Raw genomic sequence first — 142,706 nt, 5'->3', positions numbered from 1 at the left:
AAGAGAATAATTATTAATCTATTTTATATGACTTCAATAAGTTGCAAATAGGACAAAGTAGATTGACTTCAATATATTGATTTTATGTAGATACTTAGATTTTTATTGGACGACATTTTTTTTCGTGCCACAAAGCAGACAAAATACTAATTTTATAAATAAACAGTTTAAAAAAATTCTCTATTGCCTAAATGACTTGATTCTGTTGGCAACTTGTAAATGAAAACTTACAAGGCTTTACAGCTTGTAGATGTGGTTGTTTTGCTAGCCATCCTCTGAGTGCTAGTATATCTGCTTCAATTCTATCTGGTTTCTCATTAAGCTCTTTCTCAGCTATCTCCTGCAACGCTGGAGGCAGAGGTCTTATCATGATTTTACACTGAAAATGTAACAAGAATTTAATTATCATTAATTAAATAAATATTTTTTTTATAATAAATATCTTTGTCATTACGTGTACAAAAACGACATGAGTAATATAAGAGTAATATATATTTTTTATTTTATTTTAACTTTACACTGTATCCCGCGCATAGCAGAGTAGGCAGAGAGGACCTGGGAACGTAGTGTTAAGACATTGTTCCCATGAAGGCACTTCCTTTGCCCATTTTCCGCCGAATTCTAGAGGCATTGCATGTTGAGTTGTTGAACTCGAGGCCCCTCTTTCCTTCGTTACCGGAACAAGTAAATGAAAATATTAAATATTTAATTTCCTCGAATGGGAATCGAGCCAACTAACTGTCGCTTTTAGATGGCACGTATGTGTGCGACGTAAAAGTATGTGTGCCCCTACGCCACGACTGTCATCTATATATATAAAAGGACTTGTCCTCACTGACTGAGGTAAGACGCACGCACAGCCGTAACCGTTGATGGTAGAAACGTTAAATTTGGACAAAAGTTTACTTGTGTAATCTGGACATCCACTAAGAAGGGATTTTGAAAAATTTTAACCCTAAAGGGGTGAAATAGGGGTTCAAAGTTTGTATGGAAAAAAAATTAAATCGGCACCGATTTTTATAAAATTTGAAATTTAGATTTTTAAAAGTATTTAATTGAACACGTGTTTCATCGTTTTCTAGAATTCTCTCCCTAAGGGTGCAAATAAGGGGTTGAGAGTTTGTATAAGTATTTTTTAAATCGTCACCAATTTTTATAAAATTTGAAATTCAGACTCTTAAACGTATATAATTAAACACATGTTTCATGGTTTTCTAGAATTCACCCCCTAAGGGTGCAAATAAGGGCTTGAAAGTTTGTATGGAAAAATCTTTAAATCGCCACCGATTTTGATAAAATTTGAAATTTAGACTTAAAAATATTTCATTGAACACATGTTTCATGGGTTATTAGAATTCACTCTTAAATACGCAAGCGAAGCTGCGCGCGTCCGCTAGTCATAAATAATAATACCTATATATATAATTGTAAGCTTCTGAATTGAATGGCCTTCAAGTTACAAAGTTTTCCGCATTGAAATATAGTTTTATGTGTTTCAAAAATATGGGAAACTGTTCTGAAGCTTCAATCCAAAAAACTTATTTGTATAATGGCTATTGATCTATTAAACTTTGAAACATTCAATTTAAATCTTATTCTGAAACAGGGTAAAAATATTAGCGTAGTGCATGATAAGAAATTTAAAAAAAAAAATAAAAAGTACTTACCTTTAAATTTTTGGTATACAATATCTTATATGAAACAGCAACTAATAAGAATATTTAATTTAAACCACAATTTTTCTTGACACTTATTTAATTAATATAATATTTTTATTTAATTAATATTATATTAATTAATTATTATTTTTAATTATGTGCTACCGCACGGACACCTTGTGTACTTATGGAGTTTTGCCCGTTAATAACATTTATATATCACGTATGTATATTGTATACTAGCGGCCCGCTCACGGTTACACCCGCGTGAACTATGTTATTATTAATTTCTGTCTCCATGACTACGTCCTAGTGATGTTTATGCAAAATTTGAGACTCCTAGCATTTAGTAACGAATGACAAAGACAAATGTCATTAGTAACGAAGTTTCATACAAACTTTCAACCCCCAAAACAACCCCTTAGAAGTCGAATATTACAAATTCCCGTCTTAGCGAGCACCTACGTCCTATAAATAACTCCTATGCAAAATTTCAGATTCCTAGCACATGTAGTTTCTGAGATTTCGTGATGAGTGAGTGACCTTTCGATTTTATATATATAGATAATACGGAACGCACATATCGTATTAATAAAATGTTCTTTTTCACATATGTATGTACTGCTCTTTAACGTCACGTTATGATTATGAAATTTTTATTAACAAAAGATGATATAATTATAATATACAAGGCCAATCGTGGCGCAGGGGCATATGCGTGTGACCGTAAGCGCGATAGGTTGTGGGTTCCATTCCCACTAGAGCAATTTAAATGTTTACTGTTTTCATTTCTTAGTTCTGATGGCAAAGCGCGGCCTTGGGTTTCGCCATTTAACACGCATTGCTTCAAGAATTCGGCGGAAAATAAGGAGGAGTGTCTTACTAGGGTCCGTCTGCCTACCCTGCTACATGCGAAGGTGAAGCAGAAAAAAATACAATGAAATTTTTAAAAGTAGGTATATTTAGTTACCACTCAGGCAGTACATACTATTAAATAAAATTTTAATTTATTGTGTAGGCATCTACATGTTTTTTTTCAGTTTCACGCTTATCTCACATAGCAGGATAAGCAGAGAGGTAGTTTCTTGACACTCCGTTCACCAGTTTCACCAGTTGCCGCTGCCGCCCTAATGTCACTAGACAATGCGTATAGAGTGACGAAATTTAACGACGCAAAATAGGTATATCTATGTAGCTATATATGTAAGTACGATAATTAATTAAAAATGAAAGAATAAATGAGCTCAAATTTAAAATTATATTAAGACCTGTTACCACTGATCGTGACCACTATATTTACCGAAAAAAAATATAAGGACAACATACAAAATAAATCTCATTAAGATTATACTTAGAGGTATATCTCTTTTTATAAACAAATCCAAATATTATTTGAATAATAATTCTGAATCTGTTTCGTTTTCCAACATCGTTTTTCAAAGCTGAAATTTTGGAATTATGTTTTAATTAATAATAGTTTCTGGTTTTTGCCAAATAAGTATAATAATATGAGTTAGAGAGGAGAAAGCCGTTAAGTGCCAAAATGTCAAGGCATAGAAAATTATGGTAACAAATGTTGTTATTTATTTATAATATATTATTTAATTATTTGTTGCTGTCAAGGAGGATGAGGAGTGATGGATTAGTAATAAATAAAAATCTTATGACAAATCATAAAATGTATTTTTTTAATAAAAATAAACGTTACATACACAAAAGTATAATTTTGAAGTTATTTCTCAAAGGTGCACAATTATAAATTAAGTTAGGAAAACAGAGTAGGTATACAATCAAATTGAAATAGTGATGATTTTTTTAAACATTTCTAGATTTAAATAAAAAAATTAATCAATATCTAGTTTCCGGAAGGAGCCTTGATCAGTGAAGTCCAAAGTAGTTTTGTTAATTCTCTTAGATTCATCAGTTCCAAATTGCATTTCTTCCTCAAATCTCGGACGATATTCCTTTATTTTATTCGCCCAATATTCTGCAAAAATATTAATTTTAAATTAACCAGTCGTGGTGCAGCACAACAAACTAAGAATTATTAATTAAATTAATTATGACCCGATTACAATTAAAGTTTATTTAAAAATAAAGTCAATATTGGCACAATTTACACAGTTTTTTTCAGCAAATTCATCTTTTTTTCTTTAAATATTATACCAGGAATATAAGTATTATGAATTTTCCGAGACATTATGTCTTACAAAGTTATGGTAAATGTAATTTTTGTTCGAACATAATACGATATTCGTGGAGCGTCACGTCGCGCGTCGCCTTGAACCGGTGCCGTAGAGGCTATAAATTTTTTCTTTCTTTATAGCATTATGTATACTGTTAAAGTCATTATAATTCTTAATTCTTTTTGAGTTTTATCTTTTAAAATTATACATAAAATATATGTATTATAGGTAAAGTAGAGAAATAGCGAACGAAATTAAATACACACCTATTATTTCTCCTATTGTACCACCTTCACCGCCATATTCATTAGGAATTACGTCTTTTGGTATAAATTTTAGCAGTTCGTCGTTAGATTTGTGTATTTTGAGCTGAAAAGAATTTTTTATTTGAGAAACACAATTTGCAATTGAGACCGTAATAGCACAAGCGTGTGACTGTAAAAACAACAGGTTGTGGGTTCGAATCACACTCGAGGAAGTGAAATATTTAATATTTTAATTTCTTCGCTCTGGTGTCGAAGAGTTCCACCACTCAACATGCAATGACTCCAGAATTCGGCAGAAAATGGGCAGTGGAGAATCTAACCACAAGACTCCCTTTGCCTACTCTGCTACATGAGGCATACAGCATGTAGCTGTATATAAATGCAAAATATTGGTGATGGGTACCGTTTTATATTTAAAAAATATTTCCGATTTTAAGACGAAACCAACAGCTTAAATTAAAATAAGTATAAACACGTTTTTGCACTGGCATACCGGCGCGGCGTTGCAAATTATGATAAAAAATAAATATGGCTGTAAATATTTGTATTTACAATGTTTGGTGTAAAAAAATACAATTTATAATATAAAAAAATAATTAGAGAAGTATGTATCGATATTTGGAACGAATGACTATTAACTTACCCGCTCTTTTGCTTTTTCGTTCAGAAATCCAGAGATAAGTTTAAAAATAACTTCTATACCAGATGGTATATTAACATGATGGCTGCCTTTTAAACGTAGAGGTAATGAATCCTAAAATTCAAGAGAACCTTAATAAAAGTTCACTGTGAACAAAACTTTAAATAAAATATATTGAATGTACAACTACTCCTATAATTATATAATCTTTAGCACACGTGGTGCGTAAACAGGGCCCCCAATTTTAAGAAGGTCTCATTAGGCCTGTAAATCTTTTACTCTTAGGACCCCGACGTTATCCATAGAATGCACTAGGTAACAAGTACTGGTAATTTTTGCTGATACAATAATCCAGTAGAACAGCATGTTATTGTAAACTTTTTTATTCTACTATAATTAAAATACTTACTTGACTAACAGTTACTAATTTCTTGAGCATACTCGGACTTGCTTGCGTTAAATGATTTAAAGTAACATTTTGGTAATCTACAATTATTTTTGTTCCCATTACAGTTGCCACATCGTTTTCAATTACTAAAATCTAAAAAAATATATTATAAATTTAAAAAAACAATATCTAATAGAATTGCTTAAAAATATGCGCCTAACATGCGAATAAATACATACTTAATACAAGAATCAATAATTATTTTTAAAAATCGAACCTGAACTAAATAGTACAGAATACACATAACATCTGCTATACTGTACTCTGAAGGATCATAGAGGCCTGGTCGTATAAGAATAGCACAGGGCTGGAGTTCGGTTTTAGACTGCGGCAATATTACACATGTTCTGAAAATAATAAAAAATTGTAGTCAGGAAAAAAGAAAATAAATCTTAATCAGATATATGTAAGTCCCATTCTTCGTCCATATTGTTGATATAAAAAGTTTAACAAGCGAAAATCATTTAAAAGTGTCATTTTATAATATTGTACAAAAAAGTATATTATTTTATCACACACATTTTGTTTATTACATCAACATAATTTACTTCAGAACAAGAAAAAAAAACAATTCTTTATTATTCTACTCCAGTAAAGTACAAAGTTCAAGGTTTATTTCAGCGTGTTAAATAAATGAAAATTCTCACAGTTGTTCATTTATTGTATCATCATTAGAATGATTAACGACGATAACTTACGAGAGTGCGAGAAGAAAAACTCTACCATTTTTTACAGACGAAGTGAACAATCACTTGAATTTTGAGTTATTTTCTGTACATATAGTAGGTATGTGTCTACACAGTAATAAAGCTGTAGAAATAGTCTGTATAATCATCATATCGTCATCATCATCTACATATATAAAATCGAAAGGTCACTCACTCATCACGAAATCTCAGAAACTACATGTGCTAGGAATCTCAATTTTGCATAGGAGTTCCTTATAGAACGTAGGTGCTCGCTAAGACGGGAATTTGCAATATTCGACTTCTAAGGGGTTGTTTTTGGGGTCGAAAGTTTGTATGAAACTTCGTTACTACAAATGCTAGGAGTCTCAAATTTTGCATGGACGTCACTTATAGGACGTAGGTACTAATGGGGACAGAAATTAATAATAACGTAGTTTACTAAGGCGAAGCCGCGGGCGGACCGCTAGTCATATCATATTTGTATATTTTTAATAAAATATAATGAAAAATGAGGCCGTTCAAGGTCCGAGGAGGATGTTCTTTTTTCATAAAAAATAACATACTGTAAGATGTTATTAAGATTATATCTTACCCTAATCTTAAAAAATTTAAATACTCCTTTTCAGTTGGCTTCAAACGCAGCGTCATTTCCGGGGCAACCGAGCGCAACGTATAAAACAATTCTACTTTCGCTTTCACGCGCTCTAGGCTAAACTTACAACCTCTTAGCAACGCAACCAGCCACTGATCCTCTATAATGAAAAAAAAATTACAATAAATAACATAAGAAATAATGATGAAACATGTTAATATGATGAAATATGCATAAATTAAAAATTAATAAAAAAAAAGAAAAAACAATACATTTTAATATTCTTTAGGTATTCGGAATTCCCACTCATTTGTTACAATATACTTGGCATAAAATACATAAAATAATAATTTTACTGACAGTACTTCTTTCATTATCACAATTTCTAGAAAAACAACGAGGCGAACAGGAGTTTTTGCCTGATGGTAAGCATCAGGCTATCTCGTAATTGTAAGTGAATAAAAATTTATATTATAATTTAAAATTAAATACACTCACACATTCACATATATTAATCGTAATATAGATTTAAAATATTTTCACAAAACATAATGAAAATCTAATCAGATTTTTATTTAACAATCTAAAAATACTTAATTAGCATATTATATCTATTTGTATATGTCCTTATATTTTTTCTTGTCACACGTTCTTATAAAGTGAAATAAATTAATATAGTGTTTTGTTTGAATAATAGTTTTAAATAGAAACATAGATTACCTGTCCTTGCTTTCAAATGAGGCTGTTTTAATATCCATTCCTTTAAATTCTTCAAATCAGCTTCTGTTTGTTTAGGATTTTCGTTTAGCTCATTTTTGGCAATTTTTGCCAACTCTTTGGGTAATTCTCGTATCATTGAAATGCTCTAAAAATTGAAAATTACACTTAATTAAATTAATATTATAATGTAATTAGGTGTAAAAAGACAAATAATTTTTAGTTTTTCCTTATCTTACCTTCAAAGACAGTAAAAAATGTGAAGTAAATTACAAAATGAAGTACATAATACTATGTTACACATGTTGCCTTTAACTTCACATATGAAGGTTATAATAAAATTGCATCTCTAGTTGTACAAAGGTCAATAAACAAACTAGCTGTGAGTGATAAAAGCAACTATGTGACTACATTTTAATGGATATTAGTAAGAAATCATATGAACAGTAACATAAATAATACCTAAATATACTTAAAACTAATCCACAATGCACATACCTTATTGAATTTAAAAAAAGTGTGAAGTTACTTTCTTCTTTAAACTATGAAGCATTTATAGAAGTGTTATCTGGAAAAAATATGGAATAAATATTCCAACATTATTTTTATTAAAAAACCTTAAAATTAATGTGAAATAATCAACAATAGTCGTTATTTTCCTACATATTGTATATTTTTTATTATAACGATATTATATTTAATATTTACCAAGCAACTGCAAAATCGCGGTGTGCGCGGTGGTTTAGTGAAACTACACTAGCTATAACAAAATTATAAAATTTAAACACAAAAATTATCTTTTTAACTTGTTTTCAGCGCACTTATCTATTGCCATAAACATGAATAACTCACCTACGGTAAAAAATACAAGTACTGTTTTTTTTTTATATTCTCTGCCCGAGAGCTAGATCGACGCGTATCGACTCAACTAACATTATATTATCAGTTAAATCTTATCGGTTAGTGTATCGCTTTATTATAGGGTTCCCATATCTGCTATATCTGTTACTGTGTTACCATTAATATTTACAGCACTGTAAAATCATATTTAACATAATATATATTTGATACTCAAGAATATAAAAGTAAACGAATGTCTGAGATTGCATTTTGTTTTTAATTACTAGGTTCCTAGTTCCTAGGTTCCTAGGTACGTAGGTAATTACTAACAACCACTAAGATAATAATTAAACTGTAGGTATTATAATTACACGTTTTTCAAATATTCTCGTGTTAAGTTTACAATTAAGGAAAAGTTAGATTAACAAAGAAATCGGAAGTGAACGTCGTTCCTCATTTTTATATAAAATAAGTATATAGATAGGTATATACATATTTTAATTATGTAGTGCTGTTGATAAATTCTTATCTTCATAATAAAAGATAATGACTCAATGATAAAACACAGATTAAGAATCTACTTGCCACTATACTTAAATAAACAAAATATATATTATAAAATTACAAAGAGTATTCACATTAGAAATACAATTATACTCACCGGTTTGGCCGCAGAGGCTGTCTAAAGTAAAATCATTAGAGGACTTCATTATTATTTGTATTTTTTCCTGTTGACTAATATAAAAATACGTAGATGTTTCTATTATTGTATGTCAAATGCTAAATGATTTCAAAGTACGTAATATAAGTAATATTTTGGTTTATACTTGTGGAAAATAATGAAAAACAATAAAATCTATAGGGAAATTAAAATAGAACTGTTACATTGCTTTGAGAAGTAGTCTGACTATAAAAAGATATTCTGTTAATTTCACTTATGTGTACAGTTTATGGGTTCCTGTTTATTAAACCAAATAACTAACCTAACCAATATAATAGTAAATAACGCCTATTTTAAATTTACCTCATATAAAAATCAACTAAGTAATTGCTCTAAAAATTCAATAGGATCACGTTGAAATACTCGTGTCTGTCGTCTTGAAATTAATTACTTGAATAACATGATACTACTATACTGTTCCCTACACAGGTAAAACTTCCGTGGCCCATACATACAAGTTTCAGAATTTTCTGACATGAGAGTTGAATTTAGGTATATCTAACATATATTATATCTAATCCAACATAGGTTTTGTGGGCTATTATTCGTAATCGTAAGCCATTGTATATATGTTATAGTCTTTATGTTTTTATTAAATTATATTTTTCTAAACATAAATAAAAATAAAGTGACCAAATCTTTAACAAAATTTATTTCACCTCCTTTCACTTACACAGTAACACATTATTTAAAGTAATATGTCATTCATAGCTAATGTTGATTATTAAATAATCTCCTTCAATTTAAAATTACAACTTTTTAGTATTATTATTAAATAGAAGAAAACTTAAAAGAAAGGGAAACGATAAATCAAACTTGATTTTTTTTTGTTTTAATTCAATAAAAAATATACCTATAAAACTTCTTTATTCTGACACAAATAAAAAGATTTTAATAACCAGACGACGCGAATGCATTAAGCATATGACAATTAGCTTTCACACAGTTCACATAAACTCCTCGTATATACTTAAAGTATAAAGTTTACTGTGTTATACATTTTACTAATTTAGCGTCCTAAAGCACACACCGTGATAAGGCTTGGCTAAACTTAAACTTAGTTTTCACTCATCATTAATGTTTTGTTTGCAGCGAAATTTTATGAGGAGACTAGCACCCCCTCCGCGACTTCGCCCAAGTGAACTACATGATTATTCATTTGATAAACAGAATTGACTGACTGTCAAATGTGTTGATGTCAATGAATAATTTAATTTACTCGATCAAAAATAGCCTTAAATGCTAAATTATAGATTTGGGTAAGGATTTGTAACATTATTTGTAAAATAACTGTAATGATTACATATTAGGCTGTTGTGGGAGGCCCAAGGAGGCTTTAGACCTTTATAGATCTACATAAATTATTAAAGAAACAACGTTTCATCATCATTCTGTCCTAATTATAAGGTTCATACAAATAAATTTATAGATATTATACTTTATTTTTTATTATATTGCTTATATCGTTCAAGCCTCGAAATATATATAATATTTACAACAATATTTATAATATATATAGTATTATTGAACTTAAAAAAAAAATGTAAATAATTTAATTTGATTTGATTTGGAATTTATCATTTCAAGAAACGATATTAAAAATCTTAAATTATACGCTATTTAAAGACGTCGTATAAAATTAAACAAGAATTTTTGTTTTGAGGAATGATACAATTGCAAATATTTTTCCTAAGGAGTGTCTGTCATATATTAATCTATTTCTAATTTCTCATCTGTACTAAATCGAGATAGAACTCTTTTAGATTCATCACTTCCATATTTAAGATCATCTTCATAAAATGAACTATAATCTCGCATTTTCGTCTTCCAATAATCTGTAACAAAAATAAAAAATACTTAAAACCTTGGATTATTGTTATAGTAGGTGTATATTTAGGTAAACATTGGCTAACTAATTTATCTTATTGGTAATAAATAGAATCTGTATATATTTTACCTAAATCTCATTTGCCTTAACTAGGTATGTAACTAAAAATAATTCAAGCTAAAATCGAGAATTATATTTAAGATTTTTTTTATACTCCCCTAAACCTTTAGGGACATGCATTACATAGAGGATTTAGTGAATATGTATGTAAAATGTGAAGATGAAATATATATGCTGTTACTGTATGTAGTTTGTTACATAAATTACAAATTTTAATAAAATATTTTATAACACAATACCTATACATCCTTGAATGCTCTCCCCCGTTCCACCATATTCTTCTGGCAAGACATCCTTAGAAACGTGTTCATATAATGACTCTATATTCTTTCCATGGACTATAATCTTAAATTTTTAAAAGATCGTGTTAAAGTTATATTAATTTGGATATGCTTATATTTTTTAAATGTATAGAAATTATATGTCGAAGCACTGGCTTTGTCAAATATCAGGTCTGACAGGAACTCAAATCTACAGCTTTTTTGTCTTTTGGTATATTTATGGCTAAACCTCAAAGAAGCTAGAAGCGAGAACCTAGTGTTAAGACACTCTGTACCTCACTATTACATTCTAGCACAGGTACAATTTAATATAATCTAGGTGTAGTAATAATTATGAGTTTTGAGCTTTGCCCCACGCCCATAATTTGATAAACTAAAGGTCAAGGCTTGGCTAAGGCTTCAGAAATGAGATTTTACTAGACAAACCTTGAAGCAACAGTGTTTCTATATTTTACATTATATGCATATTATTTATATACCAAAAACCTACTCTGTTCTTAACTTTTTCGTTCAGAAATGCTTTTCCAATATTAAAAAAAGTTCCAAAAAATGATGGAGTGTTAAGAAAGTGTACAGCTTTAATTCTTATCGGCACAGCTTCCTAAAAATACACAAAAATATAGATTTATTTTATTTTGTTTCCTTATATAATTATCGTTTATAGATAGACTTCATAAATCACCTGATTAGCAGAGATGAGATTTCGCAAATGTTTAATGGACGTTTGCGTGTAATGACCCAGCCTGGTACCGGCGAAGTCTATCACGCTGATTGTGCCTGCTACAACTAAATTATCGTCTTCCATGTAGCTAATCTGATAAAAATAATATTATTTGATTTATATAAAAGTATGGATATAAATGTGTTTCTGTGTTTTTGTCTATACTTTGTTAAGTACGTAAGATTCTTTTTTTTTAATAATAAAAAATCAATTTTCATGTTATTTTCAACCTTTACATATTTGTATGTATACGAATAATTTTAATGATTTACCTGTTGCTGGAGAGTCAGGACTGACATTAAATCTACTATAGCATAATCCTTTGGATCATATTGGCCGATCCTGTACAATAGGATGCGCGGACCATCAGGGCTCTGTGTTTTTCTTAGCATCAGTATTGCCCTGTAATTAAAAAAATATTGCTACGTTTATATTTAGCTTAACACAAAATATTAGTTACTTCCATAACATTTTCAACAAAACAATAATTTAAAAAAAAGGAATAAAGATGGAAAATTTAAACAAGTATAATATAAAGTCTTACCCCAAATTAAGTATATCGATAACCTTAGGTTCAAAATACTTAACACCATATAAGTATGGAGCTTTGCTTCTATAGGAGAAATAGAGATCTAGTTTCGATTTACTCTGATCTAAACGAAATTTACAACCGCGTATGAATGCTGCCAACCATTGGTCATCTAAAAAAATACAATAAATGCACTAACTTATTATTGTAAGCTAAATAGCTTATTGACTGAAACGCTAATATATTACCTGTTCTAGCTCTTAAATGAGGCTGCTTTTGTATCCATTGTTTTAAATGACGAATGTATTCTTCAAGCTTTTTGGGATCTTCATTTAATTCCAGCCTAGCCTTCTCCGCCAGAGCTGGAGTAAGCGGACGAACTGGCATCTCGCGAAATCTAAAAATATTTCAATAACGCTTTTAATACATCTCTTGATGATGTTGTGAAACTTTCAATAACGGTATTCGAGCAAATGTGAAAAGATCTAAGTGGAAGTACTTATATGATGCAGAAAGAGAACGGTAACTAAGTCAACAAAATGGTGTTGTTACGTTGAGTACTTGTTGAGGTACGAGTATAATATAAAAATGAAAACTAAAATAGTTATATTATCTGATAAGGAACTCATATGAACTTTATTTGTTGTAATATCTCATATTGTCTAATAATCTTTAATATTATTAAAAAAATAAAATATGTAGAAATATTACATTCATTTTTTACAGACATTTTTTCTTATATATCTATAAACAAATTATACGAGATAACGTAGAAATAGAATAAAATTAACATGCAGTTGTTTAAAATATTACATTTTGACGCGAAAAAGAATACGTCGTTTTTGTCGAAATTAGTCAATTCTTACTTACCTACTAGTGCGCTAACGTTAACATTTATTTACTAGGTTAACGTCGATGTTTAATTTTAATTAAGAATAAAAACAACACTTGTATTATATTATATGCAACTGCTAAACAAACTATAACAAAGTAACTAAAAATGTCAATTATCAATAATCAACCTACCGTCAATAAATTTTGGTTTCTATGAATCCTTGAGGACTTTTCTTTACACTTTTGAAAGTCAATATAATAATTAGCTGCGTGTTTGTTTTCAATTTATCAAATAATATTAAATTATCTTCATTTTATATCTAAGATGTTACATTGTTGCAAGCTAGCCTATACTTAACTTGTAGATGTACGTATGAATACAAATGACTGTCAAGAAACGTGTCTGATCCTTAGATTATATAAATATTCTTATCATAAAGACATATATACTCGTATTTGTACCTATTTTTTTCTTAAAAAGGGAAGTTTTCTTAAAATATAGAATGTTCTACTATAATAACAATGTCTAGAAAAAATATGTGTACTTAAACACAGATTTTGGTATAAGTGGTCTTCCAATATTTTAATTATTATTATTGTTAACTAATATTTGTAAGATTTATTTGTATACATTACGTATTGAGATTACTATATTAAAAAAATACCCTCTTAAAGAAAAAGTAAAACAAGTGATTGATGAATGCTTTATCATCTATATCTTAGAAATATTTTATTTTCTTTTTATATCATTATTTTCCATTTATATGTAAATTTAAATAAGGAAGCTTAAGTTAACTTTCCAAAAAAAATAACTTAATAATATTTTTGTAGGCCAACAACGTGGAAATAACATCAAAAGTGTTTATTATACTTTTGTTCGTATTGTTTTTTTTAATGTTTAATTAAAATGTCAGGTTAAATATGCAATTCTTTAAGATTACCTGATATTATAAAATATACAAACAGGTTGGATCAATTAAATTATCTTGCATGATAAATAAAAATAATTATTTTATTTGCTTGCATGTTTCCGTAATAATGGCGACCAAAGTTCATTTAATATTATTTACCAGTGGTAATTATATTTATTTTACAGAATTCATTCTCTATTTTCTATCACATAATTATCATAATTTATAAATTAGATAGGTAAATATGTCTAATTTAAGTAACCAATTTTAAACGCGTGTTGTCACTGTTGATATATACTAGCATGTGGCCGTAATAGCGGAGGGGCACAAGACTGCCACTGAAAATACCACGGTTGTGAGTTTGACTCCCACTGAATGAAGTATTTAACCTTTTTATTTATTTGCTCTGGTAACGAAGCAAAGCGCGGTATTGACTTATGCCACTCTACACGCAATGCTTCGAGAAGGCACAGATAAGTGGGAATGGGAAGTGTCTTCATGGTAATGAAATGAGTTCAGTTTGTTTACCCTGTTATACCCGGAATACAAGCTACAAAATATTGAAATTTTAGAAATGCTACTAAAAAGGCAATAGCATTAAAAATGTAAAAAAAATGTAAAATAAATTAATATGCCAATGAGGTTTTATTTCTACCTCTAATAAATTACAAATAACGAGCGCTGTATACTATTTACGTCTCTATATTATACGGTAGATGAATGTAATGTTGTTACATTAGTCGGTCACAAATTAAACGTTACATGTGTTAATAAAAATCTTCTTCAGCTTCACGCTGTATCCTGCACACACCAGGTAGGAAGAGGGAACCTAGTGTTAAGACACTCCGTTTCACATTTTCCAAAATATTATATAAATAATAATTGATTCCCTCGAGTGAGGGTCCCAGGGTGGTGAGAACCCACAACTATCGCGTTACAATCCAATTCTTGTGCCTTTGCGTCTCGGCGGGCTTGAGTATTTCAAATTTAGGTCAAAAAAATAGATAATAATTTACGTAAGTTTTTTATAAACGGCCTAAATTATTATCAATTTTTATTCAGACATAAATAAATCAAATATTAAAATAATATGTTTGCTATTTAAAATATAATTATTTTTAAATCTTTTTTTATACATTAAAACAAAAAATATATACTTTTTCAAATATAATATTTTTAAATAGCAAAATTTTTATAGTACCTTTACTAAATACAATTCCAATACGTTGACGAATTTAAAATTTATTGTCAAAGCGATATATTTCTACTGTATTATTAATTAAATATAAATAGGGGGACTTACTTAAATATTCTAATAAATCGAAACTGTCACTATACTCGTTTAAAAATATGTAAATATCACTCACAAGTCACACGTGAATTTACATATATACTTAATTAAATAGTAAAACAATTTAGTAAACGAGCATATGCTTGTCGCACTCTTACAAAACTATGATTAAAGATAGCCAGCTCTACATTCTATAAAATAGTGTTGTTATCTAAAAAAAATTCCTACGAATCATTTATTTAAAAAATATATTATTTGCACATTTTTTATGTACCATTTTTTTGTTGCAAAAAAGTAAATTGTCACAACCAACGAAATCAGAATATAAGAACTGAGAAAGTAAAACCGAGTGGCCTTTGTCGTTTGTTGTTATACCTACAAGCACATGCTTTACGCTATGGACCAGATGACCTTGATTTTAATTTTAATATGTACTTGAATACATTTGTATCGCGTTCAAATTGTACTTCAATAGCTATATATTATTCTTCGCTATTCTATTGATTAGATAAAGAAGTTTATTTAAAATGTAATTATCTAATATTAAATATATCACAATAACTAATTTAAAACTTTTAGTTTTATATTAAAATACAAGTTTCCCTGTTAGAAGAGTCTTCTACATTTTACGGACAGAATTGTATTAATATTAATTATATAATAAAATGCATTTAAATATAAACTAAGATTAGTAAAATAAGAAAATTGAGAACAATCTAATAATCGCAATCTTGTAAAATGCAACAAACGTAAAATAAAACACTATGAAATAAAAGAGAAGGTGATTTAATGTAAAAATACAAATACAAAATATACAATAATATATAGAATGAATTAGAATTCCAAAACATAAAAATATATGTCTACAATTAACAAGTGGCTTTATAAAATTGCCAAAAAGTATCAATCGAAGCTCAATTGCCGGAAGGATCCTTCAACTCCAAATAGAGTGTCCGCAGTCTTTGGTGATCCAGGGCGTTTTGCTTCATCTGTACCATATTTCGAGTCCTCCTCGATCCAGGAGCTGCAATGGTCTACTTTGTTTTTCCAATACTCTGTACAAAAAGTAATGCATTTTTATTTAGGAAATTTGATTAATGACGAAAAAACACACACATCATATACTAGCGGCCCGCCTGCGGCTTCGCCCGCGAGAACTACGTTATTATTAATTTCTGTCTCCCTGAGTACCTACGTCCTATAAATGACGTTCATGCAAAATTTGAGACTCCTAGCATTTAGTAACGAATGACAAAGACAAATGTCATTAGTAACGAAGTTTCATACAAACTTTCAACCCCAAAAACAAACCCTTAGGAGTCGAATATTGCAAACTCCCGTCTTAGCGAGCACCTATGTCCTATAAATAACTCCTATGCAAAATTTGAGATTCCTAGCACATTTAATTTCTGAGATTTCGTAATGAGTGAGTGACCTTTCGATTTTATAAATATAGATATTTTATTTTAATATAGTAAATCTTTGTTATATTTATTATATGTAGTTTTATATCGTCTACAGAATTTAAATCAAATTATTTTTCATCAAAATAATTTATCGTAAGCACTTTTGAATCATTTAACTTCGGCTCGAAAGGTAGTTCTGCTAAGAAGAGCCGGCAACAAACTCAACAGTTGCTTTTTTCGATATATTTTTTAGTTTTATTATATAACTAGCGACCCCCTTGCGGCTTCGCCCGCTTTTACTTCTGGATTATTCATATAATGTATGTTTGCAAAGCACTTAATATAATGTGAAAATTAATTAAACCCTAATGCAACCCGCATTTTCGTAGTTTCAATAAGGATTTTCCAATTGTTTTACACAGCAAGGATTTTTTAGTAGGTACCGTAATTTTAAATCTGTGCTACTAATCTTTTCAAGTACTTATTAAAATATATTTAAATGACTATTTTTAGATAGTTAAATGACTATTTTTAAACGGAAGAAATTATAAACAAAAGCTTACCTACTAATAACTACTACAAAAAATATGAAACCAAATATATCGCGCTGAAATAATACATTCAACTCTAATTATCCAATACGTGCAAACGCATCTAAATCTCCGTTGCTATAAAGGCAGGCGGGTTTTTTTTTTGCTTGTGGTTAATGCTGAAGAGGGTATTCTGTCCCTGATGAAAAGCAAGCACTACGTGGCTGCCTGTGAGGAAAATTAAATAGAATGCATCGGCCGGGAATCAAACACGGGCCGCCCGCGTGGCAGGTGAGCATTCTACCACTGAACCACCGATGCGTGTAAGGCAGGCGGGCGCGGCGGACGCATGGCGAGTGGCGAGCCGTTTCGCAGCAAGGATTTTTTGATATTGTAACAACTTCTAAAGTACTTATTAAAATGAAAAACAGTAAAGACAGTTTTGATCTACATTAAATGGCCAACGTAACTAATGTACTTATTTATATCCTGAGAGTAAGGGATAAGTGAAACTTGAGTAACATACAGCTGATGTGTCAACGGCGGGATGTGTCAACAATTAAATGCGTTGTTCTCTTAAACTATTCGCAATTTCGAAATTGTGTAAAAAGTAAATTTTATCTTCGTTTAACGTAGAAAATTAATAAAGTATTTTAAAGGATAAGGATTAATACCATTATGGAAAAATATCCCTCACAATAAAAAATATATTGAAATTATTATTTTTAGACAGAAATATGATCACTACACGTTATCCTTAAAAGATAAAAATATGCTCTCGGGGACTTTTTTGTAGATCTCATTGAGAGGAACAATACTCCAGTACATTTTTTTCATGTAGTACTTACCATTAAAGCAGCGCATGCGCGAAAGTGTCTCAGCGGGTAGGACTTTATTCATATTTTTCGTATTTATGTTAATTTACATAAGAATGTACAAATAATAAACTATATATAAACCTTCTACGAAAAATACTCGACCTAATGGTGAAAACCGCAATAAAATCCGTTGGGTGGTTTAGAAGAAGAAGAGTTAGAAACAACAGACAGACACGAAAAGCGACTTTGTTTTATAAGATACTAGCGACCCTCTTGCGGCTTCGCCCGCTTTAACTACTGGATTATTCATGTAATGTATGTTTGCAAAGCACTTAAGATAATGTGAAAATTAATTAAACCCTAATGCAACCCGCATTTTCGTAGTTTCAATAAGGATTTTCCAATTATTTTACACAGCAAGGATTTTTTAGTAGGTACCGTAATTTTAAATCTGTGCTACTAATCTTTTCAAGTACTTATTAAAATATATTTAAATGACTATTTTTAGATAGTTAAATGACTATTTTTAAACGGAAGAAATTATAAACAAAAACCTACCTACTAATAACTACTAAAAAAAATGTGAAACCAAATATATCGCGCTTAAATAATACATTCAACTCCTATTATCCAATACGTGCAAACGCATCTAACTAAATCTTCGTTGCTTTAGAGGCAGCCGGGTTTTTTTTTTTCGAGCTTGTGGTTAATGCTGAAAGGGGTATTCTGTCCCTGATGAAAAGCAAGCACGACGTGGCTGCCTGTGAGAAAAATTAAATAGAATGCATGGGCCGGGAATCGAACCTGGGCCGCCCGCGTAGCAGGCGAGCATTCTACCACTGAACCACCGATGCGTGTAAGGCAGGCGGGCGCGACGGACGCATGGCGAGTGGCGAGCCGTTTCGCAGCAAGGATTTTTTTGATATTGTAACAACTTCTAAAATACTTATTCAAATGAAAAACAGAAAAGACAGTTTTGATCTACATTAAATGGCCAACGTAACTAATATACTTATTTATATGTTGAGAGTAAGGGATAAGTGAAACTTGAGTAACATACAGCTGATGTGTCAACGGCGTGATGTGTCAACAATTAAATGCGTTTTTCTGTAAAACTATTCGCAATTTCGAAATATTGTAAAAAGCAAATTTTATCTTCGTTTAACGTAGAAAATTAATAAAGTATTTTAAAGGATAAGGATTAATACCATTATGGAAAAATATCCCTCACAATAAAAAATATATTGAAATTATTATTTTTAGACAGAAAAATGATCACTACACGTTATTCTTAAAAGATACGAATATGCTCTCGCGGACTTTTTTGTAGATCTTATTAAGAGGAACAATACTCCAGTACATTTTTTTCATGTAGTACTTACCATTAGAGCAGCGCATGCGCGAAAGTGTCTCGACGGGTAGGACTTTATACACATTTATCGTATTTATGTTAATTTACATAAGAATGTACAAATAATAAACTACTTATAAACCTTCTACGAAAAATACTCGACCTAATGGTGAAAACCGTATCAAAATCCGTTGGGTGGTTTAGAAGAAGAAGAGTTAGAAACAACAGACAGACACGAAAAGCGACTTTGTTTTATAAGATATAGGATAGGATACAATGATATATATCATTTATTTATGTTTAAAGGCAATAACTTGACATAGATAGTTGTAGTAACATCATTATAATTATGCTAATATTTCAATATCTTATTTTTCTTCTTACCAATCATTTCATTGACAGTTCCACCGTTGCCACCATATTCCACAGGCAGTTCTTCTTTACAAATACTTTGGTACATTTCCTCATAATTTTTATTGTGAACATAGAGCTAAAATATAAATGTGAGCAATTTACAAAATGAATGCTTATTTAATGAAAAATCATCTGAAAATTTTATTAGCAGGCGCTTCGGAAAATGATTTTTGTTCTCTTTTTACGCTATTGTTGAACAGATAGAGACAATCAAGGTCAACCTTTGCAGGCTAATGTTTTATTATTACCCTAAGTAAGCATAATTAATAATTTTAATTGTGTGTGTGTGTGTGTGTACTTACCCTATTTCTGTTCTTCTCGTTGAGCAAAAGCTTCATAGCGTTAAAGATTGTTTCGAATCCAGGTGGAGTGTTTATATAATGAGTTCCTTTCATGCGCATCGGTGAAGCATCCTGTAATAAAAAAAAATATTGTAACCACAGCGAAACTAACGCCTCCCGTAATGTAGTACCTAGTAATAAGCTAACATCATTATTTTATTTACTTCTTACAATATTATAACTTATAATATTTGAATAAAATCCAAAAATAATGAATTAAGGGATTGATAAGATAATTATTATTACACCAGCAACAACGTAGTATTATTATGAATAATAATTAATAAATTATATCACTATTATATTATTATTATTTGCAAATTAGATAAAATAGAGAATCTTTTAAAAATATTACCTGTGAAAGGACTGCCATTCTTTTCATAACAGCAGGAGTCATTTGTAGGTAATGCGCGACGGTGACTCCTTCTAGATCCAGTATGGTCCGCATACCAGATACGATAAAATTGTCATCTTCTTTCATTAAAATCTAAAATATTTAATTAAAGATTTAATTAACGACTATATGTTTTGTATTTGATCGGATTGTAACTATAATGCATCATCAACATCTTTTTATTGCAATAAATTATATAAAATAGTTTAATATTTTAAATATTTTTCAGTGTTGTTACAAAAAATATTTTATAATAGCAACACTTACTCGTTGTATCAATATAGATACGGAGAATATGTCATTAATCTTATATTTATTAGGATCATAGACACCGGGTCGGATGATTGCTACGCGAGGTGCATCAGGTGTAGCGGATTTCGGTAATACGAAATAAACTCTGAAAATTGTTAAGACGAAAGAAAAAATCAATTATACACATCTTTAATCCTAAAAAAATTCTTGGATATTTACTATTTGTTTATATTGCAGAATTTTTTATTTTGTTAATAGATTGACCAATTTTTTAACAAAATAAAATCAATAAATGAGGCAAAGTGGGGAAAGGAGTGTCTTCACATACCTATCTGATAAAAAATAGTTTAATAAAGAAAATTACCCCATATTCATAATCTCCTTTGACACCGGATTGCTAGGCTTAGCACTGAATAGTTCTGGAGCTAAGCCTCGCATAGAGTAATATAAATCTAGCTTCTCCTTTGTTCTTTCGAGACTGTATTTGCAGCCACGTAAAAATCCTACTATCCACTGGTCATCTGAAATATATGAAATTACTTTAATTAAAAAATAATATATATGATAATATATTTTATAATCGTTTATTTTGTATTTACACGCAATTTAATGACGCTTAAATGAAAATCATTTGTGACAATTACAGATACAATTACAGACCAGGGACTTGTTGCTAATACCTAACACCATTCTCACTTGTCTCACTGGACCAGAGAAACTTCTAGTAAGAATATTTTATTTACAATTGAATATTCACCCAAAGTAAGTACTACTAGATTCTTAACTCACGTATATCTCGTGATATGTGTGAAGATATATCTTTTCTGTTTTATATATATACCACCACTATATCCTCACAATATAAATAGCATTATAACCTGATCTGGCCCGTAGGTGCGGCTGCTTTGCCAACCAGTCCTTAATGTGTTGCACATCGCTCGCAATCCTTTGAGGATCTTCATTCAGCTCCGCCCGAGCTTTCGCCTCCAACTCAGGACACAAAGGTCGAATTTGCATTGTCTCTTTGTAAAAAAATTAAAAAACCGTTGTCGTATCCAAGCGTACTTTTTCACTAATCTAATGTTCAATCCACGTAATGTAATTAATTATCTTCGATTTTATTTATCACTTCTGTACTTATTATAAAACTGATAAATAATATATCATGTTTACTTTGCGATTATTTAAAGGTTTCACAAAGTTAAATATTTATATGCTAAGATAGATATAATTTATAAAAATGTAATATGTAAATATACGAAATACTTTGTTTAAAATATGTAAGTTCTGTAAAATGTTTTATCATACATATGAAGAGAAGAATTACGTAAAAAATACGCCATATATTATGCCTATGTATAAATGTATCTTTGTAAACAGTCAAGGAACACAAGACTGAACATCGTCGTTGAGATTAACTACCTAAAAAGAACTATATTAAATAGGAATATATAAATCCAGCTTTTTTTGTATTTATGTAGGAAATAACCGGAACCTTTATAGGAGTCTGCCCGTGTGTCCAGACCATTTATTAGACCATTTTAACTAAAATAAAGGAAAAAATCCGAAAAGTGGTAATTTACAGGTTTTCATAGAAAAAATCATTCCAAACTTATATTTGTAGTTAATTTTAAACAAAATGAGTGCATACGTCTGTGAATTTAAGTTATTCATATAAACCCTGCTATAGGCAGATGGCACCTAGTGTTAAGCCCAACTTTCTGTTAAATTCAAGGCATTCTTAAGTTGCGGACCTCAACGCCACGCTTTGCCTTGTTGCCAGAATGAAGAAAAGAAAATATAATTAAATAATAATTAATTTCCCCAACAGGGAACCGAACTCACAAGCGTCACACTTACTATAAGTGTCATGGCTTCATGACATGTAATACCATTAAGTTTATCTATTTTTTGATATTGAAACTTGTAAATAGATATGCTATCATAAAAAGTTCATACATAAATAAAGCATTTTTTATTTATTTTATTGAGTATTTGATGAAATTAAAATATAGTTATTTATAATATTTAATACATAATTTACAATTTGTATAAAAAATACTAATCAAAATCCAGTTGTCTGAAGGACCCTTCTACTCCGAATAAGGTTTCAGCCGTTTTTGGTTGACCCGGTCGTTTTGATTCATCACTGCCATATTTTTCGTCTTCCTCCAGCCAAGAATTGTATTCGTTTTTCTTAGAAATCCAATAATCTGTGTAAATAAATAGTAATTCTATAGTTTTCATGTATAAGTAGTTGTGCCCAGGATTATGTCCCCGCGGGAAAGTAATATTGAAGAATGCGGTTAAATTATGATTTGTCCCCTATTTCCTAGAGCTATTATAGATTTATTGTTTGTCAAAACATAGTTTTCGCCCGTTTACAAGCATTGAAAACTATATAACGTCTTTACGTTGAAAACTAAAATTTGTCTACTAATGTCTGCTTTAATTTGATGTACCTTTTTTATTTATTAGACCTTTTGAAATAACTAAAAAAATAAAAAACACTTATAGGAAATTTCCCAAAATATGATAGTGGAAATTGTATTTAAAACATTGGTTAAGCAGTTTCTGAGATTAGCGGGCACAAAACAAACAGCCAGAAACATAATTATATTCATGCTTCATGTTTCAGGTATACAAAATTATAAATTTACCTGTTATTTCTTTAGTAGACACACTATCGCCACCATATTCTTGTGGTAATATTGCTTTAGGTACACATTTATATAGGTCCTCATTATTTTTGCACACAAATATCTGCAATACGTTTAAATTGTCTTTTAATACAACATGTAATAATAATATTTATATGCTATTATTATTCATCATAATAAACTTACTCTATTTCTATTCTTTTCATTTAAAAAACTTTTAATTGTGCTTAAGAGTTTCTCAAAAGCTCCAGGGGCATTTGCGAAATAGACTCCTTTCATACGTATTGGTGCAGCATCCTACAAAAAATATTCCAGGCTTAGCAGAAGTGGAGAAAAATGGTATTTGTTGAAAAAAATATGAATTAGGAACACGAGGTGAAATAATAAAGAAAATTTACCTGTGAATGAACAGTCATTCTCTTCAATAGCCTTGGAGTCATTTGCAGGAGATGGCCGATTGTAACGTCTTTTAAATCGACAATCCATTGTATTCCCGCTATTATCATTGTATCATCTTCATTTAATAACATCTGAAAATAATATTTTTAATAGCCAAGTATTAGGCAAGATAAAAGTATATTTAAAATTAAGTATATTAAAAATCATTAAATATATATATGATATAGGTAATATGTTATTAAAAATAAAATTTACTGCACCGTTTGAATAACCCCCGCGACAGAGAAGAAATCACTCATAGACATTTTTTCAGCATTAAAAGTACCAGGTCGTATAATTGCTGTTCGTGGAGAATCAGGGGCCGCAGTTTTTGGCAAAATAATGTAGGCACTAAATAAGGGACAATTATATGAAAAAAAGTTTTTAATTAAAAAATTAACACAGTTACGTTTTAAAATTGTAAAAAAATTATATACTCACCCCAAACTTAAAAATTCATCGAGAATAGGATTATTATATTTTATACTGTACAGCTCCGGTGCAAGAGTGCGCAGCGAGTAATATAAATCTATTTTTTCCTTTGTTCTTTCAAGACTATACTTACAGCCCCTTAAAAATGAAACTAACCACTGGTCATCTGAAAAAATCATAAAAATTTTACTCCTTTTTTATTAAGTATCTATAACCATATATCAAATAACCATATATTTTTTAACCGACGAGTTTATCTTGTAACCATTGGCTATTTATACATGTACAGGTATTTAAATAAGAATAACGCACCCGATCTGACCCTCAAGTGTGGCTGCTTCGATATCCAGTCCTTAATATGCTGTAAATCACTAGCAATTCTCTTTGGATCTTCATTTAACTCTTTTCGAGCTTTTTCTTGTAACTCAGGAGACAAAGGTCGTATCGTCATTTTTATAAAAATGGAAAAAAGAATAAAATAAAAGTACGAACTACTTGTTTCGCAGAGCAAGCGATACTGCCCTTAGCATCCATTTAAAGCAAGGCAAAGAACGCTTATCTATGATTACTTACATATCTGATTATTCCTGATAACTGTAACAATATTCAGTATTTTTTTAGGATTTTCAGGTGTTTTTTAATAAATTATATAATTTAACAGATATTGGTTGCTATTTATATACCTAATATTATAATGTTGATAGTAATTTTCTCTTTAAAAATAGATTATAGTATCAAGAGATGTTTTTTGAGTATTACTCAGACGAATGTTTTATATTAAATTGACATATGGTAAGTGGTAACATTATATCTTCGTTACATCAATGTTTTAAATAAAAAAGTAACATTAACAGGTTAGTTAAGCAACCACAAAATGGTGTCGGCGGCGCGCTGTCTGCTATGGAGTAAAGTAAATAAACTATGGCCCACACCGCAGCCCCAAAACCAAAATAATTCTACTTTAAAATAATTTCGTTACGATCTTATATCAAACGAAACAGCAGTGGAATTTATTTATACGATTTGTTTTACAGAGACATAAATCAAATTTAACAGCTTCCACCTTCTTTTTCGAAACATTAACGTTTTCCATAGTTTATTTATTTGACATTCTTTTGTTGCTAATAATTTATGTATAATTGTATAGTTATTTAGGTATTTTTAAAGATAATGCTTTAACATTACGTTAGTTGAAATCCATTCCCCCATTGCCCTTATGAGAATAGACAAGTCTGGTATATAATGTATTTTTTTTACTATTTAATTATTTTTTTTACAGTGAGTTACTTTATTCGAATTAATAAATATATTACAGATACTGTTATATGGACTAATCTGTAATAGTTAAAGATGATTGAGTAAAAAAAAACAATTTATAGTTAATAGGTGAGTCATTTATTTCGTGCATATTTACATTATTTAATGGCTAATTTTTTACAACCCTGTCAAATTACTTCTCTATTATTTCATTCCTGGGAAGTTTTAAGAAAAAAAAATATCTTTCTCACTTTATACTAATAGCCAATGCAGTATCTGACTATAGAGATCACTTTTAAAATGGCATAAATTGAATAGTACTGATTTTGTATCTATGATTAAAGCATAAAACAATTAATATAGCAATAATATTAATAACCTATTTAAATACTTTCATACGTATGAAATAAAAATATTGATATTTTTATCATGATCTATAAAAAACAAGTAATAAAAAAACATAATAGAGCTCTATCAAAAAGTTAAAACACTATTCAAAAACACAAGTTTCTACTTCTTAATAATATTTAAAAAAAACTGAAATAACTAAATATTTAAAAAATAGTTATTATTAAATACACATTATATGTAGGAACCGTTTATCAGTTATCGGTATTGTAAAAATTATGTAAAATTAAAATTTTTACATATTTGTTTAAACAAACATAAATATGAAATAAAATCTAAATCACATAAACATTAATTAAGTATCTAACTAAAGATTAGTCTAAGAGAAGCGTTGGTATTATATAAGTATATTACGCTAATACTTCTTATTGCTATATATTAATATTTACAATCCTTCTATAGGTTTTATATACTACAAAATTAAATGTTGTAAACCAAATATACGTAGCATCAAGGAAAATCGTGAATATTTGTTTTCTTTACAAAAATATATTATGTTTTTAATAGACATTAAATATTACAAATGTATATAATATACATACATATACATACATACAATATACATTTATAATTGTAACCTTGCAAATTGCAATTAACGAATGAAGGCCTAATATCCTCTTTCGTGGGCTATAAATATATCTATTTTATTCAAAGCACTCAATAAGGACAAGAGGGTATAAATTTTTAAATATATCACAGAAATCATATCATTACGACAACATCAGACAATTTCTTGTGATAAAATTGTTAAAACAATATTATTATAATATTCATACTACGTAAGACTCAATATTACCTTAATTTCGTAATTTTCCCTATAATTTATTTACGTATTGTACACCATGTATCGTTTAAATAAAACTTATAGTAAAATACATCAAAAATTGGCAAATAATTTCAATTCGTCAGGGTCGAGGGAACGCACCGCCTTCCAGTCGGTCTCGGGGTATTCATCAAAGTTGGATGTGTCGCCTTCGTAAGACACTGATGGTACTATTGGAGGCTGTAAGAAACATAAAAAATACGTAAATATTATTATATAAAAAATAATAAATGTGTTTTTTTATTAACCGAGACCCAGCGATCATAGCTTAACAAGAAAATATTAAATTTCAATAGAAATAAGATTTTTATTATGACCATAGTGTTAATTGCCATTAAAAATGTTCTATGTTAAATTATACCTGTAATTTCTTCATGAAGACATCGGCCCAGTCAATGTGCTTAAACCATCTATGCCTTTTGACATCTTCCGCACCACACTGTAAAGATTCAAAAAATATATATTTAGTATATAAAATAGCAAAGCTCTTTAAGGATTTTTATCCTATTTAAACTTATAAATATAAGTAAAATTTTAAAATCTTACATATACATAAATGAAAATATTATTCACTACAGATTAAACAAATCGCTAAAAGAAAAATTATAACCGAAAATAATTTGCTATTTTTTTGCCAAAGTATACAATACATCCCACTCAATTGTAATTACAAATTCATCAAAAATAAACTCTGATACGTAAATCTCGATCAGGAGCTTTATCGAGTATCCATCATAGCAGCTAATAACGCTTTTGTAAACATACTCTCTCATACATCAATCAACATCGTTAAGTACCAATAAATGGTTTAAAATTAACGCAGCTTTGTTATTATTGGCAAATGCGACGTGACTTATTTAACCGTCAATTCTAAAACTTAATGCGGCATTCTAAGACCCATATTTATATATTGCTCTCAACTCTGAGATCGATATTAAGATGCCGTTTTCATTTTCACTACATTAAATTAAAATTTGATGATACCTAACACTATAGCTACCTACTAGATTTTTCGTATTAATATTATATTATAACGTTTATTACCGTATTCTTATACCTTCTTAAACTGTTACAATATTATTTGTGAAACTAATTTTAATTAATATCTCAATTTCTCCTTTTTCATACTGAGAAATAATTTATCAAAAATTATAGCACAACCTTAACTACTAAGATCAATCTCTAATTGTATTACATAATTATGTAAGAGAAGAGAATTATTATATTTATATAACATCGTTATAATAATTAACATTAGGAAAAATCTATTTCTCTACAAAACAGATCGCATTAAGGTGAAAAATCCACAACATGACACAGTGGATCTTCTGATGTCGCCGCTGCGCTGGTCAGCTGACAGATGACTTTCTAAACTGTTCTGAGATATGGAAGTAAAAAGCTCGGTGAAAACGTCACACTACTAGAAACTCCCGTCTGAACACATTCCTGTCCCATACACAAGACTCTATATAGTAAAGTACCACATAACTACTTCACAGAGAAAATCTTGAAAGTTTTCTTAAGTTTTATTACCAGAATAATTACTGTGACAATTACAAATAGCATAATATACTATTTGTATACATACAAACATAATTATGTATAAAGAGAAAAAACAAATAATTAATTAACTATATTTTTTTAAGACATTACTCATAGTTAAGCAAAGATTTTTTTATCATCATTTGGACACTACGGTCTGGCATCTGATGGTGAATGCGAGTTGTAATCTCATTCTAGGTATTTTCTTGATTTATCACACAAAACCAGTTAACAGAGTGCAGTAACTCTCTGTTCAAATTCAAGTAAGTGAGCATTACGTAATCGAATTTTTAATATTTCCTCGAATGAGCCCCAAGAACCCACGACCGCCGCAGCGCCACACTGGTGGTTATAATTTTAGGAAATATTTATATTTATGAAATATTTTCGTTTACTAAAATCAGGTTGATTCAAATAATTATGCACGACACAATGTCTTAAGTAGGCGGAAAGTGCAGAATGAAGGGGCGTTTCTTTATTTTCTCGAAATAATGCAGAAGATACGTTATAATAAAATGCGAGTTGTTTCCAAGAGTGTGAAATATGAAATAAAGGATTGGATGAATATCAATTTATTTTCTTTCAGAGATTTGAAGGTCGTGACGAGTCTTGGTCGACTGAATAAAAAATATTAAAATCCTAATCATTAAAGTTTTTAAACATATATAATTCTAGTAATAAATCCTTGTTTGCAACTAAACATTTTTTTTCAGCTTCACGCTGTATCCCGCCTGTATAGCTTAGTGTTAAGACACTCCACTTCCCACTTTCTTCAGAACTTTCGAGGCATTGCGTGTTGAGTGGCAGAAATCCACGATGCTTTGCCTCGCAACCAGAGCGAAGACAGCTTCTTCTCCTTTTATTCTAAACATTTTCAATTATATCCACATGCTACAGATGCTTAGGGAGTGATAAGATGCAGCTATAGGTAAAATGGTTATTTGGAACGTGTTATATAACAAAGAGGATTACCACGCTCAATGAAATTGAAAATTATGCTCCATTTTATGACCGCTATAAATAACAGTAAATACATATACCTACTTGTTAGCTATCATAAAAACATTATTTATGGTAATATTTACATAATAATTACATGATTTTTTTAAAGTGTTTTATTCTTATGTAGAGGCCAGTAGTGGCGCAGAGGTACAAGTGAAGTGAAGTGATTTAAATTTATATTCTTCTTCTTCGCTCTGATGTAGAGTTAAAGTGCGGCGTTGAGTTCCGCCACTCAACACGCATTGCCTACACAATTCCCTAGGTTCCCTCTGCCTACCATGCTATGTGCGAGATACATCGTGAAACTGATTTGATTTGATTTTTTTTTATTCTTATATATTATGAAATTTCGTTTAAACTTTGCAATTAAAAGCTGTTTGTAAATTGTCAAGTGTTAGATTAGGAGTTATATATGGAAACATCTGGAAAACCGCCAACTTTAAAAGCGAAACACGTACGATATTTTTTATGCATTAAAGATCCAAATAAAACTATACATATAGCTGCAGTTAGTAAAGTGTCGTGGAAAGTCATTATTTGACATAAAATTAAAACGCAACCCTTACTCTATATTTTCCGTCCGTCTGTCTGTCTAGCCCAATCATTCATACTGAGATAGCGTGAAGGTATCTTATTAGATATGTATTCCTATTCTTATGTCTTTAATATACATAAATAGAAATAATAATAATAGATTATTTAAGAAAATGCGCGTAAATTTTGGTACAGCTAAACATTTAACTGAATTACCATCTCTGTTCATTATAAAGGTAAAATAGGAAACAAGATGACTAATTAAATTACATATAATATTATAACTGTTAACTTATGTATATGGTTCAACGGTGCGTGTAATTTATTTATTTTTAGCTTCACGCTGTACCTCGCAGCAGGGTAGGTAGAGGAAGCCTACTATCAAGACACTACGCTCCCCACTTTCGGTATATCTTGGCACTAAGTGCTCTCTGCTTACCTTGCTGAAAGCGGGATAAAGCGTGAATCTAAAAAAGACCTAAAACGGGCGAGTCTTCACAGTTATTGCGTGAATTTGATAATAAGACCGTAACCAATTCCATTTTGTATGCTATCCCCTCTACGTACATTATTTCTCCCTTTCAAATTATTAATATACTTATATTAAACCTAAATAAACCATAACATCTATTTATACAAATATCCAATAATAAAATAGAACAGCATCTAATTGGTTCATATTTATCTTGAAAATTGGCATGAGAACAAATTTTAATTAAAAGGAAATTAAGGAGTCTTACCTTCATGTTACCAAGCCTCTTAGTTCTGTCTTGTACTAATAGTTTCTTAATAACATCCTTGGCGATCTGGTCAAGATGCCGCGGCCAATCTATGCGACCGTTGAGAATTTTCTCATATATTCCGAAGGGATTGTCATCATAAAATGGAGGATAGCCTACTAGCATTTCATAGATGAGCACACCTGGAAAAAAAATTACAGTAAGATTTTAAGTATCATTTATAAATACATCATATTCAATATCCCATATATGGTAAAATTGCATTCTCGGTATATAGTGCTAAACGTTAATTTAAATTAAATTTATATTTCCATTTCTGCGACTCAACACGCAATGCCTCCAGAACCCGCTAGAAAGTGGGGGTACGGAGTGTCTTAACACTAGATTCCCACTACCTGCGGTGTGCGGGATACAGCGTGAAGCTAATGTCAATTTAAATAAACAAAATAACAATAACGATAATAACAATTAAAGTTATAAAATTTCTACTATTGTGCCAAAGTTCGAACGAGAGACAATCATACGCAAACTCTCGTGCTATAAATTATCCAAACGCATTTATAAGTCTGGCACGAAGTAGTGATTTGAAATAGACAGATGGAAAGATAAATCACTTCAACTGTAATATCATTATAATGTAAACACTACGTGAAACGTCGCGTCGGGACGCCATCAACATGAACAACATGGTGACAAAGACTTCAATAATAATACTTCTTATTCGAAAGAAATATTACTATTGTTAATTATTTTGTTTGTATTATAATAGACAATGTTATTATGTTATAAGTAACAATGTGTTTTTAACATAATCATCTTTTGCTAATATACCGTACACCAGGGCTCTTGTTTTGTTTTTTATTATCTAAATAGGTTATCTTTACAATATCATAACACTATATAAACACAACAATTTATTTAACTAGTGAAATACTAAATAGAACTAAACATTTAGATAATAACAATGATTATTTACGAAAAACAACTTTATTGTCTTTAAAGTATTGTATTATAAATAATATAACTTACCTAGAGCCCACCAGTCGACAGCTCTGTTGTGACCTTTACTTTGAATAATCTCGGGCGCGAGGTATTCGGGTGTACCGCAGAGAGTCCACGTGCGATCCGTCAGTTTTTTCGCGAAACCAAAATCTGTGATTTTCAGGTGACCATCCTTAGCAAGCAGAAGATTCTCAGGTTTAAGATCTCGGTAAACGATGTTCCGTGCATGAAGGTACTCTAAGGCCGAAACTATTTCTGCCGCGTAGAAATTTCCTAAAAAAATATTTGTATGAATAAATAATATTTCGATAAATGTATATTTACTTGTAATAAGATGTACATACGAGGCCAGGTGTAGCGCAGGGCCACTAATGCGGGTTGTGGGTTTGATTCCCACTCGAGGAAGTGAAATATTTAATATTTTCATTTTCTCGCACTGGTAAAGGCAAAGCGTTGAGTTCCACCGTTCAACATGCAATGCCTCCAGAACTTCAGTGGAAAGTAGGCAATGAATGTCCTAATGGGATTAAACTACGAATTCATTAAATTTAAAATGAATGTTATTCAAAGATCACCTTGATTATAATTTATGTGTATTTATATATATTTCAAGTAATATGATTCGTTTTAGTATGTATCAGATATTCGTGGCTATTCACACAAATGGAACAAGTCTTATTTATTTGCTTATAGATTCACAAGCATAGAGAAACATGGGATTACTTTAAAATTTAATACAGAATACTACATAAAAGCGGAAAACGGTAAGTCACAAAGTTTTCAAAGACAGAAGATTTTTGACCTTCAAAATATAATCAGCGTCCTATAAAAACTGTACTTTATTATTTTATTATTGTCTCATATTGGAGATATTTACATTAATTTACTATAATTGCATTGTGTGTTGTTTACAATTGACTATTTAAACTGTCTGAACAAAATATATAAATATTTATAAAAACATAAATTTCATATTTTCAATCACCAGTTACTTTAAATTTGTAACATTCTAAATTCTTACAGATCAAATAAATGATGCAATAATATTATTTTTTAAAATGAAGATATTTATGGCTCTTGAAAATCACCTTTATTTGCACATTTTGATATATTATATACAACAGATATTGCCATCTTTTTCATTTCAAATTATACTTTAATTATAAGCTCAACATTAAGCTCATGTTGTGCGTCCATAAAATCAATGACGATTGCCAGCGCTGGACGATTTCGGCGTCATTTTGTGTATTATTAGAGTAAGATGAAGCTCGCACGAGAGCTTGTCCTCTTGTACGTATACTTCTAATGTTTAACTGTCTATATTAAACTACAGTTATTACGACCTGCCCACAATTTAATTTTTATGCGTTAAACTGTCAAATTTTAAGGACAGAACAAATAAAACGCCCGCTCTTAGTGAATTTTTGATATATAGCTGTATGATTCAGGCTGTAGTGGGCGATAGCGTTATTAATGACTGTGTGCTATTGGATGATATCATCCTATGCCCATGACCAGCTTGCATGGACTCCTATCGTCAAATTAAGTATCGTAACATCGTAATTCGAATACGTGACAACGCAACCAAAAATATATGGAAAATACATTAAAACATAGATACTTCCTCATCAAATTTAGTAAAATAAAATTTTATTCTTGAAATAAACTCTACATAATATTATAAAACCGTCATCATAATAAATTGAATGTAAAATATATTATCATGCTTTACATTTAAAAACCTTACGTCAAATAACACAATTGTATGAAACATTTTAAGCTTTATTTGTGAAAACATCTCTTTGTGTTATTGTTGACGTCTTATCGTGCACGAGTTTAAATAAAATCGTAAGATAAAACATCCGTGTTAGAAATCCCCACCGGAAACTCCAGCAAATACGTAAGTTCTGAGTAACTAGTGAAGCTGTAACATCCCTCGAGCGAGTGATACATTATTTATCATAAACGAAAATAGAAATGGAACACCGCTTTCTAAAGTGGCAACCCAAAAACACATTTTTACATACACATTTACGACCTATTTAAAACTAATAAAACAGAGATACTTACATTTAGATAAACTTTATTTATTTACTAATCTTTTAAGCCTACAAGTGAATATTTTATCCAATTTACATGCGATATTGTAAACTTAAAACAAGAAATAAAGAAAGTTTTATAGTAATGGATTCTTGTCGAGTTGTGCTTAATTTTAGAGAATAATCATAATAAGCAATCTATAAAATAATTTAAATATTGACTGTATCATGTACGAAAATAATAAATGACTTAAGAGTATCAAGTAACTGAAAGACTAAAAATGTATAAAATTGTAAATGGGTTATAAGCGGATGGTGCGCAGGAGGTGGGCAGGAGACGCGGGCGTCGCGGCGTCTGCCAGCGTCGTCAGACAGCGCTCGCTTTATTACCGGCCAAAATAATAAATGGACTCCAGTATCGTTCCACGAATTTCGAAATACATTATTAAATAAATTTTAATTGAAATATATATTTCTGAGACTAAATGTCTGTTTATAAGAAGCGTGGTCCTAAGATATACTCCTACAAACGTTTTGTAGACGCTCGCGTCATTGACCACTTATTTTGGTACATGTCCTTTCTCCAGAAATACACGCCTATTCACATCTGATTAATACTTCACGCTTTTCAATATCACGTACAAACATAAAATAAAATTATTTTCTTTACGTTTTTAACATATCTCATCTGTTTGACGTTTTCGTTTATAATATTTATTTCGGAGATATGAGTTAGAGTGAGAATTAAAAATGGTAAATATATATATCGATTAATTTGTTTACAGTTTAAAAATTATTACTAAATTTAATAATAACAAATAATAAATAAAACTGAAATGTGAAAATCTTTGTGTAGTGCTACTCGTCAAGTTCATCTTGAAGCTGTCTTATTGGATGTGTAATAATTCAAAGTGTATTTCGTATTTTAAATTACCATACACAAGTGCCCTGTATTATAAAATTTTATGCGCCATAATGAAACAAAGTTGGCACAAATCGAATGATATGACGTCATTGTATCAATCACAGTAGCACACCACAAAGGAAATATACGTACGTACTCGTACTTGCGTTGCCACCTTGAAGCAACACAATCATCAAATTTCGTTTTTCATGCATTTTTATTAAATGGATTGTTTGATCATTTGAATCACGTTTTGACTATTTATCTGTTATATCTTAATTTTTAAAGTTTCATAGAAAGGATAAATAATAAAGAAAATACATATCCATACCTATATTATAAATTCGAAAGTAACTCTGTCTGTCTGTCTGTCTGTCTTTTACGTAATGGAATGGATGAACATAGGATACTTTTTTTTCTCATATTTGTAATATTTTCGATATATACATATTAAAATACTTATTAATTTGACATGCAATTTATTCCGCCATGTTAATAACAACTGTCGCGTTGCTAAGCAACGATTTGCAAAGTTTATTGTTATAAAACGTCACCCAAAATGAGTTTGCTTAACGCATCTCTCTATTGAAAACTGAAAATAATTTCATAAATATATTTAATAAATATTCGTATAGTTCAACCGGGCGTAGCCGCGTTCGGGTCCACTAGTAACTTATAAAATTACCAATGCTGTTGCTGAAGCGGCCTGCATTTCTTAAGTACGAAAATAATTCTCCCCCACATACGTAGTCAAATAGCATGTAAATACACGAGTCGTCATGAGTCCACCAGCGTCTGGAACAAATTATAAGAAATTTGTGAAAATGAATGCCTTATTTTACATATACAACAAAATTATTTTCTCAATGATTTTTTTAAATCTATCAATTAAGTAAGTTAGTACTTTAAATATTATTTTACAAATTATCTATGAAAATGTGATATTAAAAATATCATAAAAATATTGTATTGCAAAATTCACAAATGATTTTAAATAAAATCGAGCAATAATGTTTTTATGTTTTTTTAAACTTTTATTTATTATTTTAAATATGTATAAAATAACATGTACGTCGGTAACTCATAAAAAATATTATTTAAGCTAAATAAAGAGCGTGCATAAATATTATGAAATAAAGAACAATTATAATAATTTATGTTAGAGATCATCTACTCTTAAATTAAACTAATAAATACAAACAAATAAGTAAGTGTCATTATAATTAAACGTAGTTTGTCATTTGTCACTTTTGAAAGGCGATTGAAAATTGTATAATTTTTCTTTGCTGATTCTATTTTTATGTCATTGTGTCTATTTGTATGTGTTTAGTACATTATATATAATTAACAACTAATATCGTTTGTTAATACGGTGCTATGTATATAAATCAGTGCGTGTCAATAAAAATATTGACAGTGATGACTGCCAGATATGCGAGTGGGACTCGCGGCACGCCAGTTCACGTGCGCGACGACTCGACGAGACGACAAGCGACGTTTATGTACCTTTGATTCGGCATCTGTTTGTTATGTTTATATGATGACTGTATAATGTATATATCTACTCGATGCTAAATATTTATTCGTATTTCTAAATAGTTTTGTGGCGAAACAGATTGTAAAACGACGCGTCTTAATCCATTATTAAATTTTATAGAGTTACATTTTAAGCTTTGTAGAAATTAGGCGCCGATAATTTTCCTATTTTATGTGATAGCGCAGAGATTTCGAAACAATACAAATTTATGTGAAAGTCTTATCTAATAAATTCACATTAAACAACACTAACATTGTCACGTCGAGGACGTGCAGTTGTGGCAAATTAGAAATGCCTACTAGAATAATTGGCTCAGCGCCGATGTTTTTCTCCTTTCAACTTACATCATATGCACCTTTTACGTAGCCTTATTACTTTAAACACTAGTGACTTTTACAAAAATATATTTATTAACGTTACTGACTTAAATCTTTTAAAATTTAAAATTTAAAAATACAGTCGAATTGATAACCTCCTTTTCTTACAGAATTCGGTTAAAAATATAAAATAAGAAAGAAAGTTCACTTACAAATTAACTATAAAAGGATGATTTATCTCTGCCAATATGCTCTTCTCGTTCATGACATGATCGACTTGTTTTAAGCGGATGACATCCGCCATTGATAAAATTTTCATAGCCAGGTATTCATCAGCCGCCTTGTCTCTGCAGAGGCACACGCGGCCGAACGTACCGGTACCTGCCAAAACAAATTTAAATAATTTACTTTTATATAAACATTTTATATAAACATATCCTATGGTTTTCACTATCGTATTTTAGTAAACTTCCCTGAACATTTAGTGTTTGATTTATTTCAATCGGTTCATAAATAAAAAAATCATGTTCTATTGGCTATTGAAAATTTAAATCTCACTTAAATTTTTAAAGCTATATACATGGTTGTTGTATATAAAGTGCGAAAATATATAATAATGATATTATTTATCTGCCCATCATACTTAAATTGTAAAGAAACCAAAAACGAAAAATGAGACACTTCTAAAACAAATATCGGATTTTTCATCTTTAACATTTATTTTATGACTCAACCGCCTCTCTTCTACGTTTAATCTTCTAACACTAGAATAAATGTTATATCATCGTATGCCGACTCGTTTTATTTTAATTTTAAAATATGATTTATTGAGTACAAAAGTGCTAATAATTAGTGTCAAAATTACAACAGCCCTGGCCTTATATCAAAATAGTACAAAGATACTACGTATTCTATTATTATTATATGGATGATAAAGTAAGGTGTCACCTGACGCTCTCCATTTTCTCTATAATATATATGTTTTGTTTTGTGCCATTGTACTATGATAAAATACGGTTATTATATGTATATAAAAGCGTTGAAGTACGAGTTGGACTTGCCAACCGAGTGTTCCGTACCAATGTTGTGATTGTCAATGTGTCAATGGAAAAATGGTGTGTGGTCAATGGAAAACTTAAATTTTCACTACATTTTGTATGACATGCACTAAAAATATAAAATTTTAATGTTATAATTATAAATTTCCATATTGCGGATTTTTCCTTTATTTGTAGTGTATGGAAGTTCTCATAATTCTAGGTCAATGAAAAAACCCTATAGGTTTTTTTACACGGGAATTTCATAGAATACGTGGAAAAACTATAAACAGCATAACAAGCATAAACGCTCGTATCTTTTGATTGCGTTGACTTAGGAATACTCGCTTGACTAATTTTTTGTTGTGCTGTATTTTAATAAAAATAAAAATTTATATTAGTTTCTTGGAAGACTTGGATATTTGATTTTAATTTAAGCTTGATCCTTTTACATGATATTAGGAAAATAGTCTTGACGGACAGACAGACGGAAAAAAGTGATCTTATAAGGGTTCTTAAGTTTTCTTTTGAGGTACCGAACCCTAAAAAAACCGTCTTTCATTGGTTATTTTCATAATAAGTTTTTATATGTTCTTGTAGGCTTTTATTTTAAGATTTGATGTTTGTTCTAATTGTATACAAATACAAGTCTATTAATATTCATAAAGGATTTTTGCGCAATGCTTAAAAGTTTCAGAACGCCCGTGACGTCTTAGTCTTTCGTAAGTCTGCCTCTGCATATAACTTTATTTCTGCTGTAGGTAGGTACATTGCGCAAGCTGGGCAAAGATAGCACAAGTTTACATGTAACCTACAAAATGCTATAGCAGCTTTTGGGTCGCCGGAATAAAAAAAAATATGGGTGTGTATATATTTTTATGAATAACTGTTATGCAACTACAAATTACTTTCTTTATGAACTTGTTTGTACATGCCCACTACCTAACCTAAATCAACTTCATTACGTAATGTGTATGGTAGTTCAATGGTAAATCAATTTCAATTAAATTTTACGTAACTAGGTTTATATCATGTTAAAATCGGAAGTTTAGCGAAAGGTACTGACTGACTGACAATCGTGTACTTGTGTTTTTTGTCTCTGTCTATTGCTGTGAAAATGGGAGAGACAAAATAGTTTATCAAAAAGCCCAGCTGAGATGGTACCAGAATGACTACTTTCACTGTGCGCATAACGCACGTAAACGAGTTTGGCGCAGTGTTTTACGTCATTGCTGTTTTGTTGATGGCGATTCGCGACACAATGGCAATATAAATAAAAGAAATTAATTTATATTACGTTAAATTTCACATTATTTCGTTAATATTGAATTTAATATAAAATAAATATCTGTTTTTTAAATAAATATGCAATTTGTTTTTCTTAATTTAAAAATACTTATAGCTACTGAATATGTAAGTACTAGATGCAAAACAAAATGTGATAATATATAAGTAATATTATGGTTTACATAGAAATTATATTCCTATTCAGTGTTATAAAGACATACTACACAGATAAAAATGGAGTCAAAATATTTACGTGCTTTAATAACTTCAATTTCACCTTTTACGTGGGCATCGTAACAATAATTTACTCATTTCTACAATATTTTTATAGACAAATATCTGTCTCTATAAATAACTTATAAAATAAAAAATAGAATAATTCAATTTAAATTTAAATAGGTTCTTAAATAATAGCAATAAAAATCAATAATATATTTGAACTAAACTTATTTAAGTGATTATTAGCAACATAAACTCAGCAGCCTTGAGAACGGTGTGCGTTCATGCGGCACAGCCTCATCCTTTCAATATCTCAACTAAATTATCTTATTATTTAATTGACATTGAAGTTTTTAGTTCAATTTATATTCGTGAACAATATCACGTACCTACCTACGTAATTGATTTTAATAATTGTCGTGTTCAATTATTTCTATCAGGTCGCAGCATTGATACATATACATTTGATTTAAATTAAAAACGACAAAAAATGTAATACATTAAAAAACAGAAAACTATGTAAATATCTATATATAGAAATCTAGATATAGAAATGAAATATTTTTTTCTATAAATAAATCAGCTTCACGCTGTATCCCGCAGCAGGGTAAGCAGAGGAAGCCTATATACTCTGTTCCCCACTTTTCTTCATTAGGGATTGTGTGTTGAGTGGCGGAACTCAACGAAAAATGGAAATATAAATATAAATAAATATTTCACCTCCTCGAGTGGGGATCGGACCAACACACACAACCAGTCGGTTTTACAGTCACACACTGTGCCCCTGCACCACGACTGGCCTCATAAATTTTTCTTCTACCCATACTAGCTATTTTTCGACAGTATTTGGACAAATGGGATTTTTTAAATATTTCATTTAATTTTAGTTTGTTTAAGCTGTTCCCTGATATAAATATTATCAATATTTATATCTTTGAATCAGTAACAGCATTATATTTAATTAAGAAGTGGCGAGTACAGAGTATATTTTAATGGCCGCCGTAAAACTCGATATTGCGCGTAAAAGTCGCCCGTTGATGAGAGACGGGATGTGCTATAACACGTTTAGTGTCATATAAAGTGCGTTTTGAACAAACCTTGTTCCAGATTCAGGGTATAAAGGATTTCAATAAAAAAGACAATCATTAAAATTAATAATACTCCGTCGGTTGTGTATAAATTAAAATATATATTTTTTCATAGTCATGCGTGATTTTTATGGATTCAGATTGCGCTAGGAAGAATATATCTATTTATTTTATAAGGGCTTTAACGATAGTATTAATTAAAGCGTAGAGTTCATCATCAGCACGTGTTGTCTCTAGTTATCGACCTTCAAAAAGGATTAGTAACTATAAAGAATGTCAAAATATAATTACTAGACAAATATAAAAATAGTACCTACATTACACAAAGAAGAAATTTTAACGATGATAGTCATTAAGATAAAACTAAAAATATTCCCATTTTTTTTTAATACAAGTGATGGTTTAAAATTCGATTAGACATTTCTACAACTTTTACCTCATTTATATTCAGATTCTAACAACTTTCTGATCCTAAATGCTAAAAATATGTATGTTAATTTATTATGATTCGTGGATATCCAACAAATATTTTAAAATTATAACTGAATTGGTTTTATAATATTCAATTGAATCTATTCACAAGATTGTAAGTTCTCCTGGTGAATATACTGGTAAATGTTCTTAATTTAATTCAATTTATTTATTTCCATTTATAATTTTTATTTTATTTTTTTAACTAATCAGTACGATTTTATAAGGAAAAAAGAAACTGATCTTAGCTATACAAAAATACAATTTGGAATTTATACGGTTATTATAAGAAAATTACTTAATAGTAAACAAACATCATTACAGGAAATATACTTATTATATTTCAAAATGAGCAGAAGATAAGTAAAATTTTTAAAATTCATAAAATTTCCACATTAAAATCTAATATTTTTTAAACACTTTATTATTAACCGTGAATCTGTCCTCGTGTAACGCTAACAAACAACGTTGATATAAATGTTGCAATCCTCATCTCTTCTCAAGAAATGAAGTTCAACTTGTAAATTTGGATAAGATCCAATGTGTCATTTCCATTTGCAGCTTAGGATAGGATTTGCTTGAACAAGTGTTTCAATAATATACTTTTTCAGTTTTATAAATATAGACCAGAGATAGATAGAGACCAGTCGTGGCTCTAGCGTGTGACTCTAAGCGCAGGTTTTGGATTCGATTCCCAATCGAAGAATTGAATATTTAATATATTCATTTCATCGTTTTGGGGTCGAGGCAAAGCGCGGAATTAATATCCGTCGCTCAACAGATAATGCCTTCAGAATTCGGCGGAAAATGGCGAACGGAGTGTTGAATTAGGTTCACTGTGCCTACTCTGCTACGGCATTAAGCTGAAAAAAATTAAAATATTTTTTTCAGTTTTAAAGGGAGCGGGGGCTCCGAAATGCCATATTACCAAAGGATTTTTTTGCCGTTTTTGTAGAAATCATACGGAACCTCTTCTAGAACCTCTGCTAGAGTCTAACTCACACTTGGTCGGTTTTTTTTTAATATTTCATCTAGGAATGAAATCCTAAGTCCTCAATGCTCACCTTTTTTTAAGAATTACACCCATAGCATGTTCAATCACAAAATGACTTTAAAAGTATGAACAATAATTGACGTTTTCCTGAGGGTAATTACTTCGTAACTAGAATATCGTTATGCGCAGTTTCGCAATCATATTCTAGTTGAAATCGTTTATCTAAAACCTGTTAGGAAACCAGAACCACCAATTGCAATCTTCAAGGATAACAATCGCCATTTGTATTCTGTTAGGAACTCGGATTATATTTTAACTGAAACCCCAGCCATCCATTTTAGGGATATTATCAATTTTATGAAGTATAGACATTAAAAATCTAAATATAAACAAAAGTATATTATTTAAAAAGTTTAGGTGGACTGTGCATTTTTGTATATAGTTATAAGAAAAATAATAAATTATAAATACCTATTAAAAAAGATATAAAAAATATTATACTAACGATAGTCCCCTGAACTCGGAAGTAACATTTAATATTCATGTCAACGAATTATTATTGGGTGTTAAACAATAAATTTTGGGCTTGTTTAGGAAAGTTCGTCGCCATCGCAACCGCTAAAACCGGAACCAGTCCGACGTCCAACGATTTATGTCCGGGAGTCAAAAAAGAGTTAACTCGTGAACAAATTTCAGCTCGTTTTTTGAATTATGCAATAAAATTATTTAATATGAGAAAGCTCTCACAATAATTTATTAGTTTTGGCAAAAAAAAATATTACTCGCATGACGTAATATTAACTTAATCCCCCCCTTCCCCACCCTACAGCGTGACACGACGCGTCTCGCGTGCTTCATAAATAGGTTATCAATAAATTTATTATGTTATTCAAATGAGGCTTTCAAGTGAGAGCTATTTGATTTACAGGTGACATTATATATATTTCCACAATATTGTAATATTTTAGTGTTTATTTTATATTTATACTTGTATATTATTATTTTTTTTTATCGATACATTTTTGTTAGATATTATTTTATTTTAATTAGTTTCCAAAGGCAGATGAAGTTACTAAATATAGTTAAGTTACAAAATATAGCAAGTTAACACTATATCTCTATAGTTTAAAATTAATTTATGTTAATTGATTTCAAAACAAATTATAATTTGATGAACACACTAATAATAATAATAATATGATAATCTAAACTGAACTATTGTAGTTAACGATTTTATAATCAGCCCAATAACCTGTTTCCTCTTCCTAAAAATATAAACAATAAAAATGTCAGTCACGTCTTTTCAATGATAACGAAGACTGTTTTATTATGCAGCTTAATGAAATGTAAACAATATATATAATGTATATTGAGAACGTGAAGTATTTAATAAGTTCAAACACTCCGTGGTTCGATGTTCTTAAATAGTGACACGAAAAATAATTTATTACATTGAGGAAATACATGAATGCGCAGCCGCTTGACAAATACTGCCATATAGTTTTTGTTAACAATGAAAATCCAACAGTGATGAGATTAACAAGAAAGTCCATTTATTAATAATAGAATCGAAATAAAAGCGGATGGTAATAAAGTGTGAATAATAAATAAAAATTTTAAAGGTTTACGTTTTGCTAGGATTTTACATCAGATGTAACCTTCATTTTTGTAATGCAGCAAATAAAAAAAAATAACATCTTAACATAGAAGTTCTTTTCCTTAGCCGTTATATTCACATTTCAAAGTCTTTTTTTTTTGGTTTAGCTGACCGTCTATTTCGCATCAGTACTATTTCGCATCAGACCCCCGAGTTTTTTATGTCAACAGAAAATGCTTTTAGAAATATCACCCCTAGAAATATTCTTTTAATTTATATTTATAACGAATTTACACTTTATTATATTTATAACGAATGTCTTGTGTCTTTTAAATAATACTTTCATAATACCTATTCCTTCATATACTGTTATGTAATTTAAGTGTTAAATGACTTTCATGTTTCTTAATAGAATTTGTTTGCTTAAAATAAATAGATATTTATGAGTATTGCGAACATTATTATTTCCATCAAATTTGTGCAGACGGCACGTGTTGGCAGCTATCAATACACTAAACTTTCATAACAATGTTAAATTTACTGATTTCTTCACTCCAGTCACAATATACATATCGTAAAAGATATTGAAAGATATAATTCATATTCTCTCAGCATAAAAGTATTGACGTAAATAGACTTTATATAAATATATTATTTATATTCGTGCTATTTGTAGAGTATGAACAACCGAACAACGATACTATGCCGTGAAGTATAAGAAAAAAATATAAAATTAACGCAAGTGCTTTTAGATTTAGTATACTTAAACTGTAATATATAGCTACAATAAGATGTTTGTTCAATTTTAATGACCGTTTTATATGTAAGTACCATACGGACTTTAATCGTCTTTCAGTCTAAATACTGTAAAATATTATTAAAGTTTAATTTATTGAGAGAGATAAAAACTAAAACTACAAAGTGCCTCTAATAAACAACAATATCATGAAATTGTTTTAATTTAAATACAAAATATAAACGAGTAAAGCGAGAGAACTGTTAATTTTTATAAAGTTGTTATTGTTTAAGAATATATTCAATTAAGTAAATTTTGTAAAATAAATATCATAGTGTAGATAATTATAAACTTTTTAGAGTGCCGTTCCTAAAAAATAAAAAGGGACCCTTATAGCCTTTAAGTATTGAAATTTGGTTCAAAATGACAGCTTATAACACAAATAAAGGAAGAAAATCGAGAAATTAAAACAAATTTAACTTTTTCCTATATAACATATCACAAGCTTATATTTGTAGTTCATTTTACACAAAATGAGTGCATAAGCCCGCAAACTTAAGTTTGTACTAATTAATACGGGATTTCCCGTAGACCTTCAATGATGTAATTTGACGATTCCAGATCATTTGAGAAATTGCAGTACTAATGAAAAAAATCTGAAATACCCGTTGACCTACATTCTTTAAATTGGTACGGAACACTTAGTTGGCGCGTCCAGTTTACACTTAAACAGTTTTTTATTATTCTTTATTAAAGGTTCGATGGACTTACTGTATGTGCCCCAAAATAAATTGTCAAAATTTTCACGAGTGTTTCCCAGAAGCGTGGGAAGCCCGAAAGATATTCTGAAATAGGTCATTTCACCGGAAAAGATACACTGAGACCGTTCAAATCGTTTTCTTTATTATTGTATATATGTTGTATTTTAAAGATATATTAAACACATATATTATTATCATGTGTAATTGATTTACATACTCAAAATTGGATCCATTACTCCACTTGATATTATTAATTTTGAACATGATTTCATTCAAACCTTTTCGTAAAAGCTTTTTAGTATTTATTTGAGGTTTCTCGCTATTAATATTTTATATATAAATTTAGTTGTACGTATTATTAAAGTTGTTTTTAATTCAAATATCAACATTTTACTATTTATTTGCGGTGGAGATAGACGCGTTTTTTGAAGGTACATAATAATTATAGTAAATATTAATGTATTTGAAGCTTTGTTTTAAAGCTTAAAAAACAAATAACTAGATAAACAGGGTAACAACTAACAACCCTTTACCTGGCCAATGCTGGTGCACGTCATTAGGTACCTATATAAAATGTAACAGCGTACCAACTTTCTAACGATATTCGTCGCATTTGGGGGAAAGGTGTGTTAAAAATTCTGTTTGTTTGACTCGACTTTCCACTTTATTGACTCAACAGCACATTTGCGACCTGTCTTCACTAAAATCGTCTAAAGTTACCGTCACTCAGTTAAATAAACAAACATGTCTAAAGACGTTTTATGTTTCTTTTTAAAAGTAATAAATATAGATTGTGAGAATTATACATAATACATATATTGTTTTGAGCAAGTATACACACAAATTTAGATAGATTATATTTTTAGTGTTCCGTGACTTAAAATTATTAATAATATATAGTATTTCCAGTAGACTTACAATTATGAAAACTTACAAGAAGCGAGAACTAGAACTATAAATATATTTTGAACTATATAAACAAACCACTACATTCTACCAAAGGCTCTATCATTAACCACATCCTTACTTCGTCATTATAAACTAATATAATAAATTTACGTCGTCGTAAGTCAAATGAATAATAATGTACTATAACTAAAGAAACGACATACTATCACGGTGACATCACACGTTGGAGAAAGTGCTATGTTTAATCTAAATCACATGAATTTGTCCACTAACATGTTACGCAATATATCAATGGTATTACCATGCAGTTACTAGACCCTTGCTTCATATTCATATCAGTTTTTTTATTCTTAAAATTAAAATAAATTAAATCAGTTTCACGCTGTATCCCGCTCACATCAGGATAGGCAGAGAGAACCTAGTGTTAAAACACATCGTTACCCACTTTCTGCCGAGTTCTAGAGGCATTGCGTGTTCAGTAGCATAACTCAACGCCGCGCTTGGCCTTGACACCAGAGCGAAGAAAATGGAAATATAAACGTAAATAAATATTTCGCTTCCTCGAGTGGGATCGAACCCACAACCGTCGCGTTACAGTCACACCCATCTGCCGCTGCGCCACGACGCTTCTATTTACGCATATGATTTTTATTATACGTTTATTAAATTAAACATGATTTGTTATTCACTTAATTAGTTATTAAATCATGTTATACATCACTTCGTAATAATTATTATTTTTACATTATTCAAACTGTCAAAACATTGATTTTATTTACAAGTTCAAACCCCGCGTACAAGCTATCGTCAAAATGAATTCCCGTTGTATCTATTATTAATAATAATGGAGATAAATAAACAGAAACTACCGAAGTAGGCCAAGGACAATACATCGAAACTCAAGGCGACCGAAGTAAGATACGAAACAATGATGCAGTTCAGTTTGACGTCTGCTAGGTATCAAACAATTTTATTGTTGATCCCTGTACGTTGCAATAAATGAAGAATCGTACTTATATAGTATGGTATTAGATATCTACGTCAATTTTTATTGTCATTTATGTTTTATTACAATTTATAATGTGCAAACGATTTGCACGTGATCTTATGTGATTTGAAGTAAAGGAAAAGGCTTTTTTTTACCATTTTCCTTCATGTATGCATATTATGCTTAAATTATATTGAACCTCTTTTCATTACACTTTCCATCATAATATTTAATTTATTCTTGAAATCGATTTATGTGTAAGAGTTTTTTCTTTTCTCTTGTAAAACATTTAATTGTACCTAAATATTAAATTATTTCCTTCTATTATAAATATGCAAACATGTAACATGTGTTCTTATGATATCAACGTATACGTGTTGTATCTAATGCTGTAATTATTATCTTAATGACAATTAATAATCCTCATACCTAAATATTTAACAAAAGAGGTTTAGTCATTTTGAACATGGCCTAGAAAATTTTAATAAAACACATTCACGATCAGTTCACACATCCGAAATATGTACAGCATGTTCCGTGTGGATGCACACGCCACAGCAACACACCTCTCCGCATTGTTCTACTGGCTTTCCTTTCTTAATCCAACCAAACCTTACCACTAACTAGTAAAGTGTGTGAATTATGATATGAATCTAATTTCATTATTCCACATGTATCATATAACAAACCGCAATCTGCTTTAATTTGGCTTACTTTGTAGATACTTAGAAATATCTATTTTATTTGTTTTTTATCTTACAACAAAACTGAAATATTTTTTTATACAAAAATTCCGCATGAGAATTGAATCTACAGCTGTACAGCCAGACACTTTTGAAGAACGTCATAATGGCTCTATCTACTGTTTAATAAATGTTATTACGTAAAAGTTATGAAAAATTATATAAATCTTGCATTGTATAGGTAGTTTAACATAAATAATGATGTTTCCATGCAACTATTGATTTTCATACTGAAGTCACGTGTAGCTGCGTACAACCGCAACGCTGGCCACACAGATACTTGGCCATAACTGCACGTTGCCAAGACATATCCTGTCGATGTCAAACAAAGTATAAGGGTTCCATTGTTACCTTTTGATATACGGAACACTAAAAACAAGATAATGCCTTTACAAGAACGAGTGCACGTAAGTTTCTGATCTCCAAGTTTGCGTGATACGGTGACCCACATTCTTCTGCAAATCACGCGTGACAATGTAAACATGCACATTACATACCTACTATTGCTCGACATATATATTTTTTAAATATATCCACTATAGTTTAGTGCAAGTCATGAAAATGAAATATTTTCTTAAGCTTTCTTTTTTTTTATTTTGGCATTACGCTGCATCCCGTAATAGCACCCTAGATATAAAATTATCGCTATTACGGGAAGCAGCGTGATGTGAAAATAAGGCCTACCTGGGAACTTAGAGTAAAGATACTGTGTTTCCGTTTCCGTTTCCTACTTTCCGAAAAATTCTAGAGTCGCTTTGCCTCGACACGACAACAAAAAAATTAAAATATAAATTATTTAATTTCCTCGAGTGGGATTCGAACCCACAATACGTCGCGATTGCAGTCACATTCTTGTCATACGCCACGACTGATCTCAATCTTATTTTGAAGCTTTCGATTACCTTAATAAATAAATTAACAATTTCTCAGGTACATAAGTAAACGAATTTTGAAATGTAAATTCATCTGTCGCTCATAATGTCACTGAAGTAAAATCGTGATGCACTCGTTACTGTTTTAACTAGGACGGACTTTATAATAGGTGGACCAGGTACGCTACTACGAGACGCTTTGTGCTCTGATTCACCAGTACACTCACTGATACTGTGCACTAACTTACTGCATCTAAACGGTTTTTTTTTAAATTACTATTATAAAAAATTTGGGAAAATAACAAAAGTCATATAAATGACTTGTGTTCTTTTTTGTTTTATAGTCATATCGAATAACAACAAAGAATATATAAAAATTTTAGATATGGAGTTACCCTTATATTTAAATTAATACTTGTGTGATACTTTAACACAAATTGTAGCTTATTTATATATCTGTTCCTTATTGGACTTAACTATTTAAAACATACATTATTTATTAACGTAATTCTTTTTTAAGATCTAAAATTCACGTTTTTTTGCAGATATATATAAAATCAATATAATAAAGTACAAGGTATTGTTACAAAACTTGTAAATCATGAGAATATTATTTTTTTCGCCAACCATCGCCCACGTAAAAGTCCCTTACTCTATAAAGCGATTTATAAATCTTTCTAATCTTTTTTAAGAACTTGACCTCGGTTGCTACCGATTTTCTAAATATAAACAGTGATTGTTCTTACTTTATTTTATAAATAGAGAATTATATAAATTTAACCATTGAATGAAGTATTTATTATTTTTTTGTAGGTACTAAGCGGAAGTTAGTCTCGATAAAGGAGTTAAACTTAAATAATACGCACAAATTTAAATAAATATATATACACCTATATACTTTGAGATATTTAATTTTGATATTTACTACAGCAAACTGGGCTGGATATAAGTTATAAGTGAGCAAGTATTTACATACCTGCTTCTTGGTTCTATTTATTAGGAAAATTAATATAATATCAGTGAATACTAGTACTTATTTGTCTTAAAAAAAGTATAAAAAATGTTCTTTCAGTTATTGCACCGGCGTTTATCCAGGAACGCCAGACCTCAGTTTGTGGCCTTGGCTCGGACCTCCGTAAAATTAGGTCAAAGGGGGCTAGCTACCTACACCTTTCGCTATGCAACATTTCGCGATGACATATTTAGGACAAGGACTATAGATATAATTTTATCTTGTATTAACAAACCGAGTAATGGATAGATATAACTAATGTTCGTATTATTTATATCATAAGTGTATGTACTAAGTTTCTATTTTTTTTAGCCATATATAAATAACTATCACGACTAGAAAACAACGATAATATTCGTTATTCTTGAATATTTAAATTTCAATCTATCACTGTCAACTTACTGATAGGTGCGAAGAACTTTCGACGCTAAGCGAAATGGTCATAACATAAACGATTTCTCCAATATATTATTTTTTACAATTCATGTTATTTAATTGCATGTTTTTACATAAGTATAAAAAATATGAATAATATATAATATCTGTAAAAGGGCATAGGGACGTTTATTAATTGTTGTGTTGTGTAGTGCTAATGTTTTGATTAAGTATGCGTAATTTTTTCTTAGTTTATTTTTTTTCACACTGTATTTCGCTTGTAGCAGATTAGGTAGAGAGAGCTTAGTGTTAAGATTAAGACACTCCGCTCCTCACTTTCCTACGAATTCTTCAGGCATGCCTTTTACTCTAAAATACTTTATTATTTAATTTTTCAGATGAACATGTACTGAATAGCTACTCAATAATTATACAATAGTAATCCGATGGAAATGAAAGTAGAGTTGACATCTGTTTGCATTTTTCCTATATGTAAACATTAATAAATTTAAAATGTAAGTGCAACTAGACAAACAAAAATATGTAAAGACATACCAATAGTTTTAAGAATTTGAAGGTCTTCCAATTCGTATTCTTTTTCCTCTTCAGAGTACTCTGAGTCGGTGGTGGTAGAGTCCTGCTCTTCTGTAGAAGAGGCCACGGAAAGAGATCGCACGTCAGAGCTGAGCTCCGAGCTGCAGTCTCGTATCATTTTTGCACTAGCCATCATCATTGTAAATCTTTTTTTATGCAAAATTTAAAAAAGTTTATTTATGAAAAATCTAGATTTAACAACTTTTTACTGTTATAACATAAGTTCAAAAATATTATAAAATCACAATCTAATAAATAAACAATAAATCACTTCAAGTTCATAGCAAGTCAGTACATTTTAGGTAATAATTTAATTTAATTTTTGATATATTCGTCGAGTTAGAGCGCGCGTTCGAGATGTAATTTGCTTGAAACACGTTCACTCCCCAACGCGGTTGTATTCTCACTGACGAAGGCGAAGATCAGTATCAAATGTAGTAACGTGCGAAACTCTTGTCTCAAAACAAAGTCTGTCAGAAATATTATTTTTAGGCCAGTGTAGTATTTTCAATTACTGTCGGATAAATTTCAATATCTATTAAACATTGGTATATTACACCAAACATAATAAAGTGTTACTAATAGCGTGCATCGCTACAAAATGCTTTGATCAATTTTTATTGAATTTACATATTGACCTCTAAAACTTCATGAAATTAAAAACTGCATTCATATAAAAATAACGTCGTCATGGCGCACGGACACGAGGCTGTGACCGAATTGCGACGGTTGTGGGTTCGGTCCCCACTCGGGGGATGAATTATTTTTTTAATATTTTATTCGCTCTGGCACCAAGGCAAAAAGTGCGGCGTTGAGTTCCGCTTCTCAACACTTCAAATAATTCGGCGGAAAGTGGGGAACGAACTGTCTTAACACTTTGTTGTTGGTTGGTTGTTGGCGTTAGATTTGTAATAAAGGAGAGTATTAAACAATTTTTTTATTCAAAAACTTTATTAGGCAACAAGCATAACATGTAATCCTATTTACTAACAATAAATTGAAGAATATATTAATATCACTGAAGTCCGATATACGTGGTTCTATATTACATTTTTAAATAAATATTTATCTAAAAGTAATCTTAAACGAAACGAAATTTACATAATAACACTTTTTGCCTTAATTAAAAAAATATGTATATTGAAGTTAATAATAAAGACTTCTTTTCTATGAGAAAAGTTATGTATTTTATTATGATTAGGACCTTATATTTACATTTATTTTATAAAAACAATATGGGTTATAATTTGCAATATTTCTAAATAAAATTAGTTACCACACTATTGACAAAATAAATGCATTTCTATTAAATCTAACCAACCAATCTTAACCAATAAGGTATGATAAAAAAAGGATTCATTTAATTAATAAGTATTCTAAAATCATAGTTATTATATGAACTGAAATATAACTTACATATAACATTTACATAACTACTACAAAAAAATATGTGGAGTTTAAAAGTTGTGGAGCAATGATTGAATTAGATTGAAAAACTAAACATGCTTGTTCCCATTGATTGGGTCGAAACTAGACATCTTTGAGACATTGTATACTACCAATCACAAAAAGTATAAATTAGAACATTTGGTTCAGTCACAATTTATTTTAAGAAATCTGGGAAACTATTGTATCTTAAAGATTTATACAGATTGATAAAAACAGTGATAGCAGTGGCGGGTTATGATAAAATGAGATGCTTAACAGCTTAAAAGATTTTAGTGACTCTGTAGACAGTTATTTACAAAGATAAAAGTAAAGATTTCACGATCCACTATATGTAAAAACCCATCGACTATAACTGTCTATTCTTTGATTAAAATAAAGATTCAAAAGCAATAAATTAGAAAGCTCGCCTCTATTTGTCTTAGTGTTAGATGTAATATGCTCTGACAAAATAAAAGCGCTAATCAAGGCGCATTCGAGCAAAAAAACAGAGACGAAACTTTGTATTCTATTAATTTACAGCCTCCTGGCCTCTTGCCTCGTCCTTATGACATAAAATTTTAAGACCGTTATCTATCATAATTAAACTTATTACATGTGCTTATAATTAATTATAACCCAGAGTGAGTTAAAATCGATCGTACTACGACATTTCTTCAAAATCCCTAAACATATTACCATTTACAAATATGTACTTATATTTACAGTGTAAAATATTAATGCACTGAACATTCCACGATATATTATAATTTTATATACCTACATTAATGAATATTGCATAAGTAAATAAGTATTTCATTGCGTGTTGAAAAATCATTTGTATAATAGTAATTTCAATTTTTTTACTCTACTAGCAAATTAACTTTAGACTTACGGGATGTAAAATTAATGTAGTGCATAATTATACTAACAAAGATTTGGTGTGCTTATTAATTAAAATATATTAAAAGGTCATATTTAATATTAATGACCATCAATCAGTAATAATAAAACTGGGTCTATACCCTAGCTACTATTCGTATCTGATGTTTGTTATTTTAACTTCGTACCATAATTTAAACGGCTTTCTGATACTGTCGGCAGAATAATATTTATTTTTACAATATCTGTATGTACATTGTACAAATATATGTATCTTGTATATGTTTCAGTATGCACATGGCTTCTGCCACCTAGTACACAAAGAGTATTTTTTACCTCAAAGTGTATTAAGATAAAATTACTTATTCGATTTTACAAACTCTTTTCAGAATATTATTTGCTTTTCTGATTTCTGGAAAAAAAAAATATATATTCGATAATTTGACGACATCTTACAAAATTTACAAATACCAAATATTTAGCGAATTATATTGGAATTGCCGTTATAGAGATATAAACGTTTAATGTACAATATTATTTACAATTTATTACGGTCTACGTATAAATAGGTGTTGAACATTCTATATCAATGCGTAAAATTTAAAAAAGAAATCAGTCACTTCGTCGAAGATTATACAATTATAGCTAAATATATTATTAACAAAGTATTAAGACGATTCACTATCATAATGTTTTATATTTACAAGTAAAACTATTTCATCAACCAAAGATTTTTTAGTTCTACAGACACAAATTACTTTTACATAGTATTACCATTTATAAATAACTATAATATACTAAGGCAGTATACACATTCTTATAAAATATATAGCCTTGGGCGTAGAAGGGGCCATGTCCACTCCAATATTATCTGGTGCCCACCCCAGAATTAAGAATAACAAAAAATTTAAGCTAAAAAATTAAAAAAATCTTACCCCAAATACATCTATTAAATGTGGAATCAAAACAAAAACCTTTTTGGGATTTTCTTTAACTGAGTTGCATTAACTTATTTTAGAATCGAAAAAGATCCCCCAGATCGAAATCGAATTAAGTAAATTAAGTATTTTTTTCACATTGACTCTACCTTTAATTTTTTGTTTTAATTTTATTTGTGCGCTATGCAATAAAATAATTCATGTGAATATTTTCATTTTGTATATTAAACGTAAAAGCTTCGCGGGTGCTGCCTGTAAAATATGTCTAGAAACGCCTACGTATAAGACATATTTTCTTAAATAATTATTTTAGAAAACATATTAAACGAATATTTTCTAAACTTTATACATTTATAAATAATATGAAGCCAGAATGCGTCGCCATCGCCAACTGTCGATGATGTTTTGAAGACGGATTGAACGCCATTGAGGGAATGTCGGAAAGCGGAAATCTTTCTGGACACTGTTCCTTGTTACATAGACTTTGTAATTGTTTCTGAGGAAAATAATAATTTTTATTTATTAGGTACATTGTGTTTATTAAAATATATTGTGAATTAAAAGTATAAGTTTAGATAATGATAGGTTAAGCCACCCATCTTTCATTTTAGTAAAAATGTTTACCTTGTCAAGATCTTTCGCAAACAACAGTTCCACTCCGTATGATTTGGTCACTTCTTTGTACGTGAGCGGTTCTAATTTGACGGCAAAATCATCATTCTTTTGTTTTGATTTTTTTTTATTTAGTGGCACCATATGTATTATAGCTACCGTCTGTAAAAAATATTTTTATATCAATTTTATTTAATTGTCTATATGTTATGTAATTTTTAAAATAAAACAACATCCACGGGCGCATAAATGCCCATACATGTTAAGTGTAAATGGCGGCAAAACAGAGTCGGGGCTTTAGTACATCTTAAGAAATACTTAAAAACTATAGTGACACTTCTAATGTAACATCGTAGACAAAGAGAAACCGTTAAGAGAATCTAAAATATGTGTGCATAATCAAAAACAATAATTAAACAAAAATGGCAAAATTATCTCACTGTCATGTCACAACACAAAAACAAATTGTTGCCCGCAACTTAGTGTAGTGGAATAGTTCACAGTATAGTAATAATCGCATACTATTTCCATCACATTCACCTAAGCACTGGAACTGTCAAAATTGATGTCTTTCAGTTCTATACTCAGTAGTTTCGTCTTTACCTATCAATCAGTCGGTGAGTAACAAAACGGTTTTTCCTCTAAAAATAACATTCTCAATCTCAATTCTCAATAATTCAATTGTAAACGAAGCATAGAAGGTTAGCGAGACATGCAGTAAATTAAACGCGAAAGTCGAGTCCAATTTGCTCCAATTAAAGGGGTTTAAGTTCATGTGGCCTTTTTAGCGGATCAAAGTTGAGGTTTATATATAACCAACAAAGTAAGCAATGCATTGGTATCCTCAAGCAAAAATATCCTAAGCTCAGGAACGATCGATAAAGAGTGGAATGGGTCCTCTGCGGACGCCACCGGCGCCAACTAAATTGTAAAGAAATTTAAGTTCATAGTAGTATAAACTTACATCTTTATGCAAGTCATTGAACACAGGATGCGGCCTCATGGTCTTGATAGCGGGCGGCGAGTACGCGGCCACCACGCCGCAGTGCAGGCAGCCGGCGCAGCTGTTCATGGCGCCGAGGCGACGCCCAAAGCACCACCAGTCCAACTCGTTTACTGCTTGGTTTACTGTCGAATAGATTGTGTATTTCATTTAAGGACATTTTAGAATATTAAACATTTACAAAACATAGGACGACGTGACGGAGTGGTAAAAGCATGCGAAAATAAACGTGCGCTTCTTACTTTGGGGGTAATTTCCACCCATTTCATTTCTGCTAAATTCTTGAGGCACTGCGTTTCCACCCGACACGCAATGCCTCAAGAATTTAGCAGAAAGCAGGGAACAGAGTTTTTTAATACTATGTTCTAATCCCTGTTATATACATAAAACAACATGAAGATAATATAAAAAGAAACCTTTAGGATTAAATTCGTTAAAAAATATTCGATCATCTCCTGCACCAAATTGTATTTTGAATATTGTCTAGTAAAAGCCGATATCTTAATTAAGTATACTAAACTAAAAGTACTAGTGAATCGATTTTTATATGTATTGTAAGAAACTATTGGAAATATTAAATAAGGTGGGAAAGGTAATGAATTAAAACAAGGCTTCAAATAATTATTAAACAACCAAAGGGCTAATAAAAGGGCAAATCTAGCAGTCTAATAACAATATCCGGTTCTAAAGAATTCATCGGGCAGAGTGACGTTAGTGATCTTCCTCTTTCCGTCGCCGTTGACAGCCTTAAAAAGTGCCAGCCAGTAATTAGAGTCGCTTTTATATAGCCTCTATGGTCATTATTTCTAACAGTATAGTTATTTTAGTATCGGTAGTACCACGCGGCTTCCACGTTCTCTATTCTAATAGAGGAAAAGCGAATAATTGAAAGGAAAATTCCACACCGCGCTCAATTTATACTGCACTAAGGATGCGACAAACATCGGTAATTTATTTATATTTACATTTTTTTAGCATTTCCTGCACATAGCATAGCGGTAGCAATTAAAACATTAAATCAGCTTCACGATGTATCCCGCACACAGCAGGGTAGTAATTATTTTCTGTTTAATACTGTAGATTATGTAAATATGATTATTGAGATTATCGTAGCACCCTATCTGTTTTCAATATAAGTACTGTAAATAGATGCCTATTCAATTTCTCATTACATGAGGGATACGGCGTGAAGCTAAGGACGGATTCATACTATAGTGTCAGTCACGGTTCGGCCTCAAAATATTCTTATACACGTAAATGGACCGGAATTTGACCGAAACAATAGAATGTATACTTTAATTGTTTGTCATGTAAGAATATTTTAACAGACTGAGATAGCACCAAGAAAACATGACCGGCACTATAGTATGGATGCGACCTAGAAATAAGAGTCCTATCCTACATATAGCCATACAAATAGCCGTGTGCATAATGTCGTGGTCTCATTACCGATGCAGTCGTTCTCGGCCAGCAGCAGCGCGGGCCAGTGCGGCGAGTGCAGCGCAGCGGAGGAGGCGAGGTGAGTGCGCAGGCGCGCGCCGCAACCTCGCCGCCCCGCGCACCCCCGCACCGTGTCCGCGCCCGTGGGCGACGCGCTGCCCAACAACTCCGCGCGGCTCAGCTTTAGAGGGAACGATGTTACACCTGTTTGTTGCATGATATTTTTAATATATGGTAAATATTTTTACTTTGCACCGACGAATAAAATAATTATAGTAAGAGAATTCTTAAAATCAAATATTCGCAACCATCAAATTCAAATTCAAATTCAAATTCAAAATATTCTTTATTCAAATAAACTTTATAAGCACTTTTGAATCGTCGAATGTACATGTCAACAAAAAGCTACCACCGGTTCGAAAGGCAGTTCTGCTGAGAAGAGCCGGCAAGAAACTCAACAGTTGCTCTTTTTAAAATCAATGGTATACTCGTATTTTACTATTACATTAGCTGGCAGCTGTCCTGCCTGACATTCAATAGACATTAATTTCATACATGCTTATCTTCTAAATATTCTTGAACAGTGTAATAAGCTTTACTTGTTAGAATTTTTTTTACAGATATTTTAAATTTTGGAAGTGGCAAATTAAGAATACACTGCGGAATTTTATTATATACACGTATACTCAGACCCATAAAGGATTTATTAACTTTTTGGAGGCGAAAACTTGGTGTAACAAGCTTATCTTTATTTCTCGTTTCTATCGTATAACTGTCGCTATTTTTTCTATGATAATGTATATTTTGTCGGACAAAGAGAATATTATAGTATAGAAATTGGGAAGCAACTGTAATCTGCAGCTTATTATATAGCAAACAACATCTGCAGCTTACTTCAGAGAAAATATAAAATATAAATAAAAATATAATTTAACTAACCTGTTACACAAGTATTATGTGTTTTTTCATCATAATATGGATAATATATAACAATATCTTCCTTTTTATCCATTAATAAAGGTGATTCAGAGTGCAAATCGTACTGCGCTGTAGTACCATTAGAATACCCGACCAATATCGTTTTATGACCAGTTTGCTGCAAGTGAAGAAAAACACATCAATTATTTGTACTTTTCTACAATTAAACTTATTTTGACTTGTAGAATAACACTTTAAATATGTAAAAATTATTCTGGATTATTTGACTCGGCAGCATCTTAAAGAAAAATGTTACGGCTAACTTCGTATAATTGATAATCATGATCATAGTTTTGACTTACACAGAATACTGTATATACCATCTTTATGCCAATTAAAATATATACTTAAGTATAAAAATACGAATGTAAAATATTTTATGTATAAATTATAATATACACTTACAGAAGACCAATTTATGGAGGTAGCCTGGAACTTTTGGTCACCTCTGTAAAGCCTCAATTCTGCAACTGGATTGAGCTTATATATTTTGCTGTCACTGTAAATAAAGTTCGAAATTGTTTTTATTTCTTGCCAGCTTATTTTTTTTCCGTAAATAGCAAAGAAAGCAGAGAAAAGTTAATGTATGTATAATTTTCAAAACAAGCGTGTTAAGTGGCAGAACTCGGCACCGATTTAAACTACCAAAGCAGTATAAAAACACAAAACAAACGAACTACCAAATTTAAATTAGATTAAAATAAATACTAATACCTGTCAATAATACTCGAAGGGTACGGAACAGACAAGATATAAGCATAGCCATTAGAACAGGCGATTGCTAGGAGGCCGAGTCGAGTAAATGACTTTTGATCTACCATGCTATATAAATCAGTCGTCCCCGAAGGACACCAATCCATCCCCCATACCATTCCATACTCGTGAGCTATGCCAAGAGCTAGTTTTGGAACAAAACTGAAACAATAATTTTTGTTTTTAAAAGTAAGTAAAGTAAGTGTAATGTTACACCATTATATGCTTTAAGTTAATCTAATAGTTAGCAAAGTAAGATTTTAATCTTCAATAAAGATAATATATATTTACATTAATATTTTCATTTCGTCGCTCTAGTCACTCAACATGCAATGCTTCCAAAATTCGGCGGAAACTGAGAAAACTCCTTTCTGTCGTCTTAACACTAGGTTCTACCCTGATATGTGCGGAATACAGCGTCAAGCTGATTCATTAATAAAGATAAATCAAAAGCATACTTTAAGAAGTATGAATGCAAAATATTAAACATTTTAATAGTAAAATTTAATTAAGATTCTAATAGTTATTATTTTAATATTTATTTTAATTAATATTTAATTTAGTTATTTATTTTAATAGTACAATTTATTTTTCTTATTAATAATATTACAAAACTCATGAATATATATGTTATACATAGGTATATTAGACGATTGGCAAGGGGTCATCGCGACATGGTCATGCTGTCTGCCGTTACTGCCAGTACCTTAGTTACATACCAGTTTACTGTCCTAGCAGGTATCTTGACAATCTAACTTAACAAACTTGGATCGGATTCCTCTCTTAAAAATATTTTCTATTTTTTTATGTGGAACAAAACTTTAAAAAATGTTTGAAAAAGACTAACCGATCATCATTTCCAAACTCCCACAGCTGTAATACATTTTCAAAAGAGTACACGATATCTCCGGTGACACGCGGCGCGTCGTCGGCGGCGTGCACCGACACCGCCAGGTAGCCGCCCGGCGACCACGATATGGCTTGGATAGAACTACCCACGAATATGGTCGATACATCTGTAACATTTCATTGGATAGTCCTACTAAACTTATATCATAAAAAAACTACTGAACGGATTTAAATGAAACTTCACAGTGATATAGCTTCTATTAAATACAATTTGGCTATAATAAGTTCAAACGTAGTTTACGTTTAAGTCGCTATATTATATAAAAAAAACACTAAAAAAGTATAATTGAGAAAATGTATGTTATTATAGTCTTGTAAATAAAGTTCCAACTGATAGCTTAACCTTTAAAATGCATTTTATTGCACTTACCCATTTAATACAAATGTTTTATTTCTATAGTGGTTTATCAGGACTTAAGGCACATTTTAAAAAGCTTAAGAAAGGAATTGGTTTTGGATTCAGACACTGAATATGCAATGATTTTAAAATAACTTATATATTATTAAAAATATAATAAAAAAATACCTTGACTTTCTCTTGCTTCAAATTTTTTTAGCGTGATCCAACCTTGTTTACTTAGTTTTAAGCTACAGGATTCTTCTAATGGCGGCATATATTTTGACATTTGGCTTTCTGATAGAATTTCGTACTTGCATTGCCTCCATAAGGGATAAAACGTTTCATTATTTGGTAAATATGTAGCAAAGCTAAAAATTATAATGTATTAAAATATTATTAAATTTAACAAACAAAACGTGTATGTATATATACTAATAATGTAGATATATAGATTTATACAATACTCACTATTCAAGGGCAGCTTGCTGCATATACATTTTAGGACGTTGTACCACAAATGGAATTCGTTTTATTTTGGACGCAGCGTAAACTGTAATAAAAAAATATATGTACAGAATATTTCATTTTATTATTTAGATCTTTAATTGCCGAACCATCGTATAATTCGCGTGTTTGCATTTTGTTATAAGTAAAGCGTTTAATTCCATCACCTAAAAAGCAACGCTTTGATTCATATAATATAAAATATAACTTTACTTTACTTACAATATTCACTGTGCTTCTTTTTCTTTTCAGTTTTTACTTCCACGTCTGATATATTACTGTCAACTCCGCTTACTTCGTCATCTGTAGAACTTTCATATTCTATTTTTATAGAATTATCTGAATCACTGAAGTCGGTATACAATATTTTACGACAAGAGTGCTCTTCCAACTCTTTCTCTTCATCTGCACCGTAACCACACGTAGTACAATTAAATTCATACTGGAATGACACATTACTGTTAATATATATATTTTTTTACATATCCCGCATGTAGAATCTTGAGAGCTTCTTTAGACGATGTACGCGTTTCGCGATCACGTATTGTAGGTATTAACTCTCACCATTACACAGTAATGTTTGAATAGATCAGCAGTATCATAATAAATGTATATTCATACTATCTTCGCAAAAAAACTGATTTTACATGCGATAGTTGCGGGATTGATTCCCACTTACGTGAATATTTATTTAACGCCGTCGTGGCGTAGTGGCACAACGTGTAACTGAAAGCGCAACGGTTGTGAGTTCGATTCCCACTAAGGGGATTTATTTAATATACCATTTCCTCGATCTGCTCAACGCCGCGCTTTGTCTAGGTGACAAAGCGCGGCGTTGAGATCTGCTACATGACAATGTATCGGAAATTCAGTGAAAAGTGAGAAACGGAGTGTCTTACGTGCTCTGCTTTATGCGGGATACATTATTAATAAAATTTAAAAAAGTAAAATAATCAACAATGTATGAACATATAAACAAAAATTAAATTTATTTACCGATTTATATTTTTCCAAAACGTTTCGAGCTCTGAAATATAAATAAAAATATTATATATTGTTTTATGTATAAAGGGCACATTTTTTTTATATTTAGTACAAAAATATAACTATTAACATAGTTTGAGGTCGTCGTCGTGACGCATCGGCACTGCGTCTTACTGTGAACGCGACAGTAATGGGTTCGATTCCTTCTGGGAATGAATAAAACTGAATTATTTTCATTTCCCGATAATAAGATAAAACGTGGCATGAGTTGCTCCAATCAACAAACAACGTCTCGAAGAAGAAGATGCAGCGTGATGCAACAAAAATCGTACTTTTTAGCAGCCATTCTTCCTCCACCAGATAATACGATTTCTTCTTTCGGCTCGATCTTTTTCACCTCTAATGACAATTTACGCTCCTTAGCTAGTTCTTGTTCTCTGTGCATGGCGTAATGCTGAGTCTTATATAAACATAGATATTTACTATTGCATATTTCACAATTGAGTTTGAACGGTTCAAGTTCCTGAAATTTAAAATATTATTGGAAATTATTCATCACTCACTACGTGTATCTATCTATATACGTATAATATTATTTTAATTTCCGTTTCCGTAAACAATACTTTACAAATTACTAAATACAAAAGTACAAAACAACAAATACAAAAATTAAAATATACAAAAATATCGACTTTCTCTTGCCTCGAACTTAACGGACTCAAACCTGCGCCTTTTGGACACCGTCCAAGCGCCCTAGTCAAATAAACTATACATTCATATAAACCTACGTCGAAATCGTTATAAGCTTGTTACAATTTGTTTTGTTGCTAGCATTAATATTAGTTTTTTTTTATTTTATAACAAAGTAATTTATTCAAACAGTATCATAGTACTATAGAGAAACATTACCTCCTCGGTTTTCCCGCATTGCAAAAGATGGGCGTAGAAACCAATACAAGAAACCCGGACAAGTCCACATAAAGAGCAAACAAATTTTTTATATTTATTTTTGTATTCCTTCAAATATTTCTCGACTAAGTAAGGGTTCTTAACATCCTGTAATAAACAATTACAAAATATTATAATAACGAATATATCGCTTATAAAAATTTAATTCAATAAAATAATACAATTAATATAATTTATTTTAAAAAAAACTATGCAAATCTAAAAAAACAACATATTGTTCGTGTATGTTTTGTCTATTTGTATGTGGAATAACACTTTAAAATGTGTTCTTTTAAATTTGTGTATTTTTCATTTTATGTCTATATTCTAAATACCTAATTATATTTTATTTGTCTTACTATAGGATATTCGCCTTCTCTCCACGCCAAGTTGTAATGTTTCATCATGGCATGTGATTTCCAATGTTTAAATTCAACAAGCTCGTCACATACACCACATTTACATGTATCTATAAGAGCATAAGATTAAAAATTTACATGTTTATAAAAAATTGGTGGCTCTGTTACTTCCGTCTCTTATCTTTATAGGGTTACGGAAACTTTAAAATATTTCTTTTTCTTTCAAACATTGAATTTTTCATCAATACATTATACAGTTGTGGTTTCGATTCTTACTCTGGGAAATGAAATATTGAATATTTGCATTTCTTCACTCTGGTAACAAACAAAGCATAGTGTTGAGTTCCACCAGTCAACGTAATGCCTCAAGAACTCGGCGGAAAGGAAGTGTCTTAATGGACAACGGAGTACCTTAACACTAGGTTCCCTGATTTCTTTAGCCTACCCTGTTATATGCGCAATACAGCGGGATGCAAAAAAGGAACTAAAAAAATGTTCTCTATAGGAGACGCAATCTTTATTACTTGTATTAAAAAAAAGCTTACGTAAAATAAAAACATCAATTTTAATTTTCAAGAATAACAAAATATTTATTTTTTTAATTAAAAAATATAAGTAATTGGATATAGGAACCAAAAATAAGAGTTTTTTATAAAAAAAAATAGTAATATAAAAATAGAAATTAAAACAGTTAAAGGTGTGAGGCTCGATAAATGCTGTAAAATCCATCATCTACAGTAAAGTCCTGTTTTCATCATCTAAATATTTAAGCAAAAGTATGAGGAAGAAAACGGCAAAGATTTAAAATGAAACTCTTTAACCGCATTTGTCGTTTATTTTGGACCAAGGAATACCGTAAACGTGTTCCTAATGTCGTGTTTCCATAAATGTATAATACTAAATATTCGCGATAATCTTATATCGGCAAAGATACTAAAAAAAACATATTATTGTCTTACCTTCTTCCAATCCATATGCTTTCACAGAAAAATCCATATAGACAGTTGAATCACAAGTTTGCATATGAGTCAAGTATGCCTTCACATATTTCCTCATAATGCCGCACTTGCTACAAATAAGACCATCATACTTTCTGCTCATATATTGTAAATAACTGTTCACATTCTGCTCGATTGTGAAGTCCTAAAGTACGATTAATATTTAATTATTTAGTTTAATTAATTTTAGATTTTAATATACTTAAAATTTTTAAATATTATTTATATTCTAAATATCATAATGTCAGCTTAGAGTGTGAATCTCCTATTAAGCAAATTATCAGGAGAAAAAATAAATAAAAGGATGACTAAATGTTTTTATAATTATAGTTTCAAAATTGATTTGTATTCATTCTGTTCTATAAGAAATAAAATAAAGGTTTCACAATACAGGTTTCACATTTTCGAATGATATAAAAATGTACATAAGGAAAAAACAAAAATGGGTTTTGGTTTTAATATTTTCATTGTCTGGCTCTAAGGAAGCGCGGCGTTGAGTTCGGCCAGTAAACACGCAATGTAAAAAATTCGGCGAAAGATGGGGACCGAAGTGTCTTAACATTAGAATACCTCTGCTATATGCGTGAAGCAAAAAATACGATGAATTTACTTTATTAAAAGTAACCTAGAAATAAAGGTGCATTTATATTTCTACGTCAATATAATAATTATCGTAAGATTTACTTACAATAGGCCTCTTCCCCTCTTTCCACGCTAAGTACGCATGTTGTTTTTGTATGTGTTGAAGCCATTTTTTTCCGGCCATCTGTTCGTGGCATACACCACATTCAATATTATCCACGTCGTCGTCACTAATTGAATCGTTAAAAGTTAATTCATTTACCGATGAATCTTGTTGCTGAAAAAAGTAGTTTTAATTACATTACTTAAATTATGTTTCATTTCAATTAAGCGGGATAAAAAACAAAAGCTTACTACAACGCTTCCGTCACAATCTTTTATGTGAGTTAGGAACGATTTAACATATTTTCTTCGGAGGCCACACTTTGCACAAATCAAACCATCCAGATGTTTGGACAGGGCGTATAAGAGATCGTTCACTTGTTTTTCATCAGTCTGTAAAATAAAAGCATAATAGACCTTCGGTATATTTGGCAAAATAATAATATTGAATACAATTCAGAATAATCAATAGTTAAAACACTGAATGTTCATAATACATATTGTGTTATCATTAACCTACTACATACTCTCAAAAAAGTATATCAATGTGAATACAAATATTTGAAAACTTACAATAGGCGTGCGTCCCTCTTTCCACGCCACATACGAGTGTTCCGTCTGTATGTGCGTGATCCACTCCTTGCCCAACATCTGACTGTGGCAGACTCCACATACAATGTTATCTTCGTCGTCGTTATCATCAAATTGATTGTTTAATTCTTGATCTGTTAAATTGAAATCCGCCGACGCACGACTGTCGTTTATTGTAACGTTGTTGTGTTGCTGAAAGAAGATTGATAAGTGTTTAGTTTATACTACGTATAAAACCCAATTATCATTTTTGGCAATAATAAAAAAGGGACTTTTATCAAAATATTTTTGTGCTAGCAATAGGTGAAACGTAGCTTCTCGCTTTATTTCTAGCGAGGTAGTCAGAGAGAATGGAGCGCCAAACAATACGGTCTCTGCATACTCATTCGCGAAATTATACGAAGAGATCGCATGCGACAGCATTAATGTATCTTTCATTCCTTTCTGTACTACCCACTAGCATTTCAGTCGGTACCAGCATTGCATTATGTACGGCCAAATGTGCAGCTATGCTGACGTTTCGACCTCCCATCAAAGGAGCCAAGGTACTCCTGTTACCGGCGACTTAAAGGTAAAATAAAAAATACTTACTATACTTCCATCACAGGTTTTTATGTGAGTTAAGAAGGATTTAACATATTTTCGACGTAGGCCACATTTGGCACACGTCAAGCCATCTTGCCGTTTGGATATCGCGTACAAATGTTCGTGCACCTCGATTTCATCTTCCACATTCTAAAAAAAAAGACAACCTATCATTTTATATAAGAAACACGATTTAAGTATATAAATAATATATAGTAACTAGTCAGTGATTACGACATAGTATGTTTTTATTAAGTATTAACATCAACATACAGTAAGCCTACACAAGTTAGATAGACATATTGCCTACAAAATAATAGCCTTTTTAAAAGAACGAGGAAATATATGATTCAGTAATGTCAGTGTGTAAAATTCAGAAATGAACTAATAAATTAGGCTTACAAAAAGTTCATCAAAATTAATATAATATCTATTATACATAATATATAACGTATTAACATACAATAGGCGTGCCTCCCTCTTTCCACGCCACATAAGAGTGTTCGGTCTGTATGTGCGTGACCCACTCCTTGCCCAACATCTGATTGTGGCAGACTCCACATTCAATATTATCTTCATCATCGTTATCATCGACTATTGTATTGTTTAATACTTGCTCAGATACATTCAACTCTGATGCACGGCTATCATTTAATGTAACATTTGTATCGTATTGCTGAAAGGAAATTGTTTAGTGTTTACTTTTATAGACATTTTGTTTATGATTGTTTATTAAATATTAATTAAACTATAAACAGATACTATCACTTATTTATTTATAGTTTAATTAAACCAGAATCTAGTATTTCGGAAATACCGGAACACCGGGCCAAGCCGGCCAGGCCAAGCCAAACAAAAGATGCTATTTACTTTCTTCTCTTAAAATTATCGTTTTAATTTTACAATCATCTGTAGATTTCCGGTACTATTTTTTTTAAATAAAATACTAATAAAACAAAACAAGGCTGTGTGTAATTTAGATTAAGCCACCTGTCCACAAGTATGAGATCATCCTGTTTTTTTTTGTTTGTTTAATTGTTTTTTTATGTCTTCTGCAAGTAAGTGATAATTACTAACTCTGTTTAAGTACCGAAAAACCGGAATACAGTAATTTGTCTGGAGTCATGACCGAAAATACCGGTTTTGTTTAAACAGTTTAGCAATGCAAGCCACTAGTATGGATGCTCAAAAAACAAGTATCAATGTAAGCAGTAGTAAAAAAAATCATCATCTATTTATCACAAATTAAAAATTATATATTTCATATTTTAACGGTTTAAACGTAAAGTTATAAAAATATAACTTACACTACTTCCATCACATATATTTATGTGAGTTAAGAAGGATTTAACATATTTCCGACGTAGGCCACATTTTGCACACGTCAAGCCATCTTGACGCTTGGACATCGCGTACAAGTGATCGTGCACCTCGGTTTCATCATCAACCTTCTGAAAAAAATACATAAAATAACATGCAATAAGACAAACAAATAAAATATAGTAAAGTATTTTTTTTTTCATCAGCCTATCGCCGTCCACTGCTGAACGTAGGCCTCCCTCATCAAGCGCCAACCATCACGGTCTATTTTTAAGTGTTGGAATATAAAAATAATAACAAGTATCATTTATTTTGTATATTATTTACTTTAAGATATCTATGTGAAAAAGGTGTAATAATAAATAATAATAAACAGCTTACAATAGGCGTGTCGCCCTCTTTCCACGCTATATAAAAATGATCTGTCTGTATATGTTTCACCCAATTTACGCCTTGCATCTGTTGGTGGCACACACCGCATTCTATTATTTTTTCATCATTATTATTATCAACAGTTGATACATCCAAAACTGATTCTGTTATATTCAAATCTGATACACAACTATCATTTACAGTATCATTAAAAGTTGTGTCTTGTTGCTGAAAATGTTTTTACATTATTATGTGTTAATGTTATTATTTTTATAGTTTTATTATTATTATTATTTTATTTTGAAATAAATATAATGTTAACTCAACTTGTAAGAAATACAATAGGATAAGAGAAGATATAATTTCCTTCTATACTTTCTAAATGTCCCCGCTACGAAGTTTTAAAGAGTTGTCATTAAAATGATAAAAACTTACAGTGCTCCCGTCACAGACACTGATATGTTTTAAGTAGGCTTTAACATATTTCCTGCGAAGGCCACACTTTGCACAAATCAATCCATCGTGACGCTTGGACGTTGCGTATAAATAATCGTAAACTTCCTTTTCATCATTAACATCCTGCACAACATACAATTAATGTATATCTATTAGAATGGTCTAAAAAAACTTTTTTTCTTCCTATGATTAGTGAAAATATTGTAAAATATGAGTCAACTAACGCCCAATGTTAATAACCAATCCTAATCCAAAAATTGCTACCATAGATTGAAATAGACAGAGATGGAGGTAGGCATGCAGGTTAGTGATTGGATAGATATGTCGGACAGTACGAGATAGACGTTAACTGGAGATAGGAGATACATTATTAATATTGGGCGTAAGAGGGTAGCTTAATTGGATTTAGAAGTATCTTCACTATTTTCAATTTTCCATGTCAAGGGATTTTTTTATTAGAAATTTTATTGCGTTTATACAAATAGGTTTTTTTTAACATCACGCTTTATACCGAACATATGATTAAGATAGGAGTAGCTTAATCCCTTATTCATTTCTGTTTAGACACTTCCGTTCCCCACTTTCTATCAATTTCAAAGAAGCATTGCGTGTTGAGTGGCGGAACTGAACGCCGCGCTTTGCCTCGTTACTACAGCGAGGAAACTAAATATTCAATATTTCATTTCCTCGAGAAAGAAACAGCCACACGCTTGTGACCCTCTCTGCGCCACGACTGGCAATAACACCAACTAAAATAAAGTTATTTTAACATATCATTTGTTGATATTTAATGACTTCCCCAATTATTTAAACTTTTTCAGAAAATAATGACTGAAAAGCATTATATATGATATTTCATCGTAAGCCGTTCTATTAAAATTTAAATATCGTAAAAAAAATATATACAAACACAGGATAATGTTTAATTATTGTTACGTACTATTTCTAGTTCACCCTCCTTCCAAGCTAAATAGTTATGTTCCGCCTGAATATGCACAATCCACCTTTTATCATCTTGTATTTCGCTTTGACAAACACCACATTTAATAGTTACATTATTTTTAATATCTCCTTCTTCATCTGCTTCAATTTTTATATTTGTGTCAATACCATTTTCAGCGTCACTTTCACACAGTCTTTTATTATTTTTTTCATCCGAGTCTTTGCAAACTCTTTTAACAGCTTTATTTTTTTGATCGGGCGATAATATATCCTTGACAAATTTTACATGAAAAATTAAAATTGATTTGTGGTAAGTGAATATAATGTTTTATAGCACAAAATTTAGTTTTTTCGCTTTGCGTAATGTATAAAAAGAATATAAAATACTTACAATATTGGCACACTTTATCATATGAGTTATATAACATTTACTAGATTTTCTTATGATGCCGCACTTGCTACATTCTAATCCTCCTATTGCTTTGCTCGTGATGTTCAAAAAAAGTATAATTTTATCCTTATCGCTTAAATCCTGTAAATTCAGAGTCAAAGTCTGAGTCATCCGAACGTCATTCGCTTATCCGAACTACGCTCACGCAACTTATCATTAATTCTTTGCGCTTTCTAATAGACCAATAGAGATTTTTACTCCATTTAGTAAGTTTTGCAACAACACTACATAATGTGATTAATTCCTTTTGGGCTTTAAAGATATAATTATGTATAAAAATATGAGTTTTATTTTCGTGTGTATAAATATGTATGACTAATCAAGACAGAGCAATTATCCTAGAAAAAATTTTTTTTAAACACATATTTTCACCAATTAAACAATCTATAGTTTAGTGTTATTTAAGTGTGACTTTTAGCAATATTTTTTTTTTAATACATTTTTTTTCTTTACGCGCACAGCACGCTGTATTTCGGCAGAAGAAAGCTAGTGCTAAGACACTCCATCCCACACGCACTCCCCAAATTACAAGATATTATGTGTTGAGTAGCGGACCCCAACTTTGGTCTTCTAGACAATCTTCTCATCGGAGCAAGGAAATGAAATATATAATTCCCCGAGTGATAGTCGAACCCACATCCGTTACAGTCAAAAGCAGTGTCGCTGCGCTGCGACACTGCGTATTTGTTGTTAATGGGTCAAATAAATGTATAAAACTATAAAAAAATTACCAAAGGCTCTTCTCCGACCTCCCAAGCGAGATAATAGTGTTCTTTGCAAATATGCTTGATCCATACAGTCTTTTCCACTTTCGTCTTACAAACTCCACACACAATTTGATGGTTTGGAGTAAACTAAAAAAGTATTATACGTTACATTATATATTATGGTTGCTGTTATTCCATTGTAACTTTTTATAAAAATATTATTTAAAAAGGGCACCGTGACGTTGCATTAAGCCTAGGAATAAAAATTAAAAATGTTTTCATACTGATCTTATTAATACTTAAAAGCTTTTTATATTAATAACAATAAATTATTGCTACTAATATAATAAAGCCGTAAAATTTGGTGGGTACAATACATCAATCGCAAGAACTACTGGTTCAAATTGAAAAAATATTTTTGTGTTGGTTAGCTGTACCTGCGTCAGTTATCTTACTTACATTTAAAATGTGTCACATGTATCAGACAAAACTCTATTTATTTCTCTCTCTCTTCCTCTCTGTTTCAATGTAACCATGGGGTGATAGTAGGCAACAGATAGTTTAATGATAATATAACAAAAAAATATATACTCACTCGCCAATATTTACAGATCTTTACATGATCAATAAAGTCATCCACATCACACAATTCTTTATCACAAAATGTACAAATTATTTTTCCAGTTTCAACTAATCTTCTTTCTAACTTTTTGAATAATGATTTATCTTCAAAATCCTACAAAGTATATAATACATTTTAAATAATTATATTAATATTTGATTTAATAATAAAAAAATATCATAAGCAACCTTACTTTATTAGCGGTAATAAGTGCAATTATTTAAAATGGAACAGTCTTTATAAATACAATTGTTGTTATGAGGCTATAAACAATTCATAACGTGCATAGACTAATCTACACATAATACAATTGTAACTGATCGCTATCTACAGATAGTAGATATACGCGAAAACCTCTTATTGGGAGCATATATCAATGTAATAGAAACCCAAAACAGTTATTTATATTTTTTGTCTGTTTGTCTGTGTGTTTGTGCACGCTAATCTCACAAAGGGCTTAACCGATTAAATTAAATGTAGTTCACTATTGTAGTTTCCTTAACATTTAGTATTTGTTTTATTCCAATCGGTCTATAAATAAAAAAGTTATATCAATATAAAATATTCCGTTCGACAAAATTATTACAAAATAACTGTTTTATTGAATAAGCTGAAACTTTAACTTTTTTTTTAAAGTATAGTTTATCTGAATAAGATTAACAAAAAAAAACTTGTGTAGATCAAGCGGGCTAAGCCGGGAACTGGTCGCTAGCCCTTTATATTATGTTTTGTTTTATATAGAAAGGCCATCTTGGCACAATAGGATAGTCTCCGCCTTTACACATGGTGGCTGTCGAAGCGATATACTTCTCGCTTCTACACATATTATTTTTATTTCCCCTCTGTGACAAGACAATGTGCGACGTTGATTTTCGCCAGTCAACACGTAAAGCCCCGAATTAGGCAGAACATAGATTGTCTTGACACTCTCTATCTCTCTTGATATATGCGATTTAAAGTGCGAAGCTATAATTTAAAAAAACCATGTCAATTATTTCCTACAGCAATAATAGCTGTGTTGTCCTATAAAGAGGGTTTTTATGACTACAGCAAGCAAAAAAAAATATCAATCGAAGACCTCCAGTCAAATTATATTTTAAAAAAGTAAATTTGGGTAGATATAGTAAAGACAAGAAAAACAAACAAAAAAAAAAACAAACAAAAAAAAAATCATTGAGTATTCCAATAATCGCGGTACCAAAAACACTAATTACAATTAAAAATAAACACAAATTTTACTCACAAAGTTCTTTTCGCCCTCTTTCCACGCTATAAAATCATGTTCACTGGAAACATGCTCGTTCCAATCAGTATTTGGTACTTTCGCCTTACAAACGCCACATACGGTGCGGCATCGATAAGCATAGCGGGTCTTCTTTGTACTCGGACTTGGCTTATCACTTTCAAATATACTTATGGACCTTTTCCTTCTCTGTAAAGTTTGTTTTTTATGATACAACGCAGTTGCACAAGCGTGGGACTGTACACGCTGTGGTTGGGGCTCGATTTATATTTGGGGAAATTAATTATTTAATGTTTTCATTTCGTCACTTTGGTAATAAAAGCAAAGCACGACGTTAAGTTCCGCCACTCAACATGCAATACATTGATATGTTCGGCGAAAAGTGGGCAACGGAGTGTATTAAAATAAGGTTCCATCTGCCTTCTCTGCTACCCTGCTACATGAGGGATAAAAATATATTTTTAATATAGGACGATAAAAAATATAGAATGAGGCAGCGTAGAGCAGCACAATCTCTGATTGTAAACATGACGGTTGTAGGATCATGCCCACTTGCGGCAATGAATTATTTTCATTTACTTGCTCCAGAAACCAGACACAATACGAAAGTTAACTCCACCAATCAACCTGCGAACTCGTCTAGTTCTTTAGCGTTGAATCGTCAAGCGCGCATATGGCACGCAGAGGGAACCTAGAGTTAAGCCGTTGCGTGACGGAACTCAACGACGCGCGACTTATCTTGTTACCAGAGCCGGTGTTGCACCACGACGGTTATCATTGTTGTGATTGTATCATTGCATAATACAATTTAGTGAATTCTTTAATTTATACATACAGGTAAAAGAACAGGAATCTTTCTATAAAAAAATATTGAATCTAGTTAACAATACATATAGATACATTCCCCTGACGCCGCACTTGCAGCTCACGGAATCAAATAATGGAGTTTAGTGTATTTTGATGATTTAACTGTTTTGAATTACTTATATAAAATTTTAATAAAAATTCTCTGTCTTCAACTTGCTTTAAAACAGAAAGGTTGTTTATAAAATGAAATAAATAATTTTTAAAAATCCTTTTTCTCGCCTGAGTAATTTCTGTGCATATTTTGAATTTAAGCTTGAACGTTATATGAATATTTAAGTATCACAAGATTACCAAACAAAAGCCAAAAGCGGTATGTAATAAATGCTCACTTTTAGTAAAATTGCATGTTAAGAGGGTACTTATTTCGATACTTACATTGCTATTTAAAATTTCAGTATTATCAATCAACACATCATCAGTACTGTCTTCAGAATCGATCTCATTAAAATCATTAATGCTCTGTACATTTTCAATAATCAAAGAACGTTGTGGTGTAAATTGTTTATCATGGGCAGGTTTATGTTTTGGAAATATAACATCCAAGTCTATATTTTTGTATACATTTTCTTTGTTGTTAGAACATATAATAGAAGTGTTGTCTGATAAATTGTCATCTGATTTATATGTCCCATCAACCTCAATGGTTTCAAGAGATCTGTTGATTTCTGTTGATTCAGTATCATCGTAAATACTAAAAAGAAGTTCCAATGAACATACGGGTTTTCTGGACCAAAAATGAACATGCTCATAGTTTGTGCAATCATTCCCATAAGTAAAACGACCAAAATCTTCACATACACAAACATTTTCCTCAACGACCAAATCATATGATTCTTTTGCTGTCATCTCAGGACTTTTAACATCTATATTATTATCTTCTGGACTTTTCATTGCTGAAATGCTGGAATTAGTAACTTTAGATTTTTCTCTTTTAGTATATGTTCTAATGTTTTTGTTAAATTTCACATTTCCACCTGGCTTTTCAACACCTTGTATAATCAGTTTGGTAGTAACTACGTTACGTTCCGAATTTATTTTCTTATCTTTGCTGATTTTTATACCCTTAATGTCATTCATTTTTTTTTCTAGATTTTTGTCCCTTATAAAATGTGAACGGGTCGTGGACGCAGGCACATTTTGTATGTCATAATAACAATTAGAGTATGTTTTAAGCTTATTACAATGACCCTTTATATTACTTCCCAGACTGCTTTTATTTAAGAGTTTTGCGGCCAAGCCACGGTGAGAACTAACTTCTTCATTAACAAGACTAATTTGTGAGTCACATTGTTTGTACTGATTTAATTCCTTTACTATCATTCCATCTGTGTCATTTGTTTCCTTTTTGTTATTTTGGTCTAAGTCGGCTAATTTAATATCTTCACAATTTTTTTTGATTTCTTCAGAGGGTTTGTCTAGGTTTATTTTATTGTTAGAATTTTTTTCAAATATTTCTATGTTTGACGTATTTTCAATGTTTTTATGTGTGTTTTTATTACAAGGTAATATTGTATCTGTTTTTAATATAACATTGCTTGGATCAGATGGTTTTAGATATTTTAAACTATCTTTAAAATCAAGTCTCAATACTTCTTGTGATATAATATTTATTTTCTTTTTAATATCATATTTTGAACTTGACACATTATTTAAAACATTTCCGGGTGCCTCTTCTACTGTAGTAGTAGGTACTTCTTTTTGAACATGGTTACCAGTTTCGGAGGATTCCATATCGTTTTTCAAAAATTTACAGTTATTTTGAAAATTTATTTGATAATTTAAACAAGTGCCATGAGTGTTATGTCAGAAGGGTTGTTTTGATTTCTTTTCAATTTCAATTAAATTTTCGTCCTTGCATAAATAAGTTCAAGTTCATTTGAATACACATCAGTTTTCACAGTATTAAATGTGGGGCCCAAAAGCACCGATTCCTTCATTAAACTTGCTGTTTCTAAAATTGATGATTTGTCTTCTTGGCATATCTGATTGCATTCTTGAGTTGTTGACTTTGTTTCATTAACATTTACTGAAATTATATAAACAAGAAATGAGCTTTAAATATTATATTAATTATGATTTATATATTTGGCCGTCGTGGCGCAGCGGCACAAGTGTGACTGTAACGCTTGTCGTTGTGGGTTCGATTCCCACTTGAGGAAGTGAAATATTTATTTATATTTATATTTCCATTTTATTTGCTCTGGTGTTGAGGCAAAGCTCAGTGTTATATTCTGCCACTCAACTCGCAAGGCCTCCAGAATTCGACAAGAAGTGGGGAACGGAGTGTCTTAACATTAGGTTCTCTCAGCCTACCCTGGTGAGTGCGGGATATGCAGCAGGGTAGGCAGAAGGGACCTAGTGACACTGATTTGTAAACAATAGATTTATTTATTTAAATAATATTTTAAAGATAACTATAAATTTTTAAGTGTCAAGGGCAATACAATTAATTTAACAAAAATTTTATAGGTGTGGGACAGAACTTCTAAATAAATTTGTTTTATTTCAAACATTCTTTTAAAAATTTAATTCAAATTTACTGCTTAAAGATATCAATTTCGTTGAGATTTTTTACTTCGCCATTGTAGTAAAGTAGGAGTGTCCGACTGTAAAGGTGGCGGTTGTGGGTTTGATTCCCACTTGGCTGACCTCAACAGAGTGCCTTATCTCACTGAATATATACTGTCTCACAAATTGGACAGTACATCAGGTGGCAAAACCAACACTTCTAGATTATGACTTGAATTTGGATTACACTTGACCCAAGATAGTTTTTCTATTTTTTTTAGAATTCATTATAATTTAAAATAGATTATTAAAAATTATAAAATTATGTTAAATAAAAACATGAACTGAAAAAGAAACCTTATTCTAAAACTTAGATTTGAACCATGAACCTACAAAAGTTTAAGACATTAGGCTCTAGTTAGCCAACAAAGCCATTTTCAAACTGTTTAATGTAACAAAAATTTGGGTACTATTTTATAAATTAAAAAAAATATATTAAAAAAAAATATAAATAAATATTTTAATAAACATGGATATAGTAATTGAATCTATATAATCAGCTGATAAACATATTAAAGATTATTAAAACTAGCCCTAATTAAGATATATATTAAAAAAATATATCTAAACTATAATTATTAAAAGTTCGATTAAAAAACAACATATTATTAACTAACTAGAAAGGTGGAATCGAACCAACGTCACACAAAATCAAAGAACACGTGCTACCTATCAAAAAACTGAGCTAGAACTACAACTGCACAAATCACAAAAATATGAAATATACTAAAATAAAAAAGAAATTTAATAAATGACAAAATTAAAACTAAAATACGCTATTAGATAGAAAGTTAAAAGCTATACACAGCTAAAACTTACGTATGTTTGGACATCCATGTTATTTTTTCCAAGAAAAGTATTGTTAGCAACAATACATAATAAGCGTTAACGTACAAACATACAATTTATACTTAAAATAGTTCTAATAATATTCCACTAAACCTTTACAATATAAAATAGGTTAGAAATATAAAAAATCTCAATTTGTTATTTGACAACTGACAAATGGAATTGAACATTGACAGAGTTGGATATGATACCTAAAAAATTGGATGGAAGCTGTGTTACCACAGAAGCTGTGAGATCTTACTGCTTATTTTTAATAATGCTTCCGACATTAAATATATCCTATCCTATTTGTTATCCTTATCAATTTTAGCATGCCCGTCTGATAGAAGATGACTAAACCCCCTCGTGGTTCACTAGTGTAATGAGGATTTCAGGACACTAGTGAACCACGTACAAATTCCATGTACAAATTTCTGATATCAGGAGTTTACTTAAGACTGATAGCAGTACTTTGTGCGATCCCGTTATCTGCGCTATAGCAACTTTGCAAGAATAATTCGAAGGCTAGAATGGGTGGCGAAAGAAAAAGTAAGAGAAAGAAAAGAATTAGAAATCGAAATGAATAGTAATTGGTACTTCAGATATGTATTATTATACACTTGTAATAAGAAATCTGGAGTTTTTGATTAAACATAAAGTTAATTAAAAATAAAAGCATCAATATTCGGTAAAAAAGTCACGCAAAATAATGTTTCTCAAGCATATTATTGCAAAATGGTATTTACAATAAAAATTTTAATTTGCCAATATTTTGAAAACTCTAAAATATACCGTATATGGATTAATTTTAGTATTTTAGCCGTGAATAGAACTTCGAATTTGTAATTTATTTATTAATATAGTATTGGTAGCCCTAAAACGCCATACTCCAAGTCAAAAAATATTATCTTATAAGTCATAACATAACCTACAATAAACTTTTATTTTTAAAATTATAATCTTAATCTCTTCTCTAGGGGTAGGCTATAGCGCTATACCGCTGTAATCTGTACAACCAAGAATAGAAGTTTATCAAGTTTATGTTAGGATTTCATTCGGAACGTCATAATTAAAGTTACATTTGAATATTTTTAGTTATTATCAATAAGTATGAAAAATTATAGTTGAGCTAGTATATAATTCTTTTTGAAGCTTAATTGTCTTACTAAAGGAGAAAAATTTTTCCAGACAAACTACAGATAAATTTTACAGTAATAACCGGGCAAAAAGTACATATTATAATGGGAAGTAGTACTAAGGCTTTATCTTTTAGTATTCATTCAGAATGTACTGTAACGAGAGCGCGAGCTGGATTAATGAAGTTACCTCATTACGAAGTCAAAACTCCTGTTTTTATGCCCGTCGGAACACAGGTGCTGTTTTAACTTTTATTTACAAACCTTTTAATTGTGATTTGTTTTTAATAACTCACGGTTTTTTGTATACTTTTTTAGGGAACTATGAAAGGAATATTGCCAGATCAATTAGAAAAATTGGACTGTGAAATTATTTTAGGAAATACATATCATTTAGGAAACCGGCCTGGTATTGAAGTACTAAGAAAAGCTGGAGGTCTTCATAAATTCATGAGTTGGAAGAGGGCCCTGCTTACAGACTCTGGAGGATTTCAAATGGTTTCTTTACTCAAATTAGCAGAGATAACAGAAGTAGGAGTCAAATTCAAATCACCTTATGATGACACTGAAATTATGCTTACTCCAGAAAAATCTATGGAAATTCAAAATTTTATTGGTGTGTTTCCTATATTAATTTTAAACAAAACTAACAATCAATTGAAAATGAAAAAAATGAAGTAACACATTCACAAGTGATATAAAATATTCAAAATAGTAAACATAGAGTCATAACAACAGGAAATAAAAAAATTTACTCCACTTATTAGTGGAGTCAATTTTAATTTATGAAAATTTTATAAATCTAATATTACATTTTTCGTAACTTAAATATTATAACTGAATTAGTGGTTAAGAAGTATTACTAAAATCAGTTTTACTACTAACCCTCTGCCTAGTGTTAAGACAGGGAACCTAGTGTTAAGACACTCCGTTGCCCTGTTTCCGTACAACACTAGAGTGAAGAAATGGAAATATAATTTTAAATAAATAATTTGAGTACGGATTGAACACAACCAGTTGGTTTTACAGTCACATTTTGCACCCCTGCCCCCCCCAACTGGATTCAAAAAGTATTACTATTACACATTATATAACTTCTAGAAACATGAATTATATTTACAGGAGCAGATATTATGATGCAACTTGATGATGTAGTACAGACAACATATCAAGACTATGATAGGATTAAAGAGGCAACAGAACGAACCAGCAGATGGCTTGATCGTTGCTTAAAAGCTCACAAAAGACCTAATGAACAGAACATATTTCCAATTGTACAAGGCTTGTTGAATGGTGAACTAAGAAGACAAAGTGCTCAAGAACATATGACCAAGAATGTTAATGGCTTTGCTATTGGAGGCCTAAGGTAAATTAGAAAAAATAAAGATTTACTTACTTTTATATAAATACACATTAGATTTTATAAACAATCATCAGTCAACGTCACAAAAAAAGAGATAAAACTAATGTTTGTGCATTTTGTATTTAATATGTACCTACCTATGTGTATGTTTGTTTCTATTGTGTGTACAAATAAAGTAATAATAATAAAACGAATGTACATAATGTGTACATAATAAGACTGTCCTGCTAAAGAAAGTGTACACATTTTAAATCTAAGACTGTCTGCAGGCCATATATCACAATATATTTTCTTATTTACTTAAAACAAACTTTAATAATGACAATTATCATTTGTAAGCTTATGCATGTTTATTATAAACAGCAAACATGAGCAGTAGGACGACACTCCATTTTCTGCTTTTCACTTGAATTTAGTTTATCTTCTTTGAATTTGCATAAGTGGCATAAAAAGAAAATATTTTATCCCCCTGTGTGGAAATTATTATTGTATGCAGCCCCACTGCATCAAATTAATCTTATAATTGTTATATATTTGTACATATGGAAGAATGTATATACATATATACAATTTGATTATTATGTATAAAATTTGTGTAATAATATTTGCCATATCATCTTCAGTGGTGGAGAAGCAAAAGATGACTTTTGGCCCATGGTGAGTTTAGGAACAGAAATATTGGATAAAAATAAGCCAAGATATCTAATGGGAGTTGGTTTAGCAACTGATTTAGTTGTATGTGTTGCTCTTGGAGTGGACATGTTTGATTGTGTTTACCCAACTCGCACAGCAGTAAGTTTTTGCATTTTTACAAATACATTTGTAGCATATTACTTATTATTATATCATATATATTTTATCTTTTATAGAGATTTGGGTGTGCACTTATTAATAAAGGCCAGTTGAATTTAAAACAGAAGATTTATGAATCTGATATGAATCCTATAGATACCAAATGTGACTGTGCAACTTGCAAAAATTACACAAGAGCATATTTACATTGTATTGTATCAATGGAAACCGTTGCCTGTCACCTTATATCTGTACATAATATAGCTTTTCAGGTCAGCTTTTTAGCCATTTTACTTTGTTTAACTGTTTTACTATCTACATAATTATTATTTCTTATATTATCAAGGTATAAAGTAAATATGGTTTATTACAGATGCGACTTATGAGAACTATGAGGGAAAATATACAGAAAGGCACTTTTCCAGAATTCGTAAAGGACTTTATGTCCGAAGTATATCCTAAGAAAGACCATCCAACTTGGATTGTTAACTCTTTAAATTCTGTTGGAATAAATGTAATTGAAACTTAACATCATAATTTAAATAAAACCAAAACATAATATTTATTATTTATTTAATTTACATGAAATCATCAGAGTCATTGCCATCATAATTTGTTGTCATATTTTCAGTTTTCATTAGAGTAGAATAACTTCTTAGTTCAGCTTCCTCCTTTTTACGCTTTTCTTCTTCCTTCTCCTTTTCCTTTTTCTCTCGTAATATTTTTTTTTTGTCTTCTCTCTCTAATCTATCTCTAGTTTCTCTTTCTAATCTTAAATCCGGAAATGCTTCTTTTTTTGTTTTATTAAGTCTATTTATTGTTTCGTTAATTCTTTTTACTACTCTAACTTTTCTTACATCACGTTCTTTGTGGAAAGCAACTTGCCCTACCTATAAAAATAATATTTTTATAAGTAATATAATTATTTGTATCGACAAATTACATCTAATGTTAAGGTGAAGGAAGGTTGTCGACGTTGGGTAACATTATGAGATAGGGGTTGCGGAGGATCTTAAATATTGTGACTTCACATTTAATAATATATACACAATTTCAGAACTGATTTTAGTTTATTAATTTCTATGTATAAAAATTCGGAATATTTGATGTTATGTTAGAATTTGGAGAGTTTTATTACAAATATAACCAACTATGACAAGTATAAGGATCACAAAATTGTGAAATTTGTGAAAAATCTTTCTTTGATTTTGTTTGCATGGACTTTATTGTCAGGCTAATTTCATTGAGTAAAATAAAAGAAAAAAATATGCTAGCTATGTAATTTATGCAATAATATCTTTTAACTCAATGCCACATACATTTACTAAAGTCATACAAAGCCTTTCTACTTGCCTTTGAAATTTATGTTAGAAATTTTTAACATCATCAGAAAATATTCATCACTGAACAATTTTTTTTAGCTTCATGCTGTATGTATCTCATTCATTGATATTCCCTTATAATAATTTATTACATTTTATAGTTACAGTTTATTTCTTAAAAGTCATAGCAGGGTGAACCTGGGAACCAAGTGTTCACAACGCTCCGTTCCCATTAAGACACTTTCATTCCCTATTTTATGATGTATTCTGGAGGCTTTGCATGTTAAGTAATTGAACTCAATGCTGCTCAGTGTCAATAGAGCAAAGAATATGAAAATATTAGATAATTAATTCCCCTGAGAGGGAATCAAGTCCCATTGTGTTTAAAATTACACCATTGTGTGTGCCACAATGGTTTAAACATTTCTTAAGAAGTTGTAATCATCTCTCTGAAGATTTTGTTAAACTGCTAGAGCTCCACCTCAAACCTTGTTTAGTTATTGATAACTATATTGATATATAGAATGCTTATTACATTGATTAACATTTATTAAACACTATATTAGTATGTCTTTGAGCAGTTTATGTCGAGGGACAACCTGACCAAAAAACTGAACTGGTTGCTAGAATTGAGTACTTTTTAAATGGTTTTAATTTGTAAGTATTTGAATTTTATTGTATAGTTTATTCTGAAATGGTCAGTGAATAAAGGCTTATTTTATTTATATTAGTATGTCTTATAGTTAAGATGGGCCACTAGGATTTCATAACAGGCTTTTAGAAATTCATAATTAATTATAGTCTACATAGTATTACCATCATTAGGTTTGATCAAGATCCAGTTATATTTACATGAAAAATGAACAAAATAATGATAATGAAAGATATTTGCATCATGTTCAAGGTGTTGCATTTTATTTTTAAAGATATATGAATTACGAAGATTAATAATAGTACATACCTCCATGCTGGGTGTTTTCTTCAGATTTGCCCACATGGTGTAAACAATATCAATATCATTCATTTTATTACCCATTATTGAATTAGCCTTAACTAATTGACAGGCATCATCAAGTACTGAATTGGGTATGTCGTCTATCGTTTGACCCTAGAAATATTATATTTTAAAGAAAAGTGTATTTTATGCTTAAACAATCAATAAAAGTAAGTGCTAGAATCTCACCGGCGATAGACGAAGATAAACGTGTGCTGAAGATACTTTGTCAACATGAAACCAAACATCTTCAGGCCAACCCCATTTTATTAAATCTTCGTCTGAAATACAGAATAAATGTTAAAAAAATATTCTTAACTTCTTTCGTACATATAAATAGACTATAGATCTTATTACTTTCATGTTTATCAGCTCCCATAAAGAGTGTTACTGGAGGTGATACTATACTACTCGTAAAATAGAATACCATTATTTATAAAATAATAAATGAACACTTGAAACAAACAATTGCACATACTACAAAATGACATTTAACTTATGCGGTTAGCGGAGCGTTATGGCATTTAAAATGTCAATGTCATTGTCATTTAAAAACAAAGATACTAGTTAAATTTTCTAATTTAATTTTTTTAAAGTAAGGACAAGGTAAGCGAGCGTGCGACCCCATGTAACACCAGAAAAGCTACAGGTGCGTTGTTGGCCTTTCACGTATCATATCAACATGGAAAAACTGCCACAAGTAGGCCATTCCACAGTACACCTACATTTTGTTGAATTTTAGAATTGATATATATATAACAATGTGTATAATAATTCCATTTAAGCATATCGTAAATAATAAACAATAAGCATTTGGCATGATGAAATTATTTTAAACATTTAAGTGATTTCGACCGAAATGGGACTAATATCACATTTATATCATACCTATGATATGAACTGAACAATTACAAAAAATGTAAAGAATACTGATAAAAGAATTTAAATTAACTTCAAGTTGTATACCGCACATAGTAGGGTAGGCAGAAGGAACCTAGAGTTAAGACACTCCGTTCCCCACTTTCCAACGAATTCTGGAGGCATTGCGTGTTAGAGTGGCGGAACTCAACGCTGCGCTTTTGCTTCGACACCACAGCGAAAAAAGAAAACATAAATTTTAAATAAATATTTGATTTCCTCGAGTCCCCACTCGAATTAAACCCACAAACAGTCGATATTACAGTCACACTTTGTGCCCCTGCGCCACTCATGCCTTGGATAATTTTAATGGTTCGAATTGTTTTAATCATTATTTTCCATCGAAAATATCCTAACTGCGTGTAACGGGTTCAATAAAATCAATGCAATGGTATTGCAACGCCACCCTTATTTTACCTGTTTTGATTTTTTGAGAGGAGAGGAGGATTGCCTCCTTATAAGAAAGAAGTTTCGAGCGTACCATACCACATTAAAAATATCCCACATAAAAGACTTTTTATAATGGCGCTGTTTTACCTGTTATCAACCTTTTTCATTGTCATCTGTCAAATAAATGTCATAGTTAACATTAACAAGGGCCTAGCATGAAAAGTCCTACTAAGTATAATATACTAACGTTAAAATAATAAAGAAATCGACCAATTTTTTTATAAATATATTTTAATATTAAGATCAATAATGTTATTTCCAATTCGTCTCATTCATTAAGTATATTAATATTCGTAACTTGATAATCTTGGCTACTTTAAGCAAAGTTCTTTGACGCTTATTTTTGTAATTTTCGTCATCATATAACTTCTATTATGGGTAGTCCAGAAAGAGAATTGTGCCCTCCTCCATCAGAAGAAGATGAGTTAACCCTTCCTCGAGCCAGCATTAATAAAATGATCAAAGAATTAGTACCCTCAATTAGGGTAGCATTTGAATCTCGAGAACTGATATTGAACTGTTGTACAGAATTTATTCATTTAATTAGCTCTGAAGCTAACGAAGTATGTAATCAAAATAACAAGAAAACAATCAATGCAGAGCATGTCCTCACAGGTACTTCATATTTTCTTACAGTTAACATTTCATTTTGGTTTAAATTATAAAATTTTCAATTGAAACAAACTACTGCACATACTACAAAAGCTTAGTACTCAGTAGTAATCTTAAAATTGAATTATATAAAAAGCAACCTACTTATAGTTTTCTTCCCTTATGCTTTTACTTTCATATGACCTGAGAAGTCTCAAGACTGAGACCTATGTTGCTGTGAAAAATTATGTGTAAATTTTATCATCATATCTTCAATGTACATTGTAATGAGTTTTATTTGGGTTATTTATTAGCTCTAGATAGACTGGGCTTTAGTGATTACACAGTTGAAGCAGAAGCAGTTTTAAAAGATTGTAAAGCAGTAGCAGCCAAGAGAAGACGACAAAGTACTAGACTTGAAAACTTGGGTATACCAGAAGAAGAACTTTTAAGACAACAACAAGAACTCTTTGCGAAAGTATGACTCAAATCTTTATTTTAAAAAGAATAAGTTCATAATCCAGGTCTGTTTTATCAAACTACTGGTCGCCAGAAGTTATGACTTCAAATTATCATTATACATTATATCATCATTTACAAATTATACTATGATATAATTTGTAAATGATTTGATAATATTAAATATATTTGAAAATGGAACTTTTCCTATGGTAAAATGGTAAGTGAAATTGAAGCAAGATAATTTCTGTGCTGCCAATATTTTTTGCATATGCAGAATAGGACTTTTGTATCCATTTTTTAATGGATTATTAAAATCGATTCTATAGATAGAAATTTTGGAAACTGAGAAATAACAATAGTTTTGTTTCTATATTTATTTGGTGAGAAATTATATTGACACTTATTTAGAATTAGAAGCAAATGAATAAGAGATTTTTTTTTCTTTATTATTCATAATAATGGTTGAATTAATTTTAGGCTAGAGAGGAGCAGGCAAAACAAGAACAACAACAATGGTTATTACTACAACAACAAGGATTGGTTGGAGTTGACGGGGCAACCCAACCGTATGTGCCACCGGCATCAGGGATGAGGCAAGATGATACAGAAGATGATGACTATTCATAAAATTTGTTGTGTTATGATATGACCTAAAAGAGAGATGTAATTCAAGATTACAACTATTTTGAATATTTTTAGTTTTATTCATAAAAAAAATATTATAACATTTACACTTCAAAAAATAGATGAGTACCTGTGTGAATCACAAGTGAAGTAATGCCTGTTAATTCACAACAATCATTTTCATTTTATGCTTACACACTGCCCCATAATCTGCATATAGCAGGGTTGATAGAGAGACATAGTTGATGGAGTGAAAACATTAGCGTAAAAGAAATAATATGCGATTTTTTTAGAAATATATAGCCTTTCTCTAACAGAAGGAAACAAATATTGCAATTTTTAGAAGAAATATCTTTGTTTTGCCTAAGTGCATCCCAATGATAGCAACTGAATATAATATTGCTTAATTGATTGATTTGATATTAATATCAGCTACCATAAGCGCTTAAAGCAATATTTACTTAAGTAAATCCGATCTGAGGATATTAGGGTGATTTCCTTAGCCTTAGAATAAGTATTTTCCAACTGGTATTTAAATTTAATCAGAAAATAGGATATCAAAATATATTAAAATGATATTTATGAAATAGATAATATATAGTTTTAAAAATCATTCTTTTATTAGTCTGGGTAACTTTGTAAATGTTTTTATTTTATTAGTGCTCTCATAATACTTTTCACCCAATAGACATTCTGCATTCTCAGAAGTCTAAAATACATCAAAAAAAAATCTGAATTTTGTAGTCTGTCAAAATTACCCTCATCATGTGGGTAACTTTGACACAAAGAACCAATTGGTAAAAATACTCAGGCAGGCTTCTACATAATTGATGACGATTTTCTGTATTGAATTTTACTAATTTTTCTGGCATGTACTGTAGAGACTACATCATCATATTAATTTTTTTCAATATCAGATGGCAATTCATTTATAGTAGGGGAATTGTGCTTAAGATGACATACTTTTTGTTTGAAGACAAATATTTCAAATAAATAAAGTCATCTGAGAACAGCATATTGCGTATACTATTATATATTTCATAATCAACGAAATTATTTTAGTTTCAGAACAATCATCTTTCAAACATCATAAAAACAAACAAAAATCGCATTTAGGTCGACCAGTGTAAGACGATATATCTACAGGGTAAAATGACATACTTAGTATGTGGCATAAAAACGCCATCATTATTTGTCGAGCATAGTTCACAAATAAATAGTTTCTTCTTTGCTGGGGGCTTTTATATAGTATTAAGGCCAGATTCATACATGTTGCAAATTTTATGAGGTGGGATTCCATTATCAGTCACTTCCTTTTCCAAAAGGGAAATAAGCTTCGTCACTTGCGGCTATTGAATGCCCTTACTCTAGCAGCCTTATCCATGTCTTCTTGTGACCAATATATATTCGTTTGTAATTGCCAGGCATTTTGTAGGTAAAGCAAAAAATATATCGATTCTATTTATAAGGGTAAGATAGTATGCCATCTTATACTCACGTTATGTATGTCATCTTACCCAATAGATATATGAATTTAATTTTAACCGTTGTGTCAAAAGTTTATAGGTTAGGATGCGCTTTTAACGTAAGTTGTGTCATATAATATTCCTATTTTACATTTATAATTAGTTCAAATAGAAAATCTTTATCTTACATGTCTTTTCACCATCAAGCAAAAGCGAAAGAAAAATTTGTTGCAATTGAAAATAACGAAAACATGAATTATTTGCCCATCTGCATTCATTTGCACCCATACTGAATTTAAGCACTAGCTGCATCTACAGACACTCTCTAAAACGTCACAAGATCGCACTTAGCGCTAATAGTTTCATCAATATTGGTAGTGTGTCATCTTATCATAGTATGCCATCTTGAGCACAATTCCCCTACCTACTTTAATGGTGCTAAAGAAACATTATCTTCATCTATATTTGTCTTTTCCTTGAGTCTTAAGTTTCTTTTAGATATTAAAATTAAGTAACATTTAGTAATTAAAATAAACATTTATCAATAGTGTTGTATAATACGGAAAAGTTTCGAAACTAGTTCGAGGTCCCACTGTCGATGTGATTGATTACAGTCAATCTGGGTACAGACCATAGATTGAATGTAATCAAATTTCGCTACTTTTTTTAATTCAAAATCATTTCAAATTCATACTTTTAAATAAATCTGTACGTATATTATGTTACGGTTCGTTACTTACGTTATACCGTATGTGGAATAAGTTCAAAAACTTAAATGTAAACTCTATCTCTGTCCCTGAAGAAATGCAAGCACTAAGTGGCTGCCTCTGAGGAAGTCGACGACTGAAAGGGCGCCCCCTGCGCGACTCGAACCTCGGCTTTCTGCCGTCGAGCGGACTGGGGTGTTTTTGGTGGGATATCTTTATTGCTTGTATTTTTCCTATATTTATTGTTTATAATAGTCTACCTTGATACTAAATATCAAGTTTCTAGTTCACCTAGAAGTGGGTTAAGTTTTTGATGAGCGAGTCATAAAAATGCCGGTTTTTAAACGTTAATATATCAATAACGGTTTGAGTGAAATTATTCAAATGTTATACACATTTAAAGTTAGTGTCCATGTGTACTAATTAGGTTTACGAATTATGAAAGGCTCAAAAGTAGCTTGAAATGATTCGTATAAAATATTAAATTATAACTACCATAGGTCTACCTAAATTATAATAGACAGATATTTATAGAATTGAATTCTTGATATATGGCGTTTCGAGCGTGCCAGTTGAGACAGATATTTATATGTCAGAATTACATATACATATGTCAAAAACGATACAAAATGTATAAATAATCATTATTTTATTGAATATTGCAGATACCAAAAATTAAAACAATAATATGATATGTACTTATTAATCATGTAATACAACCATGACTTTTTATAAAATGGACAAACATAACAAAGTATTTAAAACCATATACTTACGTGCCATTTCATTATAATACTTTAATCACTTCTAACATACTTATAACATGCGAAACTTTACAGAAATTCAAAGGCAATATTAATAGTATAACAAATATTGAAGAACCAAAAGAAAAACCATGCGCCTTGTTAGCAAAAGATTCAGAATGGGTCGATATATTTCAAAATTCCGATATACAATGCGGTAGCTCGAGTGATGGAGAAAAAGTAGTATTACACTTTGTCATTAAAATATTTTTTGACTAATAATAAGTACAGGTATATTGTTGCCAATAGACCTGATATAGTACTAGTAGACCGAGCGGCGCGCCGCGCAGTGATTGTTGACGTTACTATCCCACATGATGAAAATCTCGTGAAGGCCGAAAAAGAAAAACAATCTAAATATTTGGACCTAGCCCATGAGATTACCGCCATGTGGGATGTCAATGCGACTATCATTGTGCCGATAGTGGTTTCGGTTAACGGTTTAATAGCGAAAAGCCTCGACCAACACCTTAAGAGGCTATCGCTTAGCTGTTGGATGAAGAACCGGATACAGAAGGCAGTATTACTTGAGACGGCACGTATTGTGCGGAGGTTCCTCTCTCTGGAGCCCTAGCCACCGATGGCTTGGACCCTTGTCCCGCCCTCGGAAGAGTGGTTTTTTTTATATTTTTAAATGTATCTTTTTTATAATAATTTATATTTAAAAATGTAAAATTGATTCACTAATTTAATAAAAGTATATTCAAGTTAGTACAATATCTAACACGATAATATTTCATTTTTAAACACACAAGCGTTTACATTGTGTGTCGTTTTACATTGCTTATTTTTTTAGATTGATTGTCAATTTGGACGTAACACACAAGTACAGCCTCTAGCCTTAATGTTTCCAGGGATATTAGACAACGATCCTGAAATGTTAAATAGATTAGTTAATAAAGTTATATCGACAACTGAAATGACAAAGCATTTAGTTGGACAGAAGGCAAATTTCACATGTATGAAAAAAGTTGATCGACTCATTCCAGCTGATAAGGTAATTGATTCATTGAAGTAAAAATTGTTCGGAAGTAGAACCAGTATCCGTAGGTACTGATGATAATGTGTATCTCTTGCTCAGAAACTGGAACACCTTACTCGGGGGTAGTAAGGTACATCTAGGAAGGTAGTCTAGGCATATGTAGATCTAGGAAGGTAGGCATTTAGACATTATTAACAATTCAATGTGCAGCTTAAAAATTATTATCTAAAGGTAAAAATCGTTTGGATTGAGCTCTTAAAGAACATGTAATCTTAAGCAAACATTTGCATTAATATTTTTTGTTTGAAAAGCTAACAACAGTCAAACATTAAAAAATCATAAATTATAACTTTTGCTTCTATTGCTCCCTCTCCTAGGAATATTGTATGTCTAGAAATATTATTTTTAGTTTATATTCAATGGTCAGAATGGAACTCTAGCGTCTAACTGTAAACACGACGGTGGTAGGTTCGATGCCCACAAGGATAGAGAAATTATTTTAATTTTTCATACCTACACACGTAACATCACAACACGCCGATAAACCAAAATAAGTAATTGGGGAACATGAGTGTTCGAAGATGTTTTGTGTTATTAAATATCATATTATATTTTAAATGTACCTATATGAATAAAATTATACTTTCAGAAATGGCTAGACAGCCTTCCAGAAAATAGTACCTCTAGCAGTTCAAAAGATTCAAACTCAAAAAAAAGTAATTAATATTGTACAAGGTAGTGATTGATATTATTAGATATAGATATTTATTTGTTGGTTTGCCTAAAACGAAACTAATTTTTATATTATTAAAGAAATACAATATTATTAAACATTCTTAACATTTCATTATATAATCATTTCGTATAGTTTTTTATTCCTGAGTTTATTCCTAATTCATTTTTATTAATTAATTAATTAAGTTTATTCCTGAGAGATTTGTCGGTGAATAAATAGAAAATAAATGACCCTAGTGTACTACTAATAAAGTAAATTCAGCAAATTTATATATTGTTTTTATTGTAACTAAAGAGGCTAATAGTTTAGTATTTTGTTAAAAATATTTTTGAATTAAGTATTACAGAGTAATATTAACTAGGCCAGTGGATTTTTGAGAATTGGGGCAGCAAATTTGCGGGCACACAAATAAAGTAATAAGTACAATTTATTTTCCTAGAAAGAAAATCCTTATAACGAAAGAACGCTAAAACTCAGTACAGTAGTTTTTGAGTAAATCCAGTATGGAAAACGAAAATTTATCTCTTATAATATAGGAGAAGTTAGTTAGTGGAAAGAAAGATAAAACTACTTCTATAAAAAATTTATTGCTTATAAAATGCATAATGACTCTCATTGTACTTTAGATGTATGAATCACAAACCATTTAGAGAATCATGAATATTTGACAATAAACAAAAATATTTATGTAGTTTTTTATGTTTATGTCAATTTTATTACCTTTTTTGCATTGCAGTATTTGAAGGTGTATATTATTATTATTACACCAGGAATAAATATAAAAATATCATAAATTAGTATAGAACACACCGGACTATAATTTTACAATTTACAAAATTAAAATAAAATAATAAATAATATCATAAAATATTATTGAGAAAAAAACCCTTATAAGAACAGATAATATTGCTATAAATCCTGGCTCAATACATATTTTAAAGGCATGCAGGTAACCAAATAGACATCGACTTTATAAATTGATAAAACTTATATTATTTAGTATTCAAAGTATAACAATATTGGAAAAAAGGCAGTATTACATAATCATCTAAATTGACCACATATGTAGTTTTCTTAGTAACGCTTGTAATAATAATCAATAATCATGCGCATAGGCAACACAACTTCCAGACTTTAAATTGTCAAATTATTGTATGTATTAAAAAAAATTTAGACATCGTCTAACAAATCGTTTTTAAAAAAACTATTACATTATACAAATCAGCTAAAGATGCTGATGATACAATGGAATAAATTCTGCTGCATAGGTACTTGCTCTATTAAAAACTTCATACACGGCACTACGGCAGTAACCGTTAAAGTTGTATGTATTTGCACATACGCCGGAAAATGTTCTATGAAAAGGTCAAACACGTAAAAACTATCAAATTAAATTGTTTAAAAATTTATAGTTTCCTTACAATACAGGGCAATGGTTCTTTATTGAACAAATTTTTAAGGCAGAATTTGTGCGTTCACAATTTATATAAAAGAAGAACGCTTACAAAATCTACTATGAAAACCAACTAATTAACTCCATTATGTTTAATCACGAAATATGTTTTAACTTAAAAAACTAGCCATTTACATTTACCTATAGATCCTATATTTATAATTATTTATTAAAGATGTTGGAATATATTATACATGATAATGAATATTTAGGTTTGTAGTTATTTAATTCCTAGTTCTCAGCAGCTCCATCATTAAGTCTTGCATATATTCATAACATCTTTAAAAGTCTAATCTATAATAACACTTATAATAATATAAATAGTACTAAATATACAAAACAATAATAAAGATTTTGTTATTACACTAAGTAATATAAAAATTCATATGAATAAATGAAAACTATATATAATTTATTAACTTTATGCAACAACAACTACTACTGTTGCATACAGTTAGACAACTGTATAGACATACTCTGAAACACGCAAAAAGTAATACACTCATCGATAGTGATGTCTATTGTTAATTGTTTAATCTATTAATATATATAACATTGTTTTTATTGGAAGAGTAGGCTAACAAATTTTTATTACTTAACATTCTATGACACAACCTTAAGAATTATTTCGATTTCTAACTATGTCGTAGGTACTACATTTTTATATTTTTTCTTGCTATTTATGCGTGTGTCCCTAAAGACTATTTGACTGGAAGAATAATATAATAGCTGCAAATAATAATTAAAACAAAATAATAGAGAATCTGCATTTTGTAGCATCCTCAAAATATGAAAATTATTATAATACTTAATGGATAAAATGTCATCTATGTAAAAAAATGTTTGTCTTTTTTCAAACTTGTTGCCAGTATTCACTTTAAAATTACAGTTGAATTTTTAGGCCAAAAGTTGAATGTTCCGATCGGGACAGGCAGTCTCGCTTTTCACGGATTATTCTACGTACTGTGAGAAATCATTTTCATTACTTAAAATTTTATATTATCTAAGAATTTAATAGAAATATAAATAATTATATTTATAAGTTTATGTAGGTATTCATACTCCGTAAACAATATCGTGTCAGCGTAGTGAAATTTTTCGCTTAAAACACACTTTGTATTGATATCTATTACCAATGAATACATATTTAATGTATTCATTATTAATAGATGGCTCATTATTTCATTTTTTGTTCTGCTTTTGGTGAAATAATCCCGCTTCTTTAACGGACTTTTGTAAAGGAGGCGGTTATCAATTCGATTGTATTTTTTTATGTTTGTGACCTCAGAACTTTTGACTGGGCTAACCGATTCTGATGATTCTTTTTTTTTATTTGGTGCTTCCCATGTGATCCCATTTCTTATAATGTTATCCGTGAGAAAACCACAGTATGTGCGCGCCAAATGGACAAATAACTTAATATCACGCCAACCGATTTCGGTTCTTTTTTTATTGGAAAGGATATACACATGGGATCCGGTTGAAGTAGGTTTTTTTTGTTAAAAAATAATAAATTATTATTCCTTAAAATGTTTAAGAATTTCGCTTTTTACGATATAAAATCTGGCAACGGTATAACGGTTTACATATATATATTTTATGGCCGAGACGACATCAATGTCGATTTATAATATATATACTTATTAAAAAATACCAATATACATGTTATACGACTGTTATATACAAAGATTCAGCAAACTAAAAGTTCTTATATTTTTTTAATGATATTTTTAATTAGGTACACGTAGATTGCCAAGACAAAACGAGACAAATACCAGCTATCTTACGACAGTACAGTTGAGTATATCTATAAATTGTATAGTACAGTTAAGTAAATTATTTTTTTTAAACACCTAATACAGCTTTAACATTCAATCTTATGATAGTTCGTAACACTTAAAAAGAAATATCTCGTTTAGTAAGATTAATCTTATATTTCGACACAACAAAGGTTTAGGTTCAGTGAGCATTTCACTATTATTCAAACTCCATGGTTGATATTATAATTAAGGCTATGTAATTAATGCCTATATACGTAATACAGATTTCATACAAATGTAGCAGATGCCCATCTGCACACATTATTTTATTGCCCTTTCTGTTATCAATGTTAGTTTGCAGCTCTATGTTTAATATTTTACCAACTAAATATATACCTCCTCAATAAGTGTGGAGCCGCCCTTAGTGGCGTTATTATATCATTTACGATACATCAATAAACTCTACCGCCTTTTTCAGATTTTTTACCGTGATCCGAAATATCATTGAAGGAAATATTTTCTTTTAAGAATAGAAGAAAGAAGATAAACAAAAATGTATTGATTACAAATTATATTTCTTTTTGATTTTTAAAGTTACTGAACCTACATTTATTAATAACGCCACAATTTTTTAGAATTAGTGTATTTTCATAAACTAATTAATTATTCTCTATTGTTCCCTATATATTGCCACGAAGTTATATGAAAGCTTTCATAAACGAACTTTGTCGTTATTTGATAAATTCCTATCTACGACGCTTATTCATTCCAAGGCCAGAAAAATGTATATACTTATAAAGATTTGACGGAATAATATATACCGTAAAATCTTTATAAGTTTGTAATTATTATGCGTTCTGTTTATATTAATAAAATATATAAACCCTTATTTAAAATAAATAATAAAATAATATGAATTTATTTAAGAGCATACAAATAGTACTTGATATTGAGTTTCAAATTGTAATTAGTCATTTTTAACATATTTTTTTAAAGTATAAAGTGTAAAACACGTAATAAAATATACGTAATACAGTCGTTATATTTTAGCATATTTTTTGGTACTTGTTAAAAAATTACTGTTTTTATAAGGCAATATATTCTATTTTAGTATACTTTATTTTTTAATTTTTATTAGGTAAAAAGGCAATATAATGAGACGCCCAGACGTTTAGGACGGTTAGCAGCCCTAGCTCAGTGTTGTCAGAAGAGCTTTTTTTTATTATGTTCAAGTTCATGTTCATGTCTTTTCAAGTTCATGTCAATTCATGTTAATTTCAATTCAAGTTCATGTCTTTTTTTTATCCATCTATCATGAAACTATCTTATTTAGTTTTGAATAAAGAAATAGTTACTATTATAATGAATAAAATTTATATAAGCAGGCACCTGGCATTATTCTAAATACAATTAGTTTTATAACTAGAAGCTAATTTATAAGAATGCCTGTCACAGACACAAAAGAGACATGGAGTTTCAACCACTAAATCAATTGTAACATTTGTCATTAAAGTTAGAAAAATTTAATATTATGTATCTATACTTACAATTATAATATTAAAAATAGCACTTTAAATAAACTATATAAAAAATCCATCAAACGGTACTAAAATTTCCTATATCTATTTGTAATCAACATATTGTACAGCTTTACACTAAGTCAACAGAACAGAATAGTACTTTCGTATAGTAATAGTTTTCGAGGATGTGATCATTTTTCCATGTGCGGATGTTCGATCCAAGTGTTTTGTAACAATATTCTTCATTGTATCAACCCGTTGACCCTATGAAGAAGAAATTTTCGAAGTCGTCCACTAGAGGCGTTTTGCTTAGTTTGAAAACTCAAATTACCTGCCTGCCTAGTTGCTCAAGAAGCATAACATAAATTAGTGCAAGGCCAAACTACTAAATTCAATAAAAAATAAATTTGTAAAACTACGTCACAAGTTTGTACTGATATTTTATATCTATTTGGATAGTTGGTAATTATGCCAACTACTCAAATATGTACTTATTAATAAATAGTCAAGGTTTTTTAATATGAATAAAACAAACACCTACATATACGGCATCAATTTTTGTATCTCAGAGATGTTACTCTTTTTGTCAGCTCTGTATTTAAGTACATACTACAGGGATAACATTTTGATGACAACAATTTTATCAAAAATCTTGCACAACGGTACAGCTGTAAAATTTGAAATATATTTTGTTTAAAATTTTACAGCTGAACTGTTTGTGACAAGCATGCTTACGTCATTTATTTAGAACTTTCCGGTTTCTTCTCCATTGGGTCAATATGATTTAGTATGGTATTTGTTATATGTTTTTATTCATTATGGTTTACGTTCTAATTGATCAATCTTTGGAACACAGGGTGCTTATAAATAATTTTGGTAGCCTGAATCTAGATGATGGCGGCTTCCATTTAGTGTTTGGCCAACGAGAAAAGAGAGTAACAGACTTTACTACCTATCACAACTAACATAGAGCTATGTGGCTTAGTGTTTCCCAATCTCTCTCACTGACCCTAACTTAAACTGTTCAAATATTTCTATGAATAATTTTTTTTTAAGGTTTTTGCGATTTTTTTGATCTAAGTATTCCTCATCGATCGAATCGAAAGTTATTAAACAGATATTTTATATCAAAAACCGAGTGGATTATATTCTTATTTCTATCGATCCACTCAAGATCGGATCGAACATCCCAATGTCAATGTGACAGTATTGAGCACGGATCTGACTTGGATATGATGAAGCCGCCGAGCACCGCAAGCGCCGCGGCGGCCATCACCCGTCACGCGCGTCGCTTCAAACAGGCGTTGGAGGCGCGCGCGCATGCGCACCGTCATTGAGTCGGCTTCAAAGCCGCCATCTTGCGACCTCGGGCTCGAGCTTCTTGTCTTGACGTTGTATACTCAAACCACAACACATTTGGTATAAGTGTTGTGTCTCTTATCATTAAAAATTCACAAAGTTTCCTGAAATTATTTTTATTAATTTAGATATTTAACCACTGATATCAAGTTGAATAATAAAAAATTGTACTAACCACTTCACATTAAAAAATATGTGAAGTGCCACAGCACAACTGCCAGAACCACAACTTGTGTTACCACACAATATATTTGAAAGGTCTCTTATCATTAATATTTCGCGAAGTTCGACTAAATACTTTATAAAAAAATATATAAATTTATATGACAATAACTATTAAATAATTCTACCATAGAAAAATACCTAAATCACTATTGTTTTGTTACATGTCATGAAAATGTGACATATAAAATTTATAAGTTAAAGTGCATTATTTATAAAAAAAAGAAAAGGGCAGTACTTGGGTGCAATATTATATCTAAAATGATTTGGTCCCTTTTTCTATTCTATGAATACATTTTTTTAGCTTCACATGTTATCCTGCACATTGCTAGGTGCTATGTGGGGGTAGGCAGAAGGAACCTAGGAAATTAGTGTTTTGACCTTCCATTAAGACACTTCCGTTCCCCACTTGGCGACAGATTCTGAAGGCATTACATGTCAAGTGGCAGAACTCACTGGGCTTTGCCTCGTCACCAGAGCGAAGCCCTATGCCTGCAGACTTCGGCGGAAATTAGGGAATGGCTAACATTAGGACACAGCATGAAGCTGATAAATTTTGATTACTTTCAATAATAATAGAAATAATAAGTTATAAATTTTATATAATAAAAAAATTACTTACAAAGATACCAGTTGAGGAAAGAATGGTGTAAGTACTCTATGCACAATTATGAACCATAAAGTGGCAAATATTACACCAGTAATACCACCAACAACTACTTGAGCTGTAGTGTGATAATGAAGATAAACTCTTGCAAAGCTTACAATTAAAGATAATGTCAAACAGCTGCCTACAATTATTATCCTCCAAAGTGCTGATATAATACTGTTATTATTTATGTGATGTAACCTGTAATAAAAAATATTTTAAGAATAAATAAAATCTATCTTCACAATAAAGGGTATATTACTTTACTTTTTTTGTTTTTATTCTGTCCACTATAAGGCCATTATCGCACAAAAACACAGTCTGACTGTAAATGTGGTGGTTAAGAGTTAGATTCCAACTTGGAGAACTTTAGGGAATTATTTTCATTTCAAGTTCTGTGAAATGTGCACAAAGGTAAAAAAAATCTAATTTAACCAGTTTCTAAAACAGACTTATTTACCTAATGACAAAAAAATATAAAACATAAATGCTAAAAAACCAAATAAATTGAGCATGTGATGATGGCATTCCATATTCATTATACAGATTCCCTCTTGCAAGTGGCCGTGCTTCACATATTAAATGTTTCAATATTATGTTCAATATCTCATTCACTAGAGTTCCAAAGAAGAAGACAATCTGTAAATATAACAGATACATATATGCTGCTTGTTGTATAAGACTAATCATTAACAAAATTCTTAAATAATATTTATTTAAAAAATATATATATATTTTGTTTAAAAGACTGACTAGTAGCTATTTATACTTACTGTATGAAGATCTCTTCGAAACAGAATTAATGTTACAAATCCAGCACCAATTCCAAATGGAGCTAGACTCATAAATGCTAGAAATTTACCTAATATATCACCTGAAAATATTTTAGACGTTTTTAATTTAAAAACATTTTTGTATGGATTTATATTCATTAAATATATATTTAATCTTAATAAATACCCTTTGGATATTCAACCAAAGTTAAAGATAGAGGTTGCCATTCAATATCACCGTTATTTAGATAAACATCCTGCACAGCTGAAGTATCTTCCATTTTTATACTTCAACATATGTTGAATAGTATTTAAACAAGAAATTGAGCTGCTGTTTCAACAGCAGCATAGTTTAAATAATCTATAACAATTATAGTCATACGTGCGACGTGCATTTACAATTTGTTGGCATTCTAACTTTCACAATCACAAAACACATTTACTCACGATTCACAATAAAACTGTCAATGTCAACCATTATTATCATTAGCGTCAAGAACTTAAGCCTGGCCACACACACACACAATAATATTGTCAATAAAAAACGTATTGTCAATAATAGTGTGTTCATGTATGACCGATTGTCTAGAAATTCTGTTTTAGCCATGACAATATCGGGGAGAGGCAGGGGTATTGACAATAATATTTTGTGTGTTCGCTGTGCAGCTAGCCAATGAATCGCCAATTGCCATTTTACCTAGATTAAAAAAATAAGATTGAATAAATGAAGGCGATAAATACTGAGGTTAGCCATATTAAACGCGGTTCTTTATTTCCCCATTTTTAAGTTAGCGCTACGTCTGAAAGGGCTAGTAAGTTTGCATATCGTCTTACATTATCGTATTATAGTCTACAATATAAGGCCAATAATTTTAGCTTTTTATTTATAAAAACGGTTAAATATCATCTAGAATAATCTATATATTTTTTATCACAAAATGCCTTATTATGATTTATTTGTAAAATACAGATAAATAGTTTAGAATTTTTTCGCTCGCTGGCTCGATGACGTTAATTATTATTGTTATTTCGTTATAAAGAATATCAAGAGTTACGCCGTAATTATCATAAAGCCCATAGCACTCCTAATAAATGTAGTTCTCATCCAAGAGAAAAAAACATCCAAGTGGTAGCCTAGTCCAGTTCAGTTTCGGAGATCTACGTTTAAAAATACAAACAAATAAACAAACTCTTCCGCTTTATTATACTAGTGGAGATACAGATAGCGTTCCTTATATTTTATGATATCTGTGCTTAAACATTCAGCTAGCAACACTGGCACTCTTATTCTGCGATTAAATTATTTACCTGTGCCACGTTCTTTCTTTTGTAGTTATTGGTTCCTCTCTTTCATCGTCAAAATAATAGAAAAGTAATATTATATGTAATTTCAGAAAAGTAATTAAACTAAGTTCATATTTAATCTCGATGATGGCAGAACCTACAGTGGAGCTTGATCTAACAATCGATGATTTAGTGCCTAAAAGTCCAGAAAAGTAAATAATATATTACTTATTTTTTCATAATATACTTAATTTAATAACAGACTAATAATATTTTAAATTCATGCATTGAGTAAAAAATATATTTTTAATAATAACACTTCACACATTGCTGAATATTTCACAAGTATATATTTCGGTCGACCTAGTTATCAACCAACGGGTTGTTGGCTACCCCTGCTCATAATAAAAAAAAATAGTCTACCACATATATTTTTGAGAATATAATAATTTTTTTGATCTATTCAATAGAATTGCTGAAGAAAAGAAAGAAAGTGGGAATCATCTTTACAAATTTAAAAATTATAAAGGTGCTTTGGCATTATATGAAGAAGCAATTAAGTTATGCCCACAAAATGCTGCGTATTACGGCAACAGGGCTGCCTGTTATATGATGTTGGGAATGTACATAAAAGCTCTTGATGATGCGAAAAAAGCAGTTGCCTTTGACTCTACATTTACAAAAGGCTATATTCGTATGGCCAAATGTTACATTGCCCTAGGTATGTATAATTAACCAATATATAACAATAAAACTATGTAAATACCTGAATGAGTTGTCCCCAGATATTCTGTAGTATTTAAGGAATGATTTTAAGTAAAAATTTGTTTTTTATAGGGTTAATTTTCATTATTTAAGACATTAAAATCAGTCATCCATATTATAAATCAAGTTAAACAATTGAGTAATTTATGCTGGTTTATTTATATTGTTTGAGTTATTCTTCATACAAGCAGTTTTATTAGTAGGAATAAAACTGCTTGTATGAATAGTTGTAAATCATCTATTAAAGACACAAGAATTAAATTACTTCAATATATTACATATTCATTGAATTGAAAGCTTGTTTAAATGTAAAACATACTAGTTTTTACTTATGAGTTTGTGACTTGGTCCTAAGATCAAATGTAGTTTTCCTGTAGTCTGTAGTCTAGCCTGTAGTCTTATTTAATCAATACACTATACCACACTTTATTGTACACAGTAGGAAGAGAGAAAGTTTCTTCAGAAATATTATAATAATATGAAAATTAGACCAAAATGGTTATAAATTAATATAAAACATACATATATTAGTTTTAAAAACAATAAATTAACATTATAATTTGATTTGAGTTATTCTTGTTTTAAGTGGAATGGAATAATTAATATTTTGCTCTGCACTGCTCGGAACTTGTCACCAATATACCATACCATGGAATGGCAACCGTCTCCTGCAAAATTCAATTTTCTCTTCTGAGCAGTAGCTTCTAATTTTCTAACCACACAGTACATCACAAACTCAAATACCATCCAAACGATCTGGCGGTCCTTTATTGCGCGGTTTCGTAGGAACTTCCTTTCACGCATTACGCAACTGTGGAACGGTCCATCTGCGGGAGTATTTCCAGGTAGATACAACATGGGTAGATGGGTAGATACAACCTTGATAAAGCGCGCCTATCTTCACCTCAATGGCCCGCAATGCACCTGTAGCTACTCTAGTGTTACACCGGGCCGTAGGCGGCGGTGATCACTTACCATCAGGCGACCAGTACGCTCGTTTGACTAGTCTTTTTCCATAAATTAATATATGCTATATTAATATTTTTTCTTTCATTTCCTATCCCGAAAGTATATTTAATAAATATTTTGTAGGTGACATATCAGGGGCAGCGCATGCTATTAGTCATGCAAGTGAACTGGGTGGTGAAGATTGTGCGGCAAACGAACGACGTGCTTTGGACTCTTTGAAACGCCTCCATGAAGATGCTCAACGTGCCATGGAAGCTAGTGACTTTAGACGTGTTGTCTTTTGTATGGATCGTTGTTTGGAATACAGCCCTTCAAGCTCTAAGTGAGGCATTTTCTCGTTATTTATTGTTATTTATTTTATAGTTCTTAATGAATCAGGTTAAAGCTGTATCCCGCATACAACAGGGTAGGCAGAGTACCTAGTGTTAAGACACTCCATTCTCCATTTTCCTCCGAATACTGAAGGCATTACTCGTTGAGTGGCGGAACTCAACGCCGCGCTTTGTCTTGACACTACAGCGAAGAAAAGAAAATATTAATTAAATAAATATTTCATTTCTTGGGTTAGGATTGGAGCCACAACCAGTCACGTTTACAGTCACATACTTGTGCCTCTGCGCCACCACTGGCCTCAATAGTTTTTTATGTAATAATAAAAAGAAGTATTTAAATAACTACTACTGATAGCTTTAAGAGGGCCTGGTTAGTAAGTAACGACTTTCATTGTTTTATTAGGCCGTCGCGTCGTGGCGTCATTATAAAGCGACAGACAATGTCCCGAAAATTAGGCAATGTCATAACACTAGTTTTCTTCTGCTTACCCTAATATATTGATAGCTTGAAAGCTAAAAGAAGTTATAACTAAAAAACTGCATATTCACATATATGTGTTATTTTATTTTAAGGGCAAAGCTCATGAAAGCTGAATGCTTGGCGATGCTTGGACGGTGTCAAGAAGCACAGGAAATAGCAAATGACTGTCTAAGATTCGACAGTTTTGATACAGAGGCAATCTACGTGAGAGGACTATGCCTTTATTTTGAAGTATGCTAATAAATATTCATTTATTCAGTCATCTGTTAATATTAACACCAATTGCTAATGTGTATTCAAACAAATGTTCATTGTAGGACAAAGACGAACAAGCTTTCAAACATTTTCAACAAGTCTTAAGGCTAGCACCAGATCATAAAAAAGCTTTGGAAACATATAAAAAAGCAAAATTATTGAAACAGAAAAAAGAAGAAGGTAAACATTAATAATGCTATACTAAACTATTTTTTTTTTCAGCATCACAGTGTATCCTGCATTTAGCCATATAGGCACATATAGCAGCAAACTTAGTGTTAAAATGTTCTGTTCTCCACTTTCCACCAAAATCTCAAGGCATTGTGTGTTGTGTGAACTCAACCCTGTGCTTTTTCTTGTTACTAGAATGAGATGAAAATAATTCATTCTTCCGAGTAGGCATTGAACCTGCAACTGTTGCGTTTATAAGTCAGATGCTGCGCCGCTGTGTCACATCGGCCTCAATTAATTTTAATAATTGGAATAATTGTAACATATTTATTTGAACATTTAAAGGTAATGAAGCATTTAAAATGGGTCGGTGGCAGCAAGCTTTAACTCTCTATAATGAAGCACTGACTATTGATAAAAATAACAAAAAAGTAAACGCTAAATTATATTTCAACAAGGCAACAGTGTGCTCAAAGATGAATCAAATAAAGGAAGCTGCAGAAGCGTGTACGGCTGCCCTTGAATTAGATGAGAATTATGTTAAGGCATTATTACGAAGAGCTAAATGCTACACGGAACTGGGTGAATTTGAAGATGCAGTCAAAGATTACGACAAACTATATAAAATCGACAAAAGTAAGGAAAACAAAAAAATGTTACATGAGGCCCAATTAGCTCTAAAAAAATCTAAACGCAAAGACTATTACAAGATTCTTGGCGTCGAAAAAACAGCTTCAGTGGATGACATTAAAAAAGCTTATAGGTATGTAATACATACAGAGACCAACAAACAATTCGTTTATGTATAAACTAGCGGCCCCCCCCGCGGCTTCGTCCGCTTGAACTACATGATTATTCATTTAATAAACAGAATTGACTGACAGTCAAATGTGTTGATGTCAATGAATAATTTAATTTACTCGATCAAAAATAGCCTTAAATGCTAAATTATAGATTTGGGTTAGGATTTATAATATTCTTTGTAAAAGTACTGTAATGATTACAAAAAGTACCCGAATCGAATCCAATATCGAAATCATATCCAAAATAATTAATTGAATAAATGAATGAAAAAAAATATTGAATCAAAAATAGTTGAGAACCTCCTCCTTCTTTTGAAAGTCGATTTAAAATGCAGATTAATTACTAACAAATACAGATTTAGTCTAAGTATAGATATGGATTGCTATATATTTGCAGGCAGGCCTTGAGTTCATTCAAATACCGATAACTTTTTTTTAATGAACCGATTTTGATGAAACAATCTTTAGATGTTAAGTTGAATTAAAATATAGCAATTGGTGAAAGTTTGAAGTAAATTGGTTCAGTGCTTTCGAAGATTAGCTTGATCATACATACAGGCAGATAGACAGACAAGAAAAAATATTTTTGCTTTCTATTATTTTTTTTAAGTGTCCCTCTATCTATTTCAGTCAAAAGTATTAAATGTACAGACAAAATATTTTTACTTATATATACAGATAACGCTTGTGATGTGGGCGTTAATAACCGCGATACAATTTTACACTAATGCGGTTATTATTCGTGTACCGCTTTTAGAGTCGTCGTCGCACTCAATTTGACTTAAAGTTTAATTATAACCTTCAGAAAGCGCGCCCTAGTACACCACCCTGACCGGCACGCGAGCGCCAACGACACCGAGCGCAGGGAGCAGGAACGCCGCTTCAAGGAGGTGGGCGAGGCGTACGGCGTGCTCAGCGACCCCAAGAAGCGGGCGCGCTACGACCACGGACAGGACTTGGACGACGACGGCGCCGGCATGTCTGGTTAGTGCTCCCGAGTCGTGTGCATCCTATTTGTTATTATTTATTTTTTATCAGCTTCACGCGGTATCCCGGACACAGCGTAGTGTATGCCTACTTTAGGCAGAGGATACGTAGTGTTAGGATACTACCCACTTTCAGCCGAATTCAGAAGGCATTTCGTGTGAATTGAACGCTCTAGAACGAAGAAATGAAAAGATAAATTTAAATAAACAATTTTCTCAGGTGAGGATAGAACCCACTAGCAGTCGTGGTTACAGTCACATTTTGTTATTATTGTGCCTCTGCGGGATGACTGGTTATTTAGTTTCTTTTTCTGTATTCCGCAAACAGCAGGATAATTTTCTACGCGCCAGTATATTTTCGAGACATTGCTTATTGAGTGCCGGAACTAAATAACTCATTCCCCCGAGTGGTAATTGAACCAACAAATATCACGTATACTGCCAGATGCTGTGCCCAGTTAAAGATTAAATGTATTATATTAAAAGAAGGTATTATAATATGTATTAATGTTAACGTGTTTTTACATATGTTAGAATTTGGGTGACACTTATTTATTTATTTCAGATATAGATCCAAACATGGTATTCCAAACATTCTTCAGTGGGGGCAGACAAGGATTTGATATCAATTCTGGTGGAGGATTCCCTGGAACATTCAGCTTCCAATTTGGTTAAACTGATTTTATCATAATTTTACTCCTAAAAAGTATAAAGCGAATATGAAACAAAGCCTTGAAATTCATTCCATATTAGTACATATAAGATTGTCATTAATTCGATTCACAAAACAAAATGAAAAATTAAAATTATAATGCATAGAATATATACCTGAAAGTACCAAAATAAACCAAAAAATAATGTAGAATTGTGTGTTTTCTCTTGCCAACATAATAGATTTATTAATTTTATGCTATACAAATATTAATAGACAAGGGATAATTCAACTCTGCTTTGGCTAAAATCCTGGGCTGTTATAGCAAATTTGCATTATCTCTATGCTTATTTATAGATTACTAGTCGTCGACCGCAACTTATTTTGTGGAGTTTAGAACGTACAATGGAAAATTCAGTTTTTTTCCCATTTTCTTGAGAACTTTTCAAGTCCAGTAGTTTTTTCTGTGCGTTGTCCATCAGTCGCTCTGTAACATTTTCTATATTTATAAAGAAAATTATTTCCCAAATTTTATTGATTAAAATTGGGATAAATGTTTTCATTGAAGTACTTGTGTTTTTATAATTTTTTTATTATATTCGTTCCTATCGACAATATTCTACATCATACCTTTTATTGTACTAAATTTTATGACGATCGATTAAATTAATAGTCTACGCGTGAAAGTAGAACAAACATACAAACTCGCTTTGTCATTTATAATAATAAAAAACTAATTACAAACAAAAAAAAACCTTTGAATAGAAATCTAACTTCCTTTTTATTTAACAACGAAGGTTATGGGGACAAACAAGGGGTTGTAGTGATATGTTTAAAAATAACAATTTAAAATACGATTACAGTGGTTCATCACATTAAATTGCGTACCGTTGCGCATTGTATTTTGAAATATAAATACTTAGTTTGATTATTTTACTAACAAATGTCACGATAGTGTGAGATACATTAAATTAAAAATACATTAAATTTATTATAACAAGAAACTTCTTGTTATAATAAAATTAATGTATTTCTCCTAAATAATACGAAAAGTGCTAATATCAAACAATGTAATTAACTACAAAATATATTTGCAAACTTAAGTGTTATATCACACTAAGGAAAGATGTTTCTTGTCTGGAAAACGTATAAAAAATAGGAATGTGGCAGCACTGGAACCTACACCTGGATCCCTCACCTTCTGGCTTAGTGGACAAACGCATGGGTATGAATCGCCACATTAAATTTTTTATACAATTTTTTAAAAAATATATAGTATATTTGCAATTAACTATGTTGTTTGAATAATATAATAATTATTGCAATAACAGTGAGTTGTAACATTTTAATTTCTCTTTCTTTAGTAATAAAAAAGTTTGAAATTGAATACTGGTTGTGTATAATTATTTCAAGCGCATTTTAAATAACGTTTAACGCAGTTCTATATAAATCTATATTTATATGGTAAATAGTTACTTGCGTTTTTAATTATCATTAGGATGTAGCAAAAAATTATCTTGTTTCATATCTACGATGATAAGTTACATCATTATTAGGCCATCTTTAAAAATATTTTTAAAAGGTTTAAATTAATATACATTTTATTTTCACAAATCAATATAAGTTTAAATAAAAAAATGAGACATTATTCATATACAAAGTTTTCATATCCTATTTAGATTTTTTCATATTTTTTTGAAAACCCATTGCCTTATCATTTGGTGCTCGTTTACTGGTTGTTCTACTACCGATAACGGCAAATCTGCAATAATTTAAATATAGGTATTATGCATAGCCTTAGTATAATATATGTCAACATTTAAACTAAAGGAGATCGTGGCGTAGGGGCACAAAGTGTGACTGTAAACACACGATTGTGGGTTTGATTTCCACTCAAATGAAATATTTAATATATTCATTTCTTCACTCTGGTGTCGAGGCAAAGTGCGACGTTCAGTTCCGGAGGATTCCAGGGAGGAATGTTGTGGCTGGCAGCGAAACGATGCGAAGATCCGAACATCGAGGACAGACTGTTGACGAATATACTTTTAGACACCGAATAATTATTAAATAAAAACAAAAATCTATATTACTTTTTCATTTTAAATGGTTTCTTTTGTTCAACTTTTGGTGGTTGGTGGTCAGTTTTAAAAGTTAAAACGTAGCGCTTTACAACATCAACATTCACAGTTGTGTTTTCAGGATACATGCGTTTTTTCCATGCTTCCCTTTCTTCCACCCATTTCCTCTGATATTCATATGACAACAGCCATTGTATGCGTGATGGTCCTTCCTTTATTATAGAATATTTAATTTTACATAAAATTCACGACTATTTATCGGTGGCTTAGATTTAATTATAATGTGTATTAAGGAGTGGAGTGGATGTACTATGGAGATTTAAAATATTACGTCAAAAAATCACACTGTACATATTGATTTAGATATCTGATTAAATTTCAATCGTTCATTATTAAACAATATTTCTAGCATATTTTCATTAATATACACGTAAAATAAAATATTCATAGTAAACATGAAGATAGTTATAGAAAAAGGTAAATAAAAGGTAACATCGGGGGAGTAATCTAACAGCTTTAGGATGTTTTATATTAAACAATATACAAATTATTGATGTCGTGGCGCAGGGGCAAAAGTGTGCAACGCGACGGTTGTGGGTTCGATCTCCACTCGAATGAACAAATTATTATTTATTAATATTTTAATTTCTTCGCTCAGCACTAAGGCAAAAGCCCGGCCATCCACTACTTTGCGTTGAGTAATTCAACGCAAAGTAGTGGATGGAGTGTCTCAACACTAGGTTACACTACACTAGAAGCGTGACACTGATTTGATTTAATATACAAATGACTATGCTCACCATAAATTTCCACGGTTGAGGATTATATTTAGGAAAATCTGATGAAATAATGTTATGTATCGGTCTACATTGAACTGCTTTCTCCCACTTAATCCCTGTCATTCTACCCATTTTAATTATTTGTAATTTTATTGTTAAGCCAAAAGGTAATAATGTTCAACTGACATTTCGAATGAATTTTTAAAATAAAAATATATTTATATAAAAATAAAAACAGACAGCACACTTAAGACCTATATAGTGATATATAAAAATTACATCTATACATAGGCATACAGTTGAGACAAATCAACATTTATGACTTTCGTTAAATTTTTCTCTAACATCATCTTTTGATAAACATATTTATATAATTATTTTTCTTAAGCCGTTGCTTGCCACGGTTGTGGGTCGCTCTACACGCAATATCTCGAATTAAATATCAATCAGTCTTAAATTTATACCTATTTATATCTCCATTTTGTTCGCTCTGAAGCGCGTTGTGCTCCGCATCTCAACACGCGATGCCTTCAGAAAGCGGCGGAGTGTCTTAACACAAAGTTCCCTCTGCCAACCCTACCGTGAGTGGGATACAGCTTACTTATTATAAATATTTGTTATGATTTGATTTATGATAAAGATTATTTCATTAATTGTAATTATAACTTTACTAGCGGACCCGGACGCGGCTACGCCTGCTTCAACTATAAGAATATTTATTAAATATATTCATGAAATTATTTTCAATTTTCAATAGAATTAATAGTAAGAAAAAAAGTAAGTTAAGTAAGAAAATATAAGCTTAAATAATCGAAAAGAATAATAAACAGAGACGTATTATTAGAAAAAAATATCTGAGTTATTGAAATGAACCAACAAAATCATTAACCTTTAAGTATGGACGTCGGGTCTCACAGGCCCATATAGGTCTACGAATTCTACAAATCGGCCACTTCTCGGTGACCTCCGCCACTGAGTCGCTCAGTACCTTTCGTATTAATGACAAAATGAATGTAGATAGCAATGGTTGTGTCTCTGGGTTCAAAACACGTGAGTATTTAACTTTCTAAACGGGACCTGGGTCTGTCAGACCCGACGTCCATGTTTTCCATACATAATAATTTCAAAACCCCATATATTTTTATAATATTACAAAATATACTTTAATATTTTAATTGTATTATTTGTATTCAAATGTTTTTATTGTTATATATCATATATTATTTTGCATTATTTGTTATATATTTCAGTAATATAAATATTATTTACGTAAAAAAGACTAAATTTTTATAGTTTTTATGATAAAAAGGAAAAAAATGATTGACTAAGCACGTCAGGGACAAATATATCAGTACTTTATAATCAACATCAAACAAAAGAATTGGACGACGTCATTTTATAAAGAAAATAGCACTTTATCAAATAAAAAGACGCGTTTCGTATACTAAACTACTCTAAGAATTGAGAATGACTTTGACTCGCGTTTCGCGATCTGATCTATCATTTATTGAACATGAAGCTAAAAAAATAGTTTTGGGTTCTTGAAAAACATGTATAATTTGCCCCCATAAGATATATAGAAAGACAACACATACTTATGTTGACTGCAATCGTCCTGTTAGCCAACAATGTTGAAAGCCATTGTGTATCGATGTTCAATTGTACCTTATCTTGAGGTGTTGTCAAAATTTTTATTTTATACCATAAGATGTTACTTCTTTATTTTTTTTAATTGTTAGACTTTATATTTTGTTAAAACAATATTTATTTTATTATCTGTCTTTTTTTTATAGTATTATTTTCTTAAGAGTCATCCCATGTGGCCAAAGACTGAAATTGTGACTTTAAGTTACTTAAATCGTTGTGATGCGTAAAGTTTAATAAAAAGCGATTTTATTTATATTGATTTTGTTTGATTAGAGGCTATTCATGTAAACTAAAACATAAAATTCTCTTCTTCCTTTAAAAAACAGACGGAATATGACCAATAAATACACTGGTCTGACAGACCCGACGTCCATATTTGTGTTATAAAAAAACCACGTCCATAGTTAAAGGTTAAAAGTAACTAAAGGATAGGTATTCTTAATAATAGAAAAAGTACATAAAGTTTTCCGTGCGTGCGTACATAGATATCGACTCTATGAAATAACTAAACATTTCTCTCTCTTAAATAGGATAATTTTAGCGGGCAATATCAAATAAAATAAGAAGAGAATCAAAGTGTAGTTTAAATTAATTATAAACAGCAAATAATTACACAAAAATTAACAATAGTTCGAAAATGTATGAAAATAAATAAAACCGTCAACGTCATCTGCCCGTTCGCGTCGGTCATACTGTGCCGCCCGTAGGCTAGGTCATTTCGAATCAGTGACATCTCCTTAATTATTTATTAGAATGTTATACAGTAAACTATAATTTCAATCTAGATAACATGCTAAAAGTGACTATAATATTTATTTTCATAAGGATGAATATCAAAATGTCGCGGTAACGGTTGCGTAGCGACGCGACGGTTGTTATTAACATGGCAGAATAATTGCATGTCAAATTAGAAAGTACTTTAAAATATATTAATTTATATGTATAATGTAATGTTATATAGCCTATAGCACTTCTGAAGAATGCAGCTTTCGTAGAAAACAAAAACAATGTAAATCGGATCAGTAGATCCAGAGATCTTAGCGTTCAAACAAACAAACAAACTCTTCCGCTTTATTATATTAGTATAGATATTTTACTTTTACATGATCAACATAGAATATAAAAACTAATAACAAATACTAATTGCTATCTTCATTTCAAAATATGTCTAGGTTGCTATTACAGGACCCCTTAAAAGACAATCCGACTCACACAGGGCCCCTTTTTAAACGAATTTGCGCTTACGTCAATCAATTGGTAAAACCTAATGTGAAAAATAAAATACATTTGGATTTTAAGATTTTTATTGAATACACACGAAGTTCAGAATAAAATTTTCATCACTCACACATGTACCTGAAAATAATAAAACAATTATATTATTACATGGGTTATAAATTTATAATGGTAAAAATGTCACGAAAAAGAAATGTTTGCTTTAATTAGTCCTTAGATTATATGGTAATAAAAATAAGGGTGGAGTAAGCATTTAATATTCCCTCCAATTCTTAGCATTAACTCATAGTGAATCAATGACTGCCTCAGAGGGTGTTACTTAAAAATAAATAATTAATTACAAATATATAACAGCACTGTATATCACCACAAACTGTTATTTAAATAACTATGCATTCAACAAAATATACAAAAAGCCATTAATTTTATGAAGTTTCATAACATAACTTTCAGTATACCACTTTTCAGTCAAAATAAATGCAGTTTTAAAATCTTTAGACATATTCCACTACATAATTTTTTTTTAATTTATTGTCAGGGTCTGTTAACAGTTGAGTATTGAGTGTGAATGAAGTAAAAGATGAATGTGTGTTTACTGAACATTTGCAGTGTGCTCAACATGACCATTCTTTGTTAGGCCATAACTGAACAATGTTTTATAATTTTCAATTTTAATTATTGTATTAAGAATATTAAATAAAGTTTAACTTTTTAAAACAACATTTAACTATTTCAGTAACATTTTACTTTTTTAGTGGAATGCCTTTGTTTTTATTGGAAAGGCTTTCAATTTTTTAGGTGTGCTTTGCCACAATATTCACATCAAACAATTTGACCGAAGCACCATTTCGAAAAAATACAAGACAAAAATACATTTGTACATCCTGGTGCTATATTTTAAGTCACTGGGTATACAAGCTTAACAAGACCTCTGGTCACATTGAAGATGCCTAGTCTTGATGTAATTTGTATTTAATGGTTTAGTTATGATTGGTACATAGTTCAAGAAACACATGGCTCATGTGAAAGGCTGCAGTTTTGAAAAATTCATCATCATCAAATCATCTATTGCAGTAACCTTTACATTATATTTGTCACTGAGATAACTAGTTTGTGTAAACCAAAGGTGCAAAATCTGCTTTAACATTGTGGTATTTGCTTAATTATCTTGTTTCTATCTCCAATGTTATAGTGAAAGGGAACTGATATAAATATTAAGGATATGTTATAAATAAGTAGCTTGTTTTGTACATGCTAACCTAACCTCCCACAAAGGAATATAAAGAAGCTAAAATAATGACATATATATATATATATACACAAATAATACATCTTTCATATAATAGACTGGGATCCGGCCGTTGAATCCTGCATAAACGAGTTTTCTTAATTAAACCTATATTAATGAATAATACATGATTAGTAGAACAGATTACACCTGGGTTGCCTGGAAGAATCCTGCCGCAATCACCTTTAATTTCATTTTTTCGTAACTCGTTTTTGGAGATAATTGCACCAATACGTTTTTTATATGAATCGCACATCATTTGAAAGATAATCGCATAAGGAATTGGAAAATTAAGGGTTGCCAGCTCTCAGTCTGCCGCAAGTCTAGGGTTGCCTGGTTTAAAGATGTCACTAAATGTTAATAATTTGCACTCATGTGTTTTTTTAATGAATTATATATCAAATTAAAGCTTATTTTTTTCTGAACACTATAAAACAGGGTTGCCTGGAAAATTCCTGCCGCAAACTGGGGTTGCCAGCGTTTGAAATATTTTATTCCGGTTCCGTTTGACTATGAGAATAGACGATGAAATGCGCGGTCTGCCCCATGTTTTAAAGTAAAATATTATATAATAGAAGGTCAATCTTAAAATCAATGTTTATTCTAATTGTTCACCTGTTAAATGATGATTTTAATCATATTAAGTACACGTAGAAAACTATTTAAAGATGAAATCATCCTTATTTTTCAAGTAAAATAATGAATGTATAATATTGAGACTTTGCAAAATCTATTTTCTAAATACTAATATTTATTTAAATTACCATTTTGAAACAACTAAAATATTTTATTAAATAAATGTTTACAAATATCGATCTACTATAAGCTATTAATATACATACATATACATCATGTTTCCTTAATATAATGAAGGGTGACGTTTTTGACATTATTGCGGATATTTTTTAAATTAATTATATTGAAAAATATATTTCAATGAACTCTCTGTCTCTCTCTCTCTCTTCATCCTCTACTTGTTTGATTTGACAACGCTTGCCGCAACTTTTTTTTTCTCACGCAACTTTTAATAATTTGCATAGGAAAAAAAAATATATATATAATAGAATTATAATAAACAAAACTAAGTTAGCAAAGATTAATTCCAAGAAAATTCGGCAGTAATGCCGACTAATAAACGCTATTTACGATTTATGACCAGGAGTCGGCAAATATCAATTAGTTAGTTCGCTATTTTTTACTATAGATAAACATTTTGCAGCGCGAAACAAAGCAAACCACATGCAATAAAATTATTTTCGAAGATGTATTGTTTCTAAATGCAATAAAAGGGCAGATGGCCAAATGAGTTGTTTTTGAGCATATTACTTAGTTACTTACCTTTCGTTTTAGAGTAAAGACGTTTTTACTTGACAAAAATGAAGATGTGTTTTTTGTGCGGCCGGAGTGAAAATGTGATAGAATTTAACGAGGAATCTCTCCAAAAGTGTAAAATTATGCTATTGTTTCGCCAAAAAATGAATTTTAAATACAGTGACATTTTTTTTAATAGTGACACAATGCACGGTTATCATTTACAGTGTTACAAAAAGTTCATTGTTTTAAAACAAAAATATAAAGAAGTATTTTTTAATTATTTTCTAATGCAAAACGTAAGTATACTTTAATGTTTAATATCATATATTTTTATCTATGTAAATAACTTCTAATACAGAATAAAATCTAGACAATTGTGGCAGTGGGATAGTTGCCTCAGTTTTGATTACACTAAGTTAGGGACGTTAGGAGTGATTGTGCTTTATTATAATTATAAGAACAATTCTTTCAGACCTAAATGCCTTAAAAACTATCAGCATAAACGGACAAGTTCTTGCTAGTGAAATTTTTTATTTATAATTTTTTAATAGTTATTATTAGTTGAATAGTTTTTCTTGGAATTAATCTTTGCTAACTTAGTTTTGTTTATTATAATTCTATTATATATATATTTTTTTTTCCTATGCAAATTATTAAAAGTTGCGTGAGAAAAAAAAAGTTGCGGCAAGCGTTGTCAAATCAAACAAGTAGAGGATGAAGAGAGAGAGAGAGAGAGAGACAGAGAGTTCATTGAAATATATTTTTCAATATAATTAATTTAAAAAATATCCGCAATAATGTCAAAAACGTCACCCTTCATTATATTAAGGAAACATGATGTATATGTATGTATATTAATAGCTTATAGTAGATCGATATTTGTAAACATTTATTTAATAAAATATTTTAGTTGTTTCAAAATGGTAATTTAAATAAATATTAGTATTTAGAAAATAGATTTTGCAAAGTCTCAATATTATACATTCATTATTTTACTTGAAAAATAAGGATGATTTCATCTTTAAATAGTTTTCTACGTGTACTTAATATGATTAAAATCATCATTTAACAGGTGAACAATTAGAATAAACATTGATTTTAAGATTGACCTTCTATTATATAATATTTTACTTTAAAACATGGGGCAGACCGCGCATTTCATCGTCTATTCTCATAGTCAAACGGAACCGGAATAAAATATTTCAAACGCTGGCAACCCCAGTTTGCGGCAGGAATTTTCCAGGCAACCCTGTTTTATAGTGTTCAGAAAAAAATAAGCTTTAATTTGATATATAATTCATTAAAAAAACACATGAGTGCAAATTATTAACATTTAGTGACATCTTTAAACCAGGCAACCCTAGACTTGCGGCAGACTGAGAGCTGGCAACCCTTAATTTTCCAATTCCTTATGCGATTATCTTTCAAATGATGTGCGATTCATATAAAAAACGTATTGGTGCAATTATCTCCAAAAACGAGTTACGAAAAAATGAAATTAAAGGTGATTGCGGCAGGATTCTTCCAGGCAACCCAGGTGTAATCTGTTCTACTAATCATGTATTATTCATTAATATAGGTTTAATTAAGAAAACTCGTTTATGCAGGATTCAACGGCCGGATCCCAGGGTATAAAAGAATAGGTAATTCTTTAATTATTTTAGTTTCTTTATATTCCTTCTTGGGATGTGAGGTTAGTTTACTTCCACCTGAGATACACCACATAAAAAGTTGTTCTTTACCAGACAAGTAATATGTACATTAAAAATAAAATTAATTCTATATGATACCTTTTATAAAATATTATTTAAATTTTTCATACATATATTAAGTTATGGCATAGTTGTGAAGTAAGGTTTAAAAGAAAAAGTAACAGCATATCTAACAGTATACATGCTCCACACGTGTACACGTTAAGTTTACTCAAATACTACATCACCAAAGTAATATTAAAATTAATAAAAAAAAACTAACATTAAAATCATATACGAGATAATAAATTATAACATAGGAGGTAAAATATACACACAGGCAGCAGTATTTAAAATCACATGGTCTTTTAACGCAAGAGACTTGATCGACTATGAAACGATTTCAATATTATTAGCATTCGAGGTTATATTTTGAAAACATGTAGAATTTTAACATACCATGCTTGTGGAATATAGTGACAAAACTCAGACCTGTTCGATATGTTAAAAAATAAAATCTTACCTCTTTATTTAGACCTCGCACGCATCTTCCTGCGTTTACGCTTTAGCCTTCGCATACGCTTCTTACGCCACTGTAACAAAAAGTAGAGATGTTATGCCGAAATGCGGTTTCACATTTACTTTAAAACACTAAACAAATAACAAACACGAAAAATACCTTTGCTCTCATGCTTTATAACTTCAAGCCTAAAGGCTTGTACTATTTAATATTTCGTTGCTTTTCGGATCAAGTTAATATTTTCCGATAGAGTAAGATGAGCTCTCTCGTGCTCAGTCCACAAGAAAAGAAGGAAAATAATAGCGACAGCTTAATGCAAATGTTGCCATAGAGATTTCCAAAAATTCCATATTCAATGTTGCTACAACAAGAGAATTTAAAAATACGGTACGTGAAATACGGTATTACTTATTATTTGCTTGCTTGATGACCATTTTTTTTTATTTTGTAAGACACAAAATAGTAATAAGTCAGTCAAATACCTAGAAAAATTTAATTATACAAAAATATTATATTAATAATTGTAATATTTCTATTCTATCAAAAACATGATGTGAATTGAAAACCAAATTCCCTCAGATCTTTTGTGACTTTTGTGTCGGTGAAAACGCATTCCTCAACATTGAACTTGGCTCTCATTTTATGTATTTGATGGGACATCGTTACTTTTGTAGAGAAATTAATATTATTAATCGTTAATAAGCATTGTTATTTTTAAAGTCACTTAATTTTCCTATGTTTTTTTATTTGAGTTTCATACTTAACTTTTTTCATTTTCTTGGTAGCAATGTCAATAATTTTCAATTTTTAGGTTATTATTGTGTATATACTTACTATACTTCCGTTCCCCATTTTCCGTAGAATTATGAAGGTATTGCGCATTAAGTGGTGAAACTCAACGTCGCGTTTTGCCTCGTGATCAGAGCGAGAAAATGCAAATATAAAATATTTCACGCGCTTGTGCCCCTGCGCTATGACAATGGCCTGATTTAAATTGCTATCTGCTTTAAAAGGCTTTTATACTTTAAAATCATTTGATTTAAGCTTTGTTATTGGTGAAGCCAATAATCTTACTTATTTATTATACTTGCATAAGAAATAATAATATTTATGGGTCATACACAAATCGCGACATAAATGTGTACGAAAAAAAAAGTGAAATATTTGTTCAAAATCATTATCATTTAATTCTTATAGATTAACCTAATATAGGAAAAATATGAGACCAGATCATTATTCGTTTTCGAGGAAGATATTTGAGGCATAATTTTTTTGATGACCACAGAACGGACACAGTTCTACAGAAAAGTATAAAGTATTAGTGCTACATGTATTTGATTGGTTTCCTACTTCTAATAATAATCGTATTGGTTAATAACGTCCTTGATTACGATATGACATCAATATTGTCACGAAAAAATTAAAATAATCTAGTAAATGTCAGATTCATACCGCAGATTCCTTCAGTCTTAATAATGTAAGGTAATAAATAGGAGAAAAATATAATTTCTTACAATTACTGAGTAGCAAGTATATTAATGCATGTTTTCTTATCATTATTTGTTTATTCATAATAGTTTCAGTTATTTTCTACATGACTCAACCGAATAAAACTCAAAATCTTTATTTAAACAATGAATAATTTTATAAACAATGTTAACGTAACGATAATGATACTGTAACAAATACTAGCCTCTTAAAACAATAAGAAAGAGTCCTAACCAAACTAAACAATATCTATTGAATAATGAATGGCCAACAATTATATCGAAAAAATTGATAAAATTAAGTTTTCTTCGTCATTTTCAAAAAAAAATTGTTTCTCAATCAGATCTTTAAGTAAGGGATCATGTCTCAAATTTGTAGAAATAGAATAGATAGATGTTGTCTTAAGTTGTAGCGACTGATAATCAACGAGTAGTAAAGAAAGACCCAAGTGTGTAAATAAAGTTGTATTTTTAATCCACCAAAATGAACTGGTTGAACTTTTGATCCATATTTACAACAGTAATTTTCAGAGAATAATAATAATAAACCCACAGGGCAGCTTGTGGCGAGCTGTTGGGGAGTGGCGACCCCAAGGACCTGAGTCCTCCGGAAGTGAGTTGTAATCTATCCCCCACCTCTGGCTTTCCTTTATTGGCCGGCAGAATGGAGCGCAAGAGCTATATGCTCGAAACGGTGGAAGTGCTCAATCTGCGTATCGGGAAACCCGCTCACGGGCTCCTCGTGATAGTGAGCTCTACTGCTGCTCCTCTCTACACCCTTAGCCGACCACCCTGATGTTGCGCCCGAGGCACTACGCTGCTCTATGGGGGCCCATAAAGTGGGAGGCGAGTCACCGTCTACCAACCATTCAATTTGAGACTATTGTAAAGGCGGACGTTCGGTAGTCTCGCCAGTCGATCCAAATTCCATTCCATAGTCCTAGTTTAGATTTCCATATTTTCCATAGTTAATTACCTGTGGTTGCCCAGCGATGGATCCCGGCTGATGTGTCACAGTAAAACATTTGTATATTCTCTTAGGGGCCTCTACGTTAGACCTGTGCCCCCCGCAAGCCTTCCAAAGGACCGGGTCCTTTTGAACCCGTGAATCTTAAAAGAGAAACATAATAATATTAATAATATTAATTAAATTAATATTTCATACATAAAAATAGCAACTTTAATCTGCAGAAGTATTAACTGTGTCGCAGTTATTAGCTCCCGCCTCGCAGCCGTTGATGATTCAGAAGCTAATATGTAAATCTTCTGCTGGTGATGATGATCAATGATGATCAATGTTTTGTTTTATAAATATAATGGCACATTATTAGTTAATAATAGCATCTTGTTTAGCTCTACTTGTCTCACGTCTTAGTTTTTTCTTCTCTTCATTGCTTTAGTGCACCCCAGATCTATTTGAATAGGGCAATGTGCTTAAACAATGCAAAAAAGCTAGCTAAGCTAATATTTCGTAATTTAAGGTAATAACTTAAACCACTTGACACTTGTAAAATGCTATATGTTTAGTATAATCTGAAATATTAAATTTTTCAAGATATATACGATATATTGATTTTGTTTTGGCCATTATAAAATAGGAAAAAATCTGTTAGTTTAGTTTTACAAGCGCAAGCATAAACAAATAAACAAAAAAATGTTTTTGACATTACAACATATATTTTTATTATTAATAGTATTTTATGTGGACATACATCTTTCCTGTGCACACCTAGAGTAACAGAAAATATGTCTACAGAAAAGATTTTCCAATCAAAAATCAGCAATGGTCTTTAGTTTTCAAGGATAGAGAAATGGCAAGTAAGATTTCAAAAATACTCCTTTAAAGCCATTGTGCCTATATAATTACAAATATAAGTAGCACATACTTACCAAAATACACTAAAAATAGGAAAGATGCATTGGTCTTTTTCAAAATTAATAAAATACACGATTCTTTTTATTGGAATATAAAAATACACATCCGTCTTGCGTAATGGGTGTAAAAAAAACTAAAAAGGTAAATTATAGCTGTCTAATAGTACCACATTAAAAGATATTACTTTTATGGTGACTTTAGTAGACATTTTTTTAATGCAGATTTTTTGGATCACAGAAAAGAGTCACGTAACGGCTAGTTTATTAGAAATTATAGTAAAAAGGCTGAAGCATATTTTGGAAATTATCACTACAAAATTAACTCAAGTATATTCTACGCTGAAAATATGTGTGATTTCGATGACACGGGCGTAATAACATAAATTACATATTTTTGAAACTATCAACTACGAATCTGAACATTCCACAGAATTCCAAAAAATTTCCAAAAAATTCAAATTCCATCATTTGTCCCCTAAATGATGGAATTTGAATTTTTTTCTTTATATATTTTTTTCAATTTTGATGTGTAGACTATCCACTTATCATAAGGGGGTAGGCATAGTCAAATTTAGAATGAAAAATAGTTCTATTTTCTTTTATTTATTATTGCTATTGTAACATAACACTCATATGAGTATGACCCTTATACTACTTGAAATTAATGTTATAATTAAGAGATGGACAGAAATTCATAAACATTTTAAAATATACTATAATATAAATTATTACTACAATATTACAAACTTTCTTATCTGGAATAAAAACATTTAAGATTTACGAATTATAATACCGAAATCGAATACAGTTTTATGTTGGCACTATTATTTAAATTTAAGATAAGTCGAATCAAGTTTAAGTGGCAACTCTAAATCTGATTTGTCAATATGTTCTTGTCGTAAACAGCAGGATTATTCGCGCCAAAAATAAACTGTGATGTTAAGTGTAAAAAATATATTTTCACTACGATATACAACAAAATAAAGGTAAGAAATTTCATAAATTGCACTTTACAGTACTGGTAGTAATTTCATTTTAAACGTGCACTCAACAAATACGTTAAAAATTAAATAGCTGAAATCAGAATTGATGTTGGCCAAGGCTACCAACATTATGTGCAACAGTCATGTCGCCTTGCTGCTACTTGTGTTTGTCTTGTAATTATTGATTCAATATACACATTCAAAATGTTTTTAAAGTAAATAATTAACATTAAGTGTTTTTATGTATCTTTTGTCAATAAATAATTAATTCGTTACGCGCTTTGTGTCACAGTGTTAATTGTCAATTATATTGGTGACGCTGGGCATGCTCTGCAAAAATGGTTACTTCTAATAAACAATCGGATAAAAAAGTTGTTAAAATGGCAGAGCAGAACACTACTGTTGTGGTGCCTCAAAGAACATTGCTTGGTGAAGTTAATGAGCACATTACGTGTCCGTTATGTCGAGGTTACTACATAGACGCAACCACCATTGTTGAGTGTTTACATTCTTTTTGTCGAAGTTGTATTATAAAGCACTTACAAATTAAAAGTTACTGTCCAGTTTGCGAAATGATGATCAACTCTGCTAAACCTAACATTAAATTAGATAAAGCGTTACAAGACATAGTTTACAAACTTGTGCCTGGACTTTTTCAAAAGGAAATGGAGCGACGTCAACAATTTTATGCTTCTAGACCAGGTCCAGCTGCATCTGCCACTCCAGAACAAAGAGGCGAAGATACAGAACGAATTATATTTAGTCCTGAGGATGTCATTTCATTCTCTTTGGAATATGCTGATGCTACTGATACTGACAGTATATCTAGTAAATCTTCCGATAGCAATGAGCCCCAACCACTCTCTGCTACTACAAGAAGATATTTGCAATGTCCTGCTGTTGTTAATATCAACCACCTTAAAAAATTTTTAAGTATGAAATTTGATATTGATAGCACACAATTTGCCATTGATATTTTATATAAAAGAGTCCCTTTGCCAGATTACTATACATTAATGGATATTGCATATATATACAATTGGAAAAGAAATGAGCCTATGAGATTTTTTTATCAAATAATTGATTATGTTGCAATAAGAAATAGACTTTTTGATATAAATAGAAAGGAAACTCATTTCGCTGATAGAAAATCAAGTCCCACTGGCACAGAAGATACAAATGTGAGTAGTCCAACACCAAATCTCAATGATCAAATTTCTGAAGCATCATCGGGTACAGACAGCCCAATGCCTGATGATAATAATGTTAAAAAATCAGTAGATGTGACTAAGAAAAACGAAATATTGGCCTTAAAAATTAAGGAAATGAAAAGTTCTACTTCAAATAACAATGTAAGGTCTGCATCACCTAAGAAAAATGATGATGAAGTTGAAAAGTCGCAATTCTTAAATTCCTTTGAGTTACAAGCAAAAAATAATTTAACGTCAAAATCCTCACCCACAAAATTAAGTAGCAATGAAAATGTGCCATCTACAAATGATAATTCTTCTGCAAAGAATTTAGTAAGTAGTATCACAAAAACAGAAGAAAACTTAAAAAGGAAATTTGAAATTTCTAAAGCATTGCCAGAAATGAAAAAAATCAAAATTGAGATAGAAAAGGCTAAATTACCATTAAGTCAAACTAGTTCTAGCAGTGCTGGTGCAATAAAATCTATAAATTCAAACTCACCTAAGATGCCAGACATGAACAATGTAAATAAAACTACTGATGATCCTCCAAAAACTAATCTTGCTACTCCTAACAGCACTACTCACACTAACACATTGGCTGCAAACAAAGATGTGAAACAACAGCAAAATGTCACATCTGCCAAAACTGTACAACTAGAAAGTCAAGGTCAAAAGAGACCAGTACCAGTTTCTCAAGCAATATCATCTCCAAAGAGAAAACCATCTGAACCTTCTTCTATTCAACAGCAATCATCTTTAGTTCATAAGACAGTATCACCTCTAAAGTTACAAATACCTAAACCTCCAGAGAAAAATGTAACTATTCATAAGCCTCTTGATCCTCCAAAATCCACAATGAAGAAAATGCCTGATTTGAAGCCCAGTATACCGATTACTCAATCTCCTCATAATAAAGGGCCACCAGTTGGGAAATTAAGGATGGATCTGTTAGCCAATAACTGTGATCCTACAATAGATAGAAGCAAAATCTTATCTCAAGTTAAAACATCTCTTCCTACTCCAAACACAGGTCAGACTACTGGAGATCCCTTAAAGTCTTTGTTTGATTCGTGTAAGATCAACATACCTTCATCATTGTCAATTACTTTGACTGATCAGAAATTAGAACCTCGAGCTACCCCTGATCCTTCTGCGTCAGATCCAAAGAAAACCATAGTAAACAAAAATCTTGCTGGTGTTAGTAATTCAAATGCACACAAAGGGCCCAGTCCTCCTGTACATAATTTTATTGAAATTCTTAAGCTTCCAGATACTGATCCTAAAAAGACAAATAAACCTGAAAACTCTAATGATAAAACTACAACTAATAAGACAGAAAATGCTGCTAATTCTACAAAACCTGTAAAGACTTCTGAAACATCTAGCAAGGGTCCTATACCTAATTTAAAACCTATTGCAGACACAAAGTTAGGAAAGCAAAGTGGTAATTTTTCACCTCCAACAACATTTCAACAGACTTTTGAACAACAATTACTATCAATGCAAAGTGACAAGAAACCCAAATTACCAAAAAATAAAACACAAGTTCCAAAACTTGTTCCCGCTACTCCCAAGTCTTTCAGTGCTGCAAATAAACTTAACAATGCTAACAATAAGGTAGTCTCGTCTATGCCCACCACAGAGAACAAAACAACCACCGCTCTCGACTTGTCAACTCCACATAATATACAAAGTCAATTAGGCCCACAACAAACCAAAGCATTTGAAACAATGCAATCTATAGCTAACTTGGCTAAGAAACAAAGCATGCCATCTAAAATTTTACCTATGGCTATGTCACAACCTAATATGTTTTCGGGTGTACCAAACAGACCCTTATCAACTGGTTCTCAGCCATTAAGAGTTCCAAATGCAAATAGTATTAACCAACTAAAATTGGAAAAGTTAAATCAAAGTAATCCGCAAATGAGTACTTCGAGACAAGAATTAGCTCAGAGAAATAATCAAATGAAACATGTGCCTAGTTCCATTGCACCCATTCAGTCTCCTAATTATACAAGTAACTCACCATCTAACACCCAGCCTTCACCAAGATCGCAAACGCGCTCGCCTAGCTCCTCACCAAAATTAATTATTGCAGAAGACAAGCAAGCTAATGTGTCATCTGACCATAATATTATTAATCAATCTAATCAAGTAACAAGTACACATTTGCTGAATACAAATAGTACCAAAACTGAATCTCCTAAGCCATCACCAGGCCCTTCCAAACCTGCATTAAAGCCAGTTAAGCCTTTGATGCCAACAGGTAAAATAACAGGTATAAGACAGCCTATAACACCTATGAGCCCAAATCCCCAAATGAATACCTCCGATTTTTTACCACAACCACAGTCCCAGTTGATTTCACATGCAATGCTTAGACACCAAATGGAAATGCAGCATGTATGGTTGGCTCAAAGAAATTATGACATTTTTAAAAATATGTCCAATATAGCCCATCAGGCCCAAACATTCAACAATAAAGATAAGCAATAATTTAGTTTTATAATATTTTTTTATATTCATATATATGGTATGATCATCCATTAATATCATGTTATTACTTGATTAAAATAAGTATGTTACAAATCTAATAATGTAAAATGTTGGGATCCCAGATATACATATAGTCTTAGGAAAATTGTACATTAAAATTAAATAATATGGCAACTATTGATGAAATTTATAATGATATAACTTTTTTTTAAATAATTTATGTTAATCATTTTATTTAATGTGTGCTAACTTCTGGTATATTGTACATTATGGTCAGTTGACATTGTTTTAAACTTTTTACCTATATGTATATAGATACATTGTTATTTAATGAAATTATATTTTTATATAAGGTGACTTTTTAAAAAAATTGTTTTTGTATTATAAATAGCATTACAAAGGAAAAATAAAAAAGTCTTGGTTTTTTTCGTATATTTTAACAATTGCATATACCTACATATGTTCATAATTTAGTAAGTACAGAATGAAGTGAGTGTTATGTGTATTGGTTTCTATATTTTTTATTATATGTATTTTATTTTTTAATTGTGAGCTAATGGTATCTTCTAATGTACAAATGCAATGATTAATAAAAAGTTTTGTCAATGTTTGGTTTTTATTTAATTTAAACTATTTTCTTGAAATTTCATTATCCCAGGTAAATATTATTCCATATAAATGTTTCAACAATTCACAATATGATTATATAGAAATGTAAGAATTTATTTATTATTTATTTGTTGTAGATGTCTACACTTCAAGCAACTATTCCATTCAAATCACGAAAGAGGACTTATTTGAATGAAGGAAAATCTAAAATAAATAATGAAAATGAAGATATTTTAAATATTGAAAAAGCAAGCACTTTAAAAAGACACAATAATATAACGAAAGCTGAAGTGATATTTGATGATGGTTGGTAGTGAGGGGTTAATATTATGATATTTTCTAATATTAAAAGCCATTGAAGTATACCTAGTTTCTAATATGTAAATTCTAAACTTTGTTTTGTCTAAGACAGAAGTATTATCTCTATACTGTAATTTTTATATTTATTTATATTAAAAAAAAAAGATTTTTTGGTCTGTAAAATTCAGCCCTTGCAACATATCGTAATGTTTTCAAGACACCCCCTTCTCCCACTTTTAATTCCATTATATTTAAACGCCCCCTGGTTATAAAGATATATTTTATATGTGTTTGTATCTCTTCAGATGTGTGTTCTGCAAAAAAAATTGCAAGAAAAGAAATTGCGTATAGTCCAGTCAAAAAACACGAGTAAGTAACGTTCATTGATTCTATATAGGCGTGCCATTCTTACTATAAAGTTTATTATTATTAATTAAAGTTTATTATTATTAGTAATTCATCCTTAGCTGTTAACTCAATTTGTTCATTTGAAATATATAGTACATAAAGTGAACTTACAACAATATTTGCTCCGGCGATTATAATTAACTTCTTATTTATATTTTATTTTTACTTTGATATACAAAGTAATATATGTGGTGAATGAAATGAATATACAATTAATTATTAAAATTTTTGACATTTACAGAACTACACCGTTACAGCCGCTAGTTAGTCGTGAGAAAGAAATAGAATGGATGGAAAACTTTTTAATTACACACTTGGACAAAGAGGAATCTGCATCTTTATATATTTCTGGACAACCCGGTACTGGAAAAACAGCATGTCTGTCCTACATATTGCAGTTACCTAAGGTACGAAAGATTACATTTTTTAGGTAATTACTACTGAAAAATAAAAATAAAAATCTTTACTCAAAGATCAGTTCGAAAATAAAGTGAGGGCCTCCCCTAAAATTATTTCTAGATACACACATGCTAGTGGCACTCTGCTTTTTTCTTTGGTTTCTTCCCAAATTCGGATGGTACTCAACACCACACTCACAATCACATTTATATAGGAAACAAATATTATCTATTGAGAACAACGAACAATGTAAATATATTTGTAATAATATTTTAAGGTTTTTCTTATGTTTTTTTATCATCTGAATAGGAGAATTTAATTTATTAGTTAATCATGGAACTAAAAAAATATTAACACTTACAGATAAAACAAGGATTTCAACAGGTGTTTATAAATTGCACTATGATGAAGTCAGCCGCAAGTATTTACAATCGAATATGCAAAGAGCTAAAGTTAAAAACTGCAGGCACTAGTGAGAAAGCCTCTTTAAGTGCTATTGAAAAATTCTTAGAAAAAAGACACAAAATGATGTGAGTAATGAATTATCAATTTCTTTAAAAACATTTTTTAAATTTTCAGACCGTTATATATTGTTTATGATTTAAATTATCTTTATAGTATATTTTTTATATTAAAGTATTACAGAAATGTTATATTTTAAATTTTGTTTATATTAATTTCCGGTAAAGTTGTGTGTCGATTCTCATTGTAAAAAAATATTATAAATATTTTCCTCTTTAAATTATGCGGGGTTCCTGGTAAAGATGTTATTGATGATGAAGAATTACTCATAAGTCCCGACCGTTAATCCTAATAAACTATTGGGCTTGTTAATTTTCTTTTTAGTTTTATGCAGTCGGAATTTTTGTGTTTATAAATATTTTTCTTATTTTTCATTTTTTTGTTTATTACGGTAATGATAACCATGATATATTGTTTTGAAATCCTGATATTGAGCTCTTGAATTTGATACCCGTATTGTGGTACTCGAAAGTCCAAAGGCGTCCCACAGCCGCCATGATATTTTTTTTTCACTTCACCTATCTAAGAACACTTGGGCTGTTAAAACGAATCTAACAACACCTCAATTATGTAAATTCTTTCAGCGGTTCTGGAGATATGAGGTACTAAAGAATATTACATACATGCATACATACAAGATACGCGCGAAAACATAACCCTTCCTTAGGAGTCGGGAAAAATAAAATTATTTTCATTTTCTTGCCCTGGCAATACAAAGCGCGATATTGAGTTCTTTCATTCAACACGCTCTCGAATTCCGGCGGAAAACAAAGTGTAATATTTTCAACAAGTGTATAATAATTTCGACGCAGTTTGATGAAGTATCGTTTAGTGGTCAGAGTTCAAATCCCGCTTATAGTTTTTTAAAAAGTATTGGTCTTTCCTCAGTGTGGAATTGTGCTTTATAATGCTAATTTATTTTTTTAGCTTCATGCTGTATTCCACACACAGCAGGGTAGACAGGAAACCTATTAATCCTATATATGCGTTCCACAATTTCCGCAGAGTTCTGGATTGCGTGGCGCACTGCGTGTTGAGTTTCGGAACTCAACGCCGCGCTTTGCGTCGACAACAGAGCGAAGTAATAGAAATATAAATTTAAATAAATATTTCATCTCCCCGAGTAGGGAACGAACCCACAACCGGTCGGTTTTACAGTCATACTTTTTGCCCCTGCGCTACCACTGACGTCAAGTTGATGAATCATTATGTGAATGATGTTTCAGTTTGCTAGTACTCGACGAGATCGACCAGCTAGACAGCAAGAAGCAGACCGTACTGTACACGATCTTCGAGTGGGCGTCGCGGCCCTGGCGCCTCGTGCTGGTGGGCGTGGCCAACGCGCTCGACCTCACGCAGCGCGCGCTGCCCCGCCTTCAGGCGCGCCTCGCCCCCACTACCATGCACTTCCCGCCATACACTAAGCAGCAGATAGTTGATATATTTACTAGTGTACTGGAAAAGGAAGATAGTACTAATGTTTTCTCGCCTGTCGCTTTGCAGATGCTTGCAGGTAGGCGTAACTTTTTAAAATAATTTTTAAGTATTATTCCACACTTAGGAAAGAAAAATACTTTTTAGAAAACATAAAAATTGGACGTAGCGGGAGTTGGTGTAACTTAGGGTAGTTTCTCTTCTTGGCATCTATTTTTTATATGTTCACGTTGTATCCCTCATATAGTGGGTTAGGTAGAGGAAATCTAGTGTTACCACTCCGTTGATTACATTTTAATTATTTATCTATTTGTTACAGCTAAAATCTCTGCAGTCTCGGGAGATATGAGGCGCGCTTTAGATATAGGACGGAGGGTGATCGAACTCGCAAGACGAACAAAATTTTCTGAAAATCAATGTGTTGACGAAATGATGAAGGATTCGTCGGTAACTGTTGAATTAAAACAAGTTTTAGAAATATTAAATGATGTTTATGGAGGATCTAGAAAAATCGAAACTGACGTTGAGGAAGGGTTGCCGATGCAACAGAAATTAATATTGTGTAGTCTTATGTTGATGCTGACAAAAGGGAAAAATAAAGATATCGTCATGGGAAAACTTCATGACGTTTATAAAAGGTACGTTTCTTGTAAGACATGCAATATTTTTTTAGCTTTACATGGTCCCATCCCGCATTACAGGCAGAGGGAACCTAGTCTTAAGGCACTGAGCAGCGGAACCTTTTCTTTTTACAATAGCGAGGAAATGAAAATAATTAATTGCGTATAATTTGGTACGAGTGGACACATGGGCAGAATGCGTATTTACGATACCTATGTCACCCCGTACCCTGCACCCCCGCGCCCCGTGGGCCCGATTAGTAGAGCACCATGCTTTTACTGCGTCATTTATTGAATTTGAATATATGACACAAAGTGACGACGAACTCCGCATATTGAGTACTAGCGGACGCGCGCAGCTTCGCTTGCGTATTTAGGGGTGAATTCTAATAACCCATGAAATATGTATTCGATGAAATATTTTTAAGAGTCTAAATTTCAAATTTTATAAAAATCGGTGACGATTGAAAGATTTTTCCATACAAACTTTCAACCCCTTATTTGCACCCTTAGGGGGTGAATTCTAGAAAACCATGAAACACATGTTCAATTAAATATTTTTAAGAGTCTAAATATCAAATTTTATAAAAATCGGTGACGATTTAAGAATTTGTCCATACAAACTTTCAACCCCTTACTTGCACCCTTAGGGGAAGAATTCTAGAAAACTATGAAACACGTATTCAATTAAATACTTTTAAAAATCTAAATTTTAAATTTTATAAGAATCGGTGCCGATTTTAATTTTTTTCCATACAAACTTGAGCCCCTATTTTACCCCTTTAGAGTTACAATTTTTCAAAATCCCTTCTTAGTGGATGTCCAGATTACGAAAGTAAACATCTGTCCAAATTTCACGTTTCTACGCACAGCGGTTACGGCTGTGCGTGCGTCTTACCTCAGTCAGTGAGGACAAGTCCTTTTATATATATAGATTATTGACTCGTGCCTGTCTCTATAACACTGAGACACAGTAAATTACTTTGCGGGCTACAAAAAGCTTTTCTTTATTTTGAAATTTCTGTATATCTGAACAGGGTAGCAACAGCGCGTAACATAGCTCCACTAGACGCTGGGGAGATGGTGTCGGCGTGCTCCCTGCTGGAGGCGCGCGGCGCGGTGCGGGTGGTGGGCGGCGCGGGGGCGGGCGGAGCGCGCGCGCGCCGCCTGCGCCTGCAGTGGGACGAGGCCGAGCTTGCCGCCGCCTTGAGGGACAAGCCGCTCATGTCCGCTATACTGGCTGACACCGCTTGCCTGGCCTCATCGTGATCTCTGGTTTTTATAATATATAGTACTGGGAGTAAGATCGCTAATGAGTCAAGACCGTATAGATCGAATTACCGGGTAATTGGTAAAAAATACCCTTCAGCGTCCTTCTTCCTGAATCTGCAGCGATCGTTTCTCAACATACTCTACATTACGATAATGGACGTATTGTGCATTTTATGGTGTAAGAGAGTGGTCGTTATATGGAATCAAAAATTATAAATTATAATATTAAATAATTATACATATAAAATTATAATAACTTTGAGACTAATTTTATTATTCATTAATAAGAATAAGAAAATAGTAAATACATTATTTTACCGTTTAACTGTACTATGTAGAGATAACAATATCGTACCTATACTTTTTTAATTTTGATAATAACTATTTATTCATTGTTTGTGTCATTAGGTATTTAATAGAAACTAGGCGTTGCCACTAAGCACGCCATGTTTTTATTTGAAATTTGGGTGTTGAACAGAAAGGCTTATCAGTGTTTCTGCCTGCTATTTTATATGCGGGAAATGTGTTATTTGTTTATTATATAAAAATATTATGTAAATATTTGACATATAACGTTTTTTTAATTTCCAGTCATGTTCATAATAATAATCATGATAAATCGATGCAAATGGAAAAGTATTTAGAAAGTAGTTCAGTAACTTTTTTAGAAAGAACAAGTTTTTTAATAAGTAATAAAGATATTTTTCAATTACAAGTGGAGAAGCGTCGTGTATCCTTGTTTGTGATTGAGGTCAGATGACACATGTGATAAACACATTTCTAGGTCAAATTGCATCCTCAAAAGGAACTTAATTATTTTACGCCATTAACTATTTTTCATTAACTATTTATTTGACTATGTAGTAGTATTTATCTATATGTACATTATTCTGGTGTATACCTATATATTTAAAGAATATATCATAATCATTATTCACACATTCGAAGATTGTGTCTGATATTTAAGAAAGATAACCAATGCCTATCTTTTTACTTCACTTGTAGAACATCTTATCGTTTTTTAGTATATTTAAAATGATATAATTGCAAAAATTTATTAAATATATCCAAAATTTTTATGATCTGCAGTATTTTTTACTTTACTTTATTACATTAAAGGCGCTATTTCGCATAGGGATATGTTAAATGCTTGTTATTTATTCAAATAGATATTATCATCAGAATGTATATATTCGATATTCTTGTATTAGGTTAATGGTTATATGAAATTTATTGGAAGTTTCAAGCTGTTTCAAATTGTTTATAAACTTAACTGTAAGTTTACATTTAATTCTAATATTGATACTTTTAAAATATTAATAAATACTTGGTTACTTATTATATTTTAATACACTTGAATTTAACGTTTTCTAATTATATATTATTTGTTAATTTATACAAAAACAATTGTTACATGAATATTACTGTTTTACATAATTCTTGAATAATCCTGTGCCTTACGTAAGTGTTAATTTTTATTCTTGCGTTGTCTAGTAATTAACTTTCACAAAATCATCATTAAATCATTTTTATTTCATTTCTCCATATTATTATTTTTTATGTATTAATTAATTATTAAATTTGTGTTGTTTTATATTCGTTTCAATAATTTATTGTAAATTTTGTAAGTTGATGATGAGTAATGTATGACATCTATTCTTACCCCTAGTTAAATTTGTATACATATTTTGAAATAATGAATAATATCAGCTGACGCCAGCTTGTTAGTATATTTTTTTTTGTCAATAAATGAGTTTACTTTTGCGTAAAATATACGATGCGGGCTGTGACTTGTGAGTCATGTGAATTAACCCGTATAATATTTACTGCTTCTATTGATGATATTTATGTAATTTGAACTATTTCTTTTAATTATTAACAGCTCGTTATAGTCTTGAATAAAGACTGAATAGTGTTAAGTGCTTTGTGTTTTCTTGACCTTACTTGTAGTTTGTTAATGTGCTGTGTGTTTTTGTAACCGTTTGATATAAATAAATTATATTAAGATATATATATTTAGTTTTTATTTTCTTTTTAATATAACTAATGTAAATATCTCTGGTTGGGTTCCGCCCCTCAACACGTAATGCCACAAGAATTCGGGGGAAAGTGGGGAACAGAGTGTCTTAACACTAGGTTCCCACTGCCTACCCTGCTGTGTGCGGGATATAATGAGAAAACATCTGAAAATGATTTAGGAATAGTAAAAACAAACAATTTTATAAATATATTAATGATTTATTCTAATATTTATAAATTAAACCTATAGCGCAAAAGATTTACACAAGAAAATATGACTGACCAATATGAAATTATAATAACAATGTAATCTTTCATTGAAAGATGTTTGTTGTGATTTTGAAACAATAAACATAATTAGTTTTGTTCAATAAATAACTTAAGTATAGAAAGCCACTCGTTTTGTACAATGTCAGCCATCCAATAGCTTAGAAGGCATAGAGGAGACGGATTAAGTGCGGACAAAATGTAACAAAAGTATAAATTCATCTAAGTATTTTAAATTTAATTTATGTTTAATATTCACAAAACGGCATTGTATCCGCACTATTAGTTATAGGTGGGAAAGAAATTTAGAGACGTAGGCCGGGGTTACGGGACCGAACGAAGTTGAGGAGCTCGTCGCTGTCCTCGCACACGAAAGGCTTGACGTGGTGACAAGCGACGTCGTGCCATTTGACGCCGTCGTTGTAGAAGTTATTCAATATTGCCAGGCAGGATTCGTCGTTGCCCTAGAAATTGTAAAATAAGTAAAATATTTGGCTGGTCTGTTATTTGAGTCGGTCATGGCGCAGAGGCACAAGCGTGCAACTGTAAACAATACAGCCTCTTAGTTTGATTCCCGCTCAAGGAAATGAAATATTTAATATTTTTATTTCCTCGCTCTGGTAACGAGGCAAACCGCGGTTTTAAGCTCCGCCACTCAATAAGCAAAACCTCCAGAAATCGGCGGAAAGTGAAGAATAGAGTGTATTTATGAAAGCGCAGTCTCTTAGTACTAGGTCCCCAGGTTCATAAATAAAAAGTAGATAATAAAAGTAATTAACAGGAATTGTTCTCCAATGACTTTATTAATTTCTTTAGAGTTTTAAATATTAAAGTAGATGCTGCTAATATTGTTGTTGAACAAATCATTCACAATCATTTTTTGAGCCACAGAAGGTAGGTTAGTGTTTTCGCATCCTACGTCATTATTCTGTTCGTGTAACTATGCGGGTACCGTTAAAAACCGGACGAGGACATATTCCAATCATTCCACGAGGACCTGTTAGTTTCTCATTGCGTTTTAATATTGACATTCGCCATAAACTAAGAACTGAACTATAGCAAAATTGTTCTTTGTTAAACACTATTAATAATAATGAGCTTGTGATCCACCTTCACGCAGTGGGACATCGTATGACGGTATGACTGATGATATACGTGATGGTTGTGAGACCTCACTCGGGCTTATAATTATTAATGAAACAATTTTTATTATTTTATTTGGCGGCTTTGTTAGGATAAAGAGCGCGGCGTGGAGTTCCACCGCCTCAACACCCAATGTCTCAAATTATGGTAGAAAGTAGAGGACCAAATGTCTAGATTCTCTGTGCCAATATTATTCTGAAGGAGTAACAGTATATAAAATAAATAGAATACTAACTTGAGCAGCTTCCCTGTTGTCGGGTTGGGCCTGGCCGTACCCGCCAGTGTATGACCAGTCTCCAGTGTTACGCTGCGTGGTGGGTCCGATCTTAGCACCTGATCCGGACCAGAACCAGCCGTTGACATTGGGTGGCTGTAGGTCAGTTCGGTCACAACCAGCGAAATTACATTTACGGCCAGAAGTCCAAATGTAGCGGATATTACCACGAGCAATCTTTTGTTTCACGAATTCATTTTCCTAAAAAAAATATTGCATTAATATCATCTAAGCAGTTTTTCTCTATTTTATTCAAGGCTATTTACAATCACACATAATACAATTACGATTTTTATAAATTAACAAAATAATACCCGAACAAAAGTTAAAAACCAAAAGAGAGCCAGAGTAGGTACACCAAAAAAAGAAAGTTCTTTATTAAGTCATTAATATTTTTGTAATGAATATTGATACGTTATATCATTATTGTACAATAGTTTGAAAGTATGAGAATGAAATATTATCAATTTAAATCTTAATACCAATAACATTTATAAATAAAAAAGTTGGCACAGCAAGAAGGTGGATTTCACTAGGAATATATTTTTTACTATATTGTGCAACTATAAATATATTTAATAATGAGTGCATTGATGCAACGGAAGCAGACAAATGGGTAAATTTAGCTGGTACTCTGACACTGGTCTCAAGATAAAATTAAATGATCTTAGATATAGATAGGTTCTGATAAAATAATTATAATTAGATATGTACCTATTACGCAAGTTTCTAAATATACTTAAGTAATACTAAATGAACAAAAAAGTAGATTTCCTAAGAACAGTTTAGATGCGCTTATCATATTAGATGGCAATTAAGGAATGTGAGTTGTGACGGGAAATACACCTCCGTCATCAACATCCGGCACAAGAAGTGGGCAACACGGCTACAGAAGAATGTGTGCCGTGTTCTACTTGCACCTTGCGAGTGCCTTATGAGTCCACACACGGCCATTGCACCCCTTTCTCGGACGCCAGCCACGCTCTACAAACCTAATCAATCTAGTCGGGCCATCCTAATTAATATTGATGATACTTAACTTCTATTAGTGGTTAGTCATTACAAGTAAGTAACATTATAGACATTTGTGGATAGTAAGATGTTATTTAATCTCCAATAGGAAGCGTGAGGCGGCGTAATATAACAATGAGAATGTCGCGATCGTTGACATGCGGTAGGAAGTGCTCGGAGAAAACTTGAACTATGAGAATGTACCTATTCCTTCCTGATTCAAAAATCTAGACAACTAATACAAGACTGATCTATATCTTTATTACCGTGAAAGTCAAAACATTAATTTAATGATTTAACTTACAATTAGTGTTAATAATAAATGAATTTGTAATTAAAGTCGTGACTCCGATTTAAAAATGATCCCTTATTTAAACAGGTATACGGTGGAGGTCACGGATCATCAAAATAATGAAGTCGTGACTAAACAACACCTCAGCCTCAGCAGCCAGCGCCGAGGTCTTGATAAATTATTCGCGGCCATTATGAGCCAGCATTTTTTTTAAATCGATCTATTTCGTCATGGCAAAATATAAATTGCAATTGCCACATTCTAAATAACATACCTACTAGCTATTTGTTTAACGATGGGAAAGTGAGAGCATCATCACGATTGACCCTGTTACGTGTTAGATATCTGTGAAGGGATTACGGATACCTTACCTACCTAACAATTATATAAGTCTTATTGGCATATCGGGATTTGGGACTAGTCTGGTGGGTAAAGCAAAAATGCATAGTCAACAAATCCTATCCGAGATTTTACAAATTTTGATTTTATGTCTTGTGTTTTATATGTTCAAGTAAATTTTAAAACATTTACTTAAATATTTTTCTACGATTTTCGTTAATATAGTCAAGTTCACGGCAATCTATTTAGTAAGGCAGGCGTGGTTCCCTCATGCCGCAACCAATAAATTGAAATAGTTCGTAAAAGAAGAACAAATAAAAAAAAAAACATAACGTCATCTCTTACCTGTGGGGTCTCTAAAGAAACAGCGTCCATGCAGTGTCGTCTGCAGATGTTTCTTGCATCGAGCCAATCCACCTCGAGGCTGCGAGTCGGAGCATGTTCCCAGCTGAAGAAGTACGAGTGAAGGACACCGCGTGCGTCACGGTACGTTGAGTGCCGAACTCCTAAATAGAAAATAGATTTCATTTAAAATAAGAAAAAGATAAAAATTAAGTATTTCTACGTTTAAAAATAAATCTTTTTTAACTAACCGCGCCGATCTCTCAGACTCTTGATCAGATCATTGTTAGTGACTCCAATTTCCACTTCAGGAAAAATGTTTTTACTTAAAATATATTATTTTCATTCTCCCAGTATAGTAAGACTATGTGCGACTTTAGGGTTTATCGTCTAGAAATGTTAATAAAATTTAAGATTAAAGTGATGGGCATTACCCATTAGGTACTTGGTTTTCTATATTTATTTAAGTATCACATAGTATGGATCGAGATACTCTTCTAAATAGATTAGATACTCTCCTAAATAGAATAACATTATCTAAAAATAAATTGTATTTTAGTACTGAAATTAATTGACCTGGGTTGTACTGTACATGTAGAGTTGTAATAAACATTTTTTTAGCTTTAACCTGCACACAGTAGGGTAGGCAGACTCAGAGGGAACCTAATGCTAAGACACTCCGTTTTCCATTTTCCCTTGTGCCCCTGCGCTAAGACTGGCCTCAAATTAATAAAATATGATTGTGTAAAATAATATAATAATCTTGCCGTAAGGCTAAATTGTATATGAATTGAGCAAGCAATTGGACATCTTTGATATTTCACAATATTTGTGATATTGAACAGTACTTAGAGCCACCACGCGATGCAATTAAGGCCAAAAGTCACTGAAACATGTTCGCACCTGTTCATCTCGTACACCACTAACTATGAAGTCGCAACCAAATACTGACGACATAAAAACTTTTGCAAGTTGTTTAAAGTTGCGAAACTGTGTTACTCATGAACATCCTCATACAACCTCAGGATTTACACAATGGTTCACACGTTTACAATATTACAATAGCAGGAAACTTAAACCTACTGTTATATATTATTGCATTCGTTTTTAAATGTTTTTAAGTTATAATAAATTTGTATATTATGTCAATTTTCCAATTTTCTCTGTAAGTGAATATTAGTAGATAACTAATAACTACAAGACTTTTGCTAATATAATTCCTTATCGTAAGCATCAATGACTTAACTCTAAAGACAATATGAAATAAATATTATCTAAATAGGTATCTACTAATAAGGAATTTTTGCTAATTTGCTGATTCTATTGCACAAAGAGGGTCCTTGATGGGGTCCTGCCTTACTATACAAGGTGGAAAACACTGTATAAATACACTAATGGCTTTATTCCGTTGATTATTATGGGCTTAAACCTATTCAAAAAGTTTTCATACTTAATCATTATGTTTACCCTGACCTAACGATCTAGCCAGCGTCTATTGTCCAATATAACTTTCGTACTAATAACAGAAGCCAAAAAGTGGTTTTTTTTTTCTATTTGTTTCTTTTCGAAGAGGCAACTTTTGTAAATTGAGTATAATATGTACCAGCGTAAAAAATATTTTTAAGTATATTATATTATATATATATATATATATATATATATATTATCTGTATAAATAAAAAGCTTTTATAACATTAATCAATTTCTGTGTTATTAAGTAATTGAACGAAAGCGTATTAAACTGTTGGTTCGACGTGAGGCACACCGCACGGTGCCAGTGGTCGGTGGAAAGCTGCGCAATCAAAACAAGCCCATCGTCAGGTCGAGCAATGGAGCGTCTCTTTCGTAACTAGAAAGCGTCTATTGTGACCCCTACCTTTGTACAGTTTGCTTTTTGCACATATTTAAACAAAATAATTACTCACAATACCGGAAATTTGACCTGCGTCGTTAAAGAATTTCGTTTTACGTAACTGCGAATGGTAATGTAGAGAATATGAATATTATCGATAAGTTTCTATATTTCACGTTTTTACATAAATTATGTAATTCCGACTGCGCCTTGTTAAATCGTAATATTTCGGAAAGTGAAAAGTAACGTCCGTTACTTGACAAGTGTAATAACATTTCAATGTAGGAGAAAGTTTAAGATAATAACCTTCTGAATTTGAAGCACGTTTCTAGTACCTAATATATATTTTTTAAAGAACATAATTTAAATAGATATGAGCTTTATTTAGTATCCATCCTATGGTTGCACAGGTTAATGTGTTGGGCTTTATAATGGTAATCAACTAATATAAAATACAAAATGGATATACCTACTTATGTATGCCTTAAAAATCGTTTTCTATTAAAATTCTTATGTAGCTTATTTTCGGTTGAAAGATCTTTAGTCTCATTTCGACAATGTCATTATGAGAGAAGTAAATCAGTTAATATACTTATAGCAAAGTATAAAAGAAAGTATACATAAGTATTTATATATAATAGTATTTGCATGCTTGCGCTTGTTGTTGTATTATTATTTTTTTGTTTGTCATTATTCTTTTTTTGTCTGTATGGCAGTTGTTGTTGTTAAAATAAAGTTTTAAATAAATTAATAAATAAAAAATATATAATATTATACTTATAATGTTTTATAAGCATCATACACATGTAGGTAGCATACACATGTAGGTAGATCAATTTAAAATGGCACTTATTAAAAAAATCTTTTCATATTAACTCAAAGTTTACTTACATAAAATAAAAGAACTTAAATAAATTTATTTCAAATCTAAACTAAGTAAGTACTACCTAGCTCTAAAAATAATTCCAGAGAATAGTAGAGTATAATTCCAGATTCCTAATTTATTTATTAAATAATATATGATAAAATTTACATGATGTTTTCGTCATCAATAAATTTAAAAAAAAAAAACAATTATTTGGCCTCGGGTATTCTGACAGGACATGTATATGTGTGTAATACTGGATGTTACATATATTATGTTAACAAAAGCTTATTGTTGCTTTGTACCCACAGTCCGTCGATTGTTATACCAGCACGCTCCCACATCGCGGCGCCGGGAGCCGCCCTCGCTTACAACACACTACATACCTGCATCTCTTACAAAACCACATCGATTTTACCAAATGCAAAAATATATTTCCATGATATTATTCACATGAATTAAGTAAAATTTGCTGATAGTAAAATATGACATAGCTTTGTCAATGACGAAGTAAAATAAATTTTTGTTGTAAAAATTGTTGTCATATTTATTGAACATTCTAATACTCTAGTATCATTACGAAAATATATGATAGTAATTATAAGCAATTAAGAAACATCGTAAGTCGTGAGTTTATTAGAAAGGATAAGTGGTGATCATCAAAGCTATTATGGTGCAAGGTGATCCACCAGTCACTTTGCCGCTCATCACATGTGTCATTGTGCAATAAAGGACGTTGGTACGCATTGCATGTCATCATTACTGTCATTTATTATCATGCTAAACTAACCTCTAATTGAGATATTAAGTAACCGCAAATATGTTACTTATTTAATATTCACTCTGATATCGAGGCAAAACTCGGCGTTGAATTCCGCAGCTCAACACGCAATGCCTTCAGATTTCGGCGGAAAGTGGAGAACGGAGTGCCTCAACACAACCTACCTTTCCTCTGCCTACCCTCCTGTGTGGTGCATTCCGGCTGAAGTTTAATATTAAAATAAGAGAAAAATCTCTATCATTATTTATTACTCATCTTGCTGAAATTACGCCTAAAATATATAGTGGAGGATATCTACGCAACTCTTCCTACATTTCTCTTCTATGGTTTAGTGTTGTAATTATTAAATAACCAGATTTTGTGTCATTATTGTAATATACGTACTGTTAGCGCAACTTCTGGGGTCAGGCAGGGCCAAGCGCCGCTGGGCATCGGCGACGCACAGCAACGCCAGAAGCGCCGCGGCCGCCAGGCATACGTGCCGGCTCATCTAAAAACAAGACATCTAAATTAGTAAAATACATAGCAACTTACACAAAGTAATATAAATTTCAACATAAACGTTAAATTTTGGATATTTACACGTTGATACCGATTGTATTGGATTCGTTCACATTTTTATAATGAAATAAAATTCTGTACCAAATTTCCGGATGCTAAATTATTTTTAGTGATCTATGTATTTATAAAAACCTTCTTATGTTCTATGAATTAAAATTATTAGATTGTAATTAATTATATGGCGACTTTTCTAATGAATATTTACAAAATTTACAATATAAAAAAAATACAACAAAACACACGAAAATACCTGTTTCGAATGATAAAAAGCTAGTCAAGTCTAGTTTTTCTCATCTTAAAAATACAGCAATTACTTTTTTTTTATTTTTTTTCGAACATGAGGTTAATGCTGTTGGCCCTATTGGTTTTTACAGAGACACCAGTTGGGTAGGGAACAGGATACTCTGCCCCTGAAGACAACTAAACTGAACTGAACTGACTGTAAGGGCGCCCCCTGCGGGACTCGAACCTCGGCTTGCGGCCGTCGAGCGGAACAATACAGTAATGTTTTTAGGCACAGTACCTAATAATCTACTTCAAAATTGAATTGACACTTTTGGAAATATTTTTTTATAAGACGAAAAATGAAATAACCATTACAATCAAAAATTTCGATTGTATTTTCTCTTATATACAAGTATGTACATATTTAATACATCAAAAAATATATTGTATTCAAGTAAACTTTGTTACTCGTAACTTTTATCTGTTAATCAACTTCTCCATCGACTTTCGCAATGGTTATTAAAACTTCAGGAGATTTTATTTAAAGAAATGAATGTTTGTTCAATATAAACGATCAAATACACGGCTCATAGCAATACACATAATATGACCGGAGGAGCTTTTTGAACGAAAGTTGTTATCCTAACACATCTGTTTAAAGAGTTCGCTTTCTTTTATTTATGCAGCCGGTGGCACTCGAGGACAATCGATACGTGAGATGAATTTATTTTGTTGTGTTTGTGAAAGCAAAACCCGATTCGCTGACCTCCTTGCTGCATTTAAACGTTTGCGTGAAAAGGTGCTCCGCGCGAGAAATCGTCGATTTGGGACGCATTTTATGGTACGGAAAGCTTCGTTGCGCATCGACGCCTCCGGGTTCTGATTTATTTCAATTTTCTCGATTCTTTTTTGTCCATATCGATTATATAAAATTTAGGGTTGTTTCATGTATTAACAACACTTTAATTTTTATTTTTTTGAGGTAATTGAGAAAATTAAAAGATGTATCGTGAAAATATCATTTACTAACTGTATTTTTATTCTCTCAAGAATTATTTTTACCAGTTGTATAATATATGATCCTGTAGTCTCTACTTGCCTCTAAAACACACTTCGGACAGGAGTGAACGTAGTAATTTCCTATAAGACACTATAACAGTAAGCACGAGCGTACCTCTGTAGGCTGTTAGGAGTGGTAGAGTGCGAGTGCGGTGCGCGTACAGCGTGCACGACTGAGGGAGGGCACGCAAGGTGTGTCGGACGCGACGGATTCAGAGGAACTGGCGCAAGCACAAGCGTCCTCTCTAATTAAGCCGCCGACATTCATTCACTTTCACTTCCAATACCGGAGAAGAGCCCGCTCCACCTCGCCCCATCGATGCATAGAGACTCACCATAGCTAAAGACCTTCTGGAGGTCGCAGCCGGATACAAACTCGATTTTACATAACGCGACTTAGTACCTGTACAGAACATTGACAATTGTATCACGTAATTAATAACACTATTAAACTGGTCATGTGTGTAATATAACACACATACTGTATCAGACATGCCAAAATTTGATTGTTACTTCATAGTCTAAGTTTTCACTCCTATGTTTGTATAAGTCTGCCGTTATGCCGACTCATCGTGTATCATCGTGAATCGGGATCGTGAATTTCATAACATTTCAACCCTTTTGATCGAAGCAGCAAGTAAGCACATAGTGTGGAATCCCTCCGTTCACGGTTTTCCATCCATATCCGAATCATTACGCGTTGAGTAGCACTCTATTTTCCCTCCGGTAAAAAAAGTAAATATGTAAAAATAAAAAAAAAATCCAAATTATAATAATTTAATTTAGTTATTATAATTTAATTTAAATTCGTGGAAATAAAAATAATTTAAAAGAATTCACAACCATCGCAATTACAGTCCACGATATCCCATTGTGCTAGGAGAGCCTAAATTTTAAATGATTTGATGTCACCATACTGAACAACTTTTTATTTTATTTTGATTAATATGAATTTTATATTTGTGTAGTACAAATACCTATCGCCTATAACAATTTAATCCGACATAAATCGCGTTAACAAATATATTTTACGATTTGAAGTTAATTTTTAAAAAGACCTTAGGAAAATCAATTTACATTTACAACCATTGTCTTCGAAAGTATGGCCCAAACTTTTACCGTTTTAACATTATTATCTATTTATTTTTTTATTATTTAGTTAGTATTATATGTTATTAAATATTTCATATTTTAAACTCTTCACTCTTCGCTAGGTTCCCCTACTAAGGAACACTAGGTTCCCTCTGCTTACCCTGCTGTATGCGGGATACAGTGTAAATCTGAATAAATAATCGATACAGATTCTCAGGGATCGAGTCCGACTAGAGCCTGGCTGGTTTTTTATTATTTCTTCTCTTTAAAAAACTCAGTATTTTTATATCTATGGAAGATGCTCAGTAATTATTGTTTTTCCGATTGAAGCCTACGATGGACGACAATTGCATATCACATAGGTACATCCTGCATAAATTCCAAAAAACAATATATTTATAGTAAATGATAATTCTTTGTTTTAGTTACATAATTATTAATTATTGAAAGCGTATTGTTTTCCACACTTAAACAGTATTATTATGTAAGATCAAATTAGAATGACACAATCACTCGAAAGGTTTATTAGCTAGTTTTTGTCGATGGATTGATGGGAACTACTGGTGACTGGTGTAGTGTAGATGAGGTCGTGAGGTTACGCATTTGACATAATCTTGGATAGATTCAGCTTTGAGTGAAAGTTAACATCAGTTAAGCAGTTTTTTTATTGAAGATATGTTCATTTAAATTGTAATTTGAATTTATACGTTGCTGTTTTATTTGTTATCTGATTTTTATTTGCATAATAACTGCTGAAATATAATTAATTTTTATATCCGCTAATTTAATACAAATAGACACAGACATCAAGCATAAAATGCTTTTAAGTACGGCGTACCGGAAGTAAAATATAATATACTAAATCTATTTTTGAAATTGTAAATGTTATATCAAAAATATTTTAGATAGTTAAAATTTGTTATAAAGAATATCAACACGTACTATAATTTTACCTATTAATTAAATAAAATACTAATTGTGAAGAATAGAGGCCGTCGTAGCGCAGCGGCACAAAGGTGTGACTGTAACGCGACGGTTCTGGGTCCGATCCCCACTCGAGGAAGTGAAATATTTATTTAAGTTTATATTTACATTTTTTCACTCTGGTGTCGAGGCAAAGAGCGGCGTCGAGTTATGCCACTAAACGCGTAACGCCTCCAGAATTCGGCAGAAAATGGGGAACGGAGTGTTTTAACACTAGGTTGCCTGCTGTGTGCGGGATACATTATTCGAAACCGGCATCCACATATAATATAAAATACTCGAGTTTTCGTACTCGTACAATTTACAAAAATAAGTACGTTACCATATACTGAAGTTCTATTTGATTAGAATGGTTTTGGGTATAATGAACAAAGTACAGCAGCTTAGCAAACTTAGCTTACTTTGCAACAACCATATTGCCAAAATATTTTCAACTGCAGATTGTCTATCTAAATTAGAATTAGATCTCATACATTTTACTTCTGTAATATTATAATGAATATAATTTTTGTGTAACATAAAAGATCATGTAGAGACCTATGTAGAGACGCAATGACTACATTTGCAAATCCATTGACCTCACCTCTCTCTTGAGCACTTATTTCGATGTAGCTTTACTTATGCAACGTTATTTCTCATATTTCATAAGTCTATAATTTTAACCAATGTTAATTTTTGTCTAGGGAACGTTGAAACAAAAAACACATTTCAATTTTAATAAAAAATATTTTTTGAAGTTGGACCAATTATTAATGGTTATTTTTAATTCTTTTTCATTTTTCCCATCAAATTAGAGACAAGGTAATTTTTGTTTGTATAAATTTCAATGTATTTTTTGCTGCTTTTAATAAACTTATTTTGTGTTTAATTGTTATTGTGTTTTTTTTACAGAATAAATAAATAATGCTTACTTAAAGAAAAATAAGTTACCTCAAAATTTAGAAATATCTCACCTAGCCGATTTTATAAATCACATCTAAGTATATTTTTTTATAGTACATAAAGGGGTGTGTGAATGATATTAAAAAAATATAAAAAAGTATAAAATCAAGATTATCACTGTCCGTAACGTTTTTTTTTCATCAAATTGTAAAAGTTTAACAGAGCAAAGTAGCGAAATGATATTGGATGAAGTGAATAGCGGGAGAAGCCCATTTGCTTTAAATATTAATATTATGAAAATAACTAAAATTAAAAGGATTTAAAATTTTGAATCAACTTCAAGATGTATCCCGCACACAGCAGAGTATACAGAGAAAACCTAATGCTAAGGCACTCTGTTTCCCATATTCCGCTGAATTCTAGAGTCTAGTCTAGAGCCGTAGCGAAAATTGTGAGTGAGAATTGAACCCACAATCTATCGCGTTTACAATCACATGCTTGCATTTGCGCTACGTCTGGCCTCAAAAATGCATTATTATTTGATTTCAGTGATTACCAAATAAGTACAAAAAAAAAATCATTAAAATAAAAAGTTGCGGAAGATCATTTATTTTGTAGGTAAGTAATGGTACCTAATCTAGCTTTTCAATAACAATTATTTGGCATTGAGCTTAGAGTCTGATTGAAATATTAGAACAATATCGTCTAGGCAGTTTAATATTAGATAATAGGATATATGATAAAATTTATGGATAGAATTAGATAAAATTTTATATTGTCTTAAAATCTTTATGAATAGTGCCTCCTCTGGCAACGCCAAACTGCTACAGTCTAAGACGCTTGGGGCGAACTTTCACACACGCCTAATGTCATAAATATGCACACAGGAACGTCGCACGCTAACGCGCCATACCGTATCACAAAGCAAATGTTTGTATTCTTACAAACATGGTGACAGTAGAAATTTTCTGTAAGGTGCGCCCTCATATGATTATATAATAAACAAAAATTATGTTTTGTATGATGTAGTATGTACCTAATTATAGTTTTAGTTATGTCATACTATATATATAAGTTTATTGTATATACGTTAACTTTATATTTCTTACCGTTTATTTGATACCTGTCTGTTATAAGTGTTATAAATTATAAAACACATTACCTATATCTTATACGTAGACACGTAACAGCGATTCCAAATTTTATCTTGGGTTCAGGAAGAGATACAAAGGCTGTTTAAAAATCGTTTAAGCGCGGAATTTTTTTTTTAAATAGAAGAAATATAATAACCAGTAGTTTTGTTGCTTATCCATGTATTGTGTGGTAGATATAAAAATCAGCTTCACGATGTGTCCCGCACACAGCAAAATCGAAAG

The 142,706-nt window shown here is 31.0% G+C and overlaps 17 protein-coding genes, 1 long non-coding RNA gene and 1 other non-coding gene across 30 annotated transcripts in view; 6 read left to right on the top strand and 13 right to left on the bottom strand.

Annotated features, from left to right (window-relative positions):
- Window positions 1–1,854, bottom strand: part of LOC146541544 (retinol-binding protein pinta-like) — a 5,378-nt gene extending 3,524 nt beyond the window's left edge. The window contains exons 1-2 of one of the 2 annotated variants that reach the window (XM_085194981.1): window positions 1,668–1,854; window positions 232–379 (exon numbers count right to left, since the gene is read on the bottom strand). In XM_085194981.1, the coding sequence (XP_085051107.1) occupies window positions 232–370 (139 nt within the window). In that variant the 5' untranslated portion in view covers window positions 371–379; window positions 1,668–1,854. Of the gene's footprint in view, window positions 1–231; window positions 380–1,413; window positions 1,554–1,667 lie in introns of those variants that run through there. The other variant, XM_085194989.1, reaches the window with a different exon arrangement.
- Window positions 1,855–3,319: 1,465 nt separating this feature from the next.
- On the bottom strand, window positions 3,320–8,782 carry LOC146541543 (alpha-tocopherol transfer protein-like). Of its 6 annotated transcripts, none has more exons than XM_085188323.1 (10): window positions 8,049–8,170; window positions 7,892–7,956; window positions 7,695–7,764; window positions 7,200–7,344; window positions 6,480–6,639; window positions 5,416–5,545; window positions 5,160–5,291; window positions 4,754–4,864; window positions 4,111–4,213; window positions 3,320–3,645 (listed from the first exon to the last, which is right to left on the bottom strand). In XM_085188323.1, the coding sequence occupies exons 4-10, from the start codon at window positions 7,333–7,335 to the stop codon at window positions 3,503–3,505; spliced, it is 915 nt and encodes a 304-aa protein (XP_085044449.1). In that variant the 5' UTR covers window positions 7,336–7,344; window positions 7,695–7,764; window positions 7,892–7,956; window positions 8,049–8,170; the 3' UTR covers window positions 3,320–3,502. The 6 variants fall into 6 exon arrangements, with proteins under 6 accessions (XP_085044449.1, XP_085044426.1, XP_085044435.1 ...); XM_085188300.1 differs by having other exon boundaries at window positions 7,905–7,956; window positions 8,049–8,169; XM_085188309.1 differs by having other exon boundaries at window positions 7,905–7,956; window positions 8,053–8,122.
- A 609-nt stretch (window positions 8,783–9,391) lies between these two features.
- Window positions 9,392–15,662, bottom strand: LOC146541542 (clavesin-2-like). 3 transcript variants are annotated; one of them, XM_085188367.1, is made up of 8 exons: window positions 15,547–15,662; window positions 12,485–12,633; window positions 12,252–12,408; window positions 11,980–12,109; window positions 11,669–11,800; window positions 11,477–11,587; window positions 10,945–11,050; window positions 9,392–10,592 (listed from the first exon to the last, which is right to left on the bottom strand). In XM_085188367.1, the coding sequence occupies exons 2-8, from the start codon at window positions 12,621–12,623 to the stop codon at window positions 10,468–10,470; spliced, it is 900 nt and encodes a 299-aa protein (XP_085044493.1). In that variant the 5' UTR covers window positions 12,624–12,633; window positions 15,547–15,662; the 3' UTR covers window positions 9,392–10,467. The 3 variants fall into 3 exon arrangements, with proteins under 3 accessions (XP_085044493.1, XP_085044485.1, XP_085044477.1); XM_085188359.1 differs by lacking the exon at window positions 15,547–15,662 and adding an exon at window positions 15,285–15,439; XM_085188351.1 differs by lacking the exon at window positions 15,547–15,662 and adding an exon at window positions 13,263–13,468.
- A 378-nt stretch (window positions 15,663–16,040) lies between these two features.
- On the bottom strand, window positions 16,041–21,882 carry LOC146541540 (retinol-binding protein pinta-like). Its single transcript, XM_085192054.1, has 7 exons — window positions 21,657–21,882; window positions 21,143–21,299; window positions 20,794–20,923; window positions 20,488–20,619; window positions 20,094–20,204; window positions 19,762–19,867; window positions 16,041–16,327 (listed from the first exon to the last, which is right to left on the bottom strand). Exons 1-7 carry the CDS (start codon window positions 21,793–21,795, stop codon window positions 16,176–16,178), a joined length of 927 nt encoding a protein of 308 aa, XP_085048180.1. The 5' UTR covers window positions 21,796–21,882; the 3' UTR covers window positions 16,041–16,175.
- Window positions 18,810–18,880, bottom strand: TRNAS-GCU (transfer RNA serine (anticodon GCU)). Its single transcript has one exon. It is a non-coding gene; the product is annotated as a tRNA-Ser (tRNA).
- A 908-nt stretch (window positions 21,883–22,790) lies between the features above and the next one.
- On the bottom strand, window positions 22,791–24,839 carry LOC146541539 (retinol-binding protein pinta-like). Its single transcript, XM_085192066.1, has 7 exons — window positions 24,621–24,839; window positions 24,318–24,474; window positions 24,098–24,227; window positions 23,837–23,968; window positions 23,625–23,735; window positions 23,439–23,541; window positions 22,791–22,991 (listed from the first exon to the last, which is right to left on the bottom strand). The coding sequence occupies exons 1-7, from the start codon at window positions 24,757–24,759 to the stop codon at window positions 22,840–22,842; spliced, it is 924 nt and encodes a 307-aa protein (XP_085048192.1). The 5' UTR covers window positions 24,760–24,839; the 3' UTR covers window positions 22,791–22,839.
- An 841-nt stretch (window positions 24,840–25,680) lies between these two features.
- Window positions 25,681–50,558, bottom strand: Pka-C3 (Protein kinase, cAMP-dependent, catalytic subunit 3). The gene is made up of 7 exons (XM_085187526.1): window positions 50,058–50,558; window positions 36,626–36,794; window positions 35,245–35,354; window positions 31,644–31,889; window positions 30,615–30,796; window positions 27,158–27,235; window positions 25,681–26,976 (listed from the first exon to the last, which is right to left on the bottom strand). The coding sequence occupies exons 1-7, from the start codon at window positions 50,233–50,235 to the stop codon at window positions 26,851–26,853; spliced, it is 1,089 nt and encodes a 362-aa protein (XP_085043652.1). The 5' UTR covers window positions 50,236–50,558; the 3' UTR covers window positions 25,681–26,850.
- Window positions 50,559–51,770: 1,212 nt separating this feature from the next.
- LOC146541537 (uncharacterized) lies at window positions 51,771–75,579 on the bottom strand. Of its 2 annotated transcripts, none has more exons than XM_085187455.1 (31): window positions 75,397–75,579; window positions 72,385–74,035; window positions 71,143–71,331; window positions 69,873–70,013; window positions 69,302–69,424; window positions 68,511–68,651; window positions 68,118–68,390; window positions 67,157–67,300; window positions 66,731–66,949; window positions 66,337–66,480; window positions 65,493–65,705; window positions 65,036–65,179; window positions 64,427–64,636; window positions 64,106–64,246; window positions 63,858–64,028; window positions 63,131–63,314; window positions 62,172–62,281; window positions 61,774–61,920; window positions 61,197–61,387; window positions 60,877–60,907; window positions 60,103–60,322; window positions 59,845–59,926; window positions 59,563–59,744; window positions 58,975–59,143; window positions 58,089–58,289; window positions 57,780–57,873; window positions 57,336–57,492; window positions 56,406–56,600; window positions 54,918–55,081; window positions 53,966–54,115; window positions 51,771–53,837 (listed from the first exon to the last, which is right to left on the bottom strand). In XM_085187455.1, exons 2-31 carry the CDS (start codon window positions 73,738–73,740, stop codon window positions 53,685–53,687), a joined length of 6,039 nt encoding a protein of 2,012 aa, XP_085043581.1. In that variant the 5' UTR covers window positions 73,741–74,035; window positions 75,397–75,579; the 3' UTR covers window positions 51,771–53,684. The 2 variants fall into 2 exon arrangements, with proteins under 2 accessions (XP_085043581.1, XP_085043591.1); XM_085187465.1 differs by having other exon boundaries at window positions 66,337–66,477.
- Window positions 75,580–76,306: 727 nt separating this feature from the next.
- On the top strand, window positions 76,307–79,261 carry Tgt (tRNA-guanine transglycosylase). The gene is made up of 7 exons (XM_085187478.1): window positions 76,307–76,513; window positions 76,594–76,778; window positions 76,860–77,157; window positions 77,664–77,907; window positions 78,528–78,696; window positions 78,774–78,968; window positions 79,070–79,261. Exons 2-7 carry the CDS (start codon window positions 76,647–76,649, stop codon window positions 79,223–79,225), a joined length of 1,194 nt encoding a protein of 397 aa, XP_085043604.1. The 5' UTR covers window positions 76,307–76,513; window positions 76,594–76,646; the 3' UTR covers window positions 79,226–79,261.
- On the bottom strand, window positions 79,253–81,634 carry LOC146541535 (coiled-coil domain-containing protein 25). Its single transcript, XM_085187500.1, has 4 exons — window positions 81,370–81,634; window positions 81,202–81,293; window positions 80,980–81,126; window positions 79,253–79,586 (listed from the first exon to the last, which is right to left on the bottom strand). The coding sequence occupies exons 1-4, from the start codon at window positions 81,440–81,442 to the stop codon at window positions 79,275–79,277; spliced, it is 624 nt and encodes a 207-aa protein (XP_085043626.1). The 5' UTR covers window positions 81,443–81,634; the 3' UTR covers window positions 79,253–79,274.
- Window positions 81,635–82,491: 857 nt separating this feature from the next.
- On the top strand, window positions 82,492–84,125 carry NC2beta (negative cofactor 2beta). Its single transcript, XM_085187514.1, has 3 exons — window positions 82,492–82,995; window positions 83,286–83,449; window positions 83,911–84,125. The coding sequence occupies exons 1-3, from the start codon at window positions 82,755–82,757 to the stop codon at window positions 84,058–84,060; spliced, it is 555 nt and encodes a 184-aa protein (XP_085043640.1). The 5' UTR covers window positions 82,492–82,754; the 3' UTR covers window positions 84,061–84,125.
- A 2,833-nt stretch (window positions 84,126–86,958) lies between these two features.
- On the top strand, window positions 86,959–89,016 carry LOC146541533 (uncharacterized; the record flags this gene model as incomplete). The annotated part of the gene is made up of 3 exons (XM_085195339.1): window positions 86,959–87,216; window positions 87,830–88,030; window positions 88,665–89,016. Coding segments are annotated over 3 exons (534 nt in total), but the record flags the coding sequence as incomplete, so codon positions are not given.
- A 303-nt stretch (window positions 89,017–89,319) lies between these two features.
- LOC146541532 (dolichyldiphosphatase 1-like) lies at window positions 89,320–96,971 on the bottom strand. Its single transcript, XM_085187487.1, has 5 exons — window positions 96,675–96,971; window positions 96,488–96,588; window positions 96,175–96,353; window positions 95,688–95,915; window positions 89,320–94,947 (listed from the first exon to the last, which is right to left on the bottom strand). The coding sequence occupies exons 1-5, from the start codon at window positions 96,766–96,768 to the stop codon at window positions 94,815–94,817; spliced, it is 735 nt and encodes a 244-aa protein (XP_085043613.1). The 5' UTR covers window positions 96,769–96,971; the 3' UTR covers window positions 89,320–94,814.
- Window positions 96,972–97,776: 805 nt separating this feature from the next.
- On the top strand, window positions 97,777–104,572 carry Tpr2 (Tetratricopeptide repeat protein 2). The gene is made up of 8 exons (XM_085187406.1): window positions 97,777–97,983; window positions 98,242–98,492; window positions 99,629–99,827; window positions 100,411–100,549; window positions 100,636–100,753; window positions 101,090–101,507; window positions 102,353–102,531; window positions 103,099–104,572. Exons 1-8 carry the CDS (start codon window positions 97,916–97,918, stop codon window positions 103,206–103,208), a joined length of 1,482 nt encoding a protein of 493 aa, XP_085043532.1. The 5' UTR covers window positions 97,777–97,915; the 3' UTR covers window positions 103,209–104,572.
- Window positions 104,573–104,747: 175 nt separating this feature from the next.
- Window positions 104,748–106,242, bottom strand: LOC146541530 (uncharacterized). Its single transcript, XM_085187419.1, has 3 exons — window positions 106,067–106,242; window positions 105,279–105,478; window positions 104,748–104,947 (listed from the first exon to the last, which is right to left on the bottom strand). Exons 1-3 carry the CDS (start codon window positions 106,175–106,177, stop codon window positions 104,857–104,859), a joined length of 402 nt encoding a protein of 133 aa, XP_085043545.1. The 5' UTR covers window positions 106,178–106,242; the 3' UTR covers window positions 104,748–104,856.
- A 2,736-nt stretch (window positions 106,243–108,978) lies between these two features.
- Window positions 108,979–114,590, bottom strand: LOC146541529 (uncharacterized). The gene is made up of 4 exons (XR_014878089.1): window positions 114,576–114,590; window positions 113,901–114,102; window positions 113,745–113,814; window positions 108,979–109,048 (listed from the first exon to the last, which is right to left on the bottom strand). It is a non-coding gene; the product is annotated as an uncharacterized LOC146541529 (long non-coding RNA).
- Window positions 114,591–117,956: 3,366 nt separating this feature from the next.
- Cdc6 (Cell division cycle 6) lies at window positions 117,957–129,353 on the top strand. Of its 2 annotated transcripts, none has more exons than XM_085187365.1 (8): window positions 117,957–118,089; window positions 122,525–122,693; window positions 122,993–123,056; window positions 123,337–123,502; window positions 123,858–124,024; window positions 125,243–125,529; window positions 125,770–126,088; window positions 127,108–129,353. In XM_085187365.1, the coding sequence occupies exons 2-8, from the start codon at window positions 122,525–122,527 to the stop codon at window positions 127,337–127,339; spliced, it is 1,404 nt and encodes a 467-aa protein (XP_085043491.1). In that variant the 5' UTR covers window positions 117,957–118,089; the 3' UTR covers window positions 127,340–129,353. The 2 variants fall into 2 exon arrangements, with proteins under 2 accessions (XP_085043491.1, XP_085043497.1); XM_085187371.1 differs by lacking the exon at window positions 117,957–118,089 and adding an exon at window positions 122,305–122,436.
- Window positions 118,204–122,384, top strand: LOC146541528 (uncharacterized). The gene has a single exon (XM_085187352.1). The coding sequence runs from the start codon at window positions 118,425–118,427 to the stop codon at window positions 121,776–121,778; it is 3,354 nt and encodes a 1,117-aa protein (XP_085043478.1). The 5' UTR covers window positions 118,204–118,424; the 3' UTR covers window positions 121,779–122,384.
- A 206-nt stretch (window positions 129,354–129,559) lies between the features above and the next one.
- On the bottom strand, window positions 129,560–138,609 carry LOC146541526 (uncharacterized). 2 transcript variants are annotated; one of them, XM_085187662.1, is made up of 5 exons: window positions 138,488–138,609; window positions 136,912–137,017; window positions 133,033–133,193; window positions 131,007–131,246; window positions 129,560–130,092 (listed from the first exon to the last, which is right to left on the bottom strand). In XM_085187662.1, the coding sequence occupies exons 2-5, from the start codon at window positions 137,015–137,017 to the stop codon at window positions 129,934–129,936; spliced, it is 666 nt and encodes a 221-aa protein (XP_085043788.1). In that variant the 5' UTR covers window positions 138,488–138,609; the 3' UTR covers window positions 129,560–129,933. The 2 variants fall into 2 exon arrangements, with proteins under 2 accessions (XP_085043788.1, XP_085043779.1); XM_085187653.1 differs by having other exon boundaries at window positions 138,413–138,550.
- Between the last annotated feature and the right edge of the window lie 4,097 nt (window positions 138,610–142,706).

Source organism: Heliconius melpomene, chromosome 1 (genome assembly GCF_056956725.1).
Source record: "Heliconius melpomene rosina isolate 202511_hmr_F chromosome 1, ASM5695672v1, whole genome shotgun sequence".
NCBI classification, from domain to species: Eukaryota; Metazoa; Arthropoda; class Insecta; order Lepidoptera; family Nymphalidae; genus Heliconius; species Heliconius melpomene.
The sequence above is the reverse complement of the archived record's forward strand: the minus strand, read 5'-3'. Positions and strand labels throughout refer to the sequence as shown.

What these genes read in the sequence shown, in the direction of transcription:
- LOC146541543 (XM_085188330.1), bottom strand. Translation starts at nt 7,335, where the DNA reads ATGATACGAGAATTACCCAAAGAGTTGGCAAAAATTGCCAAAAATGAG. An exon ending in TCATTTGAAAGCAAGGACAG is followed by an intron (nt 6,640 to 7,199) that starts GTAATCTATGTT and finishes TTTTCATTATAG; the next exon opens with AGGATCAGTGGCTGGTTGCG. An exon ending in AATTAGTAACTGTTAGTCAA is followed by an intron (nt 4,865 to 5,159) that starts GTAAGTATTTTA and finishes CTTGAATTTTAG; the next exon opens with GATTCATTACCTCTACGTTT.
- LOC146541542 (XM_085188367.1), bottom strand. Translation starts at nt 12,623, where the DNA reads ATGCCAGTTCGTCCGCTTACTCCAGCTCTGGCGGAGAAGGCTAGGCTG. An exon ending in ACGAAAAAGTTAAGAACAGA is followed by an intron (nt 11,051 to 11,476) that starts GTAGGTTTTTGG and finishes TAAAAATTTAAG; the next exon opens with ATTATAGTCCATGGAAAGAA. An exon ending in GAGCATTCAAGGATGTATAG is followed by an intron (nt 10,593 to 10,944) that starts GTATTGTGTTAT and finishes TTTTTGTTACAG; the next exon opens with ATTATTGGAAGACGAAAATG.
- LOC146541540 (XM_085192054.1), bottom strand. Translation starts at nt 21,795, where the DNA reads ATGCAAATTCGACCTTTGTGTCCTGAGTTGGAGGCGAAAGCTCGGGCG. An exon ending in GAATGGCAGTCCTTTCACAG is followed by an intron (nt 20,205 to 20,487) that starts GTAATATTTTTA and finishes TTTTTATTACAG; the next exon opens with GATGCTTCACCGATGCGCAT. An exon ending in AACTGTCAATGAAATGATTG is followed by an intron (nt 16,328 to 19,761) that starts GTAAGAAGAAAA and finishes CTTTTTGTACAG; the next exon opens with AGTATTGGAAAAACAAAGTA.
- LOC146541539 (XM_085192066.1), bottom strand. Translation starts at nt 24,759, where the DNA reads ATGACGATACGACCTTTGTCTCCTGAGTTACAAGAAAAAGCTCGAAAA. An exon ending in TCGCGGGGGTTATTCAAACG is followed by an intron (nt 23,969 to 24,097) that starts GTGCAGTAAATT and finishes TATTATTTTCAG; the next exon opens with ATGTTATTAAATGAAGATGA. An exon ending in GAATGACTGTTCATTCACAG is followed by an intron (nt 23,736 to 23,836) that starts GTAAATTTTCTT and finishes TATTTTTTGTAG; the next exon opens with GATGCTGCACCAATACGTAT.
- Pka-C3 (XM_085187526.1), bottom strand. Translation starts at nt 50,235, where the DNA reads ATGATGATGGCTAGTGCAAAAATGATACGAGACTGCAGCTCGGAGCTC. An exon ending in TCAAATTCTTAAAACTATTG is followed by an intron (nt 36,795 to 50,057) that starts GTATGTCTTTAC and finishes TTGTTTTGGCAG; the next exon opens with GTACCGGTACGTTCGGCCGC. An exon ending in CCGCTTCAGCAACAGCATTG is followed by an intron (nt 31,890 to 35,244) that starts GTAATTTTATAA and finishes ATATTTTTTTAG; the next exon opens with GAAATTTCTACGCGGCAGAA.
- LOC146541537 (XM_085187455.1), bottom strand. Translation starts at nt 73,740, where the DNA reads ATGGAATCCTCCGAAACTGGTAACCATGTTCAAAAAGAAGTACCTACT. An exon ending in GTGTCTGTGACGGGAGCACT is followed by an intron (nt 66,950 to 67,156) that starts GTAAGTTTTTAT and finishes AAACATTTTCAG; the next exon opens with CAACAAGACACAACTTTTAA. An exon ending in AGCATATGGATTGGAAGAAG is followed by an intron (nt 62,282 to 63,130) that starts GTAAGACAATAA and finishes ATGCTCTTATAG; the next exon opens with ATACATGTAAATGTGGTGTA.
- Tgt (XM_085187478.1), top strand. Translation starts at nt 76,647, where the DNA reads ATGGGAAGTAGTACTAAGGCTTTATCTTTTAGTATTCATTCAGAATGT. An exon ending in TTTACCCAACTCGCACAGCA is followed by an intron (nt 78,697 to 78,773) that starts GTAAGTTTTTGC and finishes TATCTTTTATAG; the next exon opens with AGATTTGGGTGTGCACTTAT. An exon ending in TACATAATATAGCTTTTCAG is followed by an intron (nt 78,969 to 79,069) that starts GTCAGCTTTTTA and finishes GGTTTATTACAG; the next exon opens with ATGCGACTTATGAGAACTAT.
- LOC146541535 (XM_085187500.1), bottom strand. Translation starts at nt 81,442, where the DNA reads ATGGTATTCTATTTTACGAGTAGTATAGTATCACCTCCAGTAACACTC. An exon ending in GGGAGCTGATAAACATGAAA is followed by an intron (nt 81,294 to 81,369) that starts GTAATAAGATCT and finishes TCTGTATTTCAG; the next exon opens with ACGAAGATTTAATAAAATGG. An exon ending in TTTATCTTCGTCTATCGCCG is followed by an intron (nt 81,127 to 81,201) that starts GTGAGATTCTAG and finishes TAATATTTCTAG; the next exon opens with GGTCAAACGATAGACGACAT.
- NC2beta (XM_085187514.1), top strand. Translation starts at nt 82,755, where the DNA reads ATGGGTAGTCCAGAAAGAGAATTGTGCCCTCCTCCATCAGAAGAAGAT. An exon ending in TGCAGAGCATGTCCTCACAG is followed by an intron (nt 82,996 to 83,285) that starts GTACTTCATATT and finishes GTTATTTATTAG; the next exon opens with CTCTAGATAGACTGGGCTTT. An exon ending in AACAAGAACTCTTTGCGAAA is followed by an intron (nt 83,450 to 83,910) that starts GTATGACTCAAA and finishes AATTAATTTTAG; the next exon opens with GCTAGAGAGGAGCAGGCAAA.
- LOC146541532 (XM_085187487.1), bottom strand. Translation starts at nt 96,768, where the DNA reads ATGGAAGATACTTCAGCTGTGCAGGATGTTTATCTAAATAACGGTGAT. An exon ending in TTTGGTTGAATATCCAAAGG is followed by an intron (nt 96,589 to 96,674) that starts GTATTTATTAAG and finishes AAATATTTTCAG; the next exon opens with GTGATATATTAGGTAAATTT. An exon ending in TTATATTTTTTTGTCATTAG is followed by an intron (nt 95,916 to 96,174) that starts GTAAATAAGTCT and finishes TTTTTATTACAG; the next exon opens with GTTACATCACATAAATAATA.
- Tpr2 (XM_085187406.1), top strand. Translation starts at nt 97,916, where the DNA reads ATGATGGCAGAACCTACAGTGGAGCTTGATCTAACAATCGATGATTTA. An exon ending in GACTATGCCTTTATTTTGAA is followed by an intron (nt 100,550 to 100,635) that starts GTATGCTAATAA and finishes TGTTCATTGTAG; the next exon opens with GACAAAGACGAACAAGCTTT. An exon ending in CGACGGCGCCGGCATGTCTG is followed by an intron (nt 102,532 to 103,098) that starts GTTAGTGCTCCC and finishes TATTTATTTCAG; the next exon opens with ATATAGATCCAAACATGGTA.
- LOC146541530 (XM_085187419.1), bottom strand. Translation starts at nt 106,177, where the DNA reads ATGGGTAGAATGACAGGGATTAAGTGGGAGAAAGCAGTTCAATGTAGA. An exon ending in CTCAACCGTGGAAATTTATG is followed by an intron (nt 105,479 to 106,066) that starts GTGAGCATAGTC and finishes TCTATAATAAAG; the next exon opens with GAAGGACCATCACGCATACA. An exon ending in AAACCATTTAAAATGAAAAA is followed by an intron (nt 104,948 to 105,278) that starts GTAATATAGATT and finishes AAATTATTGCAG; the next exon opens with ATTTGCCGTTATCGGTAGTA.
- LOC146541528 (XM_085187352.1), top strand. Translation starts at nt 118,425, where the DNA reads ATGGTTACTTCTAATAAACAATCGGATAAAAAAGTTGTTAAAATGGCA.
- Cdc6 (XM_085187365.1), top strand. Translation starts at nt 122,525, where the DNA reads ATGTCTACACTTCAAGCAACTATTCCATTCAAATCACGAAAGAGGACT. An exon ending in AGTCCAGTCAAAAAACACGA is followed by an intron (nt 123,057 to 123,336) that starts GTAAGTAACGTT and finishes TGACATTTACAG; the next exon opens with AACTACACCGTTACAGCCGC. An exon ending in GAAAAAAGACACAAAATGAT is followed by an intron (nt 124,025 to 125,242) that starts GTGAGTAATGAA and finishes ATGATGTTTCAG; the next exon opens with TTTGCTAGTACTCGACGAGA.
- LOC146541526 (XM_085187662.1), bottom strand. Translation starts at nt 137,017, where the DNA reads ATGAGCCGGCACGTATGCCTGGCGGCCGCGGCGCTTCTGGCGTTGCTG. An exon ending in CCCCAGAAGTTGCGCTAACA is followed by an intron (nt 133,194 to 136,911) that starts GTACGTATATTA and finishes TTTTCTATTTAG; the next exon opens with GAGTTCGGCACTCAACGTAC. An exon ending in TTTCTTTAGAGACCCCACAG is followed by an intron (nt 131,247 to 133,032) that starts GTAAGAGATGAC and finishes TATTTTTTTTAG; the next exon opens with GAAAATGAATTCGTGAAACA.